We start from the raw sequence: 121896 nt of genomic DNA on the forward strand, positions 1-121896 counted from the left end.
GGGTTTTTTTATTTTGTTGCTCTTAATTTTAATGACGCTAACAAGAAGGAACAGGATACAGGATTATTCCAAAAGAATTAATCTCTCCAAGAGAGAGTACATTTATTTATAGCCATAGTGAAAGCGCAATAGGAAGAACTGGAACCTGATTCTGGTTCCCATAGCACTTCAGATCTCTACCTAGGACACAGCTGAGCAGTGTTTCAGTCAGTATTCTGCAGAAGCTCAGTTGCCAACAGTCCAAAGATTATGCATCCCTGAAGAGGATAAGTACCATGATCTACTTGCTATTAGTCATAAATATTTATATTATGATAAAAGCAGCACCTTACAGACTAACAGACGTATTGGAGCATGAGCTTTTTGTGGGTGACATGCATCCGACGAAGTGGGTATTCACCCACGAAAGCTCATGCTCCAATACGTCTGTTAGTCTATAAGGAGCCACAGGACTCTTTGCTGCTTTTACAGATCCAGACTAACACGGCTGATATATTATGATAGTGTCCAAAGGCCCCATTCAGTGTGGGGTGCTGTAAAAGCACAGAAAAGGCAATTCCTCTGAAGTTAAAAGAATTAGTATTACATGCTAACAGTGAGATTAGCTCTACTCAAAACATAGAGAAAGACTTGGTTGCAGTGGTGGAAGTGGAACGGCTCTGTAATTTATTAATACTGTATGTTGAGCTGGTTATTGGGCTTTTTAATGTACGAGTATATTGGTTTGGTTTATTAGAGGGCTGTAAGGAAAAAAGCAGAAAGGGCAAAGAATTGCTCAAGATAAGCCACTTCTCTGTGAACACTTAAGGATTGTTAAGAGACAATGCCAGGACAGGAAAAGACCTGGAAGAAGAAGATCACAAGAAGATCAAAAGAACTATAGCAGTTTAAAAAGGGACTCTTTGTCAAAGGGGGGTAGTTTTGTGGGGAAACCAACTGACACACAAGCCATACACTGGAGGTGTCTGAAGAAGCTAGGCCGGCCTAGGTAAGGGGGTAGTAAGACTTTAGGTAAGATAGACAGCTGTCTATCTTTTTCTTCTCTACTATTTTATTCCTGCTTTTAAATAGAAAATACTTTGGTTTGAAGAAGGCTGTTTTGTCAATGGATACCACAGGTCAAACACTCCTGAAGGGAAGAACCACAGGTGCCAAACCCACTCGGACCTGCTGAGTAAGGATGGCTGACATACATGGTACAGTAGCCCAGGGCCTGGTCTAAGAGGGGAGAACTACAGAATTCACCCCAGGAGAGGAGAAGACCCAAGGCCTGATACCTGAGGTGATGCACTCAGAGAGACCCAAAGGGGACAGAGGTGCAGCTTAGCCCTGTAACTGTAACAGCAACTCCAAGGAGCTTACATCCAATGGCCTGCTCATGCTTCTGTAGGTTCCAGCGGGAGCAGGTTCATACTCTAAATTAGAAAACACAGTTCAGCAAGAGGATGTACCTGATGATAATCAGATCCCAAGTGGTGTAATTTTTTTTAATAACATTCTTCTTTGTATGGTGGATTATGCTGAAAGTGTGTTTTGAGGAAGGATTTAAATGGAGAAAGCTTGCAGCCTTATCCAAGTCCCATTGATTAAGGGGAGTTGGATCAGATCCTTGGTATACAACTTGAAGCAAGTTAACAAAACAATACTTCAAAGAAACAAAAATCCCTGGATATGAGCAGATTCTGATGTTGTGATGAAATATGCTTTTGTATTTAAGAATAAAAGCCTAAATTTTCAAACGTAACTAATGTTTTTGAGTACCTCAATTTCTGGGTGCCCAATCAGGTCCCTTTAAGGTGTCTCAAGTTGGGCATCCAAAATCACTGTTTAAAGTTTTGGACAATGTATTTATATTTGTATTTTTGAGCTGTGTAAAACCTGTGATGTCCTTAATTATTCATTTCCTTGCTTTAACGTGCTTGGATTTTGTAAGTTTTGTGATAGGCAAACACATGGATGTCATTTAGCAACCTTAGTTGTTTTTTAAAGCAAAGTTTTTTGTTTTTAGAATTCTATTATAGGTGCAGGTTAGTAAAACAATTGTTCGAAAATCTAAAAGCACCTTATTCTTGTTCTGGCATTCTGGCCTCTACCCATTCTGAAATGCACAACATAAAGCATGTGTAGGAAATGAGCTTAGTTTGCACAAGCACCATTATTTGACATCTATTGTTAAGAAAAAGAGGAGCATTATATATATCTAAGTGCAGTACATATGACAAAGCTTCTGAAACATGAGCAAATGGGCATGAAAAGATGGGTCAATTTATTTTTAATCCAACTAAGAAATTAAATAGCACTCTACATTTTCAAAGCCGTGTACAATTATTGTAACTAGATGATCTATGGCATTGGAAATTTCAAGTATAATTACTCAGTTCCCTTATGATGAGTTATTATTTTCACGATAGTTTTGTGTGTTTGTACACACAAGCATGCATGTCCACATGTGTGATAAAAGGGCTCCCACTGGTATACCTGAGTTTACATAGGTTTACAGGGGCTTTGACTTTTTGTTGTTTGCACTAATTGGGTGTAAAGCTCAGAAATCACAACCTATACTTGCTTCTTTAGGCATGTGATTGGCCTTTATACACTGACATGAAACGTGTCCCTGAGAACTGACAGATCATTATCCTACATAATTATGATAGACTAAAAGGCAAAATTTAGAGCTTGCCACATAATTAATAAAATTATTATTTACATATAAAACACATACTTCATCCCCAGCCAGAGGGCTCTGGAAATTAAGTTAAATAATAGAAACAAATTAAAATATAAGAAAAAGCTGTTCTTTCAAAATTTAAACAGATATACATAAATAAAAGGTCCAGTTCTAAAAGGAAGAGATGAGGAATAGTAATAAATATAAAGCCATGAAGCAACTGCTGTTTGCAGTTAAGGCATCTTTTTAATAGAATGTCTTAGATGAACCCTAGTAGTGGTAATTTCTGATAACCTCTGAACTGGGAGAGAGAAATCTGTCAGTGTCAGGGCAAAACAAGCATCCACACATCAGCCAAGTCCACTGTCAACTTACCTGTTAGGAAAATCTTTTTAACTACCATGTTGTAACTTGTCAAAGAATTTGTGCACACAGCTGTGTTACTGAGAGCTCTCTGTTCACCCTTAGCCCTTATGTTTATTTTTGGACGATACTCTCCCCATCTTGCGTATTCTTTATGTTAATTTGCTTAATGTTATTATGGGAACTTGATAAGGCCTTATCTACAAGAGAAAACAATGTCTCAAAATTAATTTCCACTGGTGACAATGGTGGATGCTATAGTGTACACAGGGTGCAGATGTTCTTACCAGCATCCGATACCTTGCTTAAAAAAACCCTGCACTTTATCTGTGCCAGGGAGACAGAGAGTGTTGTGGTTGAGACACTATTCTTGGCCTCAGGAAATGCGGGTTCAATTCCCAGCTGAGCTACAGACTTCCTTTGGGTAGGTCTACACTGTATCTGGGAGTGAGCCTCCCAGTCTGGCTCCACAGACTTGTGTTAATGGGTCTTGCACTAGTGATCTAAAAATAGCTGTACAGATGTTGTGGCTTGGGCTCTGAAGCCGTGGGGGTGGGCTTCAGAGACTGAGCCACAAGTCTATGCAGCTATTTTTAGAGCACTACTGCAAGCCCCACTGACATGAATCTGTGGATCCGGGCTGGGAGGCAGGCACCCAGGTGCTGTATAGACATTTTACATGATGTTGGGCAAGTTACTAAGAGCTTGTCCTCATGGGGACCCTCAGGAATGTTTAAATCGAATTGGGTGTGAATTTGAAGTGGATTCGTTAAATTGCATTAAACCCCCTTGTAGATGCTCTCATTCAGAACTGAAGTATCCTTAATTTGATTTAGCCAATTCACTTTCAAAGTAAATTAAACTACATGGAATTAAGACCACTTTAATTTGAAATAAAAGCCACAGATTTTTAAAGGTATTAGGTATTGCTCTCCTTGGCATTTTAAGGTCTAAGTGACAGACAGCTAATCTGCCAGTACGAGATAATCAGTCTCCCTGAGCAGTGATAGCGAGGTCGACTGAAGAATTCTTCTGTCAACTTAGCCGCATCTACACCGGGGGGTTGTCAGCATAGCTACAGAGCTAAGGGGCCTATACTAGGAGAAAAGTGCTCCTATTATAGACCTAAACCAGAATATCCAGGTAATGCATATATGGATGCCTTACATTCTTTTAATTTGAAACAATGGTGCATAATTATTAATACTAGAAGTCTTTTTTAGATTGTAAGATTTTTGGGGCAGGGAAGAGCATGTCCCTTACATGTTTGTACAATACCTAGCACACTGAGGTCCCCATCTTGATTGGGGCCTGTAGATATTACTGTGGTGGTGATAATAAAGCATTAATACATAATATATTAATACATAGTGTAACTAGATACAGTATCTTTCACTTCTAGTTCACCTAACCTAGCCTGGCTCAGTAGAGACATATTTTTGCCAATGGCTTTTGATAAATGACTTGGAGCGCTCAGTGAAGTTCTCATATGACAGCAACCCACATCTCTCTTTCTCTCACACACACACACAGCATCATGACTCTTTGTTGCCAATCTGCGCAGAGAAGCAAAGGATTAGAATGGGCATGGAGACTGAACTGCTGCGGGGGTGGGGTGGGGAGGCAGTTTCTCCAAGCAAAGGTTGAGGCACATGGGTGAGGCATTTTGCTGATGTTCTGTGGACAAATGGCTGTCAATATGGAATTTTTCACAAGCATTTAAGATTCACCTTACAAAATTCTAAATGTTTAAAATTACATTTGAGAACTTGATATAAATCATGTCACTGCCATAATCTCCACATTTGAGAGAGACACATAGGCACACTTTCAGTTTAAGTGAAAGTAGCTCATAAGCATTCACAGGTATTCTCTCTCTCCTATGCTCAAATGTTTACTTTTAACCTAGGACTAGATCCTAATAACAGTTATGCAAATAACTGTACTTGTGCAAGTAGCCCCATTGGCTTCAACTGAACTACTACCATAAATGAAGTCACTTATGTAAGTAAGCATATGCAAGATCAGGCCCCTAATATGAATTTTTTTGAAGTCCAGAAAGTAAATTTTTAAATGTAGACCCCAAGAACCTCATAGGTGCTGAGATATGATGGTGACAGATGCAATATAAGAAAGAGAATCAGAATAATATGGGGGTGGGATGGAACTGCAGCCAATGGGAGCTGTGGGGGGTGGCACCTCTGGGCAAGGGGCAGCATCTAGGAGCCGGAGGGACATATTGCTGCTTCCCAGGAGCCACCTGAGATCAGCACTGCCTGGAGCCTGCACCCCTCACCCTCTCCTGCACCCCATCCCTCTGCCTCAGCTCTGAGCCCTCTCCCACACCCAATCTTCCTCCCAGAGCCTGACCGCCTCCTGCACCCCAACCGTCTGCCTCAGCCCAGAGCCCCTTCTCCTATATTCCGAACCCCTTGGCCCCATCCCCCAACCCAGAGCCCTAAACCTCTCATCCCCAGCCCCGCCCCAGAGCCCACATCCCCAGCTGGAGCCCTCACCCTCTCCCACACCCCAAACCCCTGCCCCAGCCCTGAGCCCCCTCCCGTACTCCAAAACCCTCGGCCCCAGCCTAGAGCCCCCTCCTGCACTTCACATCCCTCCTCCCCGACCCACCATGAAGCCTGAACCCCCAGCTCAGAGACCATACCCCCTCCCACACTCCAACCCCCTGCCTCAGCCGAGTCCCCTACCACACTCCAAACCCCTCAGCCCCACCCAAAGCCCAGAGTCCCCTCTTGCATCCCAAACCCTTCATCCCCAGCCCCACCCCAGAGTCTGCACCCTCAGCCTAGTGAAAATGAGTGAGTGAGGGTGGGGGAGATGGAGTGAGTGGGGGGCGGGGCCTCAGAAAAGGGGAATGACAGGGGCGGGGCCTTGGGGAAGGGGCAGGACAGGGCAGGCAAGAGTGTTCAGTTTTCTGCAATTAGAAAGCTGGCAACCCTAATACTAGAGGTTGTATTGCTTTAGTTTTAAGCCAATATAGGTATAGCTGTAAAAAAAAATCTGGATGGAGACAAACTTAGCCCCAGACAGTAGTTTGTGTCTATACACATCAGGGTTTACATAAATGGCACTTAATAGCATGTATGTATCATATTTCAATCTTGCTTCACAGCAAGGCTGCAACATAATATGATTTGTAATCAGCTTCTAACACAAATTTGTTGTGTCTGTTTGTGTTTGTTTGCTTGTCTGCTTGCATCCGAAGAAGTGGGTATTCACCCACGAAAGCTCATGCTGCAAAACGTCTGTTAGTCTATAAGGTGCCACAGGATTCTTTGCTGCTTCTACAAATTTGTTGGTAGATGGTACCATCTAACCATAGCTGGACTGTCTGCTTCCCCTTTCCCAAGTCTTTGGAGATCCTAAAGTGCACAGCACTAAATGAAAATCACCTCTTTTTTTCCCTGGCATTAGTAGCTGTGGCATTAAGGGAGAGCTGCCCAGCTTTCCCCAGAATGCACTGATTCAAACACAGTTGTCAATGTGACTGGTGTGGACAGCCAATATGGTTGATATAATTATGCTAGAAAATACACTGCTGTATGGATATGCTGATGTGTATTAGCTGTAACGTGTCAGATGAGCATGGCTAATGTAGTTCTACCTGGTGTAGACTGGATAAAGGAAAGGAAGGCAACAATAATGTACAAGGTTATTGGGTATAAAAACACTCCCAGCACCATAAGTAATAGAGTTTAAAATTTCCAGGGCATAACTATTTTTAATCCAGTCACATGTTTCAATGAGACTGGCCATTAAAAAATAATCTCAATTTCTAGATGCCTTCATGCACCCTGTTCTTCTACCGCTCTCCGTTACTGCTAACCGCTCCAGCAGCTACAATGAAAGCAGGGGCCAGAATTACACTCCTTGCACACACGCTGTATTACCGACATGCCTACAGACCCCAACCGAAACCTTGTGCCAGCAGGCACCACGCAAACATACCTAAAGAAACAGTTCCCGTGCCCGCTGCGCCCCCTCCCGCAGCACGCAGCCACGGGCACCCCTGCAACCCCGCAATACAGCCAGGATACCCCGCGCCAGCTCTTCCCACCCCCCCCGAAGCCAGGGGCGTCCCGCGCCAGCTATACCGGTTCTCCCCCCCCCCCCCCGCATCCAGGAGCACCCCGCGCCAGCTCTGCCCCCTGCTGCCAGGGGCGTCCCGCGACAGCCCCCCCCCCCCGCGCCAGCTCTGCCCCACCCCCACAGCCAGGGGCGTCCCGCGACAGCCCCCCCCCGCTACCCCTCTCCCCCCGCGCCAGCTCTGCCCCACCCCCACCCCCAGGGGCGTCCCGCGACAGCCCCCCTCCCGCTGCCCCTCTCCCCCCGCGCCAGCTCTGCCCCACCCCCACACCCAGGGGCGTCCCGCGACAGCTCTTCGGGTTCTTCCTCCCCCCGCAGCCAGGGGCGTCTCGCGCCTGCTCTGCCCCCACCGCTCAGCCAGGCCGCCCCAGCTCCCCTTTCATGCCCCCTCCCGCTCCAATCACGCTCCTCCTACCGGTCAGAGAGGCTCGTCCCCATCCGTCTGGGTGCGGGGTTTGAAAGCGGACGAGCCCATGTACGGCGAAGCGGGGGGAGGCGGATCAGGAGAGGAGGGCGGGCTCACACTCGCCCACCCCCTCGCGCCACCCTCTGGACAGGCGACTGCTGGGGGGCCCCAAAGAGGCCGCGGGGGCTCGTCCGCGGCGGCTCTGTGAGCGCGCGCTGGCCCCCGTGCCCCGGTGTGGTCTCGCCCGCTCCCCCCGCTCAGCGCAGTGGGACGTGCCCGGGATATCGCGTCACCCATTGTTTACAAACCGAGCCATCAGCGGGCTGCTGCGAGTCGGGTTTGCACCGGCGCGGCGCGCGGAGCCGGCCGAGATGCCCTGCCTGCCCGGGGAGCGCTTTCTGCTGCTGGAGCGCTCGGTCGCCGTGGGGCAGGCGGGCTCCAAGGAGGTGGACGCGCTGGTGGCCAAGCTGGGCGAGGTGCTGCAGCTAAGCGCCCAGCGGGCACCGGCCCCCCGCGGCCCCAAGCACCCGCCGCCCACCACCGCCCGGGGCCGCGCCGCGCCCTATTCCCCCCGCGGCAGCGGCCTCCTGGTCCCGGCCCCCCTGCAGCCGCACCAGCCCGCGGAGCCCCAGCGGCCGGGCAAGACTAGCCAGCGAGTGGCTAAGCAGCTGTGCGGCCGGGGCTGGCTGCGGAGCGCCGCCCACAGGAGGAAGCGGCCGGGCCCCGGGGAAGCGCCCGGCGAAGAGGAGGATCCGCACCGGCTCCTGCAGCAGCTCATCCTCTCCGGGAACCTCATCAAGGAGGCAGTCAGGCGCCTGCAGCTGGCGGCGGCGGCCGTGGCCACAGCAACCACCGGCGGCAGCGGGGAGGGGGAAGCAGCAGCAGCCCTGCAGCCTCTGCAATAGCCCCGCGGGTTGCGGAGATCCCGTGGCACCGACCTCCGCGCCGGGATCAGGACATCGCATGTGGGAGGGGCCAGCTATCGGCGGATCTATCTAGGGGGCGTCCCCCGTACTTGAAACAGACTCTTTATTGACAATGAGACCCTGTGGCCGGGGTCTGGCTATTCTGTATAAAACGTGGTGCTAGCCCCGAGGCGCTGTAAGTCTCTGCAGTGGTTGCTAATGGGGGTGTGGGAAGTAGGGAGCCCCCCCACACCTTCATCGAGCCTGTCCCGCTCTGCGTAGATGCAGACCCCCCTCAACTCGCTGCTGTGTGTCGGGGCGGGGGAAGGGACCACCCCGCTGGGCCAGTCCCGACCTGCCGTTGTTTTGGAGGAAGGGGTCCCCAGTCTTATGTCATGGAGGGGAGCGGCAGATGCGGCACCCGGCAGGGGGAGGGGTACGCGTGTGGGGCGGTGGGGAGGTTGGTTTGGGTGGAGCGGTTTTAAAATTTCCTGGGTCCTATTCCTCTGCCCCAAGGTCACCGCTTGCAGTCCCCGAAAGGCGCATCCACCCAGCGCTCGCACGGTGGTGGTGCTTTCACCAGCCGGTTGGAGATAGTAACCCTATCTTAGCTTGTTTTGACTGTACTGTGGGCGAGCCCTGTGTTTTGCAACCGCTGGGAGTCTCCTGAGGACGTGCACGTTGCCCGATCCGAGTTGTTGTGCTTCCCTCCCTCTCCCTTTCCAAGAGCTCCTCCTACCAGTGGGATTCTCAGAAACAGGGTCATATTACAGCAAGCTCTCTAAGAACCCCACCAGCCCCCGCCCTTCCTGCTAATACCACTGCCACTGCTCCGCGCTCGGGGCTCTTTCTAGGAGGATGGACAAGAGAGAAGGCTGTTTGTCTCTTCACACCCCTGCCCTGATTCCCACTGCCAGCGCGCTCCAGGCTGGGGGTCTTTCTCGGTACACGGGAGTAGATTTGTCCGTCTCTGGTGGTCTCACAGGAGCCATTTGCAATAAGTCTAAAATATCTTCTTGGGAGGTGCGTGTTTCCTTTCCCCTCATGGGTTTCTTTTTTACACTTTTCCCTTTGTGACTACAGAGCGTTTTTAAATGTGAATCTCAGAGTTGGAAAGCCGCTGAACTGATCGTTGTGAAGTGTGAGTGAATGAAGACTGAGATACATTGTTCACATATGGTAGCTAAACAACTTCCCCCGCCCCCCAAAAACAAAACAAAACAAAACCTCAATGGCTGGATTGAAAAGATGCTGGCTGTTGTCAAAATATATACACTTCGTAACGGAGTGTTTGAATTGTGTTCCTGGTTTACAGGACTTGTCTTAATTAACATGTCTGTACTGAATAAATGTGGTCTTGTTTTTAGCTTGGGCCTGTGTCTTATTGACATCGAGAAAAGCAAACCTCTTTATATGAACTAATCAGTGGCTACAGTCTTACAAACATACATAACCTGTCATATTTCCCTTTCAGTTAAGAGATCTCCATTTTGCAGACAAAACAATAATCCGCATAGTCTGATGCAGTGGGACACCCATTATTAATGCATTGAGATGCAACTGAGCCCCTTTGTTTGTCAGCAGCATTCTTTCTTAAGCCAAGGGACATCCTTTCCTGCAGACTCAACGTTGCCACAGGAATTCATAAATCAAATCACACTTGACAACAAAATTAACAATCTGGTATATCACATTAAAGGGGGGAAAGAAGATGAAGTTGGTTATTTATTCATGTTCTTTATTTCCTGGGGAAGGAGAACATACAACTAACCTGAGATATGGAGAGGGAAAGGGTGTAGTAGGCTCCTACATCTCAGTAGGAATGGACTTAAGCACATTTATTCAAAAATGATGGTGCTAATTAAGTTTTTAAAACACCATTCTGAATGTTTTAGGTTAGTAGGTAATCTCATTCCATTTAAAAATAGCCAGCCAATGAGTTTTAAGATTAGGTTTGTACACACACGAGAAAACAGTTTCCCCTTTTCCCTCTTCCCCCTCCCCTACGCACATTGGGGTGAAAGCAGCCCCTTTGACGGTGTGATCCCATTTGGAAGAAAATGGAATATGTTTACCTGTGTCTGATCAGTTAGTTACTTGCACAGTTCACTCTTTTTGAAGGTCAAATTTGATCCATAAACTACTTACGTCAGGACATATTTTTCTTGTGCTAGCGTTGAGTGATATACGTAATCTTTAGTAACTAATTGTGTTTAATGTTCAGTTGAAGTATTGATTTCAGGTTTTGTTTTTTTCCCCCCCTAAGGTGGTAGTAAATAAGCAGTATGTACTGTGCTTTTTACCAGCTTTTTCTTCTTTTTTCTAATTTGTAAGCAGTCTTATGGACATGTAATGTGATCTTTCATAACAAAGCACATAACTTAAAGGAACATGGTAAGAGCAGACTTAAAAAACATTGTGATATCTAATTCCTAATATCTGAAACAATTTTAAAACCGAAGTTTCATAATTTATGCTGTTTACTCTTTTGCATTTTACACAGCTAGGAATAAACAGACTTGCTATTACCTTTGTTCTTGTGCTTTATCAGAATGTTGCAATATTTAGGTTATAAATACTGCGGAAGAGTTATTTTAAAATTAAGTTTCTATTTCATTCTTTAACTCCCTAAAGTCTAAGATGTAAAACAATCTGAGTTTCAAATGTAACTACCTGCCATTGTGCCTTTACATCTATTCATTTTCATATTTTTGTCCAATAGTCCCAGGACCAGAGTTGCGCCCACTGTGCCAATGGTTAACTTAAATCCTGGGATGAACAGTTTAATTACCTGGGCCTATTTAGTAACTCCGTTACATTACCTAACTTGGCTGACCTAGTGTTAGTATTTATGCAACTTTGGTTAAATATGTGAATGTATAAAATGAAAGCCAACTAAAATATTCCCATACTGATTTTACCTATGATTTTCCATTACTTCAGTTTATGCACAGAGATTCTACATTTCCCCTCCAAAACCCAAATACAAATCTGTTTATATTAATGAGAACAGTTAACTTTACAAGTGTTATTTGTAGTCAGTGAAAGAAATAAGACATTCATTCTAAGGGTTTTACTAGAATAATATGTTTCAATAAACTTGCAATTGAAATGAGTCCTAGAAAAGACACTAGTCAATTTCATTGACTAGTTGGTTTTTAACTTTCTAAATGGCTTTTCAAATAACCTTTACTCTTTCCTCTTGCAGGACTGGGAGATCTGTGGATAGGAAAGGGCTCCATTGAGTTAAGCATTGTGTACACCGTGTGTGATGGTGTTGTGTAAAGGGATTTTGGCATTCATTTTGGAGGATTTTCAAAACTTTCTCCAATGCTTCTACCACTTGTAACATGAACCTAATAAACACATGCCAATAACCTTTTAACACTCCCCTCCATACATGTCTTAAGAAAATTCTTATTCAAAATAGAGCTTGCATCATGATTTTCACAAATAAACATCAAATTTGATCTATCATTTTGGTTCTGGAAAACAAGACTTAAGTAATGTAAGACCAATTGACACATTTTTATACTCTTTCTAGTTTATTTTAATAAACCCAACAAAACATTACCTTACATTGCAAACATTGCTGTACTGTCCTATGCATAACAACCTGAAAGTGATACTTATTCAAGAACGATTTCATTGTTTGCTAAAAAGAACAGAAGTACTTGTGGCACCTTAGAGACTAACAAATTTATTTGAACATAAGCTTTTGTGAGCTACCACCCACTTCATCAGATGCATAGAATGGAACATATAAGAAGAGTATATATATGTCCATACAGAGAAGATGCCATACCAGCTCTAAGAGGCTAATTAATTAAGATGACCTGCTTTGCTCAACTAAGGTACACTTTAAACAAAATTTAACTTGATTTACTCCATACTGCCTTTGCGCTTCACAGCACACTTAGCTTGTTCAATTTTGAAAGATAAAATCAGTTGTCTCTCAACTTTCGATGTTTTTGAATTGTTACTGTACCCAAAAAGTCCTACTAGCGCATCTACAATTTTCATAGTTGCTGTGTTTTGATGTTTTTTAATGGGTTCATCTCCTTTTCCTGGTCAGATCAGCAGGAAAACTGGGTAGAAAAGCAGGTTCTTTCAGCAAATGAGTTATGATCTCCAGGGTCCAAATTAAAGATCTACATATTTGTAATTAATAACTTATAGTAATACTTTTTTGAGCTGGTTCAGTCTTTTATGCATTTCTGGGGTTCTGTATTTCTGGTGAATCTTGATCTTAATTTTTGTAAAAATATGAAAAGGAGTTATTGTACCTTATTGTGCACTTAAGTGTTGTTGGCTTAGTATGGCACAAAGTTGCACATTAATAATATAAACAATTTTTTTTACCTCCTGAATTCTCTGTAGGAGCAGAGAAATGTTTTATGACTCTCTGGACAAAACTCTGCTTCACACCACTGTTTTATCTTGCTTATTCTATTGTACCTTTCTCCTTGATTGACAGAAGGTGACAGTACCATTCAGCAGCTAGAATAATCTTCCCTGCCTGCCACTCTGGCCACATTTCTCATTCCTTCAGATTAGTTTGCAGTAGTGCCTAGAGCTTTCAATCAGGAGTGGGTCTCTGTTGTGCTAGGCATAATAGGTGTATACAGAAATATATGGTCACTGTCCTGAGTGCTTACAGTCTCATGTTATGACAAGACTTAAGTGTGTCTGACAAACAATAGAAGGGAGAGGAAGAACATGGGCTGGTTAATGCACAATTTGAATCCTATTCAAAACACCATCACTGACTTCCATATGGTCTCTTTCCACAGGAAGCTCATATTCCTCATTCCTTCCCCTACCCCATCTGTATCACATCCTCCCCATTGCTCTCTGCTCTACACATCATTTTGTGGCTCCCTTTGTTAACATCTCCAACTCTCACTTGTGTGCCTGTTGTTATGCTGGTCTCAACGACATGAATGACATCTCTTATCCTCAGTTCTAAACATCTTTGTTCTCCCAAATCCCTCTTTGAGTGCACTTATTTTACCTTGTTTAAGAGTGGTAGCCGTGTTAGTCTGTGTCAGCAAAAACAATGAGGAGTCCTTGTGGCACCTTGGAGACTAACACATTTATTTGAGTTTTAGCTCACAAAATCTTATGTGCAAACTAATGCGTTAGTCTCTTGTTAGTGCCACAAGGACTCCTCATTTTTTTACCTTGCTTTTCCTTGTTGACTTGCAGTTTTGCTCTGGCTCAATCTTTGCTTGACAGAGACAAGGTGAGTGAGATAATATCTCTTACTGGGCCAACTTCTTGACAAAAGCTGGTCTCTGTCTCTTCCACTAATAGAAGATGTTTTCTCACTCACCTTGTCTCATTCTAAAACCAACCTAGCTATGCCATCTTTGCTTGGTATCAGAAATCTCATTTGCTTGCTATGTGATTCACATTGTATTATTTTTAATTCTTCTGTTCTCTCTAAATTCAGCAAAAATGAAAGTAACTTTAAATTGAGCCTCAGGAACCAGAGGTGAAATCTGGGTCCCACTTAAGTCTAAAGCAAGACTCCCATTGATTTCTGCGGGGATTTCACCCCATGTATTAAAGTCCCTGTAAAGCATCATGAAAAGTTTTATGATAATTAAATGTTAGTAATAAATATATTTGCAGTTACAAGAAACTGAAACAACTCTTTGTATGAAATAATCTGTACGTAAATTGCATTACTTCTGTACATGCGCTGCTCTGCTGGGGTATTCTGGTGGTCTGCTACATTTAGCAAAGGTTACTATTAAATTCTTTAAAATGCAAGGCAAATATGATTGCACAAGGAGTATAATGATCAAAAGCAATTGTGGAAAAAACAAACAACTCCTCCCCCCGCCCATACACAGAGTAGTCACTAAAACTGACAAATCTTTAACTAAAAGATGCTAAAGCAAGGGTGCTTCCTGAGCTATATAAAGGTTAGAAATATGTTCAATTCCAGCCTCAGATAGAGGTTTTTCTGTAGAAACAATCTTGAAGGTTCACCTTTAGTGCCTTCAAAGAAACTTTATTCGCCCCATCCCCAGTGTTCTGATGCTTGTTCCATCAGTTGCCAGTTAGCAGGTGGCCTTTGATTGATTTAACAATCCAGCAAGGCTGCTGTTTCAGGGCCCAGTGTGATTATTCTTAGCAGCAGTAATACATTAAAAGAAAAGGAGCCATTCATTGCACATTCTGTGTTATGTAGTGAGGGAGCACTCAGAGAAGAAGAGAGAGCAGCAGAAACATGTTTTAATAATAGGAACTGGATTCTGGCTGGCTTGATACTAAATATTTTGCTGCTCTAAGCATTTTACTGCTATAGGCAGATGCTTGTTCTACCTGTATCAATGTGATTGTTCTAATTTAAAATATTAAACCTATAAAAGCAAAGATTTGAAATTAAAACAAATAACCCAAACTTTGACCTTCTTAAATTCACATTCTCATGCCTTTTTACCTTTATATAAGTGGTTTTTCCCCCATATTGTCAGCCAAATGACTGCAGAAGAAGGTGTGTGCATGTATGCATAAACAAATAGTACAGCTGTTTTCTCCAAAAAGGGTAAAATAATAAAAAAGGTGTTTAACCTCTCTACTGTTATAGCTAAGTATTATTAGTGACAGGCATTTAAAAACATCTAAGATAGCTTGGGTGTGCATGATTATCCCCTTCTAATCTGATATCTTGTTCTAAAATCCTTGGTACGCAGATACAAGAAAATATACTATTGACTGTCCGCTCACCTCACTGTTACAGTCTTTCCTTCCTAACAGCTTCCCCTCTGCTACTTGTGGCAGCTTCTTTCACTAGTCTTGTCCTGAATTCACACTCCTTTCCACAGTGCAGCTCCCTCCTTATTTTCAGCTGTGGATGGTTCCCAGACAATTCCCATATCCTTTCTGATAAGGCCACGGCCTGGGACAAGGAAGGCTTGTTTTACATAGCAATTGTTCTGTCTAGGGTGGAATGTGGCTCAGTGCTAACAGCATCAGATGGAGAGAGGGGTTTTCAGTTCTGTTTTCGTGCCTCCATTACCTGTGTCTAAAATGGGGGAGATGATAATACTTTCAAGGGTCTTGTGATGAATATTTGTGAGGGGTTTTGAAATATTTGGATGAAAGATTTCACAGCTATGCAAAATATTTTGTTATGCAGCAAAAATTATGGAGCAACTATAACATGTTTTAATCTTATTGTTCATGTTAAGGCAAGTTACTTTATTTACAGATTTTGTTTTCTCAGTGCAACAATACTTTTGCATGCAGGGCATATAGTCCCAAAGCCAGCTCCTGGCAGTGATGTTACAAAGAATGAGGCTTTATTTGGCTCTTTGAAAAGTTTAGCAAATGCACTCAGTGTGCTAGGAAATGAGATTTCAGCCACTTATAACATTTTAATTTTATTTTCCCCCTAAACAAAGCAAAGACCATCATCGTCAATAAGGACTATATCTGTGCCAAGAATTACTGGGTGAAGTTCTATGGCCTGTTATGGGAGCTCAGTCTCTAGGCCATCATAATGGTCCCTTCTGGCTTTATATCTATTAATTAAAATTTTATCTCTTGGTTACTCTTGAATTGTTTCTTAAAAATCTGTGGTTGCAATTAGTTTTCTTCAAAGGGAAAGGTAATCCTCTCCACCCCGCCCCCACTTTCATAAAAATGGCTGCAGAGATTTTTTTATAGATTTTCCACACAGAAAAGTTCACTGTTTGCAAGTGACAAAGCATAGAAAGTTTCAGCCCAGAGGATGCATGGTTTGAAAATGTGGAAAATGTGTCTGTGGTGAGGTTATATTACAAACTGGTTTGCAGTTCTACATGTAATATGTACAACCAGCTAGAATACTGGCATTTCCTGGATAAAACAGTTTATTTTTGTTATGGGAAGTTTTAATTTTGGAGGTTTAACCTGGATGTTAAAACTCATTAATAAAAGTTAAATTATTTTAGGGGACTATTTCAACTTTGTAAGTAGTGTGTGACGAACTGGGAATGTTCTTGATGTGTTCTTTGAATACTGAGTGGGGAGTATTGACCCGGGAAGGTTTCAGGGGAGTTTTGCTGGGACTGTCTGCATTGGGGAAGGGAGACTTTCCTTGACGAGGATACCTGAGCATGTAACATGAGAACCCAGGAGGGGGTTTGGAGGCCAGGTAACACCTCTGCCCGGGAAACTGGACAAAGGACACAAAGGCTGGAGGAGGAGCCGGGGAGAGGCTGAGTGAGACAACTGGAGGGAGTTTCAGTTTGGAGCTGGCTGGGAAATGGAGATGGGTGCCCCCATGGTGCTTGGGTTTCCCAACGGGGCCCCCAGATGGACCTAACTAAAATATTGTCTGTACTGGCAAGACCTGTTTTGGACTTTGTTCCTGTTGTCTAAATAAACCTTCTGTTTTACTGGCTGGCTGACAGTCATGGTGAATCAGAGGAAGCCGGGGGTGCAAGGCCTTGTCTCCCCACACTCCGTGACAGTGTGCTCCAATTCTGTTGCTCTTGTATAACTAAGCAGGGAAGATTAATGGATCAACACTAAAGGTAACCCATTCTGAGAAGACAACTCCATTTAATTAAAACTTTAGAAATACAGTTATTGCCATTCTGGATCAGAACCAAGGTCCACCTAGACAGTGGCCAGTATCAGAAGCTTCAGAGGAACCTTTAAGAGCCCCACAGAAGGAAGATGTTGGATAGTCTGATCCCCACATAAAAGTGACCTCTAACAGCTAGAAATTGGCCTAAACCTTAAAGCAAGAGGTTTAATATCTGTTCCAGAAAATAATCATTAATTACAATAACTGGATATTTTTAATCTTCATATAATTATCCAGTGCCTTTTTGAAACTTGGTGAGTTCTTGGCCTCAACAGCTTCCTATGGCAGCTGTCACGGAGTCCCTGGGCGATGCTTGGGAACTGCTTCCCACAAAGCCAGTCAGGACTTTGGGGAGCCTCCTCTCCCTTGGAGCAGACTGTCTTCAGGGCAAGAAGCTCACACGGCTTCACCTTCCTGGGTCTGACCTTGGAGCATCCAGCATCCTTTGCCCCTCTGTGCGCTTCCCACAGCAAGTTCACCCATGCGGGGTCCTGGGGAAGCCAAAGGGTCCTGCATGCACCCCCACTTCGCAGTCAGACATGACTCTTAGCCAGCCAGTAAAACAGGTTTATTAGATGACAGGAACACAGTCTAAAACAGAGCTTGTAGGTACAGAGAACGGAACCCCTCAGCCTAGTCCATTCTGGGGCCCAGCGAGCCAGACAACCCCATCTGCCCTCACTTCCCGTCCCCAGCTAGCTCCCAACCGAAACCCCCTCCAGCCCCTCCTTTCTGGCCTTTGTCTCTTTCCTGGGCCAGGAGGTCACCTGATCTCTTTATTCACCTTTAGCTATCCCCTTGCAGGGGGGGAAGGGCCCCAGCCATTTGTTGCCAGGAGACAGAGTGTCGGTGATTTATGCACACTGGCCTTTATCCCACCACCTAGAGACTTAAGAAATGCATAGGGGAAACTGAGGCACCCACACAGTATTCCGAGGAAACATTAAAACAGTCCCACTTCATCACAGCAGCGAGTTCGATAATCTAATTATGCATTATCTGAAAAAGATATTTCCTCTTATCAGTTTTGAATTTCCCACCTTTTAATTCAATTGAATGTCTCCTTGTTCTTGCATTGAGTGAGGAAGAACAGAAATTTTTCAAGTGTTTGTCCACAGAAACATTTCACTCTAGGTGACCCTCCATACACTGCTTTCCACAAAGATAAGGTTACCCTAGGGCCCTCTCCAAAATTGATTCCCAAGGTGGTGAACAAACAACTCTATCCAATGCAGTCTCTGTCTGCCTTTTTCTATTGTCCATACCTCAGAACTATACCACAGAAGACTCCCCTTTCTTGGCAACAGCAAGATCAATACCTACATCCAGACAGCCTAGGGTGACCATATGTCCCGTTTTGGCCAGTACAGTCCCTTTTTTAAGCCCTGTCCCAGCTATCCCAACTTTTTTTTGGCAAAAGTGGGCTCGCTGTTTGCTCTTGCCAACTTGATCAGTTGACAAGAGCAAGTGGGACAAATGACAACAATTGTCAAAAAAGTGGGGTGTGGTGCGGAGGAATGTGCAGGGGTGGGGAGGAGCAGAGATGCCAGCCCCATGCAGGGGGAGAGACACGGCTCCAGCAGGGTTGGGGGGAGGAAGGGTTCCAGCGCGGGGGTGCAGGCAGGGTTCAAGCAACCAGCAACAGCCTTGAGCAGAGGAGAGGGGGAGGGCGAGCAGCTGGGGCCAGCCCTGCAGAGGGAGGAGCTGGGGCTCAGGCAAACAGCTTGGGGGTGGAGTTCGGGCCAGCCCTGCATGGTGTCTCTGTTGTACCAATATAATAAAAACCAGCAGGATCTTATTAAGAGGGATAAGGCAAAGATGCCACATTTATTGTAAATACCATAACAAAACAAAAGACAATGTTTTCCTACTTGTTTCTATTACTACTTATTCCTTATACACACACACATATTCATTCACACAATCATTCATTCAGGTTCTGTATAGATGTTATAGTTACCAGCCTAGATGTTGCTCATGCCAAGTTACTGGCCAGGTATCTTGGTCATGAGGATGGAGCCGAGTCTGTGTCAGATGCATCTGATGCTCCTGGAGGTTGGTATCAGAACCATAGACTCAAAGTCCTCAGTCTTTAGAGTCCAGTTTTATAGGGATTTTTCCCTATGTTAGTTCATAGGAGTTGCCTCATTCTGCTGTTGCTAAATCAATCAGCAGATGGCTGGCTCCATTCTGTCAGATGCTTGTTTTTCCTTCCTTTGAGGTGTGGTGGGTCATCTGGTTGATCCCACTTGACACCTTCTTCAGCCAACACTGAATTCTTCAGACTGGTAACTCCCTAACCATTCAGTCACATACATTCTCTATCTTAATCACATCTATTTCACTGTTTCTTTACTTTTTGGGGTGTTACCAATTTATGTGAGACTCCCTGTCTTTTAACAATCAAAGATAAAGTGAGATGAAAACTTACAGAGGGTGGGGGTCTCTATTTATACACTATAACAGCTACTGTTTTGGCTTACTTAGAGTTAATTAATGTTTAACAAGTTTTATACAAAGTATTTCTTTGAGCAGGCTTCACACAGACACAGCTGGTGGCTTGCAGGTTAGAATCACAAATTTACTTTTAACATAAACCTTTAGTTATGAGGCATCAATTAACAATAAGTTATTTTTCATATAAACCATGTCTAATATAAACCTTCTTTAATATCCCTACATAATCCCCCTTTTGACACTACGATATACATATATTCGTTAGTGTCACTTTCTATGTAACCTGTTTAAAAGAAGGTACTGTGAGGCAACATGGGTTTGTGATTTCAATCTAGTGTACAGTCTTTTTATCCAGAAACACATGGTTAACATTTCAATAATACAAATACAATTTAATACTAAGACAACTATTAAGGGATGTAGCATTACTGATAGGATGCCAGTAGTGGTTGGGGACCATCCAAAGAATATATTATACCAGTAATAAGTTATTTGTTTAGTAAAAACAGTACTGATATTGCATTTACATTTATCTACTGGGGGCTGCTAACACTCTGCCCCTTGATCTATGATCATTACAGTAGTTGTTGTCATGGTAGGGCACAGGTGATTTGTTGTAAACAAACCAAACAATTATAACCAGGTGAATATAACTAAAACCATTACAATTGACTAAACACCAGATATAACCTAAACATAAATCCAAACAATTATAGTTATTATAATTGGGAATACAAAAAAAACCATAACCATTACAATAATTGGGTACATTGACACATAAGATGAGGTCCAAGTTTGATGCTGCAATAGCCATCAAACAATAAAAGTTTCTGAGGTTCTTAAGCACACACAACAAATAAGATTTTGTTAGAGGACCATAGTTGTCAGGCAAGGTTAAGCTGATTTGGACTTAAACTAACATTTATTTGCTAAAATGTTGCAGAATTCCCTATTTTTAACAGTTGTACTTAAGAGGTTTTTGGGGGACCTGAAAGATGGGGCCCTGCAATTATGGGCCAAGATCTTACAGGTTATGGGGGCCCAAGAACTACCCTTTAGGACTTGGGGAAGTAGAACCAGAGTGCATAGAGAAAAGTGTGGAAAACCTAACAAAAAATAAACCTGGTGCACTGGGGACCAAAGTTTTTTGGACACAAGTGGTGATTGATAAGTTGGATGGACATGGGGGAAGTAGAGAGAGGAAAAGACATTTGCTCTGTCTAGTGTAGTATTTTTTTTTCTGGACCCAATGCTAGCACAGGACACCACTAGAGACAGACACAGAACATGCAACAGAGAACATGCAACACAGAACACTGAACACAGACTTTGTCGCGACACTATAACCATGGTATTTTATAACTCTTCAGCTGGTACCAGCTCTTCTGATGTTTTGGTTTTAGAGCCTGAAAAATAGAAACTTAGAAATAAATTAGCACAGTGCTTCCACATGGCAGACCCTGTTTAGTCTCTGCCACAGTGTGTTTGGTACTTGGGGCTACACAAATGCTAATTAAGTGGTGCAAAAAAATTTTTACTTTAAAATTTCCAGCCACTTTGCCATGGCCTGGAGGTCTGAGGCAGATGCAGGAATTCCCAGCCACTTTGCCATGGCATTCTGGCCCTGGGAGGAGGAATCTACCCAAATGTTCCCCTTTCCACTCTCCAGAGAGGTCCCAAAAACCTGCCCCTTCTGGGGTCTCAAATGTTCCTTCTTCTGATGTTACTGCTGTTGTAGGATTTGAGAGTGCTGTTTTAACTCTCTGTACCCAACCTTAAGGGCATCTAACTGGGTTTGAGTACTACATACATTTTTATTTTTCTGCTTTTGCAGCAGAGGCTTGTAAATCTTAATGCAGTTTTTTTGTTTTTACATTTTCCCAACAGTTGTGAACAACAACCAACCACAACAACAACAAAAACCAAACTGATAAATATTAAGCACTATAACCCTTAATTCCTAAAAGAGCAGCTTACAATGGTTGTTTCACATATTTTCTTCCCATGTTTTTTGGGGGTCCCAAGCCTCTTTTTCCCAATGTGCCATTACTTTCCAATTTTCTATCCCTTTTTCCAATTGGGATAGTTTTTCTTTTAGAGATATTTTCTCCTCTTTACAGGCTGCTAGGTGGAGGTAGCTGTCATTACAAGCCTTCCACAGCAGCCAGATCCCTGCAGCATCTCTTTTTACTGCATTTAGGGGTTTGCATATGAGGATATATTGGGCCAATCTATCCTCTAGGTCCAAAATGGTGCAGATATCTGCAAGGGCTTGTTCAGTCCAAGGACTGTGCCCATATCTTTGGAGGATTTGCTGAAAAGGCGTTATCTCTTTAATAAAAGGTGAGGTAGAAACTACTTTTGACTTCATTTCTTCCTCTGGGACTGTTTTCCCTTGCCTTTTCTTAAACATTTTAAATTTTGTTCAGCGAGCAGCACTGTCTGGTCCCTGGGACCCTCTTGTTGCTCCTGATATATATATATATATATATATATATATATATATATTTCTTTTTCTGCTACCTTCACGGAGGCCAACAGATTTAGTTAACAATTTTCCTACTACCCACACGGGGGCCAGCAGTTTTTGTTAATAATTTTACTTTTCCTACTACCCACCCGGGGGCCAGCAGTTTTTGTTAACAATTTTACTTTTCCTACTACCCACCCGGGGGCCAGCAGTTTTGTCAATAATTTTATGAGCTCTTTATTTTTACTTTTCCTACTACCCACCCGGGGGCCAGCAGTTTTGTTAACAATTTTATGTTTCCTACTACCTTCACGGAGGCCAGCAGGTTTTGATAACAATTTTATGTTTCCTACTACCTTCACGGAGGCCAGCAGGTTTTGGTTAACCAAGAATAGAACCGTGCTCTGTAGAGCCGGTTGTGTGCACACAGAATGGTTTACAATAAGTGAGGCAAAAATACCAATAATCCCCCTTTCGCTATTCTCCACCAAAATGTTGTACCAATATAATAAAAACCAGCAGGATCTTATTAAGAGGGATAAGGCAAAGATGCCACATTTATTGTAAATACCATAACAAAACAAAAGACAATGTTTTCCTACTTGTTTCTATTACTACTTATTCCTTATACACACACACATATTCATTCACACAATCATTCATTCAGGTTCTGTATAGATGTTATAGTTACCAGCCTAGATGTTGCTCATGCCAAGTTACTGGCCAGGTATCTTGGTCATGAGGATGGAGCCGAGTCTGTGTCAGATGCATCTGATGCTCCTGGAGGTTGGTATCAGAACCATAGACTCAAAGTCCTCAGTCTTTAGAGTCCAGTTTTATAGGGATTTTTCCCTATGTTAGTTCATAGGAGTTGCCTCATTCTGCTGTTGCTAAATCAATCAGCAGATGGCTGGCTCCATTCTGTCAGATGCTTGTTTTTCCTTCCTTTGAGGTGTGGTGGGTCATCTGGTTGATCCCACTTGACACCTTCTTCAGCCAACACTGAATTCTTCAGACTGGTAACTCCCTAACCATTCAGTCACATACATTCTCTATCTTAATCACATCTATTTCACTGTTTCTTTACTTTTTGGGGTGTTACCAATTTATGTGAGACTCCCTGTCTTTTAACAATCAAAGATAAAGTGAGATGAAAACTTACAGAGGGTGGGGGTCTCTATTTATACACTATAACAGCTACTGTTTTGGCTTACTTAGAGTTAATTAATGTTTAACAAGTTTTATACAAAGTATTTCTTTGAGCAGGCTTCACACAGACACAGCTGGTGGCTTGCAGGTTAGAATCACAAATTTACTTTTAACATAAACCTTTAGTTATGAGGCATCAATTAACAATAAGTTATTTTTCATATAAACCATGTCTAATATAAACCTTCTTTAATATCCCTACATCTCATTTTCACTTTGGGAAATATGGTCACCCTCAACAGCTGGTTTCACAGTTTAGTCGAGAGCTGCTTGAAACCATACCCAGAAGATTTGAACTTGTTCCCTCCAATAGAAGTGCCTCTTCAACACAGGGGAAAGGTTTTTATTCCCTTTACATTGTAATTCCCAAGAAAAAAGGAGAATGGAGCCCTATTCTGGATTTAAGGGAACTCAATGCCCTTATTGGCTGGATAGAGTTCAAAGTGATGATCCTTACCTCAATTATCCTGTCCCTAGATCCTCAGGATTAGTTTGCAGCTCTTGACCTCCAAGATGCATATTTCCAGGCACCCAAGCCACAAGGAATACCTAAGGTTTCTAGTAGGAACATTTAATTTCAAATGCAGAGTCCTGCCTGCTTCAAGGGTTTTCATGAAATGCCTTGTGGTATTAGAACTATAGTTAAGCATGTTTAAGGATGCAAGGAATACAAGTTTACCTCTATTTCAACAACAGGCTTATTGGAGACAGTTCACCTCAACAAGTATGAGACAATGTTCAACACATCCTACAACTTTTTTGCCACTCTAAAACTTAAGATCAGAGTGGAGAAGCCATCCTCTGTGCCTTCTCAGAAAATAAAGTGCAAAATAGAAAGATCATATTTACTACCCCAGGCCAGATTCAAAACCATGACAGGTATGATAAAACCTCAGACAACAGTAAAGTTGTTAGGTCACCAGGCCTCGGGCACATTTGTAATTCAAACTGCCAGACTTCACACTCATTGTATGCAAGGTTGACTGAAGTCAATATACCATCCCAGCAGGCATCACATAGATATGCCAGTCCATATTCCTCCAGGTGTCCTGAAGTCACTAGATTGGTGGAAAAGCCCCAATCAGGCATGCAACCATTTTCTCTTTCGCGTCTCTCAAGGACAACAGTTACAAATTCCTCCAATCTTGGCGGGAGAGCACATCTAGACCAACATCGGCCTGTGGTCTCAAGAGGAGATTTGTCTTCACATAAATATCTTAGGGCAATTTGTTTCACTTGTTTAGCATTTCTAACTTTGGTTCAATCCAGGATAGCACAGGTGACATTGTGTTGTTCTATATGAAGAGACAAGGAAGAGCATGATCATCGCCTCTATGTCAAGAAGCAGCCTGACTGTGGAACTGGACTAACCATTACCACATTGTCCTGACAGATGTGCACTTACTTGGACTACATAGCATACTAGCAGATCACTTGAGCAGGGAGTTTTCAGATGACCAGGAGTGGACTATAAAGGACACTATCATTCTGAGAGATTTTCAAAGGTGGGGCCATTTTCATATGGAATTGTTTGCTACAGAAATAAACAAATGTCTCGTCTTTTGCTCCAGGGGAGACCTGAGTCCAGGACCTCTAAATGCACTCCTCACTCCTTGGACCTCAGGTCTGATGCATGATACCCTGTTGACCTATGAAGCAGACTTTTATAAGGCATGTAGCATGTCTATGAGCCAGACTTCCACATGATGTTTTGGGAGTCATGCTAAGAAGAGAAGATGCTAGCCTGCTGGAAATTATCAGATTAAGAATAAATATTTTTAGCGAGTACAAGTACAAACACTTAGTCTAGCAGATAAAGAACAGATATTAATATACTGGAAATTTATGAGTAAAAATAAAATGTCTGTGTGTGTGTATATATATATATATATATATATATATACACACACACACATACACACACACACATATATATAAATAAAATTGTAGGCAGCTCTGCTATAATTGAACCAAGCTGTAAGGTAACCTCAAAACCAGGACCAGACATATCGTGAATGTTAACTGACTAGTCTACAGGAATGGGTACTTACAAATAGTGGTAATTATGGTCTCTTTCTGTTATATACTGTCTAAGGCCTTGTCTACACTACAAGACTATTTCGAATCAACTTAGTTCGAATTTGTGGATTTGACCTTATGAAGTCGAATTTGTGTATCCATACTAAATACACTAATTCGAATTTCTGAGTCCACATTCACGGGGCCAGCGTCGACTTTGGAAGCGGTGCACTGTGGGAAGCTATCCCACAGTTCCCGCAGTCCCCGCTGCCCATTGGAATGCTGGGTAGAGCCCCCAATGCCTGCTGGGGGGAGAAATGTGTCAAGGGTGGTTTTGGGTAAGTGTCGTCATTGAACCGTCAATCACAACCTCCCTCCCTCCCTCCCTCCGTGAAAGCGCCTGCGGTCAATCTGTTCGTGCACTTTTCTGGTCAGTGACAGCGCGGACGCCACAGCACTGCAAGCACGGAGCCCGCTGCGATCATCGCCGTTTTCTCCTCCTCACACTTTATCGTCCACGTCTTCCACAGTCAGCTGCTGAGAAATTGGGCTACTTTTCAATGGTGCTGCAAGCACTGGGGGACCATAGGGGACGTTTTACAAACATCAACGTCGGGTGGCTGGGCAAGGTTCATGATGCGTGTGTTTTCAGGAACTGTGGGCTGCTCAGACGCCTGCAGGAAGGTAGTTTCTTCCCGGACCATGAAATAACTGTTGTGGATGTGCAGATGCCTATAGTCATCCTCGGGGACCCAGCCTGCCCGCTAATGCACTTGCTCATGAAGCCCTATACAGGCGCCTGGGACAGCGACAAGGAACTCTTCAAATACCAGCGAGCAGCGAGCAGCGTGACCTGTGACTGTTCAGTTTCTTTACAGAGAAGCTGAACCTGCCCCTGTTTCTTTACCCAGTTACTGTTGACTCTCCTCTTCGGTTACATACCCCGTTCACCCCGTTACCCCCACTTCCAGCACACGTGTAAAAATAAAATACATGTCCCATTGTTACTTAACAAAGGTTTCTTTATTAATGACTTTGCGTTAAAGGGTTGAAACTGGGACGCAGACTGTGCTGGGTAGGGTGTGTGGTGATGTAAAGACCGCCTCTAAACTCAAGGAATGACAGGCTCCTGCTCCTAGAGCGGTCCGCAGTGCCGGAATGCTTCTTTCAACGGAGCCTGCCATCCCTCTTTATGGAATTCTGTGTGCGGGCGGATATGTGACCTTGTGGTGGAGGAGGACGGATACAGATTCCTCAGCTGCGTGACTCAGCGGTCCAGGACAAGGACCGCTGTATAAGATCTGTAACCGCCCTCCCCCGCTGCAAAGTCACATCTCCCCCGCCCACACAGATCCTGGAAACCACCTCCAAAAACCGACCATGTTGCCTACTGACTGCACCGTGTGTGTGACCCGCTGCTGATCCTGCCCCCGTGTCTGTACCCTGGAAAAGGTGACTGTCCTATGCAATTAACCACCCCCTTCCCCACGCCCCCCATTCGAACACAGTCTTCTTTGAAAAAACATAACGGAAACAGTAATTAACAGCAAAGCATTTTTATTAATTAAGTAGACAGTTAGGGGATGGGACTGGGATTGGGACTACTGTGAGTCTGGAAGTGAAGGACTTTGGCAAATGTAGGGTATGAGAGCTTTTGGGTACTTGAGCGCTGTGCTGTGGTGCAGTGACAGTATTCACGTCCCCGGCCGCCCCTCCTCCTGATTATTTTCGGGGAGGGGGGTATGGGACTTTGTGGCGGGGGAGGGCGATTGCAGATACACTGCAGGGGGGCTCTGTCCTCCTGCGGTCCTGCAGAACACCCACAAGACGCCTGAGCGTGTCCGTTTGCTCCCTCACTAGTCCAAGCATTGTTTCAGTCGCCTGCTTGTCTTCCTCACGCCACCTCTCCTCCCGTTCGCTGTGTGAGCGCTGGCCCAGAGAGACGGTCTCCCTCCACTGGCTCTGCTGGTCCGCCTCTGCTAGGTAGCAGCCCATACGTTCCTCGAACATCTTGTCCCTTGTCTTTTTCTTTCGCCGCCTAATCTTCGCCAGCCTCTGCGAGGGGGATGCTGTGGCAGGTCTGGAGACAGTGGAAGCTGTGAGATGGGAAACAGGGAGTGAATTCCTTGCAAAGATACATTTTTGCGAACAATTAACTGAGTCTAGGCTGTCTCTGTGAATTCTGGGTTGAGACCCCTGTGCCTGCTGGGGCAGAAATCATTTTCGCGGTGGATTCTGGGTAAATATCGCCAGTCATTCCTTCCTCCGGGAAAGCAACGGCAGACAATCATTTCAAGCCCGTTTTCCCAGAATTGCCCTGGCATACGCCATAGCGTGGCAACCATGGACACTGTTTTGCCTTTTGTGTATGTCACCGTATGTGTACTAGATGCCGCTGACAGAGGCGGGCCAGCAGCGCTACACAGCAGCATGCTTTTGCTTTTGCATGACAGCAGAGATGGTTACCAGCCATATTGTACCATCAACCATACCATAAATTGGTAATAAGATGGTAATAAGATGGGCATGGTTACCTGTCCTTTTGCACTGCCCCATTTGGGGCTGTCATAAGTGCCCCTGGCCGAGCAGCCAGGGGCGCAAAAGCAAAAATTGGGAATGACTCCCTGAGTCAATCCCTCCTTTTTGGTATCTAAAAATAGAATCAGTCCTGCCTAGATTATGGGCAAGTGTACTAGAGAACCACTGTATCATAGAACCAGAGAGCACAGCTGCTCTGTGTCCGATCCTGCATAAATTATGAGCTGTATGCTATTCACAGGGGGTGCTCCTGCAACAACACCACCTGTTCATTCCGTTCTTACCCCAGCCTTCCTGGGCTACCATACCATTGTCCCCCCACTTGTGTGATGAAGTAATAAAGAATGCAGGAATAAGACACAGTGACTTGTTTGTGAGAAATGAGTGGAAGGAAGCCTCCAGCTGCAATGATAGTCCAGGCAGGACATTAAGGAGTGTGGATGAAGAACCCCATCATCCCTCTGCTAGTCCAGGGGCAATCGAATCTTTTATTTACAATGAAGGGTGGGGGCTGATGGAGCTCAGCCCCCTGTTGCAATGATGAGGACGGTTACCAGCCATATTGCACCATCTGCCATGAAAAATTAGGGACAGGCGCCCTTGATCGACCTTACTGATGCTAGTCGGCATGGTTACCAGCCCTTTTGCACTGCCCCATGTGCCAATACGCTGATGATGAGGACGGATTTCCATCGTTTTGTACCATCAGCCATCCATAGCGTGGGGGAGCAAGGATGTTGGTGTTGAGTGCTGCACTATCGCGTCTATCTGCAGCATTCAGTAAAGATAGGGTGACATGTAAAAGAGTCAACAGAGGATTGTTTTCACTTCTGGTGGTGGGTGGGGTGTGTGCGCAAATTGCCGAACTATGCCCTGACCCACCGCAGACACTGTGTTTGACCCTAGAAGCATTTGGAGCTCATCCAAGAATGCAAATACTTTTCGGAGACAGCAGGAACTGTGGGATACCTTGCGTCCTCATTCCCCCCTCCCTCCATGAGCGTCCATTATATTCTTTGGCTTTCCGTTACGCTCGTCACGCAGCTGCGTGCTGAGTCTGTGCTATGCCGTCTGTCCGTAGATTTTTTAAAAATACTTTGGACCAGGCGTAAAATTACAGTAATTACCCTAATTAGATGCAGGAGTCTCCGAGCGAGATCACCCTGAGGAGGGTCACTGAAGGAGATGGAGAGCGCATGCTGCGTGAAAGCTAGCACGAACCAGGGCCCGATACAGCCGTGCTCGGGGAGGCAGTGCTCCCTGAGTACCTCATGAAAGCCTTGCGCGGAAAACTGTGCTACCACGGAGCACCCAATAAGGCAGCTCTCCTCAGGAACTTCCTGCTGATGCTTTTCGATTAACGCAAGGAGAGCTTCGTGGAGATCTCCAAGGATGATTTCTGTTCTATCCCCATATCTAGAGAGACCTCCTTTTCACACAGTTAAGATTCCTGTTATATTAAGAATAAAAGTTAACATGGTTAAAGCACTTACCGACTGCTCCTTCCCCTGATTCAGGGTCCGGGTTAATGGCCGGGGAGGGTTGTTGGGGGATCTCCGTGACGGTGATAAATAGATCCTGGCTGTCGGGGAAACCAGCGTTGTAAGCGCTCTCGCCTGCCTCGTCCTCCACAAACCCTTCCTCATCTTCACCGTCCGCGAACATCACCGAGGAACTGGCCGTCGACACTGTCCCATCGTCAGAGTCCACGGTCACTGGTGGGGCAGTGGTGGCAGGCTCCGTAGCGTCCGTTTGCCGCTTTGATTTTTTGGTAGCCTTGTCTGGGGTCCTTGATTATCACGCAGCGCTGCGTTGCATCCCGCCTGTATCCTCTGTCTCTCATGGCTTTGGAGACCTTCTCGTAGGTCTTCGCATTCCCTGTTTTGGAGCGCAGCTCCGAAAGCACAGACTCCTCGCCCCACACACCGATCAGATCGAAGAGTTCCCAGTCAGTCTATGCTGGGTCCCTCTTTCTATTCACAGATAACATGAACTCCTCTGCTGGAGAGCTCTGCATCGTTGCAGGTGCTGCGGACCTCGCCCCGATGTCCAGCCAGGACGTCAGATTCAAAGTGCCCAGACAGGAAAATGAATTCAAATTTTCCCGGGTCATTTCCTGTGTGGCTGGTCAGAGAATCCAAGCTCCGACTGCTGTCCAGAGCGTCAACAGAGTGGTGCACTGTGGGATAGCTCCCGGAGCTACTAAGTTCGATTTGCATCCACACCTAGCCTAATTCGAGCTAGCCATGTCGAATTTAGCGTTACTCCACCTGCCGGGGTGGAGTACCAAATTTGAACTAATGAGCCCTCTAGTTCGAATTAAATGGCTTCCTGGTGTGGATGGTTGAGCGGTTAGTTCGAATTAACGCTGCTAAATTCGAATTAAAGTCCTAGTGTAGACCAGGCCTAAGTAATTCTTAATAAACCCAATCAAGCTTACTTATCATGAGGTTTCTTTAATTACTAGATCAATTCAAACCTTTGTAAAACCCTTGTTTGGTAATAAATTGGTAACGCCTTTTCTACTGAGAGTATTAAAAAAAATACCTCAAACGAGAGTCTGCAATAATGATCCTGATAGCACCAGCTTGATTCAAACAATTCTGGTATCTACACCTCATGAGATGCTCAATTCAATCTTCAATAACATTATCAATGTGTCCAGACATAGTTTTTTTGGGCAATGGGACCATCTTACATCAGAATGCAGCCTCTCTGCATCTCACAGCACAGATGTTGTCTGGCTGACTTCCATGGAGATAACTTGTTCTAAGGATGTCCAAAACATCCTCATATACAGAGGAAAGGCTCTACAAGGATCACTTAAGCAGCAATGTGAAAAGGTTCTCCGTTTGGGCACACCAACACAATATTTCTTCAACAGAATTGGACATTCCAAATATTGTGGACTACTTAGTGTTATTAAAAGGATCAGAACATTATCAGTTCAATAAGGGTGCACTTGGTGGCTATATCAGTGCATCAACTTTAGTGGAGGATCACACAGTGTTTTCACATCCTATAGTGGCTAGATTCATTAAAGGCCTAGTGTATTTATTCTCATCATTGTGGAAACCCCTTTCCTCCTGGAATCTCAGTGTGGTTTTACCTGGGTTGAAGGATCCTCCTTTTGAGTCCCTGGTATCAGAAATAGGTGCACATTTTTAAAAGTGAGAGTAATTAACCAATGGAGCATATGACCAAGGATTGTAGCAGATTCTCCATCCCTGGCACTTTTAAAATCAAGATTGGATGTTTTTCTAAGAGATATGTTGTAGTTCAAACAGGAATTAATTCAGGAAAGTCTTATGGCCTATGTTGTACACAAGGGCAGAATCTATGATTGCAGACTGTACCTTATATAGAACCATAGAGTTAGAAGGGACCGCAAGGGTCATCTAGTCTAATCCCCTGCCAAGATGCAGGATTTGTTGTATCTAAACCATCCAAGACAGATGGCTATCCAGCCTCCTTTGGAAAACCTCCAGTGAAGGCGCTTCCACGACCTCCCTAGGCAGGCTGTTTCATTGTCCTACTGTTCTTACAGTTAGGAAGTTTTTCCTGGATCTGTCCATGAAGACCACCTGCTTAGTCATGGTTACTTCAGCCAGTAGGATTGGGATATTGCAAGCACTCATGGTAGGTCCTCCATACACTCTTTATCACAAACATTAGGTTCCTTTAGCACCGCCCCACCTCCACCCCCACCCCCACCTCTGACCCATTCAGAATTTATTCCTGAACTGGTGTCAGACATTCACCTAAATCAGATTATCCATCTAACAATATTCTTTCTTAAACCCCCTTCCAACCAATGGGAGGTGAAACTGCTCTCTTTAGATGTACATAGGATCCTCTCATTTTACTTAGATAGAACAAAGTCACTTAGGGTCTCTCCCACATTGTTTGTTGCCTATGCAAAAAGAATGAAAACCCAGACCTTTTAATCTCAAAGGCTATCTAAATCAGGGCTGGCTCCAGGCACCAGCGCAGCAAGCAAGTACTTGGGGCGGTCAACAGAAAGGGATGGCACATCTGGCTCTTCGGCAGCCACCAAATTGCCGCTGAAGAATGAAGCAGTGGCTGTAGAGCTGCCGCCGATCGCGGCTTCTTATTTTTTTGGCCGCTTGGGGCGGCAAAAACACTGGAGCCGGTCCTGATCTAAGTGAGATTGCATTTAGCTATGCTCTCAGTTAGCTACTTCAGATCATCTAGGTAAAGTCAGGGCTCATTCCATTCAAACTCAGGCAGCTTGTGCAATGTCTTTCAGAAGTGTTCCCATTTCCGAAATTTGTAGAGCAGCTACTTTGGGATCAGTTCACACATTCACAGAACATTATCTAGGCTGGTTGCCTCTTTTGACAGAGGTGTTACAATCTGTGTTCAAGTAGACTCCAAGGAACACCTTCAGTATTTCAGGTTACTAGCAACACAGAGACACCAGTGTTGAACAAGGTGTGTGCCCAGTAAAAGGGCAGGTTATGTCACCTGGATTCTGTATAGGCAAAGGAACTCAAAATAAGCTGGCTCCACTCCACCCCTTGTTCCTTCAAGTGAGGGCACATGGCACTCAGGGCACAGACACAACCCCAATAGACAGTGCTGGCCAAAAGATTCCAATCTTGAGCTCATGAAGTACATGCACACAAAGAGTGGCACATATATATATATACATATATATATATATATATGGACAACACACCTTGAAGTACTTTACAGTTACTATAAAGTAAGTAACCGTTCTTTCCCAATTTATCTTCTCTAGACCATTCATTATTTTATATACTTTTATCATGTCCCCTCTTATTCATCTCCTTTCTATCTAAAATAAACAATTCCAAACTTTTCATTTTCTCTGCATACAAGTTTTTCCAGACCCTTTATCATGCTCATTGCACTACTTTGAACACTCTCTAGTTCTGTATTATCCTTTTTTTAGATAGGGTTAGCAGTACTACACACACTATTCCAAATGAGGCCACACCATTGATTTATATAAAGGCATTAAAATATTCTCCATATTATTCTCCATCCCATTCCTTATGCAACCTAACAACTTGTTTGCTTTTTTGACCACAACTGCAGATTGCGCACTGAACTGTCTGTGATGATGCCCCTCTACTCTAGATGGAGTATGTTACATTAGTGTAGTGTTGTATAACCCGTATTGCTGAAAAGTAGAGACCCACTAGCACACCCACTTTTGCATGTGTATTTTCCACACAGGCACTTCCAGAATGGGGATTTTGGATGCACTCATGACTAAAGCAGTACTTGTCGGGCCACATGTTTGGGCAAAATACCTTTTGTGTCAGTTCTTTAAGTGTCCCTGTAGGCAAACTCCTCTGGCCTCGCTCTAATAATCAGGCCCTAAAAGGCTTAGGCCTTAAGCATGCTCCCTTTGAAGTCAGTGGCAAAAATCCGATTAACTTAAATGGAAGCAGGATCAGAGCCTTTGAGCACAAGTGCCTTTACAGTAGTATCAGTTGCCCTGGACTTTATAGTACAATTTATATTGATGCCACTGCAGTGACTGAGAAAGTATGTGGTACATTGGTATGTAGATAGCAAGCACTGCGCTCTGTGTGTCTTTGGCATTGTTTCAGGGTAACATTATCTTATTTATCAGTATGCTTGGCAGACTCTGACATTTTATATTTTTTAAATTTTAACAGAGAATGTTTATTTTTAGCATTTTTTTCTGATTTAAATTATTACAGTTGTGGGAAATTATGGGTGGATCAGACAGTAATTATTTAATGACAGTAGATGTTGAGATTCCAACAGTTAAAGCTATATAACTGTTAACACAAACTGTCAACGTCATGTGTCAAAATATACAAAGTAAATATTCTTAAATTAAACTGTAGCTCTGAAGCAGCAATTTTCTTCTTTTCCCTGTCTCTAAATTTTGATGATCGATGGCAATATTGTTTAATTGGTCTGTGTACATATGGCGAAATCAATGTTTACTGACATTGACTGATAAAATCTACTCCCTGAAGGCTATTTATCAGAATTTATTAACACCTTCCCTAATCTGTGTACTCTCATAGATATTAGCCGTGCACCTCCCTCTTGCATGAAATAAATGCAGAACACTGTGAAGAAGAGGGTTTGCACTGTAGTGATCAGTATTTGTGCCAAAGGCTTGTGTGTCAGGTGTGAGCCTACGTTTGTTGATGTAGGAAGTCTGTGATAATGCACCAGTAGATGCTAATGTATATGGAAAATAGGATGCATCTATTACTGTAGCAAATTAACTGACACTGATGATCTGAGTCTTCGCATGGGTTCAGTTGTATCCTGGCAATCTTACCACTTTTTGTGGTTTATTTACCAGATGTTAATGGTAATTTAAGTTGTTCACACTATCCCCTTTTACTGCATCATCTGGGAGATCAAACACATTTAATTTTCTTTGCCTTTCTTATTAACACCAGAAAACAAACATTCTCTCTCACACACACACACAGACAGACACCACATCAGTAGTAGGTTTCCTTCACTGTTTTTAAAGATACACATCTGCTGATACTAAAAATAGGTCCTTGTCAGCAGTGTGGCAATTTTAGGCTCAATGAGAAACCGTACCCATGGTAACAGTACAGTTGTTGAATCATTTATTATTTGAGCTACAAAAGCTTAACAGTGCTGACAATTTTCAACTTCTGAGCATTTTTTAAGGACACTTTACCATTTTGCTGTACTCCCTTTTCCCATATCATTAATATTAATCAAACAACACTGGCCTTGGAACTGATTACCTGCCTCCTTGTAGTCTGCACTGTAGCAACTACTGTGCTAGGGTACTAGGTCAGAGCATGGTAGTTTCTCTTTCTCCCCAACATGTTTAAAACATGATTCAATCTTGTATTGTACTGATGGGTTAAACTGTGCTACAGACTTGTAAAGACAAAGGCTGTCCCAGAGTTTGGAAATTGGGTTAAGTCAGTTTGACCCAGTCTCAGCTGCAGGACTAAACCATGTTTTAATCACATTGGGAGACTACTGTATTGTAACAGTCCCTCAAAATTTGCTCTGTGTATATGAGACCTTAGGCTCTATCCACACAAGAATCAGATCCACGATAGCTAAACCATACATGATCCTTAAACACAGATGATGCTAGCAGGGTTCTATGATAGGTTTCCCTGATTGGTGTGGTTGGCTATTTCTTTCTGCACATTGTGCTATGCCTTACCTAGCTAACTACTCTACAGTTCTGTTTTACAGCATAGTTCTAAGTCTCTTTTAGGCCCTGCCTGCATAATAACTTTTATGTGAAATTTGTCTGAGTCTGGGGGCTTGGCTACACTTGCGAGTTACAGCGCAATAAAGGAGCCCCGGGCGCACTAGCTCACTCCCCGTCCATACTGGCAAGGCACATAGAGCGCTCTGACTCCACGGCTACAGCGCTGCTGGTACTCCACCTCGGTGAGAGGAATAATGTTTGCTGCGCCTTGGCTACAACGCCCAGGTGTCAGTGTGAATGAGGTGTTGTGTTACTGCGCTCTGATCGGCCTCCAGAAACATCTCATAACCCCTTTAAGTCAAGTGGCCACTCTTGTCATTGTTTTGAACTCCTGTAGGAATGTGGAAATGCCCTTTCAAAGCTCAGCCAGCACGCAAGCCCTTACTGTGGAATGCTGTGTGTGAGAGAGAGAGGCGGGGGGAGGGAGAGGGGGGCCTGCTGCTGTCTGAACTTACAAGACAGCATGTTGACATGCTCTCAGCCCCCCCAAAACCCACCCTCTTTCCCCCGACATACACACATCACACTCCCTGTCACACTCCACCCACCCCATTTGAAAAGCACATTGCAGTCACTTGCATGCAGAGATAGCTGCCCATAATGCACCGCTCCCAATGCCGCTGCAAGTGCTGCAAATGTGGCCACGCCAGTGTGCAAGCCGCTGTGGGTGTGGAAAGACTGCAGCGCTTTCCCTACTGCGCTCTATGAATGCGGGTTTAACTCACAGTGCTCTACATTTGCAAGTGTAGCCATGCCCTGGGTTAGTTCTAAACTGGACTTGTGTCCAGTACTCCCTTGCTCTCCTGTGACCTGTTGGGACCTTGAAGCAGCTGCTCATACAAGCACCTGGACTCCTCCCTGCTGTTTCTGCAGGGATAAGAGAGAGGGAGGGAGTATAAACTCCACCATCCCCACAGAGCAATGCAGAGGGAAATCTGTTTCAATTCAAAAGCTTCTTGCTTTCTAGGCAGAAAAAATTCTATAGAGGTGACTATCTGACCCTTAATTTATATAAGAAAAAGTCAAACAATTGGCCCCCTTGCTTCTCTTCACTTTCTGCTCCCTCTCCTGGATCAGCTCAGCACAGAGGAGCTTGTTACTGCCACATCTAATAACGCCCCAGGAGAGAAATAGAATTTTTATGTTTTAAATACTTGTTGTATCTCTAAGTGCCTAACTCAGAGCCCTAGGGTCTTTAATACAATATACAGACTGGGCATTTAATTCTGTTATATCTTCCATTAAAGCCAAATGAAAGGGCTGTATTGCTTGTAATGGGAGATGGATTGGGCACCAGTATAGCAGGTCCAGTCTGATGCATCAGCAACCCATATGAAATAATCAGCCACACAGGCCATCAAATACAAGAATACTATCTCACTGGCTTTAAAAGAGAGTCACCTAAAAGCTCTCATTTAGGGAATCCTGTAGGGTCAGTTCTACAGACCCTCTTATTCAACATTTAGGTTGGACCTCTCTGGGGAACACTGAGGAGTTATGGACTCAGTGCCAGGAAAGCATCATGACACCCAACTCTAATTCTTAATCTCATGAAACCTAGATAGTCTCATTGTCTAGGTGTACTAGAGAAAGAGACACAGGAGCACTTGGATGAAGAGCAGCAGACTAAAGCTCAGCACCGGCAAGTCAGATGTGATGATGGTGGAAAATAGGAAGCATTTCAGAGAGCTGACGGAGGTGGTCAGATTGTGCATAGTCTTCACGTATCTCATTGCTTCTGGACAATCAGATGGAAACAGTAGTTAGAAATGCCCTTTTCCATCTTTGACTAGCCAGCAAGCTTCACTCCTTCCTTTTCACAAAGCAATCACTCCATATCTGACCTCTCAGTCCTCATCTTCAAAGAAAACCTGCACAACACCTTCAAAAGATGAGCCTGGGAACTTAAATTCATAACTCTGCTAGATACTAAAAACAACGGACTTAGCAGAGACACTGGTTTTGTGACTCATTACAACAATTTGTAACACACCCTGCTGCCTGCTAACCCTTAATTGCCACTTCATTTTTAGTGGTCTCCTCCAGCATGTGTGAACCCCTTATACTTACCAATCTGTCCCAACCTGTATTTAGCTTAGGGCATGGCTACACTTGAGAGTTAGAGTGCATTAAAGCAGCCCCATGTGCTTTAACTCACAACGCATCCACACTGGCAAGGCACGTAAAGTGCCTGGACTCTGCAGCTAAAGCGCTCCTGGTACTCCACCTCGGCGAGTGGAATAATGTTTGATGCGCTCCCGCTGGAGAACCGCAGCACCAGTGTGGACACCCTGGTCTTTTAATGCGCTTTGATCAGCCTCCAGAAGTGTCCCACAAAGCCTGTTCTAGCCACTCTGGTCATCACTTTGAACTCTACTGCCCTGCCCTCAGGTGACCAATCGTCAGACCCGCCCTTTAAATTATCTGGGAATTTTGAAAATCCCCTTCCTGTTTGCTCAGCCAGGTGTGGAGTGCAATCAGTGAATCTTTCCAGGTGACCATGCCTCCACGCACCAGGCGATCCCCAGTATGGATCAATGGTGAGGTGCTGGACCTCATCAGTGTTTGGGGGAAGGAAGCTGTCCAGTCCCAGCTGAGCTCCAGACGTAGGAATTACGATACCTTTGGGCAGATATCAAGGGACATGATGGAAAGGGGCCATGACTGGGATGCACTACAGTGCAGGATTAAAGTGAAGGAGCTGCAGAATGCCTACCGCAAAGCCCGTGAGGCAAACTGCCACTCCGGTGCTGCCCCCACGACCTGCCATTTTTACAAAGAGCTGGATGCAATACTTGGGGGCGACCCCACCTCCATTCCGAGGACCACCATGGACACTTCAGAACCCAGTTCAACAAGGCAGGAGGAGGAGGAAAGCGGGTGTGATGGTGCTGAGGAGGAGGAAGACACCCCAGAATCCCTAGATGCATGAAGCCAGGAGCTGTTCTAAAGCCAGGAAGAAGGTAGCTAGTCACGGCGGCCAGTGCTTGGGGAAGGACAAACAACAGAGGAGGTTCCCAGTAAGTGGCTTTTATTTTGGGAAGGAAGTTATTCAGTGCGGGCTCTTGCGGCAAGGAGGGTTAGGGCTGCATGCATGCCTAGATGCGGAATAGGGCGTTGATGTGCTTTCTCACATTGAGGTAATCGACCTCAGTGATCTCTTCAAAGGTCTCATCCAGAAGCTGGGCAAAGCGCTAGTGTAGGTTTCTTGGGAGAGCCACTGTGGTCCTTGTCCCAGTCAGGCTAACATGTCCGCGCCACTGTGCCGTGAGGGGTGGGGGGGCCATTGCTGCACACAGGAAAGCTGCATATGGGCCAGGGCAGAAGCCGCATCGGAGTAGAAGACCCTCCCTTGCTTCCCAGGTCTCCCTCAGCAGCGAGATATCTTCCAGGACGAACTCCTGTGGAAAATGTGGGGACAATGTTCAGTATAGGGGCCCCCTGCAGCTGTTGGCTCTCCCCAAAGCACAGAAACCCAGAGGACAGTACGGCCGTGGAACAATCAGTCCCCCTTGACCCTGTGCTTACTCACCATTTTGGGGCTCCCGTGGGTTATGTACGCTCGCTTTGGGATGGGCAAATTATGCTATTGTGTAGACCAGGGATCAGCAACCTTTGGCACGTAGCCCACCAGGGTGAGCACCCGGGTGGGCCGGGCTGGTTTGTTTACCTGCTGTGTCCGCAAGTTTGGCTGAGCACGATTCCCACTGGCCGCGGTTCACCGATGCAGGCCAATGGGGGCTGCGGGAAGTGGTGAGGGCTGAGGGATGGCCATTGGCGAACCGGGGCCAGTGGGAGCCACGATCGGCCAAACCTGCGGACACAGCAGGTAAACAAACTGGCCCAGCCTACCTGGCGGGCCGCATGCCAAAGGTTGCTGATCCCTGGTGTAGACTGTGCTTGCCATTAAGTATGGGGGAATCATTGCTCTGTCTAGTGTGAACAATGCTGCCTCTGTTAAGTGTTGCATTTTGCCTTTTGTAAGCAGAGTCAGGATGAGCTCTACCCTGACATCTGGTGGTGAATTATGGGGAGTGTGGAAAGGAATTTCAGGTATTTGCATTTGCCCACCCACCCCGCCTAGCATAGCCCACAGCAGCCTGGGATGGTTACTTTGACAGCTGTGGGATCCCCAATTTCTTTGTTATTGGGGCAGGAGGAATAAAGTGTTGTCACCCTGATTATGTGAATGAGGAACTATGAAACTGTTTTATGACAGAGAGTTTCACCTTCACTTAAGTAGCACTCGCAAGACAAGGGACATGGGTGCCAAAACCTAGTGAATTGAGAGAGGTTGGGGACAGGTATGTGTTCCTGATGGTATGGGTGCCTTTTAAGGGCCTGGCATACCAATTGCACCTCTCCCCCCACTGTTGAATAGCAGAGCTAATTTTGATTCTATTAGGAATCTAGCTAGAGGCTGCTGAGCTGAATTCACTTTGGACCAATGGTGCACCAGCTGAAATCACTAAGAGCTGAGATCACTGAGTGCTGTGTTAACTAGTGGGGGAGCTTGAAGATATATTGCTAAGCGGCTGGCAGAGTAGTTTGCAGGATGGTTGGAGCGGCCTAGCACAGCAGAGTGGAGCTGAGCCGTTTGTGGGGACAGCTGGTGGAGTGGAGCATCTGGTGGAGCAGAACAGTGTGTGGGACGGTTGGAGCGGCCCATGGAACAGCGAGTGGAGTGGAGCAGTTTGCGGAGACGGCTGGAGGAGCGGAGCAGAGTTGTTCGTGGTGAAGGCTGAAGCAGATCTCCTTGGAGAGGTGGGGCAGTCAGCCTCGGCCCATGTAAGGTGCCCCTTTACACCCTGTGTGCCTCCCCCCATTTCCACCCAGGCTTGGGGTGGGGGGTAAAACTCTTCAAAAGTTCATCTGCACTCTGGGGTGATTTGGACTTAAGACCCTGAGGGGAAAAGGACATTGCCAAACGTACTTGGAGGTGGAGTTTTTTGCTCATGGTTTGTGTTATAATCCTGTTTGTGGTGTTTCTCCAACGTAACGTTTCTCCTCCTTTATTAAAAGGATTTTGCTATACTCAGACTCCGTGCTTGCGAGTGGGGAAGTATTGCCTCCTAGAGGCGCCTGGGGGAGGGGTGTGGTATGTAATTGTCCCAGGTCACTGGGTGGGGGCTCGAGCCGGTTTTGCTATCTTTTGTCCTTGCTTCACAACAACATCTCGACTTGTTTCATTAGCAATCAGTATAGTCACCTTTTTCTGGGCTTCAGCAGGTAGGGTTATGACTCCACTGGGGACCAGCACTCCTTCCGGGAGCTCTCCTTCAACCAGCTGCTCTACCATTGCTAATGCCCCTTTACTGCCTTTCAGCCTGATACTCATGACAAGCACTTCTTGCTCCGTCCTTGCAGGCACTACTAAAGGGGTTGTGCCCATGTACTTCAGTGCCCCAATCGGTAGCTCAGATGTCTTCTTTTTAGCGCTCTCAATCTTCCTATAGGCTTCAGCACAAAGCATATGGATCATCAAGGCATTCAGGTACTGATCCCCAGCCCATCATTTGCAGTAATCCGCAAGCACCTTGAAGAGACTGGAGTTGGTCCCTATCAGCACAGACACATCAGAGGTCCCTTTAGGGTCAGGGCATATTAAGGCAGCTGTGTCTACCTCTTCCCTTACCCTGATTATGTGAATGAGGAACTATGAAACTGTTTTATGACAGAGAGTTTTACCACAAATCATGAGCAAAAAACCCCACCTCCAAGTAAATTTGACAATGTCCTTTTCCCCTCAGGGTCTTAAGTCCAAATCATCCCAGAGTTCAAAAGTTCATCTGCAGAGTTTTACCCCCCCCCCCAAGCCTGGGTGGAAATGGGGGGAGGCACACAGGGTGTAAAGGGGCACCTTATGTGGGCCGAGGCCGACTGCCCCACCTCTCCGAGGAGATCTGCTTCAGCCTTCACCACAAACAGCTCTGCGCCGCTCCTCCAGCCATCCCCGCAAACTGCTCCACTCCAATCCACTTGCTGTTCCATGGGCCGCTCCAACCATCCCACACACTGCTCCACTCCACCAGATGCTCCACTCCACCAACTGTCCCCACAAATGGCTCAGCTCCACTCTGCTGTGCTAGGCCGCTCCAACCATCCTGCAAACTGCTCTGCCAGCCGCTTAGCGATATATCTTCAAGCTCCCCCACTAGTTAACACAGCACTCAGTGATCTCAGCTCTTAGTGATTTCAGCTTGTAGTAGGGGAGCCCCAGTGCTGGTGCACGATTGGTCCAAAGTGAATTCAGCTCAGCAGCCTCTAGCTAGATTCCTAATAGAATCAAAATTAGCTCTACTATTCAACAGTGGAGAGGGAGGGAGAAGGAGATGCAATTGGTATGCCAGGCCCTTAAAAGGCACCCATACCATCAGGTACACATACCTGTCCCCAACCTCTCTCAATTCACTAGGTTTTGGCACCCATGTCCCTTGTCTAGCGAGTGCTACTTAAGTGATGGTGAAACTCTCTGTCATAAAACAGTTTCATAGTTCCTCATTCACATAATCAGGGTGACAACACTTTATTCCTCCTGCCCCAATAACAAAGAAATTGGGGATCCCACAGCTGTCAAAGTAACCATCCCAGGCTGCTGTGGGCTATGCTAGGCGGGGTGGGTGGGCAAATGCAAATACCTGAAATTCCTTTCCACACTTCCCATAATTCACCACCAGATGTCAGGGTAGAGCTCATCCTGACTCTGCTTACACTTTACTGATGCAACCTTGAGATCTCAGCCATCCGTGTTATCACTGGCCGAAAGACTCCAAAGAATTAGGAAGAGGCCACGTAGAAGCAAAGAAGACATGCTGCATGAAGAAATGCAGCAGTCCCTTAACGAGAATGTAAAAGCACAGGAGTGGGGGGGACAGTGAAAGAAGGATCCGCCAGCAGAATGCAGATCGCTGGCACAAAGTGCGGAGCTTCGGCAGCAAAGCACAGAGCGGCTGATAAGCATCATGAAGTGCCAAGTGGACTTGATCCAAGCGCTAGTAGCCAGGCAGGTGGAGCACTACCGCGCCCTCCGCTCCCCGCCACAGCCCTTGTCCCAAAACTTTTTCCCTGGTGCCTCCATGTCACCTCCAACCCACTTTCCCCAACATCTGGGTTCTTATCGCCACCAGCTGCCTGCAACACCTGTAGTTTCAGCACCCAGCCCTGAAAACTACAACCCTTACCCACTGCACTTAACCCCCATCACCATGCATCACAGCCATCCTGAAGTGCAGCACTCAGTGCACAGCACTCCAGACAGGAAGGCTGAGTATGATAACAGGACATGTGCAAATCTGTGATTGTACCGTTCCCCACCCCACCTCCTTGCCCTTTCTGTTTCCCAAGCAGTTGTGTTTCTTTTCAATAAATTGATTTTTTTGCTTTTGAAAACATTTTTTATTATCGGCAATAAGTAAAAGATACCTTAGCCCAGGAAAGCAACAGGCAGTGCAAGTCAGCATAGCAAACAGATTCCTACTAACATTGTAACCACTGCACTTCACTCCTGTGCGGGGCACCAAACATTACTGGTGGCTTTCAGCATTGAATTGCTCCCTCAAGGCATCCCTAATCCTTGCAGCCCCACGCTGGGCCCCTCTAATAGCCCTGCTCTCTGGCTGTTCAAATTCAGCGTCCAGGTGTCGAACCTCCGAGGTCCATGCCTGAGTGAAGCTTTCACCCTTCCCTTCACAAATGTTATGGAGGGTACAGCACGCGGATATAACCGTGGGGATGTTGTCATTGGCCAGGTCCAGCTTCCCATACAGACAGTGCCAGCAGCCCTTTAAATGGCCAAGAGCACACTCCACAGTCATTCTGCACCGGCTCAGCCTGTTGTTGAACAGCTCTTTGCTGCTGTCAAGGCTCCTTGTGTAGGGTTTCATGAGCCATGGCATTAACGGGTAAGCGGGGTCTCCAAGGATCAGGGGCGGCTCTAGGAATTTGGCCGCCCCAAGCACGGCGGCATGCTGCAGGGGGCGTGCTGCCGGTCGCTGGTCCCACGGCTCCGGGGGACCTCTTGCAGACGTGCCTGCGGAGGGTCCGCTGGTCCCACGGCTCCGGTGGAGCATCCGCAGGCATGCCTGCGGGAGGTCCACCGGAGCCGCGGGACCAGCGGACCCTCCGCAGTCATGCCTGCGGGAGGTCCGCCGGAGCCGCCTGCCGCCCTCCCGGCAAAATGCCGCCCCAAGTGCGCACTTGGCGCACGGGGGTCTGGAGCCGGCCCTGCCATGGATCACAATGGGCATTTCGACTTCCCCTACTGTGATCTTCTCGTCCGGGAAGAAAGTCCTGGCTTGCAGCTTCCTGAACAGGCCTGTATTCTGAAAGATGAGTGCATCATGCACCTTTCCGGGCCAGCCTGCGTTAATGTCAATGAAACACCCACGGTGATCCACAAGCGCCTGGAGAACCATAGAGAAATACCCCTTCCGATTAACGTACTTGGAAGCTAGGTGGGCTGGTGCCAGAATTGGAATATGCGTCCTATCCAGGGGTGAGCTGGAGCCGGTTCGCACGGGTTCGCATGAACCCATTGTTAAATTTAGAAGCGGTTTTAGAACCGCTTGTTAACTAGCTTCCCTGCGAGGGAAGCTTTGATGGGCTTTGCCTGGGAAGCCTGTAATTCCTCCTCCCGGCCGCCGGGGGGCGCTGCGCTGTGCTGCGAGAGCCATGTGAGCTGCCTCCTGGCCCTGTTGCTGCTCCTGCTCTTTGGACCTCTGGCCCTGGGGCTCCTGCTGCTGCCTGGTGAGTCCCCGGCTGCGTCCTGCTGCTCCCAGCCCCCCCCCCCCCGTGTGAGTATCTGCGCCCCTCCCCCGCCTTCCCTGCCCGCAGCCAGCCCCTGCCCGCAGCCACCCGCAGCCAGCTCCTGCCCCCAGCCAGCCCCCTGCCTGCAGCCAGCCCCTGCCCGCAGCCGCCCCCTGCCCCGCCCCCTGCCCACAGCCACCCGCAGCCAGCCCCTGCCCACAGCCGCCCTCTGCCCCACCCCCTGCCCACAGCCAGCCCCTGCCCACAGCCGCCCTCTGCCCGCAGCCAGCCCTTGCCACAGCCACCCTCTGCCCGCAGCCAGCCTCTGCCTGCAGCCCCTGCCACAGCCACCCCCTGCCTGCAGCCACCCCCAGCCCACAGCCGCCCGCAGCCACCCCCTGCCCACAGCCGCCCGCAGCCCGCCCGTCTGCATCACCTGCCCACAGCCAGCTCGTGTCACTCCCTGCCTCCAGCTAGCCCTGCACCACGCCCCTATCTGCAGCCAGCCCCACATCCACTGGTGCCCTGCAGTTCCCAGGGCAGTAACCCTGCACACCTGCTTTAATGAGGGGGGGGCAGGGAGCAGCTGGGACCCACACATGTGCACACCCTAGAGTGACTAGACAGCAAGTGTGAAAAATCGGGACGGGGGTGAGGGGTAATAGGAGCCTATATAAGAAAAAGACCCAAAAATTGAGACTGTCCCTGATCACCACCCACACATGTGAAACGGAGCTCATTTCTAGTTCAGCCCCATCTTTTTAAAAAAGAACTTTAGGTAAGGTTAAAATACATCTGTATTTTCCTGGACATGTCAGGCTTTTCGGTTCTTAATCACCTCCTGGGAAAATATGGACGTATGGTAACCCTATTGGTACAAAAAATACATGCTGTCGCACATCCCTTAAATCAGAACTTTTTATAGGGAACCCGTTGTTAAGATTTTGGCAGCTCATCACTGGTCCTATCTATCGCCCCTCTGCAGTTAGGGAAACCCATTTGTGCAAAGCCAGCCACAATGTCATGCGCCTTACCCAGAGTCACAGTTCTTCTGAGCAGGATGCGATTAACGGCCCTGCAAACTTGCATCAACACGATTCCAATGGTCGACTTTCCCACTCCAAACTGGTTAGCAACCGATTGGTAGCTGTCTGGTGTTGCCAGCTTCCAGATTGCAATAGCCACCTGCTTCTCCACCATTAGGGAAGCTCTCAGTTTCATGTCCTTGTGCCGCAGGATGGGGGCAAGCTCCTCACAGTCCCATGAAAGCGGCTTTTCTCATCCGAAAGTTTTGCAGCCACTCTCGTCATCCCAGACTTGCAGGATGATGTGATTCCACCACTCAGTGTTTGTTTCCCGAGCCCAAAAGCAGCGTTCCATGGTGGTGAGCATGTCTACGAATGACACAAGCAATCTCGTGGCGTATGCAGTACCCGAGTCAATATCATTGGAGTCCTCAATGTCAGTTTGGATCTTAAGGAGTAACTCGACTGCCAAACGTGATGTGCTGGCGAGAGTCATCGGCATATTCCTCAGCAAATGTGGACGGAAACACAGGGGTTGCTGGGAGGCGAACTGATGCATCACGGGATGTTGGGACAGGACCCAGAATGCCCTGCACCCCCTTCCCACAAGCCACAGCACCATAATGGGAAGAGGTGCTCTGTGGGATAGCTACCCACAATGCACTGCTCTCAATGCTGCTGCAAGTGCGGCAAATGTGGCCATGCCAGTGCACTTAAAGCTGTCAGTGTGGACAGATTGCAATGCTTTCCCGACTGCGCTCTACAAAGGCTGGTTTAACTCAAAGCGCTCTACATCTGCAAGTGTAGCCATGCCCTTAGATCAGGGATGGGCAAACTTTTTGGCCTGAGGGCCACATTGGGGTTGTGAAACTGGATGGAAGACCAGGTAGGGAAGGCTGTGCCTCCTCAAACAGCCTGGCCCCCACCCTCTATCCACCCCTCCCACTTCCTGCCCCCATCAGAACCCCTGACCCATTCAACCCCCACTGCTCCTTGTCCCCTAACTGCCCCCTCCCCGGCCCCCCCGCCCCTAACTGTCCCATGGAACCCCACCCCCTATCCAACCCCCCCTGCTCCCAGTCCCATGACTGCCCCGACCCCATCCACACCCCCGCCCCGTGACAGGCCCCCGGGGACCCAATGCCTATCCAACTCCCTTGTTCCCCATCCCCTGACCGCCCCCCTGAACCTCAGCCCCATTCAACCACCCCCCAGGTCCCCCGCCCCTTATACAACCCCACGGCCCCAGCCCACTTACCACGCCGAGCAGAGCATGCAGAGCAGCACGTCTGGCTTCCGCACTGGCCGGAACCAGACACCCTGCTGCTCTGCTCGGTAGGAGCGCGCAGCTCTGCTGCCGGCCAGGAGCTCAAGTACCGGGCAGGACGGCCGTAGTTTGCTCACCTCTGCCTTAGATACTCTGCTTATCTTCCCTAGAGCTGAAGAGGAGCACTGTGAAGCTCCACAGCTTGTCTCTTCCACCAACAGATGTTCATCCAGTAAAAGATACTATCTCACCTATCTTGTTTCTCTGATAATATTGAGAGTCTACATCCCATTGAGATGAAGCAGACCAGTTCCCACCTCAGAACTATTGTTTCCAGGATGCCTGCAGACCCCAGTTTGTTTATATTTGGAAGGTTCTGTCTAAACTGATATGGCTAAATATTTTTTAAATGAAAGTTTAGATCCTGGATCACATGGTGATATCCACTTTTGTGGGGAGTGAGCTGGTTAAATGTCTGGGAGCCAGTTCATTTTGACCCTGGGCCTCAGTTATATCTTAGAGACCATCCCTCTCAATCTCTGGGACTCACTAGGAAAGCTGTGCTTTTGGAGGACTCAGGCTATGTCTTCTCTGAAAATAAAAGGTGCATTTTCAAAGTGAGATAACTAACATGAGTTCTCGATCTTGCTCTCAAATCCCGTTGAAACTAGGCACAGGTAATTTTTAACCTCATTGTAGCTAAGTGAGGTCAACCCCAGGTGGGGTGGGGGGAGAGTGGTTGAGTGTTGAACTCACCTAGCTACAGTGAGGTAAAAGCCTCCTGTGCCTTGTCTCAAGAGGATTTTTGCAGCTAACTCACATTAGCTATTCTCTTTGTTGGTAGTGAACACGTAGCCTCAGTGGCTGACAGTGACAGAGAGGGTGGTGGTGTGCCTGGACAAGGGCATTCTAGCCGACCAGAGAGGAGGTGAGCCTAACTCTTGCTTAGTTTTGTGTGTGCGCACGTGTGGGGTTTTTTGGTAATTACAACTGCAGAATGGACTGGAAATTGCTGCTCTGCATATTCAAACAATAGAAGGAATCCAGCAATATAAATATATACACAAGACCATATACATGGCCCTGAGAAGGGATGGCAGAGTGATTTCAGGAAGTGTCACATCACACACCCTAACTGCCTCACTAGTTCAGTAAACAGCACATCTGAGTTTTTAGTTTTATTGCAGCTGCGTCGCTTTGCAGTTTACTTGCGTTCATAGTAGTAAGGTGCTACTTATTGTCAATACATCTTATGCCAGAAGTTGCTTGACAAAGTACCTTTCAGACTCTAACTTTACTTAGAATCCAAAAGAATGCTATAAAATAATAAAGACATCAGTTCTATGTTCAGTTAATTGTGAAGTGATGCACTTAGTGGAGCTACTGCTGCTGCTGAGATGAAATGCTACAGCTATTGTATAGTCATGATTGTGAAAGTTAAAGCTACCTTTTTAGCCTAAATGCACTTTCACTGTGTGAGCTTTTAAGAAGCTCTATGAGAATGTAATCTGTAGGGTGCTTTTAAAGTGGCATTTGTATTATTAGTTCACTGAGTCGAACAAAGCAAGTTGAGGACGTGAGTGCTTCACATCTTTGAGTGCAGACGTTTTCTACTTTAAGCAGCTTTCTGTAAATCTGTCAGTATCCAAAACATGTTATCCATCATTAGTACAGGATTCATCAGGTGATCCCAATACATGCTTTGTTGAGGGTCACAATGTGTCACTTTAATGTATTTTCTCTTCTTTTCTGTGTGTGTGCATAATCATTGATTAAGAATTACCCACACAGAGAGACAGGAAAAACACACTGAACCCTGGAGGAACAGTGACAACTGAGCTAAGTATCTAGTCTATGAAAATCATATTCTAGTATAAAGGCTCTGCTCACAGTGATTTGGCACCCCCAGCTGATTCTCCTTTTAAACTGTTAATTACTTTTAACAAAAAATTACAAGACTTTGCTGCCATTTAGCTCATTACTCTGCCAGCCAGCCAGATTTTCAGCTCTCCCTACATGTTTTATTAAGAGCCCCTTTGATGCACTCAGTGGGCTCTGTTCTTAGAGCAAGCGTTCATACTGCAGTGCTGAGAACATACAAATTGCTTGGTACATTAATACACAGTACAGAGTGGGTGTAGAACTCTGAACACAGATGGAGCTTTCTTATTGGCTATAAGTGATGTCATACCCATCTCTCTAGTGCTCATTGAATGGACACGTCTGACATTTTTCTTTATTAATAAATTTCAATTTATACTAACAAAGAGATGCTTCAGTGAGTACATTGCTAGGGAATGATTGAACCTCAGACCTCTTTTGTAACAACCATCAATTCATGTTATAGCTGCCTAGAAATTTCTGATTTTTTACATTATTATAATTTAATTATGTTTAGCTAGTTCAATTTTTGGTTTTTATTTTTATTCATTTTCAGTGATTTGGGTTATGATAGTGCCTTGTCACTTCATAAATAAAAACTTTGATTGGATAGATGCATTTGAATTGTGATTGCATAAATTTGCACAATCTTTTCCCCCATAAGCAATGAAACAAACAGAAGAGTTAAAGTTTTTTTAAAAGGATTTCACTATAGTTTTTATGTTGCATTCCCACACTGTGTGTAGCCACAAAGAAAGCATGAGGGACTTGGGGATTTATATGAGAAATTAGACTGCTGCCTACCACAGTCGCAACCTTCCCACATTTGAATTCCCCTGTAAGGAACAGCATGAGATGGCACAGGGACCTTCTCTCGCCCCAAACAAAAACATGAGTAGAACAGATTATTTCCACTTAGGATACTTTGCTCTGTCTCTGTTCTATATTCCTTTGAAACTGACCAAGATTCACTCACACACATTTGTACTGAAATTCCTCTCATCTTTTCCAAAGCAACTTAAAAAATCCTGACTCCCCATTCTGTTCCCATAATTACATGAGCAACTTCCTTCCCCCAGTCAGTTCAGCCTCTATCCATTTGTTCCAATAGTTCATCACATATATTTTTAGAGATTTGGGAGACACTTAGACCTTTTATTTCCAACGAAATGCCCTTATATTCAGGCTACAAGTAACACTAACACACCCACCACTGCATCTGTCAGCTTAATTCTAGGTTATTTCCTAAAATGGAACTGGAATATTCTAACACCGTCATTTTCAGGAATTGCCTCTACATGATACCCAGAAAACTGGTCACTAGTCAAGTCCTCAGAAACTGTTGTAACCAAGAAGAAATATGGAGCGTTCAAAATTGGATAAAAATTTACCTGTGCAGCAGGCCAAAAAGAAGCAGCATTTAGCCCAGATTCCGTTGTTGCATGTTCCTGGCTATGGGTCCTATCCACTTGTAATGCATTGCCTTGGAAGCTTTCTTAGCTGTCTCCCAAGATTTGTTCCTACCCAAATGTAAATATTTCTATATGGACCAGGTATCTGTACCAAAGCCTCACAAACCTTTCCAAACACCACTTTCTCATTCATACTAGTGATAAAGCATAGTTCAAATCTGAAAAGTGACTTAAAAAAACAGTACTGTCTTACTCGGTAGATCTGCTTTTTGCTGGCTTACACTCATATAGTGTGACTGTAGTGCTCCAAATGAGTTTTACTATCTATTAATGCGTTAGTACTGCAGAGTTAATTTGTGTAAGAGAGTGAGCGGCATTCTGTTCCTTTTTGTGCATTAATTGTTCACTAAGTTCCAATTACATGGCAGTCAATTACACCTGCGTAACACTTTAACCACAACAAAGTTGTACAGGGATAACTAAGGGCATAATCTGAAGCCAATAGGCCTTGACAGCTGTCACTGCGGACATTATTTAGTCTGCAGAACATTCATTACTGGTGATAATGCATAAAAAGGAAAATAATCTAGTTTCACTCTCAGAGACTAGGTTGAGTTTGAAGGGCTAGAATCTTTGTTTACTTGTAAGTGGAGAATTTTTGATCTGAAGCCACTGAGACATAATAAATATAGAACTTCCTAATGCTATTTTGATAGTTTCTTTTCAGACTAGTACTGCACTTTAAATATCAACTGGAAACAGACATTTTCAGTTTTCAATTGTTTGGGGTCATATTTCCTAGTAGAGATTTCAGGTGGCAAAAAACATTTATTTACGTCTTATTTACTGGTAATATTTACAGCATAATAGTGCCCAAAGACTCGGTTTCAGGATTTGGTCCCCAGCATGCTAGGTACTGTATAACCAAAGCCACATCACAGTTTTGTTCATGCCAGGCTGATGGTTTATAAAGAACATTTGAATCACATTATGTCTTGTCAGCACTGGAGGCAAGACCCCACCAGCTGAAACTTCTCAAAAAATGGCTTCCTGGCACATTGTTTGGGATGTGTACAGTGCCCTGAAAGCCACAAGCTGAGCTCCAAATAGCACAGTGATACTCCACCTGTGACTACTTCATACAGCTTTTGTGTGTCAGAACCTGAAACATACTCCACTGCTAAAAGCTAGCTTAACAAGCCACCTGGGGACTCCTCAGCAAAGAGAGCTACCTGAGGCGTACATCATCCCTCTCTGCTCTTGGGGGTAGGAGAGGAGTGTAGCTTGGACAAAGGAGGTGGAGGTGGGGGAGGGGGCTAGAGTTTCTTTGTACAACAATCCTCAACTGCCAGAACTGCCTTGAGGACCAGTGCAAATCATAAAAGTTAGAACAGCCGTCAGACTGCTCTGAGTTGCTTCTCGAAACTGGACCAGTGACCAATAACACAAATGCTAGAGCCATAAAGGTGGTTTACAGCCACCTTTGTGGTCTCCACTCTCCAAGTTGCACTGGATACAGAATATCTGGTATCCAGGATCACACAGTGTAGTGCTAAGAACACACTGACAAACTAAAAGCTCTCTATATTATTTTATACAGATGTCATATGTATTCTCCCTAAAGATCCAAACATACAGTAGTCTGTATTAGCAGATTATACTCAGACCAAATTACATATTCCTTGATTTTCTTCATGTTTTTGGAGATGATTTCTTATTTTTAGTAAGGCACTATCATATTCTTGCCCCAAAGAATGTCACCCTTGATTTCTATCCCCAATCCTGTCTATGCTGACACTCAGTTTATATATATTTAAAGCAGGTGTATAGGGGTGTTATATATATATATATATATATATAAATAAAAACACTCCTAAACACCTGCTTTAAATAAAGCTTTCAGCGATTGGATTTATTTGTAAGTGAACTTAAAAAAAGCAAAGAACAATTAATTGGAAAGGGTTCTGTCTATGACAGTCTGCATTGCAGCGACAGGAGTCTGGAAACTTGATTTGCTGTGGAGGCCTGTAGGTGGCAGAAGATGTAAAATATTCAAGAATCAGAATTTAAATCTCAGCATTGCCTATATGCTAAATTACCAAGTTTGTTCACTGGGTTGAGAATATTCACAGAAAATTATATATGCACCACCATGTTTGTGTATAAGGTGGGAAGAACAATAATTTGAAAAAATCTGTGCAGAATAATTTTGGTTTATCAAAAATAATTTAACAATTTCTGAATTAGACAGAGATGATATTGAAACTCCATTGCAAGAATTTAAGTGTAAGGGACAAAACAATTGAGAATGTAAAGTTAGTGTGTGTAGACTTATTTCTGGCAGGGATAGACTAGACAATCTAAACATCTAGACAACCTGTTTTCTATCTTTGAGGTTCAGGATTTTGTTAGCATTTAGACTCCAAAGTCAATGAGAGTTTTGCCATCAACTTCAGTGGTAGGTAAAGCGTAAAGCCTTAATGTTCTAAACTGTACATGTATCTGGAGTTCTACACCACAATGCTGTCCCCAGATTTTACACGACAGGCTTGTATTATCTAATCACCTGTCCATATAAGCATTAGCTTTTTTTAAAGCAAGGTCTGCTTAAATAATTCAGTACTTTAATGCTACCATAAGGAATGGAAGGCTGCATTCTCTCCCTCCGCAAAAAAAGTTAATTTAATGCATATATCATAGTTGTAGCTAAAGATGTTTGTGGAGCATTTGTATACTTCATTTTTTTTCAAAAACAGTTTTAACTACTCAGGCTGTCTTCACTGCAGAGTTATCTTGGGCTCTTCATGTGTTGCTCCTAATCCTCACCCCCCTTCCTGTTCACACATGCAAACCTTCTCACCCAAATTAAGTGGTGCTTTACACCCAGGCTAGCTGGTAATCTGCCCACACTGCAACACGGACAAACTAAATCACTCACATGTTCATAATCCTTCAATACCTTCTTGTAATTTCCCCTGTAGCTAAGTCCTCCCATCACTCACTGCAAAAGAATCAGAGCCTCTTAGCTTACTGCATCGCAAAGCAACTTCTAGTGTGGCCACCCAGGTCCTAATGACACACAGCTGCATGTAGCACCAGTGAGGACATGATAACATGGCCAGGGCTTTGCAGTTTAGCTAACGTTCAGGCTAGGCCAACAGTAGGACAGTCACCCAAGTTAACTCTGCAGTCAAGAAACACAGAAACAACTTGATATTAAATACTTCCTTAGGTAGCATGTATGATATAGGTCATTCTAGGAGCAACTGGGTGCTAGAAACTCTAGCATTTCAATCCTGGAACTGCCAGACTCTTTGATTAGACGTGGTGCTCAGCTCAAAGCCCTAGAGAGTTGCGAGTGATGCAGCTGCTGCTTACCTTAGTCACAGGCCCAGTCTGCCACTGCACCAGTTCTACTCTCGACTCCCTCTTTCTAGAGAGCACTGAGTGAGTGGTGGAGGATGTAGTCTTTCAGAGATGAGAAGGACAGTCCCATCTCCTGAGTGATGCTACTCACTCATTGTCCCAATGCTCCCCTGTCCATGCAGGCAAGTTGAAGTCCTAGAGGAGAATCATCAGCATTTCTCCTCCTACCTGAAGAAAGTAGGGAGAAGACAATTATGCCCACCTGGGTGAGGCATAGCACAGAACACATGTACATCCCTAGGCCATAGGCAGGGGATAGGGATGTACACCTGTACCATTTGCCTGCAGTTGGTACTGAGCCTTCCCCCAAGCTGGAAAAAGTGAGTGTAAAGATTAAGAAAATAAAGACTTGTGGTGATTGGTAGTTAGGAAATGATCAGTTCCTGGCTTTGCCACAAGTTTCCTTTTGAGTTTTTACTGCCTTAGTTCCCATTTGTCAAATTGGAAGAGTTTGTTTCTCCCATATTGGCCTGCATAGAGATTGTGAACTCCTCAGCCTTGTCTTCACTTTGAAAAAAAAGCATATTTGAACCTGTGCTAAAATAACCCCTATTAAAATCTTAGTTCTAGGGTAAGTCTTCACTGCAATGGTGTATTCTTAACTTGGGTTAGCGAAACCATATTAGAACATCAGTGAAGACACAGCAACTCAGCTTTTAACTTGGGGTAGCAGCATGAGTTCAAAGACAGACTCTCTTATAGGCTTTAACCCAAACTGCTAAATAAGGCCCATTGCTGTGTCTTTGCTGCTATTTTAACTTGAGTTATCTTATTACCACATGTGTCTGCAGTAGTGTTGTAGCTGTGTTGGTCCCAGGATATTAAAGAGACAAGGTGTGGGAGGTAATATCTTTGATTGGACCAAACTTCTGTAGGTGAGAGAGAGAAGCTTTCGAGCTTGCACAGAGATCTTCAGGCCTGCTGACAGGGGGGCAATTGTCCAAGGATCCAGGCGATTTAAAAGGGCCCGTGGGCCCCCAGCTGCCACCACAGCAACAGTGGCCAGAAGTCCTAGACCCTTTTAAATCACCTGGGCAGGCCACACGGTGCCTAGGCACATGAGACTGCTCTGGGCCTCACACTCTGGGGGGCCCCACGGGCCATTGTGGGCAGCGACGGATTTGTCACTTCTGCCCCAGGCCCTGTTCCCCCCTTGGGACTCCCTGGCCCTGGAATTTCTGTCGATGGGCCTGGAGCTCTTCTTCAGGTCTGCATAAGCTCTGTGTAAGCTCGAAAGCTTGTCCGTCTCATGAACAGAAATTGATCCAATAAAAGATATCACCTTCCCCACCTTGTCCCTACCACATACATAGCAATACTTCAGTTCTGTTGTAGAACTCATCTTTTACACCAATATTTGACTGCAGGTCTGCATTACTGAAAAATCTCCCCGTAATGGAATCCTATACACCACAACATAGAATCATAGAACTGGAAGGAAGCTTGAGAGGTTTTCTAGTGCAGTCCCCTGAACTCAAGGCAGGGCTAAGTATTATCTAGACCATCCCTGACAGGTGTTTGTCTAACCTGCTCTTAAAAATCCCCAGTGATGGAGATTCCACAACTCCCTAGGCAATTTATTCCGGTGCTTAACCACTTTGACAGGAAGTTTTTCCTAATGTCCAACCTAAACTGCCATTGCTGCAATTTAAGCCCATTGCTTCTTGTCCTATTCTCAGAGGTTAAGAACAATTTTTCTCCCTCCTCCTTGCAACAACCTTTTATGTACTTGAAAACTATTATGTTCCCTCTCAATTTTCTCTTCTCCCTACTAAATAAACCCAATGTTTTCTATCTTCCCTCATAAATCATGTTTTCTAGACCTTTAATAATTTTTGTTGCTCTTCTCTGGACTTTCTCCAATTTGTCCACATCTTTCCTGAAATGTGGCACCCAGAACTGGACACAATACTCCAGTTGAGGTCTAATCAGCATGGAATAGAGCGGAAGAATTACTTCTTGTGTCTTGCTTACAATACTCCTGCCAATACATCCCAGAATGATGTTTGCTTTTTTTGCAACAGCATTACACTGTTGACTCATATTTAGCCTGTGATCCACTATGAGCCCCAGATCCCTTTCCGCAGTACTCCTTTCTAGGCAGACATTTCCCATTTTGATTGTTCCTTCCTAAGTTGAGTACTTTGCATTTGTCCTTATTGAATTTCATCCTATTTACTTCAGACCATTTCTCCAGTTTGTCTAGATCATTTTGAATTTTAATCCTATCCTCCAAAGCACTTTCAACCCCTCCCAGCTTGGTATTGTCCACAAACTTTATAAGTGTCCTCTCTATGCCATTATCTAAACCATTGGTGAAGATATTGAACTGAACCAGACCCAAAACCGATCCCTGCAGGACCTCACTCATTATGCCTTCATTATGACTGTGAACCACTGATAACCACACTTTGGGAACGATTTTCCAACCAGTTATGCACCCACCTTACCGTAGATCCATCTAGGTTGTATTTCCCTAGTTTGTTTATGACATGGCATGTATTAAACCAGAAAACTGTCACCCATTTAAATGAAGACATTCAAGAGGTAGGAAAGAACATTTTTATTACCAAAGTATGTTAGCTCTACACAATAAAACATACATTGCTTCATTCTTTCTTTATTAGTACCATGCTGCCTTTCCCATAAGCTTTCAAGCCATGTTAAGACAGTTATTTAAAAGTGAACTCAATTATTTATTCTGACCTATTCTCCAGAATACATTTGTTTTTCAAGTAGTCAATCTAGCCTCCTATATTGAAAAGGATCATGTTGGGCAAGCTGTAAGGGAGGGTGCAGGGACGAGAAATTGTTTGGCTCCCCATTCAAGTTGTTAATAATTAAACAAAAAATAGCATCTACTAGAAATCTGCATAACTCCACATGCCAAACGCTCACTTTCAAGCAAACAGTGAAGTAACTCAGTTATTTTAAGACCTGTTTTCCCCCTCCTCCCCCTTTTGAATTTGGACACAAGCTATATTCTATATACTGTCACATATTGCACTTCTGTAGCAGATATTCACACATTGTCCAATAAATCAGATATCAGTAACAAAATTAATTTAGTGTGCTAGTGTTTCCTCCCTCTATCTACCACAACGGCTCTACATTTTAACAAGTTACCTTTGAGAAAATGTAAGCCAGTGACAGTCTGGTTAACACACACACAAGTATTACATTTTTTAGTTACAAATTATTGCTTTCTAGAGCATGATGATTTAAAGATAATACTGCTAACATTCAGAAAATGGAATGGAAAATGAAGTCTCGTTAGACAACTACAATACTTTGCTGCAATTCAAACTGTCACATTAGGAGCAGATGCATTTTTTATCTTGAAGGTGTTGGAGTATTAATATGGGCCTTCATCTTGCACACACATACACAGCTGTTTAACTTTAAAAAGGTGAACAGTCCCATTACTTTCAATGGAAGTATTCACCTACTTAAAATTAAGCCTGTAAGTAAGTGTTCACAGCATCAGGCCCTTAGTATTGATGTTATTTTTGTTCACGTACAAGGCAATGACATTTTGTGCGTGCAAACTGCAAAAATCCCAATGCATTTGATAGTGAAAAAATAAGCACACAATGATGAACATAACCTTGGGCGGGAAGCCATGTTCACATTAAAATATTAATTCGAGATCCACAAAGAGAGGCTTGCCTGCTGAATGCAGATAGCCTGCGGGGGGAAAATGTACATTGGTTACAACAGTTTAATGGCTTTACTGCAGCAAGATGTGGTCTGACTGCTCCTTGCCAAGCCACTTTTTACAATACTGTGACAGAAGACTGTATTGCAAGCCAGAGACAACAAAATTAAGATTTAAGGCAGAATTTTCAAAAACTCCCTTAAGTACTTTTGAAAATCCAACCTGAAGTCTTAAGTTCACAAAGAACATTTTAAAAAATGATAAACTGTGAAATTGTTAATAAATTGCCTCAAAACGAGACAGTGCTGGCTTATGCTATTGTAAACATTCATAGCAAAGCAATACAACTTTTCACTATGCAGTTTATGACATTAAACAAGAGTGAGCACAGGCAATGTTTTTTTCTTTCCAAAAAAAAATCTAGATCAAGACCTTAAAATTCAGATCTTGCAGACAGTCTATATGAAGTACAAAACACAACAAACGGTTAGCTTGAGGTACAAGTCAACCACACATTTGGGAAATTAAAAAGTTAAAGTGAACACCCGAGGTCCTTAGCTCATGTCTCCCCCTCCTCAGAAAACAAGTGTGAAATGAGGTGTCAGCCTGAATTCTAAATGTACTTTTATCACCACCCTTAAAGTGTTTATCAAACACGTTTAAAAACAGTGTTCCAGCTAGTGTAAGGCATATTTAGGCTCCACATGAATTTAGATTTTAAATCTAAATAATTTGCCAAATTAAATGCAGATTTGCTAGGAGTATAGTTTTGAAAGAGTGAATGGCAAGAAATTGTTAGCACTTAACAGAGCTCCTTCTACAGTTTCTGTCCAGATGATCAATTTCAAATATTACCTTCAGAGCAGTTACATGTCTGTCTACAAGCCACAGAGTCACATTTTCAGACCCTACCCACAATCTTAACATTACAGAGAGCTGGTTCTTCAATGGTACTTCCACCTGTGTCATGACTGAGTCTCAAGATTGCCTGATAACATGAATGATTAGGACCAGAGCCTGCTCCCACAGAGATCACTGAGTTTTGCCCTTGATATCCAGGGGAGCAAGACTGGGCCTCCAATTTGCCTTGGAAAAAGTGAGCAGAACATAATGCAAATATGTCTAGTTATAGCAACAGCCTGCCATTGTTAGTATGTTTGGTTTCTAAAACGCACAACCTTTTGACAGCAATATAGAATTGGTTTCGCTCAGGCAGACCTAGATCACACTAGAACTAAACCTTGGTTGTAATGGCTTGAACTGAAATTTCAGTTCAAGACTGGTTTCTTGGAAAGGAAAGCATGGAGCTCACTTCTGAACTCTTGGAGTCTCCAGAAGGTGAATAATTCTCCCCCTTTTCCTGCACAGTATGAGATTCATTTAAAAAATGAAAGCAACACTTACAGGTCACTTAAACCAAGATTCAGGTTATCTTATTTATAAATCGTTGAAAACAAGGATCAAGGAAGAAAGTGGTGTAACATTTAACTATAGCAGTACAGTAACTCCTCACTTAAAGTCATCCCGCTTAACATTGTTTTGTTATGTTGCTGATCAATTAGGAAACATACTCATTTACAGTTGTGCAATGCTCCACTCTTATGTTGTTTGGCTGCCTGCTTTTTCCACAGCTGGCAGCCTCCCTATGCGCCGTCCCCCCTCCACCCCGGTCCCCACAGTGCCTCCTGCCCGCTGGCAGACCCTGCGGATCAGCGCCTTCCCCCGCCTCCTGCCCATGGCAATCAGCTGGCTTGCAGCATTTTGGAGGCAGGAGGGAGGGGGAAGGAGCGAGGACTTGGCATGCAGGCTCCCCCTCTCTCCCCTGCCTCCCAAATGCCGCAAGCCAGCTGATTGCCCTGGGCAGGAGGGAAAGGGAAGGAGCGAGGACTCAGCGCACCTCCCCCCTCCCTTCCCTGCCTCTTGCCAGCAGCAATTAGCTGGCTTACAGCATTTTGTAGGCAGGAGCAGGGGCGGCTCTAGACATTTTGCCGCCCCAAGCACAGTGGCATGCCAGGGGGGCGCTCTGCCGGTCGCCGGTCCGGTGGACCTCCCGCAGGCGTGCCTGCGGAGGGTCTGCTGGTCCCGTGGCTCCACCGAAGCCGCGGGACCAGCGGACCCTCTGCAGGCACACCTGTGGGAGGAACACTGGAGCCACAGCACCAGCGGACCCTCCGCAGGCAAGCCGCCGAAGGCTGCCTGCCTGCCTGCCGCCCTCTCGGAGACTGGCAGAGCGCCCCCTGTGGCATGCCGCCCCAAGCATGAGCTTGGCGTGCTGGGGCCTGGAGCTGCCTCTGGGCAGGAGGGAAGGGGGAGGAGCGAGGACTTGGCGCACAGGCTCCCGTCAAGTCAGCTGATTGCCCGAGGGAGGGGGGAGGAGTGAGGACTCGGCATGCAGGTTCCCCCTCCCTCCGGAACCCGGCAATCAGCTGGCTTGCAGCAGGGACGGGGGAGGAGCCAGGACGCAGCGTGCAAAGTAAAAGGGGAGGAGGTGGGGGGGGGGAAGAGAAGAGGCGGGTCAAGGGTGAGGGCTTGGGGGAAGGAGTGGAGTGGGCGGGCTGAGGGTTGAGCCCCCTGCCCCTGGTGCTTGTAGATTAGGGGAAGCTGCCCTGGAACCTAAACCCTCCCCCATTTACATTAATTCTTATAGGGAAATTGGATTCACTTAACATCGTTTCACTTAAAATTTGCATTTTTCAGGAACATAACTACAATGTTAAGTGAGGAGTTACTGTACTAAGCATTGCTTTAATAAGTGAACAAATTAGTTTTAACTGCAAAATATTAGTAACATTTTTTATTGTTTTTATGACTGAAGGCAGAGCCACCTTCACAGATATAGAACAAATTATATTTTCAATTTCTACTTTGCATTAAGTAATTTGACCAGCTACAGTGAAAAATCCTGCCTACTTTACTCACACTATATTTGAAGTCTTAAAAGAAGTTAAAAATAAAATCAAATTAACATTTAAAAACACCACCACTGACTCCATTAGTGTAAATACTGCTGGGGGAATATTACACTGTAGCTTTTGATTCTTATATGTCTTGAATTGACTCTTCCTTACCAAATATTCCCTTTGCTCAAAACAAGTTGTCTCAGTCAGATAAGAGTATTTTTAGCTTCCCATTTCCCCCACTCCCCTCCCCTCAGAAACTTTTACATTTTGTACATATCTATTTTCTAACAAATTGAGCAAACAAGATTCCAGGAGGATAAATGTGTATCAACATCAAGCTCTACAATTATAGCCAAACAGATTTTTTCCAATGGGACAGAACAATTTGTTATCTGTTTTATCTTGTCTGGCAGTGATTTTGTAAGCCAGAAAAAATTCTATGTTGTTAATTTTCACAAGATAAGATTTGAGATGGTTACTGCTGTGCAGGTCATTTTGAAAACCAGGGCTTTGATAATATTTTGAACAGGCTGCAAGAGAGATGTCCCATCTATGCCTTCTAACAGATCTCTCTATTGCACCAAAAACCTCATTATCCAAAATATTTTTCACTTTTAGTCACATTCAAAATTGGATTTTTTTTTCCTCCTTGCTTTTTTAAAAAAAAGTTTAAAGTTCGTGGAACAAGTTAGTCTGACAGAACTAGAAGCTGAAGTAGCAGCACAGACAGAGGGAGAGTGCAGGCTTGCTATACAGTCTTGCTAATAGACCACAAGTCTGTTCCAGAAGGACATCAACCATTTAAGTGAGATTAACAATAGATCAGTTTATGTATTCAAACCTTGACCTTTGCAAGGACTGCCAGTTGTGTTGGTGATTTCTGGCCAATGGACACCTGTTCAGAGAGCATGAACATATTAATCTCTCAGTTATCGGATCATAACACCTTTCAGTTTCTACCTGTGTGATCTAGATAAGAACAGGTAACTTGGAGAGAATTTCCATCTTCCATTGTTAGTTTAAGCCAACCAGGCCTCTCAAATTGATTTTAGTACTCCTCTGAAGTTGAGTCTTGCAATGGATCATGATCATGAGAACTTCTCTTGGACAGAAAGCCATTTAACACTCGCCATGCAAAGAATCTGGTAGGTGGTAGGATGGGGACATCAGAAATGGGACTGATGCAGTTAGCTTCTGTCAGTATTCACTTAAATACACATTATACATATAATCAATATACAAGATGAAAAAAGAGTTGGAGAGAAAACATTTAACGTTTCATACTTCATGTATTTTACAAAGTTACAGTAATTTTCAGGTAATCATTTTACATTCATAACCATTTCTGCACTGTGTAAAGTAATCCTGGTTGGAATCTGTCAAAGTATACAGAGGGTTTTTTGCACAGAACAATCAAATATGTACAAGGCAAGAAAACAATGTTTTATAAAAATGTTGAATGCATAATTAAAGGTCCTAATATATATATAATTTTTTAAAATGTTAAACTGTGTGCAAAATAGATTAAAAAATTTGGGCTTATTGGATGTTTCAAACATACTTTGTATATTAACATAGTCCTGAATCTGGAAAGTTTAATCTAAACTATAATTCTATTCATGTGAAAAGCATTTTAATACTTTCTGTATAGACAAAAAAAATCAGGACTCGTGATCTCTCAACTTGTGCTCTCAGTGAAGGGCTCAGTGGTTACAGTGACAATTTGTGTATGAGAGTCTCTATGGACATTGTGTATTTAATATTTTAAAAATTAGATACTGGTCAATATGATTTCCAAGGTTCTGGTGATTTTTCTTATGAACAGCTGGCTTGACCAAATGAAGAACTAGGAATGTAATCAAACGATCTCCAATTGTCTGGCTGTAGTTGTTCACAAACATCAGAAAGCTAGGAGGAATCTGCATGAAATACACAATGAATTTGAATGTTATTTATGAACATAGGTTTTGTTCTGCTCTTATTCATTGTTTCCTTAACATGAAGTCTATCATTTCTTATAATAAAGTGATAATTATAGTAATGAACAGTGAAAACTGAATTTTTGGAAGCCTCCAGATCATGCAAAATTTAATACTTTACATACAAACACTATAGCTTTTTTACTAGAAAAAGCAGGACACATTTCACTAAAACACAAATCGTAGTTTATTCAACAAAGCACACTCCTTAGATTATCAGACTATGATATTGGGCTTTAGCAACTCAGCTAATGAATCTGTATGGGTAACCCTTAACTAGCTGAAATGTTTCATCTTGTTTAAAATGGCTGTGGTGGATTCTGCGCTAGATTCAAGGAGAAAAGTTACTGTAACTTTGCTGCTACAGCATCCGTGTAAGTGAAGATTTACATGTAGAAGTTAATTATGCCCATGGGATAGCCCGCCTTTCTGCAAATGGAAAGGGCCAATCAAAAACTGCATTTGTTGGGAATGGAACATAATCACTTCTCCCCTGATTACATATCTAGTTTTAAAAACCAAATCCCACCCAGCATCTGAGACCAGCGTTGCCAAATTCATGTTTTATGCCAAGATGCAACTTTGGGAATAAGATTCTTTACTCTAAAGAGGTTCTTTTCCTTAAGTCTTCACCCCTCACTTTCTTCTGAAGACTACTTACTCCAGCACCACTGGCAATGCACCAGTTTAGAAGAACTGGGACGTAGACTGCCTACACAGCAAGTGCCAGTTGTGGGTAAAAGTGCCTTAGATAGGCAAGTGTTGTCAGGGAACCAAGAGACCATTTTAAATCAGTAAGTGACATTACATGTTCTGTGAAGATTATAGAAACAGAGTGCAATTTTCAAAGGAGGAGAATGTATGGACAGCTAGCAAGGTGCCTATACAAATGCGGAGTTAAAGGCAGTTAACTGTAATAGTAATCAGACATCCAAGTAATATGCTAGTGTTCTTTATCCTTACCGTCTCTTCTAAGAAAGTCTAACTGCTGGGACCTTTAAATGCAAATCCATTCTTTGGGCATTGTCCTTGCCGTGCCATTTGTGTGTACAAGTCCATCCTCTGCTGCAAGCTAGAACGCAAGTTAAGATGTACACGATCAGAAGCAGGGCAAAAGTTTTCAACAGGAACAGGAAAAGGCAGCCATAAATTTTTGTTAAAGCTCAGGGCATGCTTCAGACTTCAGATTTACAAATCTAAAGTATTTGTAATGCTCTCTGTCACCATGGTAGAGTGCAAAAAACAACTCAGCAACAGCAGTGATGCTGCAGAATAAGCCTCATCTAATAACCTAAAGGACTAGTAAACAGAACGTTGTCAAACAAGGTTGGTCAGTTGGGACCTGTCTCAAATAAAAGGCTTGGACAATCTTGAGAACATCTTCAGAAAATAAAGACAGACTGTCTAGGAAAGACATTTACCTATCAACAAATGCAATACAAATGTAACAAGGGGATAGCCACCACCAGCTTAGCAGATATGTGATTCAGCAATGTACACGTGTTTGCAAGTCTCTGAAAGGAAAAGTTGAGAACTTCGCCACTAGGTGGAGCCTTACAGACTGTTCACCACCATAATTTATCGTAGCATGCATTAACAAATCTTTATATTGAGTGAAACTAAAGCCAGCACCTTCTTGTCCCACCTCCCTCCTCCAGTGAAAACTATATGTAAATTCAAAGACAAAAACCCGACAATAACGTCCTCCCTATATATTTGCTTGTGTCTCATCAAGTCAACCCCACTCATTTGCTCCACCAGTAATACTTATCAGTTTGTCCACTTTGCCAGGTTCACAAGTACCTTCACACTTTCTTCCACTACTCCTATTGCAAAGATGTCCTCCTCAAACTAATTCATAAAACCTACTAGCACCGCCATCAAAAATCTCTCCTCAAGATTCACTTTTTACCAAGATGCCTACAGTGAAGGTGCTGGCGGGGATTATCAATCATTTGTTTATATACTTAAAAAAATCCATGACTCAAAACCTACAAGTTATGCACACGAGCTTTTCTACGGAGCCATGTACTTCCCTCATTGTTATCCTTCTTCCCCCATTCCTTCAGAGTGTTTTACCTGCTTGAATCTTTTCTTAATTTAGGGAACCTGATCATCTCTTGTCTATGTAGCACTAAAAGTGAATTATTCAGCAGGAATGGCACTTAAACCATTATTAAAACAGCAGATAAGTGATATGGAATGTAGGTACAGGATCACACTATTGGAGAGGAATTTTCAGAGGTTTCACCACGCAATCTACCACTAGATTAGAAGTTAAACTCAGAGTATTAAACAGATAAGGGGACTGGAAGATGAATAGTAAGAAGTAGGTTAATCTCATGACCAAGGGATAAATGTGCTTTTTGCAAAAACTATTCATATCACAGCTTCATGTCTGGAAAGCTGGTAGCTCTTCAGCACCGCATTTGTGTGTCTTAGCACTTCTATCTTCAGATGTAGCCCATTTTCAGGTTTTCGATGTCCAGTGAAAGTGTTATTGACTGAACAGTTCAGCTGAGAAGGTATCGGAATGATTTTGTGCTAGTAATCCAGTACAAGAGCTATATAAAGATGATCAATATTTCAGTTTAAGATCACATACTACATAAGTAGTAATAGTATTACTGTTTAGATCTATCAATAAATGGGTGTTGCTTTCAAGGAGTATTATATACCATAGATGGAATAATGTTATTTAAAAAGAGAAGTTTAAAACCATGACTCCTAGTTATGCTATTTATCTGGGAGTAAAGAGGAAATCCTGCTTTCCCTCCACCAAAACATTTCGGAATCATGTGGCTTTATGCTTTCCTCTGCAGCATTTCGCATGAGCCATTAATGACACAGGATATTTCATTAGACAGATCTTTGTGTTCTGATTTGGCAATTCCTACAGTATTCTTTATGCACTACAGTAGCAGATAATATGTATGAAATTCCAGGGTACATTTATGTTCACACCATTGTAACCTAATCAGTATAAATCACCCATTGTCTCATGGAGCGAAGGGGTTTCTCCCATAAACTATTAACAACTGAATAGCTTTGTGGCACTACCTTAATTAACATTATCCCTTTAGCCAGAGTGGTCAAGAGCTACAAGAATGTATGAAATCTTTTGCTATTCTCAGGGGCGGCTCCAGGCCCCAGCACGCCAAGCGCCGAAGCCGCAGGACCAGCGGACCCTCCACAGGCAAGCCGCCGGAGGCAGCCTGCCTGGCGTGCTTGGGGCAGCAAAATCCCTAGAGCCGCCCCTGCTATTCTGAACTGTAAAACTATCTTAAATGCACAGAAGGAGTAATATAGGATTATTTATGCTATAGGATTCCGTTCACCCTTGTAGAATCTGCATACAAATAGAACACTGTCATCTCCTCCTGTCCCCTTTCAAGTTTGACAGAAAATAGCATATAGCATGATAGATTTTCTAGTTCAGCTCAGGGAGGAACCAAAACAACTTTTTTTTTTTTTGCGGCAAAAAAAGGCATGCTTTTTTACATCAAGAGCTCTATTCCTAATCCTACTGGGGACAAAGTACAGATAGTTTTTACATTGCCATAGCTAGTTAAGGTAAAACTACTTATCCTTTGTCTCCACTAGGAAGGATTTTAAAACGAGATAGCTCTCTCACTTTTTTGCGGTGAAGACACAGCCCAGGTCTTAACTAGGAAAAGTAGTAGAGGGTTTAGGTTGACCGTAGCTAACTAAGCCAGCTCTTTCTCAGGCTGTATCTAAACTACAGGTGTTACAGTGGCACTGCTACCATGCCGTAGGTCTGCCACTGTAGGGCCAGTAGCGTAGATATTTCTTACAGCAAAAGGGGTTTTTAGCATTGCTGTTGACCACCACCTACCCAAGCGGCAATAGCTACTTCAATGGAAGCATTCTTCTATCAACCTAGCTACATCTATACCAGGGGTTAGGTTGACAGCTACAACCTTACTGTGGATGAAAGGTAAGACCTTAGCTCAGGTTTAGGTCTCGTCTACACGGGAAAGTTTTACCAGTTAAAAGTTTTATACCAGTACAACTCCCTGTGTGCACACCACAATAAAAAAAAGTATAATTTTCCTGTCCAGCCACCACCTAAACATAATAGTTTTAAATGCACACCACCAGCTGTACCTAAAGTTGACCATTTCCTAGGCAAAACAGCTTCACCTTAAAGAATCTCAGCACTCTCATGCTGAAGACAAGTCAGAATGGATTCTCCCCTCTGATGTAACATTACCAGCATCCAGCAGGAACAAGCACTTGCATGTTTTATGTGGAGACAGGAAGGTTATGTAGCAACACTGCCACTCTTAACATACACATAAAACCTTCTTGCATAATATAATTTTAAGACTAGCTTTTTGCCATAAGAGAGGAGGCACCTTATGAAACTAAGCTGCAGTACAGAACGCTTCCTAAAGGCTTGCACAAAAATCTGATATATGGAAAGCTCGGAGTTTAACAGAAAGATACTTTTCAGATGAGTAATATGAGAATTGAAGAGTAGAGGATACCATCTCCACTGCAGACCCTTCCTTGTGAGAGTAGGTCTTTAGCCTTGGCTCTAATCAATAGTGTCTAAACCAGCCTTTTCCAGCAGTGTTTTGGAAACTGCAGTAGTCTACAATGATTCCCAAAACAAAATGTGATTCCTTTTTAAGAGGTAATTTCTGAAGTGTTAACATCCAAGTTTTCACATGCCCCCAAACTGGATTTTGCTATGCAGACAGCATTTACATGCCCAAATCAGGTAGATAATACCTGAAGGGTTTCCCAGCTTTCATCACGTGGACTTCCTTATACAGAAATATTTTATTGGGGACCACCTCCCTCTCCCATTGGCAACTACAGCAATTGCTTACATGGAAAGATTATTAGGAAAGTATTTATTATAATTGCAGCTATCTTTGAATGTAGTTTAACAGGTAGAAACAGGGAGCAGTCAACATCCTTTGATCAACCAGCTCTCTGCAGACCTCCAGGTAATGCTCTGTGGACAATGAGGGAAATTGCTGGTCTACCCAGTTTGGGCACATCAAGTGCCATTTGCATACACAAATCTGAATTTGGGGGAGGTATACATTTAGCTGCACAAGTTGAAGCCAGACACTTGCTAGATTTTCAGTTCCCCAACTGTATGGGCCAAACTTCCAAACCCTTTCCTACAACTCTTTCTATGGCTTGAGTTTCTCTTCCCTTAAACAAGCAACTGGTCTCAGATTGTAATCTTAAAGATTTATCTTAAAGATAATTAATTTAAAGATAGTTAACAGGAGCACTGAAGATTTTCCACCTTCAAGCTACTGATCTAGTAATCTTGAAACAAGTTAAGAATTTCCTTAACCCCAGAACTATAAGCCAGGCCCTGCATTTTGACCATCATGCCATGCTGAGGAGGGACATTAGTGTTAGCAGCTGAAAGCGAGTAGCCAAGGGTACGAGGTGAACCTGGGGGACTAAAGGGAAAACACAGTAAGACAATGCAAATTTGTCACTTACTAGTTTTCATTTATTTTGTTTTTCTAATTGATTAATCACCTTTTCTATAGCTGGGGTTCCTCTGAATCCTTAACAGAGTTACTGGGATCCTCTCTACTCTGCCAATTTGGAACTTCAGCTTTGAGACTCCATGAGGTCATTATCCTTCCTGCTAAGGAGGGCTGGATACATCTCTCTGATAAGGCCCATCAGCCTAGGCAGTGGGAAGTCATAGATAAGCAAGGTTTCAGATCTCTCCATGAGCAGCACTCCGATGCCCTCACAGCACTCCCAGGCCCTTGTTGGCTTAGGACAGTGGTTTTCAACCTTTTTTCATTTGCGGGTCCCTAAAAAATTTTGAACAGAGGTGCAAACCTCATTGGAAATCTTAGATAGTCTGCAGACTGCCAAGGGTCTGTGGACCACAGGTTGAAAACCACTGGCCTAGGAAGTAAGACTTGGAGCAGGAGCTGGACACAGATTTCCAGTACCACTATTTGTAGTATGGCAGCACTGAAAGGCTTTAACTAAGATAAGGGCCCCATTGTGCTAGGCACTAATAAAAAAGGCCTATGAAGGACTTACAATCTAACTCAACAAGACAGAACTCTATCATCCAGCTCAGCTCAATTATTAATAAACGTATAATATAGAACATTCCATCTTCAACAATACCCAAACCTCAAACTACGTACACCATTTAGGGTTACCAAGCTTCCTTGAATTTTGAACAGTCACCTCCTTGAGAGGGTTCCAAGACCTATGAGTCTACCTTTCAGAGGACTAAAGGGTTTTGAACTATCCTTTGGGCTGACACAAGGACAGACTGTTTTGTCATATCACAGCACCAATGGTAACGTGTGCACATTTGGCTTGCAGTGTCAACTTAAAGTGCAGTATCTGTAAGCACTCACTACTGAAATGCAGTTCAATGATAGGAAAAAAACATTATAACAATTTTAAGCATACAAAACTGTATCAGCAGTTTGTGGTGCATGGTAGTACACCACTTCCAGCTTAGAACACAAAGTGAATTTCATATAGGCATAATGAAATTGCTGAAGTTAGCATTTGGCTGGAACACTTGTGGTAACACTCTACATTCTTACAAAACTTGCCCTAAGATCTTTAAATTACCAGAAGGGAATAGAACTATGTATTTTTCCATTCAAACAGGAACATTTATATCAATATTTCAGAAGATGGACAGTTGACTTGATAAATAGGAAACTGTACAAACTACTACGAACAGTGATTAAGATGGTCCTGTGAAGCCTTTTTACTCCAGCTTTGCAAGCAGGCTAACACTTTCAGAATTGGGCCCTACATTAACCTCTATATTAGTTCACTGTCTAGTTTAGTGTTTTACCTGCAACACAAGATGAAAAGCCATACTAGGCCACCATTTCTTTGTGATTTGCCCTCAGAATAGACCAGAAATAATATAACAAATGGATTCTGAAAGCTATTTAGTTCTAGAGCAAGAGCTAGCAATGCTTTTGCAAACAAGCTCTTTCCAATAAATTGTACAACCATCTACCTGGACTTCAATATCTGCCATTTAATCACCGATACCTACACAAAATTATTCTCCACAACAACTGCCCCTCTTTCTATATTTTTCTGACTCTAGCTTACCAACCCATATTTTGAGATCAGACCAACTGCCCTTCTGAAACACTGAGAAGTCATTAGGAACTGATGCACCATCCAAATTTGTTACAAAAAAACATTTTCTAGTTAATGAAATGTCATGGCATATCTAATAGACACTGCACCTCCCATTATTGCTCAGTGCATAACTACTATCCCTCTGTATAAGATAAACAGAATTGGAAAACAAAAAGCGACAGGAATGGACCCAGTAGTACTTCTCTGCCGGTATTGTGGGAATGCTCTGATCTGAATAATTTTTGGAACTCTAGCAGCCTGCCATTGGGGAATGTTTAGGGAAGAGTGAATATTGCTGGGTGCCTCTCGTAAGGTACATCCAACTGTGATTGGAAAAAGTCTCATTCTTTAGAGACTAAAATATGTCAATAAGCATGTAACCTGCAGGAGGGGTTTCTAGCCCCCATTACAGCACTATCCCCTACCCCCTCCAGCTATAGGAGTTTTCTATTAACATATATCAGAAAAACAAAAACGACTGGAGATCACACATTGGAACATAGAATCTTCACTTAACTCCTCTTCACTAACAATACCTGAACTGTATTTCTATAGAAGAGCAGAAGGAAGAGCCATCTTCAAACTGAGCCTTGCAAAAACCAATGAGTACAAAATTGTAGAAACTTCTAACAAGTCTAACTTCATGAACACTATGACCAATATCAGTCACAAGTGCTTGTATGTTGCCATCACTGCTACGTAACTTTTAGTGTTATGGTGCAAGATGATGTGGAAGTTTCAGACTGTTATGGAACCACAGCACACAAAGTGACAGATGCATCATCTATTTTAAAAACCAAAACCAACCACCATCTCATGCTGAATGATGTAATTTAGACAGCAGCTGGCATCTTCCTCAAGTCATTTTTCGCCACTGAATATTCAGAAGTGAGGATTGGTTTTGATGCCCTTTAGGTGAACATAAATATGCTTTGCACTTATAGCAACTTTCAAGGATCTCAGTGAGTGTTACCAACTTTACACCTCAAAGTTAGTCCAGGATTAGCTACATTCTAGAGATTAGCAAAATTGGCAGAGATTGATTTACCCCCCAAGTCTCACAAGAAGTCACTGGCAAACCTTGGGTCTCTCCTTAAGAACAAGGGCATTCTTCCTCCATGACCAGCTATTGGAAGTACATTTGTTCTTTATCATTAATGCTTTGCTAGTGCGCACACTCTGAGATCAGGGTCTCAACATGCTGGCTGTTATATGAACGTAAGATAAGGGCTGCAAGATATTAGTTTAAGATGTTGATAATCTTCAGAAGCATTTAACTACTATAGTTCACCCTCACTATTGCAGTCCTCAGAAGGGTGAACAAATTTATGGGAAACATCATGGCTACGACACTCTTTTACATGCTCTACTTTAACAGGAAATTCTGTGATGAATTCCAGTTTCCTACACTACGAGTACCAAGAGCAAACCTGTCTTTTTCAGCTGAAGACACCAATTGTGACAATAGAAGTTTAACAAACTCATGACTTCTACCCCTGCTGACAACTTGTCAGTCTCTGAACATTGGCCTTTCGTCACCTAGCATTTGATTTAAAGGAAAACTCCAGTAACAAGCAGGCTCTTTTCCTCTCTGCTGCCAACCACTAGAGAGAGACCTCATGCTGTCCAAAACAGTGCATTAAGCATGCTCATAAATAAGTAACCACAGCTCTTGGATGCTTGTGTTAGACTTTTTTTTTTTTCAGACTAGTATAAGTTTACAAGCATCATCCAGCTTTTTTAAAGGAATTTATTTTAAACTCAGGAAACAATGTGTTATAAACAACTAGGTATACTTGCTCTTAGTTTGGTCAGTGGCACAAGAATTTACAAGGCAAGAAGCTATTCTCGCTGTGTGAGAAGTGAATTGTGTTTAAAATATAGGTCTGATTAAGATGAGTGCCTTAACAAGAACTTTGGCATTGGAAGATTAGAGCCACTGTTTAAAATGATCAGAAAACAGTATTAGAGCTCGCTGGGAGAAACGGGGGGGGGGGGGGGTGTACGTGTATAGCAAATTTAAATTTATTCATGACAGAGCCTCTACAACACGTGGTATAAAAATGTTTTGCTTTACTTTTTTTTTTTTGGAAGTGTGGTTTTCAATTGTTCTAGGCACTAGTACACTGAAAAAATTACAAATAAATTCATTGTCCATTCAGGATTAAACCAAACCAACAAGCCATCCCCTTAATCCTATTACTCGCAGTCTTTTGAGAAGAAAGAACAGACAGAGCCAGAGCCTGTTGACTTGCTGTCAGGCCAAGCTGTTGAGATATAGAAAATGTTTCCTGGAGAGTTAATTATACCCCAGATAGCTTATTTTCCCTCTTAACACTTGATTAGACACTAAGACCTTGTCTACACTACACAGTTTTGTCAACAAAACAGTGGAGGTGTACATGCAACAATGCTCCTCCCACTGATTTAACTCTCTTGCTACACTGACATAATAAAACCTCCTCAATGAGTGGCACAAAGTTAGAGTGACGCAGTCACTTTAGACACTGCACTTGCTTACGTTGCCCTAAAGCAGGGGTCTCAAACATGCGGCCCGCGGGCCGCATGCGGCCCGCGGAGCTCTTCCCTGCGGCCCGCGGAGCTCCCCAGGGGAGCTCCGCAGGGGCCCCCAAGAGAAAAGCGGAGGCTCCCGCCTCCGCCCCTCTCCTGGAGCCTCGGCGCATAGAGCGCCGAGTCTCCGTCCGAGCGCCTGAGCCCCGCCCCGATCCGAGCCGCGTGGGGAGGGGGCGGGGCTGGGAGCTCTGGGCTGAGCGCTGCGCTCGGCGTGGAGCTCCCAGCCCCGCCCCCTCACCACGCGGCTCTGAGCAGGACCGCCGGAGACGCGCTCGGGTAAGGGGGGGGGGAAAGCGGGACCCGCCGGGGCCGGGCCGGGGGAAGGGAAGCGGGACCCGCCGGGGCCGGGCTGGGGGGGGGGAAGGGAAGCGCTCAGGGCTGGGGCAGAGGATTAGGGTGCGGGGGGATGAGGGGTTCATGATGTGGGGGCGCTCAGGGCTGGGGCGGAGGATTAGGGGGTGGGGGGGAGGAGGGCTCGGGCTGGGGCTGAGGATTAGGGTGCCGGGTCCTAGTGCCTGCCCTCCGCCAGTACTGGCAAGGCAGGCTTCCCTTACCTTGAGCCTCTCCAACCCCAAACCCTCAACCCCAGCCAGAGCCCTCATCCCCCTGCACCCTAATCCTCAGCCCCAGCCCTGAGCACCCCCACATCATGAACCCCTCATCCCCCTGCACCCTAATCCTCAGCCCCAGCCAGAGCCCTCATCCCCCCACACCCATATCCTCTGCCCCAGCCCTGAGCGCCCCCACATCATGAACCCCTCATCCCCCCGCACCCTAATCCTCTGCCCCAGCCCTGAGCGCCCCCACATCATGAACCCCTCATCCACAGCCCTCACCCCACACTCCAAACCTCTTCCCTAGCCCTGAGCCCCCTCGCATCATGAACCCCTCATCCACAGCCCTCACCCCACAGCCCAACCCTCTTCCCTAGCCCTGAGCCCCCTCGCATCATGAACCCCTCATCCACAGCCCTCACCCCACAGCCCAACCCTCTTCCCTAGCCCTGAGCCCCCTCCTGCATCATGTACCCCTCATCCTCAGCCCCACAGCCCTCACCCCTGCACTCCCTCCTATCCCCAAACTCCGTCCCAAAGCCTGCACCCCCACCCCCTGCCGCAGCCTGGAGCCTGCATCGAGCACAGAGCCTGCATCCAGACCCCCTCCCCCACCCAAACTCCCTCCCAGAGCCTTAGGCAGTAAATCTAAGTGCGTGTTTTGTCCTTTGAGTGAGGTGCATTACTGAGTGTATATATTTATTAAAACTGCGCGCGCTTAGGGGAGGAGGTGGAGAAGAGACAGGGCAGGGGCGGGGCCTCATGGAAGGGGTGGATTGGGGGTGGGGCCAGGGGCAGCAAGGGGGCGTGTCAGTGATGTGGCCCTCGGGCCAATGCACTAGTCCTCATGCGGCCCTCGGGGTCATTTGAGTTTGAGACCCCTGCCCTAAAGTGACCTCCAGGAGGTGTCCCACAATACCCACCATGACCGCTCTGATAAGCTGTTTCTACTCCGCTGCCCTGAAGCCAGGTACACAGGCATGCACCCCTCCCCCTTTAAAGCCCCAGACATTTTTGAAATTCCACTTCCTTGCTCAGGGTGGACAGCTCACATCTCCCCAGCTGACCATCCTGGCTTTCGGCAGCAAACAGGCTCCCACGTGGAGTTCCCCAGAGTTGCTGAATCTGGTGATTCTGTAGGGAGAGGAGGCTGTGCAGTCGCAGCTCTGATCCAGCCATAGGAACTTTGCTCGTGGCATAGATGAGAAGGGGCATGAAAGGGACACACAGGAGTGCTGTGCTAAGATCAAGTACCAGAAGGCAATGGAGGCCAACCATATCTCAGTTGTGGTGTGGAAAACATGCCGCTTCTACAAGGAACTGCATCCCATCCTTGGTGGCAACTCCACCTCCACCACCAAGAGCTCTGTGGCTATTTCGAGGGAAACTGGTGGTAGCGACCAGTGGAGTCAACCCCGAGGATGAAGTGGTGGACGATGAGGTTGATTTGGAGGAAGATGTGGGACAAGCAATAGGCTTGTCTGGTGGTATGGAGAGCCAGGACATCTTTTTGACTCCGGAGAGATCTAGCCAGTCCCAACAGTCCAAGTCTGGTGTGCCTCAAGGAGAAGAGGGAAGCTCCCGCAAGTACTCATCTTTCTTTGAAAGAGCACAGTTACATAAGCTACAGGTGTCCTTTATTTTGTTACATGATGCACATGGGAGAAGGGATCAAAATTAACAGCACTAGATACTGTTTGCATCTGCTTTGCATTACCTTTTGCAGCTACGCAGTGGGAGTCCTGTGGAAAAGTTGGGTAATACACACCAAAATCTCCCAGGAATCTTGTGCAGAGATCTCTAAGCAGCTTTCCTGTAGATACTCTGCAATCCTCTGCTGAAGGTTCCTTGGCAGAGCTGCTTTGTTTCTTCTCCCGTTGTAGGAAACTTTGCAGCGCCAATTGGCAATTACTTCTGGAGGAACAAATGCAGCACATAGGCGAGCAGCATACAGACCTGTTCTGAAGGTGCACAAGTATACAGGAGATGCACCCTCACATCTTTGGTTACCCTCAGTATTGTGCGATTCAGCTTCCATCGCCCTTGCCTGTGGAAAATGGTGCCACTTTTCAGAATAGTGTCCGTAGGCACTTGTACGGATCCGCTTCTGAAGCCACTCTGACCCTGTCTTGTCTTGCACGCTCTTTCCCCCGCAGGCCAAACTCACCATGTTTAACGTTCTGGCTGTGCTGAATGTTTGCCAAGTGAGAAAGAGGTGTATGTAACTTTTGATTCACTACTGAGTGCACACACAATACTGACTGTATATTGTTTCTCTTGCTTCTGCCCTTGAGGGCCAGCTCCTATACACTGGCAGAGCACCTCCATCAGATAAGGAGGTGAATGAGGAGTAGGAGCAGCAAGGAGGACATGTTTTGGGAATTGCCGCAATCGTCAGATAGTGAGTGAAGACCATGGAGAGAGAAACTACAAACTGATAGCCAAGACAGAAGACAGGGTCAGGAGTGGATAATAAAGCTCATGGAGGACCAAACGGAGATGCTGATGTCCCTGACTGCGCTGCAGGCAGAACACATGCATGCTCAACCCCCAACCTGCAGTCCATAGAGAACTACATTCCATGCCCTCCTCAAACTCCACCCATATATTCCTCTCACATTCACTGCCCATCACAGTACCCTTTCACTCCTCCCCAGGGATATTTTCCATAACAGCTGGACTTGCACGCAGCTGTGAGATCCTCACTTCAACGAGTGCTGCTCATTGTCATGTCGCTGCATCCGAGGGTGCTAAAGGAGTTGGTGGATGTGATTGCAGAGCCATTAGCCGTTATCTCTGAAAATTCATGGCGATCGGGGGAGGTCCCGGATGACTGGAAAAAGACTAATGTAGTGCACATCTTTAAAAAAGGGAAGGAGGAGGATCCGGGGAACTACAGGCCAGTCAGCCTCACCTCAGTCCTTGGAAAAATCATGGAGCAGGTCCTCAAGGAATCAATTCTGAAGCACTTAGAGGAAAGTGATCAGGAACAGTCAGCACGGATTCACCAAGGGCAAGTCATGCCTGACTAATCTAATTGCCTTCTATGACGAGATAACTGGGTCTGTGGATGAGGGGAAAGAAGTGGACGTGTTATTCCTTGACTTTAGCAAAGCTTTTGATACGGTCTCCCACAGTATTCTTGCCAGCAAGTTAAAGAAGTATGGGCTGGATGAATGGACTATAAGGTAGATAGAAAGCTGGCTAGATCATCGGGCTCAACGGGTAGTGATCAATGGCTCCATGTCTAGTTGGCAACCGGTATCAAGCGGAGTGCCCCAAGGATCAGTCCTGGGGCCAGTTTTGTTCAATATCTTCATTAATGATCTAGTGGATGGTGTGGACTGCATCCTCAGCAAGTTTGCAGAGGACACTAAACTGGAGGGTAGGGATAGGATACAGAGGGACCTAGACAAATTAGAGGATTGGGCCAAAAGAAATCTGATGAGGTTCAGCAAGGACAAGTGCAGAGTCCTGCACTTAGGATGGAAGAATCCCATGCACTGCTACAGCCTAGAGACTGGCTAGGCAGTAGTTCTGCAGAAAAGGACCTAGGGGTTACAGTGGATGAGAAGCTGGATATGAGTCAACAATGTGCCCTTGTTGCCAAGAAGGCTAACGGCATTTTGAGCTGTATAAATAGGGGCATTGCCAGCAGATCGAGGGACATGATCATTCCCCTCTATTCGACATTGGTGAGGCCTCATCTGGAGAACTGTGTCCGATTTTGGGCCCACACTACAAGAAAGAAGTGGAAAAATTGGAAGGAGACCAGCGGAGGGCAACAAAAATGATTGGGGCTGGAGCACATGATTTATGAGGAGAGGCTGAGGGAACTGGGATTGTTTAGTCTGCAGAAGAGAAGAATGAGGGGGAATTTGATAGCTGCTTTCAACTATTTGAAAGGGGGTTCCAAAGAGGATGGATCTAGACTGTTCTCAGTGGTACCAGATGACAGAGTAAGGAGTAACGATATCAAGTTGCAGTGGGGGAGGTTTAGGATGGATATTAGGAAAAAGGTTTTCACTAGGAGGGTGGTGAAGCACTGGAATGGGTTACCTAGGGAGGTGGTGGAATCTCCTTCCTTAGAGGTTTTTAAGGTCAGGCTTGACAAACCCCTGGCTGGGATGATTTAGTTGGGGATTGGTCCTGCTTTGAGCAGGGGACTGGATTAGATGACCTCGAGGTCCCTTCCAACCTTAATATTCCATGATTCTATGTCCCTGTAAGAAATGTTAATCTGTGTATTGCTGTTTAATAAAAATTTAGACTCACAAAGACAGTGATTCTTTATTTGTGACCTACAGAGTGTGGTTGCAACACAAATTCAAATACTGTGGCAATCGCTACATTTGCAGAGTACAGTTAATAAGCAGGAATCATTACAAGAGTTATTGAAGGTGGCAAGCAACCAATGCTGGGCTCAATTCATTACAGAAAGACACATTCCTGGTGCTCATTGTCAAAATGATGCTTCCAAGCCTCCCTGATTTGGATAGCACCCGCTGTGCTCCTCTAATTGTCCTGATATCTGGCTGCTCAAAATCAGCTGCCAGGTGATCCACTTCAACCTTCCACCCCGGGGAAACTTTTCCCTCTTGGCTTCACAAACGTTATGCAGAACACATCAGGCCGCTATGACCAAGGCAATATTTTCCTCACTGCGGTCTAACTTGCCAAAGAGGCAGTGCCAACAATGCTTTAATCTGCCAAAAATGCACATTCTATGGTCATTCTGCACATGCTGAGTCTGTTGAAGTACTCCTTGCTGCTGTCAACGTTTCCAGTGAGAGGCTTCATGAGCCATAGGAGGAAAGGGTAGGCTGGGTCTCCCAGGATCACTTTGGGCATTTCCACATCCCCTAGTGGAATCTTCTGGTCTGGAAAGAAAGTCCCTGAATACAGCTTTCTATACAGGCTAGTGGTCCTGAAGAGGTGTGCGTCATGCACCTTCACTGACCACCCCGCATTGATGTCAGTGGAATGACTCCAGTGATCCACCAGTGCCTGAAATACCATAGAGAGGTTTCCTTTTCTGTTGATATACTTTGTCGCATGATGGTCTGGGGCCAAAACTGGGATGTGTTTGCCATCTACCGCCCCGCCGCAGTTAAGGAATCCCATTGCCGCAATGTCATCCACTATTTCATGCACATTGCCCAGAGTCACAGTCCTTTGTAGCAGGAGATGATTAATGGTCCTGCATACTTGCATCACTGCGATTCTCACAGTGGACTTCACAACTCCAAAGTGATTTGCAACTGACCAACAGCAGTCTAGAATTGCCAGCTTCCACACTGTGATCACCACTCACTTTTCCACCCTTAAAGCTGCTCTCATTTTGGTGTTCTTGTGCCACAGGGCAGGGGCAAGCTCCACACACAGTTCAAGGAAGGTGGTTTTGCACATACCAAAGTTCTGCAGCCACTGCTCATCATCCCATACCTGCATCACAATCCGATTCCACCACTCGGTGCTTGTTTCCCAAACCCACTAGTGACAGTCCACTGTGTGCAGCAATCTGCGAACGACAACATCAATCTGAATTGTTTCTTTCAATGGCACACAGCAGGGCAGGCAGTACAGATTCCTGTTCAGATTCACAGCTCATGAAATGCTGTATGATCAGCCATGTTGTGTTCATAATGCTTATCACAAGACTGGTGAGCGGTGCAGGATCCATGCTTTCAGGCAGAGAGGGCAGGTGCAAAGTGTACAGGCACAGCTGAAAAACGGCACGAAATGCAGTTGGAAGCCCTTGGAATTATGGAACAGAGAAAACTGAGTCATGGGGCCAGTGATCCTTCCCCATGATGCACTGCAATCCATCCCCAGAACTCCTAGTGGGAGAAGGTGATGATTTGCATAGTGGGATAGCTATCCATGGTGCTCAAGCACCAACTGTGGATGCATTCTGCTGACACAAGGTGTGTTGTGTGAACATGCACAAGCGATGTAATTACAGCAGTTTATGATCAATGTAACAAGTCGACTCAACTCTTACATTATTTTCTTATATATCACACACATGTATTCCTGTACATTGACAAGCTTTTTTATTATTAAAAACTATAGCACTAGTACAGGGGTCAGCAACCTTTGGCACGTAGCCCATCAGGGTATTCCGCTGACGGGCCGCGAGACATTTTGTTTACATTGACCGTCCGCAGGCACGGCCCTCTTTGGCTCCCAGTGGCTGCAGTTCGCCATTTCCAGCAAATGGAAGCTGCCGGGGGCATTCCTGCAGATGGTCAACGTAAACAAAATGTCTCGCAGCCTGCCAGCAAATTACCCTGATGGGCTGCACGCCGAAGGCTGCCGATCCCGGCACTAGTACATTGAAAGCAAGACAGTTGAAACGGTCTCCTTCAGGGGCTTGTGATAAGCACAAGAAAATCTGGAGGGGTGGGGCGGTATAGAGAGAATTGAAAAAGAAAGAAAGGAGAAAAAAAAAAGGAGTAGAGCACTATGTCAACGATGGAATCAGCCATTATAGAAATCCTTGACTTTGTCAACACAAGCTGTTGAACCTTTTGGTAGTAGCTTCAAAGAGCCTTTCCTTATTTCCATAAATGCTCACTTATTAGATTTATTGGCCAATGTTTGGTCATTAGCTACTGACTCCTTATTGCTTTTCCATGTACATGCATTTAAATATACAATTTAGTACTGAGGAGATCCTCTCCTTTCCCTTGCACTTACTTCACATTTGCTGCATTATTTTCAGTTCCAGAAAACATCATTAAAAAGAAAGGTTAAGGTTACTCAAGGACAAAAAAAAAAAAAAAAAAAAAAGGGATGGAAAAAAAAAAGTACTTCCTTATCACATCATTTACAAAACCCAAGGGAGTAAGTCTTATACTGCTCACATAAATGCCTCTTTCCATATGATAGTTTTTTATTGCAACTAAACAAGCCACATACATTTTTATTAAATAAATTAAGACTTCTCCTAAATATTAGAAGATATTTAGTTAGTGCCCTAACAGAAACTATCAAATGGAAAAAGTCAGCTGATTTATTAAGAAAGTAGAATTTTGAGATAAAGTAGTTACAGTTGATGTTCTTTGGAATAGTATCACATATTTAATTTCCTAGGAATAGTGTACAACCGTCAATTAAAGATAACTTTATGGGCTTATTTTGACTTGCTTCGGAGGCTGATCAATACATGAAATTGTTGTGTATCTACAGGCCCTGGTCTTGAGCAGCTTGCAGTAGGACTCCTGCACCTACATAGAACCCCTTGACTGCAGTGTAGGGGCTCTGCACAGGTAGACCCTTATGCCTGCATGAATTGTTTTACAGGGTCATATTTCTTGTTTTTTCCAGAAGTGTTTGTTGTGTATGTATTATGGACTCAAAGAAAGAATAGTAAGTTACGTGAGAATTAAGGTTGCATATCTTATTGAGAAGGATTATTTGTTTTATGTGGCCTGTGCAAGTTTTATGATGTGCTTAGCTATTCATTTCCTTTCTTTTACATTAAGGGTACGTCTTCACTACCGGCCGTATCGGCGGGTAGCAATTGATTTCTCGGGGATCGATATATCGCATCTCATCTAGACGCGATATATTGATCCCCGAACGCGCTCCTGTCGACTCCGGAACTCCACCAATGCGAACGGCGGTAGCGGAGTCGACATGGGGAGCCGCGGACGTCGATCCCGTGCCGTGAGGACGGTAGGTAATTCGATCTAAGGTACTTCGACTTCAGCTACGCTATTCACGTAGCTGAAGTTGAGTATCTTAGATCGATCCCACCCCCTACTGTAGACCAGCCCTAAGTGGTTGAGTTTGGTAAGTGACATGATTGGCAAGTATAGCAAACTTAACTAATTTTAAAATGGTTTAGTTTTGGAATTTCTCTTTTACATTTTTTTTTCTGCGCAGATAAATGTGAGCTGTCCATCCTGGTTCAGTAAAACTTAACCCATCTGTGCTAGGATGCCTACCTCACACAGGACTGGAAGGGGTTAAGATGGGCAGGTGGGCCAATTAACTCCACAGGCTGCACCTGGAAGAGGAACAGGGAATTGATTGGAAGCAGGCTCATCTGGAGGGTTTTTATATAAGCCAGGAGGCTGGCAACAGAAAGGGAAAACAGCAAGATAAGACAGTGCAGGCCTTGGCTGCTGACTGGAGGACCCCTGAGCTAGAACCCAGAGTAGAAGGTGTGGCCAGGTTCCTCTACCAGCCACTAGGGACATGGCAGTGGACTACCTAGAGGGATAGGGATAGCTCAGTGGTTTGAGCATTGGCCTGCTAAACCCAGGGTTGTGAGTTCAATCCTTGAGGGGGCCACTTAGGAAGCTGGGGCAAAAATTGGTCCTGCTAGTGAAGGCAGGGGGCTGGACTCAATGACCCTTCAAGGTCCCTTCCAGTTCTAGGAGATTGGTATATCTCCAGCTATTACCTTTATTACCTATTTGTTCTGGAAAGACTTTGTTACACCCCCGGAAGTGGAAACCACATAGTGACCACAGCCGGATGGCTGAGTCACAAAGAGGAGGCTGTGGTTCTTGGAGTGAGAGGGATCTGCAGGATGAGAGTACGACAGGATAGACCCTGCACTGGGGAGAGCTAATCCCCAGGACAACCAGGAGGAGGCACCACCAGCAGCAAGTGCACCCATGGCACCATCTCGTCAAAGTTATTCATTTAAAGTAACGAGCAGTGCTGCTGGGCTCTCTCAGCTCCTGCACAGCCCAACCTATACTTCAGGTCTTTGGTGATGAACACCTCTATTAGCCACCACTCTAGGATGGATGGTACCCTCAACATCTTCTAGGAAACAGCATTTATTGGGGCCTAGTTTGGAATCCTTACCCAGAGACTCCACATGGAACTCTTGAAGCACAGTTAAGCAAAGCAATGTTTCCCTCCCCACTGAAAGAGTTTCCCCGTAGATTCACAGTGTTGGGATGGTCACTACTCCCCCATATAATACCCTCTGAACACAGCACAGGGGAAAGTTCCAAATGGCCCCCATGAACTGCTTCTAGAAAGTTTCAGGGATAATGCTCGCATCAAGAATGGGGTTGCCTATGATTTATCTCAAAGAGAGACAGCTATTTGGCAACTTCTTTTTTAAATTGCTGAATAGAACTTGGATAATTTGACTCACAAGAAGCAAGGATTGTGTAAAAAGTGATGGGAAAGGACTTATGGGTTTGTGGTCCACTATTGGTATCAACATTGTTTAACCCCCTCCTGTAAGTTTCCACTAGAACATATGGTACTAGAATGCACTTCAATTATTGGTGGCTAGGGATGAAGGGAGTGCAACACAGTTTGTTTAGTACAGGCAGAAATAAAGAGCAGTTTAATGAGAACTTTCCGTTAGATTTTTTAGGGAAGTTGACTGTTTCAGCAGGATATGATGTTAAAGTTTGCCCTGGGCTTCCAGCAAACAATGGTGGATATGCACAGCATGTCCCAGAAAGGATATTTCATGCTGTAAAAGATTGCATGGATGGCTTCGGAGCACCAACAGTAGATCACCGAAAGAGGTTTAGGTTATCCATCAGATATTCCACTTACTAAGGCCACATCTACTCTATAAACTTTGGTTGATGCAAGTTATGTAGCATAAAGCTACCACAGTTCATATATTCCTCGTGCACATGCATACTTAGCTCCTTATATTGACACTGCAGGTACTCACCAGGAGTGCTTGTGTCGATGCACAGTGCAGTGCATCATGGGTAGGTATCCCAGTGTACAATCCACCACCATCCAGCACACTGTCTTTTGGGGAAGTTTCGGCAATGTCTGGTGAGGCAGAAATGAGTTGCACATGGGGGACCGGGAGCAAGGAGTCAACTTCTCAGCATGCAACTATCTATATCCTATAATTTTTGCACTTAAAAAAATTCACGTGGCCCTCCTTACTGTCCACCATCTTTGACAGAAGCACAGCGCCTGCACAGTTCTGCACTATTGTCGTAAGTGTTGCAAGCACAGAACGCACGTTCCTCCGATATTTGCAGAGTTGTCAGAAGAACTGAATCAGTGGAGAATATGACAATTTATTGAAGGACAGATTGCTGTGAGATATACTGTGAATCAATTCTAAGGTTGTTGGTAGTTTTCAGAGCAGCTGCAGATGGTGGAGTGTCGCTTCTGGGCCTGAGAAACGAGCACTGACTGGCAGGACGTCATCATAATGCAGGCTTGGGATGACAAGCTGTGGCTGCAGAACTTCTGGATGTGCAAGGCCATATTTCTGGATCTGTGTGCTGAGCTTGCCTCAGCCCTCCAGTGCAAGGGCACCAAAATGAGAGCTGCATTGACAATGGAATAGTGAGTGGCAATCGTACTGTGGAAACTTGCAGAGCTGGATTGCTACCAATCAGTGGGAAATCATTCTGGCGATGCAAAATCCACTGTGAGGCCCATTGTCACACAAGTATTCAGGACTATTAATTGCCTCCTGTGATGCAGGACTGTGACTCTGAGCAATGTGCAGAATGTAGTGGATGGATTTGTAGCAATGGGGTTCCCAAACTGCTGTAGCAATAGATGGCATGCGTATCCCTATTTTGGCACCAGGCCACCTTGCCGCAGAGTACAGAAAGGACTATTTCTATAATTATGAAGTGTTGGTGGATCGCCAGGGATGCTTCAACAACATCAGGGTTGGCTGGTCAGATGTACATGGCCGTGTGTGCAGGTGCACTCCCAGGCTAAGCAGATCCCTGTGTGGAGCAGGTCTTGGGGGGGAGGGGTGGCTAGAATCCATCTGCCCTGGATGGAGAAAAGACTCTAGGATCCTCTCTGAGGCCCCAAGAGTCAGTCCTGGGACTGGTTTTGTTCAATATCTTCATTAATGATCTGGAGGATGGTGTGGACTGCACTCTCAGCAAGTTTGCAGATGACACTAAACTGGGAGGAGTGGTACATACGCTGGAGGATAGGGATAGGGTACAGAGGCACCTAGACAAATTAGGCCAAAAGAAATCTGATGAGGTTCAACAAAGACAAGTGCAGAGTCCTGCATTTAGGATGGAAAAATCCCATGCACTGCTACAGACTAGGAACCGAATGGCTAGGAAGCAGTTTTGCAGAAAAGGACCTGGGGTTACAGTGGACGAGAAGCTGGATGTGAGTCAACAGTGTGCCCTTGTTGCCAAGAAGGCTAATGGCATTTTGGGCTGTATAAATAGGGCATTGCCAGCAGATTGAGGGACATGATCATTCCCCTCTATTCAGCATTGGTGAGGCCTCATCTGGAGTAGTGTGTCCAGTTTTGTGCCCCACACTACAAGAAGGAAGTGGAAAAATTGTAAAGAGTCCAGCGGAGGGCAACAAAAATGATTAGGGGGCTGGAGCACATGATTTATGAGGAGAGGCTGAGGGAACTGGGATTGTTTAATCTGCAGAAGAGAAGAATGAGGGGGGATTTGATAGCTGCTTTCAACTACCTGAAAGGGGGTTCCAAAGAGGATGAATCTAGACTGTTCTCAGTGGTACCAAGTGACAGAACAAGGAGTAATGGTCTCAAGGTGCAGTGGGGGAGGTTTAGGTTGGATATTAGGAAAAAGGTTTTCACTAGGAGGGTGGTGAAGCACTGGAATGGGTTACATGTGGGAGGTGGTGGAATCTCCTTCTTTAGAGGTTTTTAAGGTCAGGCTTGACAAACCCCTGGCTGGGATGATTTAGTTGGGGATTGGCCCTGCTTTGAGCAGGGGGTTGGACTAGACCTCCTGAGGTCTCTTCCAACCCTGATATTCTATGATTCTAAGGTGCATGATACAGATGCTCCCTGACTTACACAAGCATTCTGTTCTGGAACGCCTTGCGTAAGTCGAATTTTGCGTAAGTCGGGAACGTATACAATTACGCAAAAAAAAAAGCTTACAGAACTTTTTCTGTAAGTGCGAATTTGAATAAATTGGGTTTGCGTAACCCTGGGGAGAGTCTGTACTTGAATCTTTAAGAACAAAGGACTGTTCAGAAAGCTACAAGGAGGGATTTTCCCACCTGGTGGATAACCATTGCCAGTCAAAATACTCATAGTAATCCTGGGGGACACCCAATGTAGCTGTTGTTACCCTGGCTCATGAAGCTGTACACCAGCCAGCTTGACAGCACCAAGGAAAGGTTCAACCACTGGCTTAGCAGGTGCAGAATGACAGCTGAATGAGCTTTTGGTAGATTAAACAATGCCAGTGTCACTTCATTCACAAGACTGGACCTGAATTAAAAAAAAAAAAAAAAAGCACCCCCACCCCCCCACACACAATGGTTATAGCTGCCTGCTCTGTCCCACATAATATCTGTGAAGCAAAGGGGGGAAAATTTGCTGCCGAGTGGGAAGTGGAGTGGCTGTCTGCCGAGTTTCAACAGCTAGACACAAGGGCTATTAGAAAAGGTCAGCCCTGAGCTATATGGCTAAGAGGCTTTGAAAGAGCACTTTAACAGCGAGCCACAGTAATGCATTGTGGTAGATTGTGCTCTACCTGGTCCTGCTGTTTTGGGGTCTGTTGGGAATTGCGTGTTGCATGGTGTACATCTCTGAATATAACACTGTCAATACACCTATTAATTTTGAAGCGTTTGCTGTACATGTAGGATTATTACATTGTGCCACTGATCCAATGTGCTGTCACACTGTACAGCAAGAAGTGGGTCCTTTCAGAACTGCTAAGTTTTCTGCAGTGTATGTTGTGAACTAATAAAGATGAATTATTTTTTGAAATAGAGTTTTATTCAGTAACAAAGTCAGTCCAAGAAGTCTGAGCAATTTAAAAGCAAATACATTAAAAACTTAAATTAATGGAACAGAACTTAAGCGGAAAGAACATTCATATCCATTTTACCTACACATACAGCAACCATGGCTGTCTCAGGTCAGTGTATGACAAGTGTAGTTGTCCTTAACGTTCTTCGGGATGAAGCGGTAGGAGTCGGGATGCAGCCCCCTGATACCATGTGGTATGTTGAGCTGGGTGTGTAGGGAGATGATGCGGTAATGGAGTTCTTCATGAACTGCAAAGGGAGGCGAGCCCATGACTGTTGAAATGTAGTTCCACAAGAGTCTTCGGCATCTGTTTGCTGCCAAAGAAGCCCCGTCATGTCCTGGTACATCTGATTCTGTTTTTCCTTCAGAGATTCCTGGGCCTTTCTACAGGCTACCTGCAGTGTTCATCTGATGCAACACTGGCTTGCAGGATCTTGCTGAATGTGTCATCCTGAGTCCTCTTCTTTCTCCTTATCTGGCTTAGGTGTTCCATAGTTGTGGCGGTGGAACCCCTCAAGGCTGAAACGGCAGCAACTGCAGATAAAACACACAGAGGTAACATTGTCAGTATAGTCACAGTGGAAAGTGAAGATTCAGAAGTCCCTTCCCTTGCTCCCCTAAAATTTTACACCAGACATGCTTATTGACACTTCTGTTACAGAGTGCTCGTGTGCAGTACCACTCACAGCACCAGCATTGGTGAGTGTCACCCACCAGCAGTGAGGGTAATGAAGAGGGAATTGCTCGGTTGTATGAAGCTATGCAATGGCACTGAATGCTGGCACCATTGACCACAGATGCTGAAGGTTTTATCTGATCTCTCTCTTCTGAGGGTAACAAAGGCACAGAGCGCTGCTGGTGCCCTGAAGCCTTCCAGACCCATATGCTGCTAGCCTGTGTACTGCAATGGCACTTGCCAAAGTTATTACTGTATGCAGTCTAGTTGTAGCTATGTCAGTCCCAAGATATTAATGAGACAAGGTGGGTGAGGTAATCTCTTTTATTGGACCACCCTCTCTTGGTGAGAGAGAAGCTTTTGAGCCACACAGAAATGTACTCAGAGCATCACTTTCCCAGACCTGAAGAAGAGCTCTGTGTGGCTTGAAAGTTTGTCTCTCACCCCAACAGAAGTTGGACCAATAAAAGATATTACCTGATGCATCTTGTCTCTCAAGTTATTATTAACTGGCATGGGAAAGTGTCCTTATTGCAGAGGAAGGAATAAGGCTGCCATCCCTAGAAACATTCTGGAGAGGGTTGCAGAGTACTTCCATGAGTTTCATCAAGATCACTCAGGAGGCTTCAAGGGACATACCTGCGTACATAAATAAATTGTTCCACACGGCCCCACTATCCTACCTCTAGAGGTGAATGAAAAGCAGATAACACTACCTCTTTTTGTTGTAAAACTACCTCTTCTACTACAAGTAAATTAATGAAGAGTCAACAGCTGTGTCCTGGTAAGTTGAGGGCACCACCATTATAATGCGAAATACATTTACACACTTACCCCAGGTTGCTTCCCTGCATCAGGCTCGCTTGTGCTCGACTGCCGGGACTGACTGGCCTGCGGTGGAATCTCAAACAGGTTCTGGTTCACCTTGTAGCTGGACCTCCCACTCTCACATCCTCCTCCATCTCTTCCTTGCCAGGGGCCTGAGACTTGGGCTTCTTGGTGGTATCCAAAATGGTCTGCGAAGTGGTGGTGGGGTCTCCGCCAAGTACACCATTCAGCTCTTTGTGAAGGCTGTACGTCTGCAGCTCCACAGCAGATCGACTGTTGGCCTTGCTAGCCTTCTGACAGCTTGACACAATTCCTCTGTCAAACCCCTTCACCTTCATCTCCCATGCAATCTGCTCATAGATATCCACCTTTCTTTGGCAGGTTTGTAGCTATGCCTACACAGTCTCTTCTCCTCACTGGCCCAGGAGATCCAATATCTCCAGTCTACTCCATCCCGGAGTGTCTCTGGAGCATGTAGCCTGCATGGTCAGCTAGATGTGCTTCCCAAGCTGGACAATCAGGAAAAGTCATTTAAACAATGTATGAAGCTTTAAAGGGAAGGGAGGCTGTTCGGTTTCTGTGACCGCTGGGCATTTATCATTGTGAGCAGAGCTATCAGTGTCAGGCATTGTGGGACAGCTGCTGGAGGACTGTTAGGGTTGAGATAGGCAACAGCATTTACCCTCATGCTGCATCAACCTCAGTACATCGACCCCAGCTCAATGGGGAATGGTGTTACTGCGTCTCTCTAATGTGGTGCTTATATCAGTGGGACACAAGTTTAAATGTAGACACATGCACAACTAGGTTGACGCAAGATGGCTTATGTTGACTTAACTTTGTAGTGTAGACCAGGCCTCACATACAATCTCGACAGTATGAAGTACTTTGCATTCCAATCAGAACGAACCGTTACTTTGTGATTGTGAAGTATACATTAAACCCACTATACCCCACCCACAAGAGACTGGTGTTTGTTTCCTTTAACCAGGAAAAGCTAAAAGTCCTCAGAGAGCAGAAATGGGGGATGGAGGGGGGAAAAGAACATTAGTCAGTCAACTTGCACTGAAGGATGTGGGAATATTTACATTTATATAGCACCTTTCCCCATCAAAGTTTTCAAAATCCTTTAACTGTACAGAGACACTGAAAAGCAGTTACCTCGAGGGTGGAGGGCATCAGTCAGAATGCTGCAAAACAAGTTGAGGGAAGGAAGAGGCAAAAAAAGCCCCTTAACAAAAAAAAGACAATTCTCACAGAAACGCAACAACAAGTGTGCTTCTAAGTCACTTGGTCACCTTTCAAAAGTCACACGCTATTCAAGTGACCAATATTTTACACACATTAAAATTTGCCACCTGAGACATTCTAAAACTGGAACCCCACCAGTGGATTCTGAAATAATTACCCTGATCAAATACTGAGCAGGCTATTCCCTATAGCACAAGCCTTCACCATGGCAGCGAATACTCTTTTGAGAGCTTCAAGCATTTTCTGTAAAAGGACTTCTTTGTTCCTGTCTCATTGCTTTACCTGGGATAGTACGTGTAATTCATGAAGAGCTGGGTGCCAGCTGGATAGTATGCTGTGGAGGGCTGAAGCGTTCGTGGATTCAAAAGCACGGAGGGCTGATAAAGGGCAGCTTCTGTTGGAATAACTGCTGCAGGAGCTGGAAGTGAGTAGGACGGAGGAGAAAGACCTAAAAAGAACCGAAGGAGGATAGATTAACATGGTTCACCAAATTCCAGTATATTCAGCAAGACAGCCTCAAAGTAAATCTAGGGTCTTTCCAACCTGCAAAAAACTTGCTCACATTTTCATGAAGTTATCTGTGTAGAAATCACAAAACAAAAAAAGGTATGTGACAATACACAGAAGCCACCTCTTGCTCTCAAGGTTATTATAGGGAGGCACATGATAAATTGGTCTCCCTTACCACAGAGTACAGGACACGTAGTAATGGGCATAAAATTGCAGCAAGGGAGATTTAGATTAGACACCAGGAAAAACTTCCTAACTGTCAGCGCGGTTAAACACTTGGACAAAATGCCTAGGGAGGGTGTGGAATCTCAGTCAGTCAGGTTAAGAACAGGTTAGATAAACACCTATCAGGGATGGTCTAGGTAATATTTAGTCCTGTCTCAGTGCAGGGGATTCTACTAGATGACCTACCAAAGTCCCTTCCTGCCCTACATTTCTAGGATTCTATGATTTGTGGGAACAAATTCTCTTTCCAAAGAGATGAGTTGGTTTACTGGTCTAGTTTCAGTTATCAGTTAAGTCTCCTCTCTTCAAAAGACAAGAGCAAAGCTTGTCAATATCCAAGATTATATCTGTCCAATATCCCCCATTATACAGGGCATTCCTTCAATTTAGAGATCTCCATCCCCAACAGGCCCATTGTATTATTCCTTGGTACTTCCCATCATGTCACTACTTCATTTAACAGGATAATGCAAATTCAAAAAACAAAGTGTTTCTACAAGTTGCACACATTCTGGGGGGTCAGAATATTCCCCAAAGCCTTTGAAAGTAGTGTCTCTCTCCTTCTTCCACCACCATATTCTGATCAATCTAGATAGACTAGGAATGGCAAAACTGATCACACTTTTTTTTTTTTTTTAAAAAGGGACCAGCAGTTGTGAAGAGACCATCTGATGGCTCAACTCCTCACTTCCCACATCACAAACAGACATGGGGACATGGCCTGTTGGAACTTTTAGTCACCTCTGCTCATAGCTGTAAGAAGGTGAAACTCAGAAATCCAAAAACTTTTCCATGATTTCAGCAGAGTTCGTTAGCCTGCTCTGGGAACCTTCACAAAAGAAGTCTCTGAACAAAAATCAGAGTACACTTGCCCCATATCTAGGAAAGAGTGACCTGTCTATCCCTCACTCCCATTCAGGCCTTTGCCTTTCTGCTGACAAGGGGACCAATTATGATGGTGGTAGTTTCTCTGATGCAAGCATTTGTCCACTAGAAAGTAGACTGGGACCAACTCTCTATGGCCTACCAAGGAGCCACCAGGTAAACAAACAGCATTGGTCATAACCAACCAGGCTGGATTTAGAATATTCCATTTCTTCTGCATAAATAGGAGGATCCTACCTCAATTATCCTGCCATTTGCGATCTTTGAAGCAAAGTATTATTTTCCCATGGGTTCAAAGCCATATTACTTTAAACAGATTATGTCAGCCCCTGAGCCTTTAAAGTGTTTTCTCCCAAATATTAGATAAGATCCCATTTTCCCAAATGACTCATACCCAATAAGGAGCACAGCTGGAAGCAAAGTATTGTTTTCTGATCCACCAAGACATATGGCTAGCTTAGCTGCATGTCTAAATACATATTTCACTCTCACACCAGCAACCTTAACTCCATGCATTCTGGAGGTCCAGGGAAAAGTCCAGGGGTTAGTAGCTGTTCAACAGGTAGAATATTTGTGTTTAGACTTGGAAAAAAGAAGCATTACCAGTGGTTGCAAGAATTAGCCTTTAAAAGAAAGGGAGGGGCATGGAATCCACACACACAGTGATAAACCAATTCACATTTAATTTTTTATTGGGCTCTAGGGTGGCAAAGTTTCCTTTCAGAGTCATTGCTTGTCCAGAGCAAGTTAAGTTGCAGAAAACAAGTTTGTCAGTGGAAAAGAAGAGTATAATTTGAAAGTAATTCTTCTTCAGTAATAGTAATCCACGACCAAAAGAAAAATGATCACAGGTTACTGCTGATTTCAGATTGAAAAGCCTTGCAGTTCCACCCCCATCTAATGTACCTTACAAAGAACTGGGAAGAGAAAGAAGCTCCAACACCTACCAGCACACAGCGTAGAGTAGCGCCAAGAACCATGCAAAACTTACATGGTAACTTACATGGTGGTGGGGACAAGCCATTTCGATTTAAAGTGCCCCCCATTAATACAAAGTTCATCTCCTCTGCAGAACACTGAAAGACTTCAATGTATCTGTCCTTCATGGTCTTCTTATGACACTTCTGTGCAGCCAAGAAAGCTCGGTCTGCAGATTTCATCTGGATAAAGGCATCTCCTGATGGACGGCCCTGAAAAGCCAAGAAAAAGAACAAGAGCAAATCTATAGTTCCAATGTAAATACTCATGTGGTACCAAAACAGGAGTCACTTGCAATGTTAGCAGCATCTTTTACAAAGACTATTTGACCATTACCACCCCAACTCCTGTACCAATCAACGGTTCTGATACACTTAAAATCTCACTACCGCCTGGGCCCATGGTCTGCCCACTGTACATTACATCAATGTTTGTCAGCCTTCTACTATTATTTGTTTTGAATATTTAAGTAAAGCTGTTATCTATAGTATAGCCTGGCTATTTTTATGGCTCAGAATAGAGAGAATAAAAATGCCACACATTAGCTCCAAGCATAGCTTTGGTAAAAATAAGAGTTTAGAAGACTTCTTATCCCAGTATTAGCTTGAATGGAAAAAAGGCATATGATGCTTGGGAAGGGACTTAAGCTGAACCCCCCAAAAGCCACTTTTATACCAGAATAAGAGTGCCCACAGGGGGAGGACCGTGCAACATGGTATGGTTTATAGTTGTAGAATTATTGGTTTAAATTATTGGCCCTAGGTTACACTGGAAGAAAAAAACCCACCACCACCAAAACACTTTCCAGAGTAGACAAAGCCTAAGAACTTTAGTCCTCTGTTCAGAGAGCACATTTCCTTCTATAAAGAGGAACAGTGTCCTGGAGACAAAAAGCAACAACAACGACAGCAAAGGCGTGACTGTATTCAAGTTTGTGAGCTACTGATTAATTTCAGTGCTTAGCTTGACCATTTAAACGCTAACATTATTTCACAAGGCCCCCATACAATTCAACCACGACAAAATCTTTACCCTCTCATGTGCACTATGGCAGCAGTTTTGAATGAAGCCTTTAATCTATTAGAGAAACGAGGGGGGTGAGGTAATATCTTTTATTGGACCAACTTCTGTCTCTCTAAATATCCTGGGACCAACAAGGCTCCAACACTGCAAAAAACCTTTAATCTACATCGGGGTCGGCAACCTCAGGCACGTGGCTCGCCAGGGTAAGCACCCTGGCTGGCCAGGCCAGGCCAGTTTGCTTATCTGCAGTGTCGGCAGGTTTGGCCGACTGCGGCTCCCACTGGCCGCGATTTTGCCGTCGCAGGCCAATGGGGGCTGCGGGAAGGGCAGCCAGCACATCCCTTGCCCACGCCGCTATATCTTATCTACATCATAAAAAGCTTTTCCTAAACATAGCCAGCGTCTGTTACTTACTGAGGCAGAGGCAAGTATGTATGTGCCTTTGCAAGCTACTGCTGCTTTTAAACTGCAAATGGCCAAGCTTACAAGATGTGGACCTTTACAACATATGAGCATACCAAGAGATAGACACCACCAGTGACGTTAGACAAATTTAATCTCCTCTGTCCCCTTCAATACTCCATCAGTATAATCGGGGTGATCAGCTACCCTTAACATGGGTATTGTGCAGTTGAATTCACCAGCACTGGTGAAGCTCTCAACTCCTCAGACAGAAGGTTCTGCAAGAGGAAAGTGTTGGGCTGGCTACACCTGGTTGGCATGTAATGAACTGGTGCAGCTCAGTTATGCAGGGGTTAGGATTTGGGGAGGTTGAACAAGAGGGAATTCAGGCCCTATACAGAGCTCATCTCTGTGATATGTAGGAGGAGTGGAAATGGACCATGGTCATAACCACAGGCTGTACTGCAATAAAGAACTTTCTCCCTCCCCCACAGAGGGGATCACTAAGGCAGCTAAGCTCACTCAAGCTCCTGTCTAAAGCTGGAGTATTCCTGAATAGACGATGTACAGACAAATCCTTACACTGGAGCAGGAGATCTGCTCCCACATGGCAGTTGTGGCAGGATTCCTGTCTACCACTATATGCTGTGTTGGACACAAGGAGAGCAATAGATGGCAGATCTCTTCACCAACATTTTCCTCATACAGGCACTCAAGCTATGTTGACAAATTATGCTTTTAATTTATTCCTGGACTATCTCTGGACATTTAAAAATTAGTCTTGGAATTGGCAGTGCACCCAGTTTAGTTAATCCTTGAGCCCAAGTGGTACAGGTCTGTACTGGAGTGATAAAAGACCCAGGTTTAAGTCACTGAAAAGATGGCTGCCATTTGCACAATCACATTCTTCCTTAAAAACCTTACATTTTTGTGACGCCACTCACCACAGAGCAAGTGGTTCAAGTTTGGAACGTGTGTCTTGCATATTTAGACTGTACTGTCAGTGTCTGAAGTGGACTGTAAGAGCCTTGGTGCAAGGACTGTCTTCTTCTGTTAGTAGAGCACCAAGTGTAGTGAGCTTTAAGGGTTTCACAGCCCAGGAAAAAAGCCAAAGAGAATGGGACAAGTAAGGCAAAACGTCAGTCCAAGGTAATTTGAGCATGGCTAGTGTATGTGGTGTCATCATAACAGATTATGGTTCATGTCCAGAGTAATTTACAAGACAGTTTGAACACGTGAGACAGATTGAAGGAACACGCTTCAGATAAAAAAAAACAAACAAAAAATACCCCTCATGTTGTCTAATATCTGTTCTTTACTTAGGGTTTGTCTGCACTTGAAATGCTACAGCGGCACAAATGCGCCACTGCAGCACTTCACGTAGACAGACACTACCTACACCAATGGGAGGGGTTGTCCCATCAGTGGAGATAATCCACCTTCCTGAAAAGTGGTAGGTAGGCCAACAGAAGAATTGTTCTGTTAACCTAGCACTGTGAACAATGGGGGGTTAGGTTGGCTTAACTATGCTGCTCGGAGAGCGTGGATTTAAATTGACTTAATTGTCTAGAGTAGACCAGGCCCTCATGGATTAAATCAAACAGGTTATTAACCCCATCTCCAAGGATAAATTATGTCATGGAGGTCATGGATTCTGTGACTTTCAGAGACCTCCGGGACATTTTCCGTTTCAGCCCTGGGGCTGGGGCCCCCAGAGTGCAGTGTTGCTGGCTCCTGAAGTGCCAAGCTGCTGCAGGTGACAGGGGGGACCTGGAACTCTCAAGATGGAGCCATGGAGCTGTCAGCCACTGGGGCAGTGGGTACTAAACCCTCCCCACCTCCCACAGCAGGGCTCAGGTTCTCACCCTTCCCCCCCAAAATCAGTCCCCGCTCATTATTTTTAGTAAAAGTCACAGAGAGGTCATGGGCTTCCATGAATTTCCGTTTATTGTCCACGATCCGTTCATGACTTTTACTAAAAGCAACCGTGACAAAATTTTAAACATACCCATATCACAAGCTATGGGAGAATGGGAACCAGCCCTCCCTGAGGGACAATTGATAGTTTAAGAGATTGCGAGTTCAGAGTGGTCAGTTATCAGGTTTCTAAGGATTTTGATATGAGATTAAAGGTCTGTGAAGTATAAGAATGAAATTAAGTATCAATTTGTATATTTTGGTTGGGTAAATGGAACAGTTTAATTTGTAATCCCAGGGAAGAGAGGCAATATTTTTTGCAGATTTCCAATTATATAGGTAGGCTTGGAAGCATTAGATTTTTACTGGTAAGTGTTTATTTCACCATACACACATAAACCGACCAAAAATATTGGTCATTACGACAGAAATTTATAGACCAGCAAATTAAGAAAAATGCTGCTTGAGAATTTAACATTTGCTTTAGGGATATTTACTTAATATGTTTTGACCTGTGATATTGATAATTGTGTTTTAGCAGTTCTAAAGCTTTAACTTTTTGAATCTCAATATTGACTATGATTAATTACCTGATACCCTCTAAACTTCTGACCTCACCCATAATTTCCCACAACTGTGAAAATTTAAATAGATAAAAATAATGCTTAAAAATGAACATTGATATTATCCATCTAAACTAAAAAAACATTAATTTTTCCAAGCCTAGAGAGTATCACATTGTTTACCCTATATAACAAAATCACCAAATAAATAGCAACACACAGGCTTGTCCCTTTGTATGTGCCCCGTAATAGATGTTAAATAAGTGTGTGACAGTTATGCTTTTTCGTTAAGTTACAAATATGAACTTGCCTTTATAATCCTCTTAAAAGAGATTTTGGTAGGTTGTGAGAGATTAGTTAATGTAGTGTGTCTCTTTTGTGGACATAAAACACATTATTAAAATCTTTAGAATTTACTTGCCATTTTCTGCATCACATTCGAGTAATTAAGTCTGGCTGGAGAGTCTAAAAGGTTTTTGTTGTTGGTTTGTTTTTTAATCACAACCCCACAAAAACAGATTCCTTACCCCCCCACCTCATCTACTATCATCAAGAAAAAGAGCCGGGGGGTCTTCGAGGCACTTCGGTGGTGGGTCCCGGAGCGGAAGGACCCCCCATTGCCGAAATGGGAGCCCCCCGCCACCGAAGACCCCAGGCCCCCGGAATCCTCTGGGCAGCCCTGAAGCAGGATGTGTTGGGTTCTATATGGTGAAACATACAACATCGCACCTAAAAAGATTAACATTTCCTCTCTTTTTCTTGCAGGTCTTCAGCGGTAATTCAGTGGCGGGGGGCCCCCATAGCGGGTCTTTGGCGGCGGGTCCCGGAACGGAAGGGCCCCCCCGCCGCTGAATTACCGCCGAAGACCCAGCTGCACTTCGGTGGCGGGTCCCGCTTCAGTGGTAATTTGGCATTCAGTGGTAATTCGGCAGCGGGGGGGGGGGGTGTCCTTCCGCCCCAGAGCGGAAGGACCCCCAGCCGGCGAAGACCAGGAGTGGAAGAAGCTCTGGGGGCCCGGGCCCTGCAAAAGTTTTCTGGGGCCCCTGGAGCAAGTGAAGGACCCCGCTCCAGGGGCCCTGAAAAACTCTCGTGGGGGCCCCTGTGGGACCCGGGCCCTGGGGTAAATTGCCCCCCCCCCCTCTGGGCGGCCCTGTCCTGCTTTCAAACCCCCCACGTGCAACATGAGTTACCTATTTACAGACAATGGAAATAATTCTACATACATTTACGGATAACCATACCAAGTTTTCAGTTGATCCTGTTAGCAATTTGTTTGCTACACTGGGTCCAGTATTAAAAAAATATAATGCCTTGAAGAACCTAGGTTCTGTGAAAGACTATTGATTATTTCCATTACACTCATGGAGGACAGAATCAGTATCTGTCTCACCTTTGTGCATTTAGGGGCTTTATCAAGGCTGCTTCCCTGCTATTCCACTAGTAATCAACCCAGGGGATCATGTAGTGGGTAGCACACTGGCAACCATGATTTGCATTCTCGTTGTCTACCTACCTGGTGATTTAATACCATGTGAACCCCATGGGTCCGAATATCTGCAGAAAACTCCCCCAAGAATTCCAAGATGTCCTCTATAGTGGCAGCATAGGGAAGACCACGCAGACGTATGCAGTCTCTGACATTGGTCGGAGACATGAATTGCTGAGGTAACACGGGAAGGATAGGCGGCGCTGCAAGGGGAACAAGAGGTGTAGAAGAGTACCTGTTCAGCACCTGCACAAAATCAGAAACAAAAATGGTGAGACCTCAAGCTTGTTCTAATGAACTGAATGTAGATAGAATTTTTGTTAATTATAGTCAACTTGTGCAATACTTAGAAGGTAAGTCATCTAAGCAGTAGGCTTTTAATCAAGGATAAAAAGACAGCTTGAATTAATACGTTCTGAATAAGTCTGAAGTCTTTGGGTGGCTTTATTTGAAAATATCATCTTGGTTTCTTTTTGATCAGACTGCAAGTTGCAGTGCTCCATACCAGGAGATGTATCAGAGCAACAACTTACTAATTATGTATATTACATTTACATAATGCTTTTCATCCTGTAGGATCCCAAAGCACTTTATATGGTCATAGAAGAGTTGTTTCCAGTAAAAGGCATCCAACCTAGATGACAAATGTGGCAGCTGTTAACCAGGACACAAAAGACTACACTGTCAAGGTGGAGGAAGAGAAGAGTCCTGAAACTAGAAGATTTTTTTTCATGTGCTATGGTACAGTGTAAACCACCATTTAATGATTTAGCCCATGTAGCAACACCATCTGTCAGCTAAAAATAAATATATTTGGCCAAAAAGATCATGTTACATTTTAGATTTATTGTTTCTAGTTTGAACAGTAAGAACCCTGCCTAACAGTTATGTGAATATTCAATCATTTCCCTTGATCACATCTATGTAAAACTTCTATGCATATAGCAATATTATGCATATTTTCATCAGTGCAAACAGACAAGGCTCTATAGAAAGAGTCAAACTCCAGATCTATGAAAAATCCAGGTTAGCTCAAAACTTGTTTGTATGACAAGATGACAGAAATGACAAGGGTCATGCTACACTAGCATTTCCACTGTTAATACCAATCAGCTGAGCAGCATGTGTGCTAGTGCAGTGGTAGGAAGTTTCCTCATTGTTGTCCAGTGTAACGAGTCTCCTTGACCAAGACTGGCACAGGATTGACTGCTGGTAGTCAGTTCAACATACTGTTTGCAGCATGGAGAGGACTCTCAGTTTCTGTAACTGGTTTGACTGATCCTATTTCCTTGCAGGTCTTTATGTGGCAAGATATCCCAGAGTGCATTGCCACCTTCTACTGCTGTCCTCACAATCTGGGTCTTGCCGAAGAGATTAAAGCAGACCGAAACAGAGAGGGAGCTCTCATGGTATAAGATAAAGAGGGAGAGCTGTGTGGGACTACTTTTACCACAACCAGGGACAGGATGGGGAGCTGAATCTCCACCACTTTTGGTAACAGAAAGCACAATATTCCTTCTTCTACTTTAGGGATTGCTCTGCCAAGGACAGTTGTCCAGATTTTCCTAGAACGCACTAATACCAACATGGTTAGGCAACTTGGTAGCAGCCGAAACAAACACGTGCTGCTATGCGGCCAAACTGAACCATGCAACTTGCAATAAGTTACAGTGATCAGGCCTCTAACCAGTTAGTCATCATTAGACAGAAGTTAATGTTAAGCAACTAAGATGGAAAATTTGAACTCTCAGAAAACAAGGGGTTTTTTGGTTGTTGGTGGTTTGTTTTCTAGAATTTAGAAAAGTCCAGATTAAATTTCCCAGGACTACCAATTAATGTTATATACCACTGGAAAGCAGAGGATCTCAGCCTTCTGATAATACTTTACATGATTTGTTCGACACCTAGTGGTCTTCAAATGCAGGTCAACTCAAGAGATAAAAAGTGAGATTGTGAAGCTCTACTTGCGTGTCCCAATGATTCCAGATCAAGTGTACTCAATTTAGAAGTTGTTCTTGTAATTGCCAGCCCCCTGAAATCAGCTTGAGTGCCGCCATCTGCATCCCCTCCAGTAAAGGTTCTGCAAGCCAAATAAGGCTTTCCACTGGGCCTATGCAAACCCTGCATGTGCAATAGGCTTGCCCAGGTATGACTGGTCAGAACTTAGTAAGTGGTCCTGTTGATAGTCTCTTAATTATGCCGCCTTAATTATGTAAAAAAGCAGTTTAAATAAAAATACAGTTGCTAGAGTGAGCAGATTGACTATGCATATAAACAAGCATCAGAACTCTTGATTGTGAAAGGTTTCACAAGGTACATTTTCTGACCTTGACCACGCTTTGAGGTCAAACACCTCTCCTCCCACAACAAGATACAAAACAATTCCTCAAGACCCCAACCACATGCCAACCACTGTGTCCTCCTGTTTCTTTTATTAGAATAGCCCAAGATATTTGGAAGCTTTCACCCTACCTGCTGAACCTCTGCTGCCGTGCTCCTGAAGAGTTCAATGTACCTTTTACCCAGCAAGTCCTTATGTTTTTTTAGTGCATTTTGTGCATATTCCTCACAAGCAAACAACACAAAGGCATCTCCCGTTGGCCTGTTGTCAGGGTATGTGACAAACAGGATTCCTTCCTTTCCTCCTGTTACTGGGCAGTGCTGGCCAAAAAACGTCAGCACTTCTTCTGTCGTTGCATTGAAAGGAAGACCTCGCATCCGGACAATCACCTGGTTTTCTTTCGATAAAAACTGAGCTGCTTCATTAGAAGTACCTTTAACAAAACAACAAAATCCAAGTTGAGACACCACAGACACGTAAAAGACAGCAACTCCCTCCCTGTATAGAGAGTTTGCACCTAGGGTATAGAATTGAAATTCACATTGTTTCTCCCCACTCAAAAGCCACCTGGAAAGCCAGGAGTGTCATCATATGGGACACTCCTCCCTTTGAAGCCTAGAATGCTGCTCCTTTGATTGCTTAAATGAGAGATTCACCCTCACCCAAGGGTGAAACTAGGCTGCATTTACAACATTGAGTCTTTGCCCAGTCAGCAAAACACTAGTCTCTCACATAGTAGCACAGATGCTGCTGGAATGGCTTTTCTGGTGAATTCCAAGCCTTACTTTTAAATACATATTTCTGAAATGTTGTTTCAGACACCAAACTACCCCAGACAATGGTCTGGGAATTGCCAGCAAAAAAGTGCATTTAGGAAGGCTCAGGAGTTTGGCTCCACCTTGATACAATTGTCATCTTTAGAAGCTTGCCAGTTTTGCCGTCAGTAACTAGACGGGAGGTCTATCAGCATTGCTTACATTGCCAATGTAATACCACAGTAAAATTAGTAAAGCGGATCCAAGGCATCCTATCTACAGCCAATTGGAAGGATGTCAGTTTGTATTCTTATCCCAAAACTTGGTTCTCTCTTCCCAAGACATGTCAGCTCTCCAGAGTGAGCTATGAAATAAGCAAGTCATAGATTGTACAACACCCCCCAGTCAACCTCACAATAGCTGGTACAATACTTTGCTGCATGGACAGAGAGCCACAAACCTTATCTTCACAGGGTGAAATGCAAGATCCATCTGTTTGCCATTGTTTTTAATATGATTGACAAGCAAACACTTTGTGGTGGAGTTTTCATAAGTACCTAAGTAACTAAGGATCACAAGCCCCACAGAGTCCATAGCATTTAGGTGCCTTTGAAAATCCCATCCTCTACCGCTAGGATTGGGGAGAAGAGGGCCACTGAGCAAACCACTGACATATCCAATTTTAGGGATGTGTGCACCTGTGTGTTTAAGATATGCCAGACTGACCACCATTTAGACCCAAGTTCAACCTAGTTCTATAGCCATAGAAGTGCAGTGCCAGCAGCAGCACAAGTGTATCTGTACTGCCTCCCAAGGACCGTCACTAAGGTTCAGGTGAGTCAGTTTTCATGCCTACTCAGTCCTGTGTCTCTACTGGAGTTGCCAACAGTGTCTGTTTTCCAGAAAATGGACACTAGAGTCTATCAGGAAACAGATTGTAAATTGGGTCCATCTAGTGACCTACTTTATGTCTAGACCAGGATTAAAAAAGGGGGGAGGGAGGAGAAAGATGTTTAAAGCCAAACTTTAGAAGGAAGACACACACCAATCACACATACCTCTTCTAGTTTAGCCATACCCCTAGAAGTCAAAGGCACCGCTACACTCCATTATCAACCCTCTCAGCCACACATTCCCCTTCTAGGGAGCCTTTAAAAAGTTTCAGAGTATTGGTATTTGTGGCTTCTAAATACTAGGTTACTGCAGCCTGCAGGGAACAGGGAAGCAGGTCATTCCTATACCAAGCCTGTCTGGCCCCTGAGAATGAGACCCCAACAACACAGATGTGGGTGGCAGCTTGTTGAGCCTTATCCAACCCACTTGGCTAAGACCAGGTGGGTGAGAGAGGAGTTGAGAGAGAAGATGGCTTGAGGGTTTACAAAACACTTTTGCACCCTTCCAGTGTTTGGTGATCAACTTTCCCTTGGAAGGAAGATCATTTTAGGATACAGGAAAAGTTTGAGTTGTTTAATAAAAAACAGTTTCACCCATCCCTAGTAATTAGCATTTATATTTTGAAACTCATTTGCTTTCACACAGAGATTTGTATACAACAATAGAGAACAAGTAGAACAGAGTTACATCACTGTTCTGAAAGAATCCAGGTTATGTTTTTCTATAACTGATTACATGGAAGCCATGGCCCCAGGAAAATTATGTAGCAAATGAGATTCAGAAACAAGTCTGGTAAGATCCTTAACTGACTGACTCCTTGAAAAGGAAGAGAACATTGAATTTATTTATGTCACAGTAGCTCCTCAGGGATCAGAGCCCCATTGCCAAGCATTGTATACACTGAATGAAGGCAGTCCCTGCACCAGAGACCTTACAGTTTTTATGCTTTATTGTGATTCATCAATATAGTGGGGGTGAGGGAAAGAAGAACAATGTAAATTGTAAGACAGTAATGATCAGCAGAGTAGATAGCACTCTCAGCACATCAACTACCTATGTATTCTATGAGCCAATTCAGAGATCACATTCGATAGTTTCAAATTATAAAGTGTTTCTAAGTTACAGGTGTTTATTGGAACTGAATCCCATCTCCACCCACAAAAGAAAAAGTGGATTACCTCCTGCAATTTTAAGGAAATCTTCACCTGTTGCCTTGTACACCTAGGGAAAGAAGGGGAAAAAATCAGTTGTATGTGGCATGGTATTTGTAGTCCTATCAAAGAGATTAAAAGAAACAAAAAAGCAACCACCATTGCTGCAGCGTACCTCAATGTACCGATTCCCCATGTGGTGCTTGTGTCTTTGTAGTGCTAACTCTCTATGCTCTTCACTTACAAACCTGACGAGAGCTTCCCCATTCCTTCTTCCTTGTACATTGAGACAAAGTGCAGCACCTCCCCTTAAAGAGTCGAGGCAAGGAAAAAGGAGGCACAAGAATGAATCACTGAAGCAGAGCAAGCACTATTTCTGTCTCACAAAACCATAAACATATATATTGCTGGTAACTAACTTGGCAATATTCAGGCCTTTGAAGAATCTTGCGATGTCCTGGTCAGATGACTGCCACGGTAAGCCTCTTGCTCTGATTATGGTATTATCATCTATGAGTTCCATCTTGCTGCTTCAGATAAAGCACAAACACACACTGAAGTTTCCCCATCCTCAGTATCTACCACATAGACGGCAAACGGAACTGTAATTTATTCATAAGCTTAAACTCGTATTCAACGTTTATCAAACAAGGACTGAGGTTGTTCACACAGTTGGGAAGATTGCAAATTTAAGAGTCATAAATCGTTTCCCTTATCTGGCTCATTCCATCCATCCCAGTGCCATTTTCCCTCATTTCTGTTTACTATTCTCTCATTCTTTTCCTCTCATTCTTTCACGTTTACACCCATTCTTTGTTGGCAGAAACACAGAACACATGGACTAATTAAGCAGTCTCTTTCCCACTTCCCCCTCTCTCAGTCTGTCTCTTTTGCTACCCAGTGTCTCATCTCCATTACAGTTGTGTGTGTCTTTTCCAGGTGTGCTCCCCACCCCAGCCCAATGCTTTGTTTTTATGTTGTTCTCTATCTGAGCTAAATCACACCGTCCACTGCAGAAGTACTGAAAAATGGGAAAAGATGAGAAAATTAAAACAGAGGATATCCCACTTGTCTAGGACCACAGAGGAAATTAGTGTCTGCAGGGGGATTATTATTTATAATGTGGTAGTGCCTGGAGGCCCTTGTCATGAGCCAGGACCCCATTGAGCTCAGCACTGTACAAACTGAACAAAGAGTTTAGAATTCAAGTCCCATGCTCAGGCCACTATCATGCTAGCTCACATGTTGTTCAACCACCCTCCATGTTGTGGCTAGAGGTCACAATGGTGGCTTAGCACAGGACTGACTCAGCCCCAGACAGCTGGATAGTAATCAGCAGGAAGTCTGCAACACCCAGGGCAGCTATAAATTGGTCAAGAGCATCATTTCTTTTTCCTCCTCAAAGCCCCCGCCCCCAAAAAAACAAGATGCAAAAGTCAATCTAAGGTTATGTGATCAACGTGACTTTCAGGAAATAAGTCAGTGATAGACTTTCAGCCCTACCAACCGGCTTCCATTTCTTTACCCTTTTAAGGCTACCTTTGCATTAAGGCTAGAGATTTACCTGTCCTCCCACCTTTAAGGCAGGCAGCACTGCATTGTTTACATGCACTTCATGTTGGGAAGTTTTGCTCATAATCAAAACGACTAGAAAGTATAGTTAAAAGAAAGATTATTTTACTAGAGCACAGTTCTGCAGCAAAGGGCTGATTTTGCACCAAATTCTACAGCAGTGAATGTACAGAATATAAAGTCCATCACTTGTGCTCTACATATTTGACTGGACATGACAACAAAAATCCATGGCTCTTATTTAGCTTCCTGGAGGACTCATGGACAGTTGTGCTGCTAGATTGGGAATTGCATCATGTGGCTTATCTTTGGATGAGATGTTGCATTACGCAAAATTAGCCTCCTGAACATGGTCACTCTTCTCTCTCTCACCCCAACTCCCCCTGATGTAAAGAACATACATATTTATAAGAAGGTGATCCTATAGAAGTTACAGCTGCAAGTCAATAACTCTGGTATCTATTGAGTTAAGAGGATACTCATCTGAATCATGCAACAGGGTATTAAATTAACCTTTTGAAACCCTGGCCCATGTCAGGTGACTGGGACCCAGAAATAAAGCTCTGTTACTCACTAATACTCCTGTGCATCACATCCACGCAACTATTTGAGTCAAGTGTTACACAGCAGCAATCAAGGCAGATGCGTATTACAGACTCTCAAATAGGTAGAATTTTGATTTTGTGAATAGACTGGTTTCATCTGCGGAGTCCATTTCAACCATTTACTGGACTCATTTAAAGTTGATGCCTACAGAGGAAATTACATCTTACAGACTAGAAGATGAGCAGGAGTCTACAGGAAGAGCACAAAGTTTCTGATATTTCAGAATACAAAATGCTTAACCCTTCTAAAAATATGCCTCTACACAGATTGCTCAACATTGCATTCACTCTTTCGCTCTTCAAGTATCAGGGGGTAGCCATGTTAGTCTGTATCCACAAAAAAACCAACAAGGAGTCCGGTGGCACCTTAAAGACTAACAGATATATTTGGGCATAACCTTTCGCAGGTAAAACACCTCACTTCTTCAGATGCAAGAAGTGGGGTTTTTTACCCACAAAAGCTTATGCCCAAATAAATCTGTTAATCTTTAAGGTGCCACTGGACTCCTTGTTGTTCTTTCACTCTGGTCTTCCATTGCAAACTCCTACCTAACTTGCTGTCCACTCTCATTCCCAGATTTCATTGTTACAGTCCAGATTTCTCCCTCCTATTAAATAGATTCTACTGGATGAATCTCGTTATTTTCTGCCAATATTTATGATCTTTTTAGATCATAGTATTTCCCTTGCTTTACTGAGCTAGAAAGAGCTGCAAATACCAGTAGCATCTGTGATTATTATGACCACACTGTTTACTCCCTCTTCCAGATCATTCATGAAGATTCTAACTAAAAACAATTCTGATACTAATCTCTGTTGCAGGCACTGCTTAGAAAGCATTTAGTAATACCATTGTGAAGAATCTTATATGCTAAAAAGAGATGAGTGAGATTAAGAAGTTTGCATCATAACCGGTACCATTGCAATTGTCATTACTAAACATATTTAAAAAGACACTCTGATATTTATAATTTATTAGAAAAATTCTACATTGCTTTTCATACTGTCTTGGACACATGAAGATACATTTGCATGCCATTGTTACATTGAGCAAATATTTTTCCCCCTATCACTTGAAACAAATCCAAAGTCAATAGGGTTAACAACAAGAACTTATTTATCTTTGTTTAATAGGATAGCGTGTTCACCATCATCAGTGATAATTAACAACACAATTTTGGAGATAGTAGCAGCTCTTAACCAATACCGTGCAAGTCCAGCATAGGATACTCAGCATACAGTTCTGTTTTACAACCCCTCATCTCAATTAAGCAACCTATTTTTTTTTTTTAAAGCAACTTCCCAGCAAAATAGAAGACATTAAAAAAACAGACTACTTGCAAGTGTAGCCAAGTACAGAAATGTTAAGTGTAGGTCAGGTTTTGTACTTATGCCTTAGGTGTAAAAAAAAAAAAACCAACCACCCAAACACACTCACTCCACTTACCAGGTACCACTTTCAAATTTATAGTTCACTCTTTCAGGATCTGCAAATCTGTGATCTACAAAACATGGCAGAAATTATTTCACTCCCCAACATTCTGGAGAAATAAAGTAAAAAGCCAAACCCAAGTTTACTACTGTTGCTTACTGTATTCTTCAGAAATTAGTGTTAAAATAATATTCCCCATATCTTCCACTTGAGATGCTCCAAAACGCCATGCTGGACTGCTCTTTTCAAGATTTAAATCTGTAAATTGAAGTTAAGTCAACAGTCATTGAGTAAATGAGTTTATAATTGAACAGAGAATTCCCCACCCCCTACATGGGCCAACAAGCTTTCCATAGTATCCCTGACAGTCAATTTACACTTAAAATAGTAAATCTGTGTTCTTGTTCATGATTTAGTTATCTTCACAGTTCAAACACCCTCCCACAACCACTGTCACCTACTAGAATACAAGATCACTTTAGGAAGCATTTGGTGACAGCACAGCAGAGATGCTAAAAGAGCTTCCAAAAAAAGTGTAAATTATTGGATAGAATTTAATGAAAGTCAAAGACCTTCTTGCATTCACAGTAGATTGGAGTCATCTCTTAATCTCACCATAGTAATTGTACCCCCACCGTAAATGCTCCACATGGATTAAAACCTTTCTTTCTGCAGGAAGGGAAAAGGCAAATTAAAACAATGGCTAGACGCTCTTAAAAACTAAACGCGGTTGCTTAGTATTTCCTAATATAGATTACATGGCACCTCTCCAATTTGTTCCACTCCTTGGAACTAGCATATCACTTCCTAGCTGGATACAATTCAGAAACTTTAGAAACGGCACCTTTTCCAATTTTACTTACTTGCACTAAATTAAATTAAATTAAATAAATAAAAGTAAATAAAAAATAAATAAAATAAAAATATAAATAAAAAAGATTGCTAACCCAATATTGAAGTATAGCCAGGCTAATTGTTAATGGCACATCATCCCAGTAAAACACTGACTACCACCCTAACTCCTTCCATTTGGAAAGACGTCAAAGGGAAAGGTGAAGATAAACCCTCTGGATGGGAGGAACTGGCAGAAATGGTTTGTTTTGGATTGATATTAGTGGATTTACTAGCTACCTTTCCATCTTTGGAGACTGGTTTAAGTTTGAGTGGCAAATACCACCATCTTCTCATGGTCATTTCAATTGTACTTACTATGTTATTTTTCTTCATTACATCAGACTCCAAAGTTCTTTAAAATGGATCAAATTTCGTCCTGTTGGGTAAGGATTTTTAGAAAGAGTTGGGGAAAGGTGGTCCTGCTTCAGTCCCACTTTTAAAAGCTAGCTATGATGCTTTATGTAAAGCTCTTTAGGAAATTCTTCCATATTTTTAGCCTTATAGGATACAGGAAAAATGTATCCCTTATCTAAAGCAGTGGTTCTCAACCAGGGGTATCCCTGGGGTTACACAAAAGTCTTCCAGGAGGTACATCAAACTTATCTAGCTATTTGTCTGTTTTTACAACAGGCTACATAAAAAGCACTAGCAAAGCTAGTACAAACTAAAATTTCATACAATTACTTGTTTATACTGCTCTATATACTATGCACTGAAATGCAAGTACAATATTTATATTCCAATTATTTATTTTATAATTATATGGTAAAAATGAGAAAGAAAGCAATTTTTCAGTAAGTGTGCTGACACATGTTTGTATTCTTAGGTCTGATTTTGTGAGCAAGTAGTTTTTAAGTGAGGTGTAACTTAGGGGTACGCAAGAGAAATCAGACTCCTGAAAGAGGTACAGTAGTCTGGAGAGTTGAGAGCCACTGATCTAAAGGAAGGCACAGACATTCAAGAGAGAGGTACCGGAAATGGATTAGGCTATATCTTCACTGCAGAATTAACTCAAGTGAATGCCTCTCAAGTTAGCTTATCTTAGGTAAGAGGCAGCTAGGTCCACACTTACATACGTCAGGAATGTATGTAAAAACACACCCCTAAATGACATAGCTATGCCGCTATAATCGCGGGTATAATCGCAGCTATATTAATGGAAAAAAAGCTTCTGTTAGCATCAATACCTTTGTTTGGGAGTGTGGTGATCCTACACAGACAGAAAGTCTCCTGCAAATAACAATTCAGCTGCGGAGCTGATTGCGTTGTGCTCACTCGGGCTTTAGCTTATATCCCCTAGTGGGTCAGCCACCCTGAGTTAACAGTATCACCACACTTGCATTAAGGGCTTGTGTGTGCAGATGGGACTTGAGTAAGGGACAACACTCAGGTTACAACGCGAGCGAACTCTGCGGTGAAGACAATCCCTTCGGAAGTGCTGTGGAGCTGGCACAGATATGCAGGGCTTAACTCTGTTAAGAGTGTTTTTTGTTGCTTGTCCATAGTCTGATTTACAATCAGTGATACAAACAATATACAAGACATTTCAATATCTCCACATCAGTTGAAGTTATGGCTTTGATTAAGTGAGGCCTTGACTACTACGACTTGAAAGAAACTGAAATTTGTTAAAATAGAAATATAAAAAACCCACACTCATGCAGAGTATTTTTCATTAATTTTTTAACTAATATGCTCATTGAATATACTCACTTTTTTCAAACTAGCTCTATTCAACATTTTTCTAGATTTTTTTCTATCCAAGTGTCCAATTTAGAAGTTTATTTAATGTTTTAAGTATTATATTATTTAGGGAAGGCTTTTTTTTTAAATCAGTTTAAGAGTTATTGCCAATATTTATTTATTTATTCTAGAATTCCTCACCTCACTTCGTACCATGTACCATTACCTAGTAGTACTAGGCCTAACTTCAGGATTGTTTCCTATCTATACTACCATCCCTCCCCAAACAAAAAGAGAAAAAAAAAGAAGAAAAATCACTAATTCTTTCCACTTAAAGTGTGAACAAAGCGCACACACACAGGGAGAGTAAAAACGTAAGAAAACAGAGGGGAAAAAGCCCACAAAAAAATTCAAAAGTGGCTTTTTTAGTTGAAACAAACATTCCAAGTGCCAACACAGCCTTTGTCACCAAGCGTTGAGACACAAGGAATCAGTTTAGCTAAATTACATATTTTATTTGTATTAACAGGAGTTGAGAGAAAAATGCAGTCAACATTAGTGGGAGTAATTGGGATCGCTCTCATTTTTGCTGCTTCTTACCTGAGAGCAGTTTTCTTTACAACCCTGGGTAAGAGAGAAATGGATCACTGTGCACATATTAAAAAGGCTGTTGGCAACTAAAACAAAACAAAAACAAAACCCTTGTTCTGAATAAAAACAGATTCTGATGTAGCCAGCAAAGCGTGTCTGACTGTTTGCATGTAGCAGTGATTTACAAGCATTGTTTTCTTTTACTTTAGAGAAAAAGTTTAATGTTTTGAGGGGAAGACTTTGTAATCAGTAATTTTTTTTAAAATAAAGAATAAGTCAAAAAGTATAATTTCATGTTGTGAATTCAGCTAGGTTCTCTCAGACTGTTATACAGAAATAGTCTATTTCCATAGTAGAGAAAAGGAAGAGGATGTTTAAGGAAAGTTTTAAGACTTGTCGCTGTGGACACAAAAGTCCAAAATAATTAAATCCTACAAACAATACCTGTGTGGATACAGGATGTATTTACAACCCAATCATAGATACATTTATATTCCAACTAGAGTGAAAGGCAAAAGATAGGTGTTGTATTGTGTAAGTACAAGACTGGGAGCCAGGAACTCCTGAATTTTACTTCTCAGCTCTATCAACTCCTTCTATAGCTTTGAGGGAGAGTCACTTCAAATCATTCTACCTTAGGCCCATTTGTACAGATAGGGAAAGAAACTACCACCACCACCACCCCCCTCCCTCAGTCTCACTCCACACTTGCCCCCCATATTGCCTCCCTCCTCCCATTCCCTTTCTCCCTTCCCTTTTCATTTAGCTTATCCCCCATGGCTTTCAATCCTCGCACGTATCCACCCACCCCAAAATTGTCTCAACATGATAGTTCTTCAGAAAAGCCATTACCTTTGATGGAACCAGGATCTTTCAATACACAAAGACTTAAATAATATACCGAGATTCCAACTTAACTTCCAGAAAACCTTTTTGGCTTGCAGTGAAGAGCCTGAAGACTTAGGGTTTCCCCAAAAACTAACGGCAAGCAAGGTGGAAGGATGCCAGTGACCCAAAAAAGAAAACAACCCTCCCCCCAAACACCTCCCTTTTTCACTTCCACAGAAACATGGTCTACTTTGAACCTCTTCCACATATCATATTGCAGATGTACCGACCTTCTCCATGAACAGTGACTGAGACACTATTTGTGACTGCAGAACCAGACGATGGAATGCCTCAGCAATGTCACACACACACACACACACACAATCATCTTCCAGAGGTACATCTGCCCAGGCCCAGATTACCCAGTGTACTCTCTGGGCACTAGCACAAGGGCCCCACCAATCACTGGGGGGGGGGGGGGGGGAAGAAATGAACAGAGCTGCAACTCTGCACACTAGGTCACACCACCATTCCCTCGAATTTGACCCAAGCTGCTTCTCCCTGAGAGAGGGGCAGCCAGGCCAAACCTGAGTGGCACTGACTCCACATGCCAGGTCACAACTCCACTCAGGTGTCCCCCACCTCCATTCCCATAGTGCAGAGGACCCCAAAAATTCTTTCAGTTGGCACAGTCTCTGCAGTCCATTCCATGTCACCTGAACCAATTAATTGGATCACCAACCTAGACTTGGACATCTAACATTTTAAGCCAAATGAAAGAAAGACTGAGTAGCACTATGGGGCCCTAATCCTGGCTGATCCCTAGGCACCACAACAGTAAATATGAACAACAGATAACTTACATGGGTGAGGGGATTAAGTTAAGATGAAAACCTTTCTGATGCTGAGTTATAGTTGTGTTCCATGTAAAACTTTTTACAGCCTTCCTGATAGAGACTATTTTTGCCACTTCACTATCCAGATTCTGTTCAGCATGTTCCAATTTATATTTCATTCATGTTGTGAGTGTGTGTGCGCGCGCGTGTGTAATACACACACCCACACACCATGGCAACAACAGGAGTACTTTCTTCAGGGTATTAGACTGTTTACCCTTCAATATATATTGCTCACTAAGGCAGTCTGCCTCCCACTAAGCCCAGAAAGAAGACAGGCAGCTATTCTCACTCCAATTATATCCTCTGTTTACTTGCCATTTAATGGCTTCTGCACGCCTGATCTTGAGGGAAAGGAGGATGAGTCTTCTGGAGACTGATCTAGGAATAGTCATGCAAGCTTTATTCATTCCACCCTAAAGGCATTCACAACAGTGAAAACTGGCTTAGCAAGTTCTGCAAATCAAGAAGTCCTGTGAATTAGGGAGGTACAGAGGTGCAAAATGAACACTCCTTGGCCTTCTGTATATTTGCACATGAGTTGAACATAATTTCCTGAATAACTAACAACTCCTTTCTTAGCAGGAATGTACTTGTTTCTCCAATGGCTTTTCTGTAGAGTTGATTTTCTTATTACTGTCACATCACTTTCACTGTAAGGTCATGCCAAGAAAACAAGGTTTGCCACAAACTCAAACAGTAAAAAAATTGCTTGATTCCATAATAAAGATAGCAGAGGAGACTTCTCAGGAGAGAAGATTTTTAGTTAGGTAGCATCAGTTCTTCCTCAATTCCCTAAATTAGAGGTGGCAACTTTTAGAGCACTATTTCCCTTCCTTAGCATCCCAGCAGTCTTTAAAACAAACAAACAAATTAAAAAAAACAACAACTACTTATGATTTCCACTGGAGGAGTGGGGGGAGAAAACAGAGTGCGTTCACAGAATGGACTAGAATTCTTGAAACTGGAATCCCTTTCTTACCATAGATTGAGATAGTTTTAGCTGATTAAATAGATTATAAACCCTCTCTAAAAGCAAAATAAGGTACCCAATTATTCATTCAGTTGAATAACACTGTCCTCTTTTTACAACAGGTTGCCTCCCCCACACAAAATACATGATCAAACATAACATACTGTTATTTAACATTCTGTGCAAGGGGGCTACTTCTGGTTAGTCAAAAAGAGACAACGAACACATACACACGTGCAATACAGGTCTGACACACACAAGGCTAGATTGTCCATGATCCTGCACCTTGTACAGTCACTTACACTAGTGAGAATGAATGCCTAAAGGTATCATTCTGATTTGGTAGCATTTTATATAGTAATACTTAACCCTTATACATTTTTTTTCCTTCCACAGATGTCAAACTTCTCTCAAAGAATTATTCCCATTTTACAGATAGGGAAATTGAGGCACAGAAAGGGAAAATGACTTACTCAATGTCACCCATCAGGCCAGTGGCAGAACCAGGAATACAAGCCAGGTTTCCTGAGGCCCAAACAAGTTGTTTATTAGCCCATACTTCCTCCCTATTCTGCAGTCAGCATACAAGGTACAGGGCAACGGAGAATTTGACTTACACAAAGTTCCATTGTTTCACATTAGATTCAGACCTCATGCCCTCTCCACTTACCAAATGGAAGACACTTGGTTGCTTTAAGAGCAGAGGGACTGAGGAAATTCTGCGAGAGTATGCAATATTTTTAAAGTTTCCTTTCAAGTGACTTCATACTCCGCAGGTCTGGCTTTTCCCTTAAATGCCTATTTCAAGTTTGAGTTACTTTTCATTCAGAGTCTGCCTACCTTTACTAAAAATTCACTCATATTTGAAATAAAGTGCCTAATGTACTCATTTTTTTCCAGTGAAATGGGACTGTTTAAGTCAGTAACGCGAACAGAGAAGTAGCTTAATAGTTTATTGCAAATATTTTGCACATAGTTACAGCCCACCAAATTAATATTAGTGTCATAAGTAAGCAAGCCACTTATACAGTGTTTTCCCCAACATCAGAAAACGATCTGCTAGACATTTTTACCAGTTTCTACCACCATTTTAAGAACACAGAAATACTATCCCAGTCTGACAAAAATTGGCAGTCTATGAAACAAGCCACTCTATAACAGTAATTAAGAAGCCACATGAACCAAAAAAAACAGAAAACCTACCATGAGAACAAATCCATTACCCAATCAAATTAAGTACACAGAGACTGTGAATATTTTAGCTATATCACATAAACGGAACAGGTTTACAATGAGAAGTCATCAAGATAAACAGACCTACAAATCTGTCCAATAATCTGGAACCAGAAAGACAACAGAAAGCCACAAACAAAACAAATCACTGAAATTATGTGTTTTCAGAGAGGTGTTCAATTAACTAGTCTATTCAGTTCAGAACTGAGGTCAACAATACGGTGTTTTGTTGAAGCTCCATTGGTGGTAGAAGCAATGGGAGCTACAATATAGGCCTTGTCTACACTGGCAGTGGCATGTAGGGTATGTGTAACTACATGCTGCAGTGAACAGCGGGCTGTACCTGCACTGTGGTGTAGCTACACACAGCACTGGAGAAAGGCTCCAGTGCGGGGACAGCAGGGAAAGGCTCCAGCAGCTTCCCATTGCTGGAACCTTTCCTCACTGCGTCACCCCTGCCAGAGCCATTCACTGTGGTGGGGAAGGTTTCAGCAGTGGGACACCATATTGCTAAAAACAGTATAAAAACAACAGTTTAGATAGGGGATGCACTGCTTGGACATGTAGAGTATATACCCTAAGGTTCTGATGTGTCTTTACTCTATTTGCTTAAGTGCCTCATCATCTACACTGCTATTTATAACCATGCTAGGGGATGTGCAGAATATCTGCACATAACAGCAGCATGCAGTGTACATATAGTCCTAACCTAAGCTTCAGGAAGTCACTGGAGTTGTAAGCACCATGCCACCTAACCCCGCTCAGAGTGGGTCTAAGTGATATTTAGAGGTCAATGGCCATGGAAATCTTCTGGTCAAATTCTCAACATAAGATTCATCATTGCCCTCCCAATACCAAGAATGCACTTGTGTCTTGGTCAGTACTATACTATTTGGGTCACCGAACATTTGACCCTCCTGTGGTTGGTCAGAATCTCTGCTACCCAGAGATAAGAGGAAAGAGGTACATAAGACCTCATTTCTCATTGGATGGATAAAACATCTCTCACCAGTGCAGTCTCTTTCAAGTGCTTTGTACGAAACACAAGTAGTTTATTGTTCAGGGATGCTGCAATAGATACACTTTGAAGCAATATGAAGTAAGCTCTTTGAAGCTGGGAGTTTTCTTATGTTTTCTAAGAAGTTCCTTGCATGTTTGCAGACAACAGTAGTAAAAAGATACCATTATCCCCTACTCCTGGACTGTGTAGGAGAACCTAATAAATGTCGGAGATACTGTATATTAACAAATCTACACACGTTTTAGGATAGTGAGATAAATAAGGCACATCTCCCTTAGTGGAAAAGTTAGTTACACTGTTCTGACATCTGAAGCTACTTTGGATTCCACAGTTAAAACATTGACACAACAGCACCCACTTTATGCACTGTTGCTACATAGTCACGTGTAAAAAACTGTAGTTATTTCCTATTTTTATTTAGGCTGTACTATCTCAGATGTCACTGTGTGGCAAATGCCAGCTTTAATGGCAATCACTGTACATGTACAACAGGTGTTTACATATGGAGTGTAACCTAGTAAACTGTTTCTCACCAATATTTGTTTTAGCTTTGAAAACTGCGAAGAGTATTTTAAATTCATATCCCTCCTGGCCAGTCAGCCTTTGCAGGGGCTCCCTTTAGTGGCCTCATTGGAGGAGTCAAGTGTTTTCTACTTCTGAGTTACAAAACAGGGATGTGTGCAGACGTAAGAGACAAGACACTAGCCACCAGGGAGGAAGAGTCTAGTCAGAGGACATTTCTGGAGGTCAGTTTCAGTTGCTATGGATTGTCTCCAGTGCAGACTGAGAATAATGCAGCAAAAGATTTTAAGAGCCATATTTTAACTGGGTTACTGGCTATTTGAGAACAGTTTCTGAAAGCTTTTTTAGCCATTGTATGCCCTCTCCATACTAGAGAAGGAGAGAAGACAGGGAAGAGACAGGATTCCTAGTCTAGTTGCATGTTAGAGGGTATACTGTGCACAGTTTACCTAAAGCATTGTGTGTCTGGATACCTCAGGTATTAAAAGCAACCCAATGTACTATTCAAAGGTTGAATACCATAATTGCTTTAGAAATAAAATGTTCCAGAAATTAAAATGAGCTCCCACAACATCCATGATCTACTATCTGCCAAACAAGGCTGAAAAAATGCTATGAAAATTGGAAGCATTTTAAATGCACTCTGTTAACATGCAAATTTTATCTCAGTGTTTCCTTTCAAGTGTTTTAGTAATTAGGAGTCAAGGTTTATCAAAACTGGACATTAAACAAGACACTAAGGCAGTGATTATTAATATGGCAAAATTCAGAGGTAAGGAAGAGAGAAAGACAAATTTCAGTTTCAAAGTCTCCTATAGACTGTTCAAAGCTTTTGCAAGGTACCACAAATTTTTGCATAGCTACCAGAGACAGAAGCATATTTAGTAGGAAACCCATTAATGACTCATTATTATTTACTAAATTATATCATTCCTAAACAAGCATTATGAACACTCCTATGCTCCTGGGCTGTGTTTCTAAAAGTACTAGGCTGCCATTATAATTCAAGTTATGATTTTTAAAAAGGATACATTCTGTCATGGCAGCAACATCCAGTTTGTTAACATCAGATGAGTCAGGGCAACATTTCTTGAACTCTTTCCGCAAGTCAAAAAAGGAGTAGAAGCATTCAGGTAATAAGATATTCTGTAAGACGACATGGTAGTGACTGTAAACTAAGGTGAATCCAGTCTATATTCTCTTGAGTTTTCACATTTTGCAACCAGTTTTCAAGTAAAAATAGCCACACTCACCTGAGTATATTATAGCACATATTTTTACAAGCCTCTTCTCTCAGTGACAAATATTGTTATGAATCTTTCTTACTCAGTAAGTCTGTTCCCTTGGTATAGTCAGGGATATTTGCTTCCTTTACTGACAAAAGGGAAGGTTATTGCTGCTTTTTATTAATATTACTAATGCTGGGGATTCAATTCAACTGTGGGAGAGCAAAGAGACACTATTACAACACTGCACCTAACAGTTCTTGGTTCCAATTTTCATTAGCTGGCCCTATCAAACCAGAGGGGTCACAGCTCGATTTACAGAGCCCAAGCAAACTTTCAGAAGACATTTTAATTTTCTAGACAGCATATTCAATGAAGGGAAGTCGCATTCTATTTGCAGAGTATAATCACACTTCAAATAGTTGTTTTGGCTATTTTGTAATATAGACAATGTATAGCGTGATGGGGTGTAAAGGTTTTGTCACCATGTGCTTGTGATGGATGCATTACTAATGAGCAGCAAAGCCAAGAGTGAGTGGATACAACTAATCTCACATAAATGCCAAAAAAGCCATTATACCCTATCACTGTGTATGTCACATGCTCAAACTCTTAAATAGTTTTGTTTAATTCTTCATTCTATGGTATAAAGGCGGGCTCCCTTAATACCATGAACCCAACTGCACAAAGGGAAAGAAAATGAATGCAGGATAACCTCTAAAAGTAACCTACAACATATTTTTAATACATAGAAGTGTCATGTTTTCAAGTCTAACATCTCATAACCTTCCAGGAATAGAAGTATGCGCTGTATATTCCACTCCGACTCTTTTCCCTAATTGCGTGACTTTATCAAGGTTAACAATGGGGGTGGCCCGGGAAGAGGAAGTCAGATTCCCAAAACCAGTCCCTGGTGCATAACTGATTATTGCTACTCCTTTTACATCAGGCAAAAATTTTTTTTATTATTTTGGGATATGGAGAAATTTCACATTTGGGGGAAAGTGGAAACTTTTTTTTTTTTTAAATCGATCCAATGTATTTTTTTTTTTAAAAGGCAGATTTCTTAGAGGTTAGGAAAGTCTGAAGTCATCCTAGAGGGGATTGATTAATAACAGGCAGAACACAAGTGGGGGTTGGGGGAGATGATGGATATTTAGGAATTTCCTTGTAAGATTTTTTTTTTTTTTTTTTAAAGTTCATTGAAAGCTATTAAGTTTTGGAACAGGAAATGTCTTGAGATAATTAGCATGGAATGGTGTCCACACGTAAAAGTCCTTATTTGTATCTGGCTGAAAAGTCAGTCTCTCCTACAGCTATAAGCTTCCATGTTTAGTTCAGCTGTTCATGAGGTAATGCTTCTTTTCCAAAATTCAGCAAAACAAGATCCTTGCATCCACAATTTGGTGGCCAATTTGTGTATTGAGGTACTGTGTATTGGGATGAGAGGATGTATGTATGTGTGTGTGGGGGGGTGGAGAAAGGTGCTGTTGGAAGGATTTTAGACACTAAGAAGTTGGGTTTTGGCTTTGGAATATTGATCGGCATTATGTTAGCGATGCAAATTCCATCTGTTTTCAGAAATTTTGCATTTAAGTGCAAGATCAGCACAGATATTAGAACGTCATTTTCTTGTACCAACCCCACCAGCAGGGGAGGGCAGGAAGAGTCCCACACATCAATGATTTTTATTATCTATGTGTACTTGACTGCTACAGCCAGTCAAAGTCGGTACTAGCCCACCGTGGGCCCTAGAGCAGGAATATTCTGGTCCCCCCCCACCCCAAATGCATAATAAAAAGTGAATAGTGGGCCCCCCTTGACCTGCTTGGGGCCCTAAGCAATTGCTTAGTGTGTTTATACCTAATATCAGCTCTACAGCCAGAGTAGCTGCATTTTTCTCTATTATATAAGTTATGAACTACAGGTTCTTTTCTTCTTTAATTGCAACATTCTTTTAAAAAACTGCTACTCTGGCTCTCTTATTTTAAAATGTAAAAAATGAACTTTTATTTCACAAATGTCACCCCGCTCATGCAAACTCTTATGCAAATAGTCAACCTTCGGTGTTTCCCAGTTGTGGTTTCATGACACTTCAGTCCCCCGTCCCCCCAAACTCTATTCTTAATCATTCAGTATAAACTAAACCTGCCTATGTCATAACCACTCAAAGTCAGGGCCTGTTGAAATAGCTCATATTAGACATCCAAAACTGAGGCACTCAAAAACAGCTAATCATTTTTAAAGTCTTGGTTTTAGTTTACACTTAGGGTTTAATCTCAACATTTTGTTATCCACAAGAAAAGCCAGTGACATTCTGTAGTCATCTCTTTGGTTTAATCTATAATAAGCACAGAGCAGATTTCAAATTACCACCTATTTGTGTTGAAATAGCAACCGAAGACCCTAGCCAGCATTAAATTCCTATTGTTCTAGACACTGTACAAATACATAGAAAAGTGTTAGTCCCCCAAAAAATCTTACAAACTAAAATGACAAAAATCAATTTTCAAAGATTCTGCATTTTTTTTTATTATGTACTTAATCTAATTGCAGGGAGGATGAATGCATAAAATAGGTAAATTGTATAGCAGTTAGAGAAATAATTCTATCATATGGAGAGAAAACTATAGTTATTAAAATATGGTTTATTTTTTCATGTTTAGAACACATCAGATAGTATGAAGTGATTCATAATACAGGAGCATTCTCTGTTTGTTAAACAGACTTTGAGTGATAAATACCAAATAGTAGCAGCAAGTATTACATTAACAAATAATCTGATATCACAGTCTGATATTAGCAGTAAGATTTACTGTTTTACTAGCATCATGCTTTCAACCATTTAAAGAAACAAGACACAGAAGAGAATGAAATGCATGGTTCAAAAACATCAGTGAAAACAGAAGACTGGAATAAATCTGTAGCATGATTCTTAGAATATTGTTAGTTCCTGACGGTACTGAAACACAGAACTGTGCTTGATTGCACTGCAGGGACAATCATATTATAACTGAGGTCCGTCTACACAACTGCAATTCTATTGGCAATAGAGAAGTGACATAGGGACTTGCAAGTCTATTAGTGATTGGTAATTTTGGAAATACATCATCAAATTATAGATAATTTGAGGCAGATGATGAAGACAGACATGATCTCAGACCAGCGTTTGGCTCTTTACAAATACAGTAAAGTACCACTATCAGAGTGCAAGCCGAATATTACATAAAGACTGAATGCTTATCTTTAGATCGGTCAGCATTCAAAGTTTCAAAACAGCATGTATAACAGTAATGTCAAGTATTTTGTGAAAAAATTACGATTTTAACTAGTCCTACAAATCAGTTCCTGTATTAACCCATTACAGCCACCTAAGGGTTTTTGTACATGGAAAATACAAATATAGAGTAGAGTGTGAATTTAAACTGCTGCAGTTAAACCGATATGACTCCCGACATGGACATACTTATTCCAGTACAGGGGACCTTTTTCTGTTTTAGCTTAAGCCACTTCCAAAGCTGCATAAACTAAACCAGAACAAGGGCTTATTAAACTGAAATAAGAGCATCCACATGAAGAGTTATACTGGTATAACCACAGCAGTTTAACGATATCATAACTGGAAAATTCCCCAGTGTAGACAAGCCCCAAGAGTCTAATAAACTTATGGATGGATCAGAGATCTGTTATGACTATGCTGAAGTAGACTCATATTGGGTATCATAAAGCAAAAAGAAGCTTTTCAATTCTGCATTAAAACCCAAACACTACCACAGGAGATCAGTTTTAAGGAATGGCTAATGAGTGAAACCACCTTACCTTTTTGGAAGCCTCAGGATGCAGAAGCTGTCTGATGTGAAGCTGTCCATCGGTACAGAGACAGAAGGAAGTACCTACACCAATATTCAGTTCATTGCTCACAGACTGGTTAAACTGAAAGTTGAAAAAAAAATAGACATGGTACAAAATTATGAACTGCTACACTTTGTTATGAAAGGGTCAGTGTAAGTTTCAGATCATTACAACTTGTTGAACATGAAAAGGTAAATGTTCAGTTCTATATAATGCTCTCATTAGGAATCAGGGCACATTCCTATGCTTTATTTAGGCACCTAAATATTTTGGGCTAATATTCAAACCTGCTGAGCCATCACAAATCCAATTAGAGTTAATGGGGATTATACATGCCCAACACACTTGAAAGTCAACCCAGAGTATTTAGGTACCTCAACAGGGCACCACAAGCCTAGCTTTAAGTACCCTAGTTTGAAAATTTCTGCTAAAATCTTTAGACTAAAGCTCCTGGCAGTGGCTGAAAGTTGGGGGAAGTTAATGAGGTGCAGCTCTTCACTGTATGGTGAGCAGCATTGCAGCAATGAGTTATGGGACCTCCTGGTTATTATGAAAGAGGAACAGAGCACCCCTGTGCTTTGTGGAGATATGATTGGTCACGCTGGAGCCCGTCTCTACCCCGGCTCACGTGCAGAGAAGAAATAAAGTTTCAGTAAGTTTAATAAAGAAATTCAAAGAGAGAACCAAAACCCAACAACCTTCGATGAAAAGGCCCTGGGACAGCAATGGCTGGATCACTCCGAACTTAACCTTCGCTACCCCAAACCGAAATGGAAAGAGAATAGGGCAGGTTCAGGAGATCCCAGTAGGCCCCTAGATGTGCCAGCCTCTCCCAATGCGCTCAGCCGCCACCGGGCGCCCACATGGCCCTAGCAAAAAGAGCCTTCTTCAGCTTTCCAGAGGCTGCAACTCTAACCCCATGCCCCAGCCCGTCTTCTCCTCGCATGTTTGTCTTCCCAGCTAGACCATCTGCAATAGACCTATAGAGAGAGAAGCCCTCCCTGACCCTACAGAAAGAGAGGTTCAATTATCCCACCCTAGAGAGACCAGACGTCCCAATAAAATTGGGATGACATTTGTTCTGATATTTGGCGCGGGGCTGGACTGGTCAATCTAGCTGGCAGGCTCCCTACCTGGCTCCAGGAAGCAGCCAGCAGGACCCTGAGGCCCCTAGGTGGAGGGATGGCCGGGGGGGGAGGGGGGAGTCTCTGTGTGCTGCGTCCACCAGGAGTGCTGGCTCTGCAACTCCTATTGGCCAGGAACCGCAGGGACTTGTGGGAAGCAGGGCTTTGCATTCCCCCTGTGGGGGCGGGCAGAGCCCCCTGGCCATCCCTGACCCTAGGAGCTGGAGGGACCTGAGGGCTGCTTCCTGGGAACCACGCAAGGTAAGCACCTCCCAGACCCTGCCCCTGCACCTCCTCCCCCAACCCTCAGGTGAGGAGGCAAGTGGTGGGCATGGGGGGGTGGGGTTGCCAGAGGTAATAGGGCATACATGGCATGGCCAGACTCACATTGGTCTGCCTGGCCCTGTACTGCCAGCGTGACCCTTCCCGTTGGGGGCAGGTCCATGCCATGCCATACAGCCCTCCCACCCAACACCCCCCAGGCCGGCTATGCCCAGCGCCCTCACCCCACAACTGCACAGTTCCCTGCACACCACTACCCTTGCCAGCACCCCCCAGATCCACCACAACTGCCCAGCACCCCACACAGAACCCCCCACTCCCTAGTGCCCTAACACACACAGATCTCCCCCTCCCACACTACCCAGTGTCCTTCTACACAGCTCCACTACCACAATTACACAGTGCCCCACACAGCCCCCCCCCCACTACCCAGCACCCTCCCCAACAGGCCCCCCCCCACTGCCTAGCATCCCAAAACACACAAACCTCCTCCACTACTCAGCTTCCACCCCGAGATCTACCAGACACACTCACTCCCCCATGCCCTGGGCGGTGAGGTGATGGGCTGAGCCAGCAGTATCAGGGCTGGTCCCAGGGCAGGAAATCACTCCGGTACCTTGGGTAGGGTTGCCAGATGTCCAGTTTTCTACTAGAACACCCAGTTGAAAAGGGACCATGATGGCTCCGGTCAGCACCACCAACTGGGCTGTTAAAAGTCTGGTCTCCGGTGCTGCAGGGCTAATGCAGGCTGGTCCCTACTTGTCCTGGCACTGTGCTGCGCCCCGGAAGCGGCCAGCAGGTCTGGCTCTTAGGCAGGGTAGGGGGGGCCAACGGGGCTCTGTGCGCTATCCCCACCCCGAGCACTGGCTCCGCACTCCCATTGGCTGGGAACCACAGCCAATGGGAGCTGGGGGGGCTGTGCCTGAGGGCAAGAGCAGAGTGGGGAGCCTCCTGGCCCTCCCACCTAGGAGCCAGACCTGCTGGCTGTTTCTGGGGCACAGAATGAAGCTGGGATAGGCAGGCTGTTCTGTACGGGTCCAGATTTACCAGCTCCCTGGGGACACACACAGCAACCACCATGCCTGATTGCCTCACACACACTCCCTGACTGCTAGGAAGGATGGACAGCTCCTGGAAGGAGCCCCAGCCAGCCCAGCTGGCCTCACAATGGGGCAGCCCCGTGGGGAGGCCACTGGAGCCCATGAATGAAGAGGTCTGGAGCAGTGAAAATGGGGGGCCCACAGGGGGGACAGCACGAGGGGGACAGAGCAGCTGGAGCCCATGAAGCAGGGGTGGAGCCCATGGGGGGCCGGGGCAGTGCGCTGCTGACCCATAGCTTAAAGCAGGAGCTGGAAGTGGGGACCGTGCACCCCGCTCCCCCATGGCTCTGGTGGGGGCTGTGCGCCTACCCCCGCCCCCCGTGTGTCCTGATATTTTACTCTTGCCATCTGGTCACCCTATCCCACCCCCTCCCCAGTGAGCTTCTGTCTGTCCCGGGGGAGCGGGGACCCCGCGGGCTATTCGCACACCCTCTGCAGTCGGAAGCGTCTCTCTGGGAGGCTCTACTCCCTGGAGAGGGGTTTGCGAAGCCCCATTGAAAGTAGAAGGGGGTTCACCTGTTGCAGGGCTTGTTCCAGCTGCGGGGCTCGCGCCAGGCTCTCCACCTCCAGCTTGGTTGTTTCTTTGCATTCCTCCGTCAGGTCCAGGCGCTCCGGCCTGACCAGCACTTCGTGCAGGCTCCCCGCCTCCGGAGGGAGAAAGAGGTCAGCGCTCCCTGCTCCCGCCTTGGCGAGCAAGCGCCCAGGGAGAGCCCCCCTGCAGGACTTGTAGGAAGCAGGGCTTTGCATTCCCCCTCCCCCCCTGGCGTGTAGGGCGGCTGGAGGCCCGGGGAAAAAGCCTGTGTGGGCGGGCGCGCCATGGGGCTTGGTGGAGGTTGTTTGCTTGAACACAACCCCTGTCACAGAGGGGTGGTCTGGGCTGCCGCCTAACTCCGTCTGCGCTCCTAGCCCAGGCGGCGCCTTCTCCACGCGGGCAGACACCAGCCCTAACTTGGCAGCGGGTTAAACCCCCCCGCAGGGAGCCCCCAGCGGAACGCGCACGGGCAATCCCTGCCAGCAGCCTCCCCTCCCCTCCCCTCCTTGGGGGCTACTCCGAGAAATACCTTCTTGCGGGCCAGATCCACCACTTTCCACAGCAGCTGGACCAGCTCTTTCTCCTCGGATCCCAGCTTAGCCCCCTGAGCACCAGCAGTCGTCCCGAACAAGATCACCAGGTAGTCAAGAGACGCAGTCATGATGATCGCCAGGGGAGGGCAAGAAACCGGATTCCTGCCCCGAGTTTACCGAGAACACCCTGCTACACACACACCACCCCTGCAGTGTAAAGGAAGAAACCCGCCCCCACAGCGCACACCTGCAGCCACTTCGCTCTCCCCCACCCACCACCACTCCCCGGAGACCTGCTCAGGAGGGGAGGCGTGTGCAGCGTCCCCGTTTTGTAGCTGACTGCTTGGGAACCAAGGCAAACCAGGGCTGCGCCCCTAGGAGACGCGCAATGGAGGCGAGCGTCTCTGTTTTGGGATGTGGCTCTACCTGCTCACCCTCCCTCCCCACGTGGTGCAGGTAAGAGACACCTGACTGAGCCCGCCCATTGGCTCCTTCAAACAAGGACGTGGCAGCAGAAGGGGAGGAGACAACGGCCAGGGGTAGGTAGCAGCAGCAGCAGGAGGTGCTGGCAGGGGTAGCAATTAGCAGAGTGGGAGGGACCAACAGCAAAAGAGTGAAAGGGCAGGAGCAGAAAGAGGGGGGGCAGGCAGGGGCGAAGGGGTACAAGAGGCGGGAATACCAAACTGGGGTTGAGGGGGCAGCAGCAGGAAGAATGAAAACCAGAAGGGTCCCAGGAGGAGGCGATAGAAGGGGTAGCAAAAACTGGGGGAGGCGAGGGTGAGAGGCAATAGGAGACAGGGGAGCCAGTAGCAT

At 44.3% G+C, this 121896-nt stretch overlaps 2 protein-coding genes across 4 annotated transcripts; one reads left to right on the forward strand and one right to left on the reverse strand.

Moving 5' to 3' along the window:
- Window positions 1–7768: 7768 nt before the first annotated feature.
- On the forward strand, window positions 7769–9815 carry FRAT2 (FRAT regulator of WNT signaling pathway 2). The gene has a single exon (XM_045007493.1). It carries the CDS (start codon window positions 7916–7918, stop codon window positions 8447–8449), a length of 534 nt encoding a protein of 177 aa, XP_044863428.1. The 5' UTR covers window positions 7769–7915; the 3' UTR covers window positions 8450–9815.
- A 49491-nt stretch (window positions 9816–59306) lies between these two features.
- Window positions 59307–121531, reverse strand: ESRP1 (epithelial splicing regulatory protein 1). Of its 3 annotated transcripts, none has more exons than XM_045008038.1 (15): window positions 121080–121531; window positions 120535–120663; window positions 117480–117593; window positions 113466–113580; window positions 103953–104051; window positions 103809–103863; window positions 100604–100714; window positions 100360–100492; window positions 100212–100254; window positions 97516–97817; window positions 95071–95289; window positions 89678–89864; window positions 87337–87502; window positions 62244–62352; window positions 59307–61220 (listed from the first exon to the last, which is right to left on the reverse strand). In XM_045008038.1, the coding sequence occupies exons 1-14, from the start codon at window positions 121209–121211 to the stop codon at window positions 62262–62264; spliced, it is 1896 nt and encodes a 631-aa protein (XP_044863973.1). In that variant the 5' UTR covers window positions 121212–121531; the 3' UTR covers window positions 59307–61220; window positions 62244–62261. The 3 variants fall into 3 exon arrangements, with proteins under 3 accessions (XP_044863973.1, XP_044863972.1, XP_044863974.1); XM_045008037.1 differs by having other exon boundaries at window positions 59313–61220; window positions 89666–89864; window positions 121080–121530; XM_045008039.1 differs by lacking the exons at window positions 59307–61220; window positions 62244–62352 and having other exon boundaries at window positions 87333–87502; window positions 89666–89864.
- Between the last annotated feature and the right edge of the window lie 365 nt (window positions 121532–121896).

Source organism: Mauremys mutica, chromosome 2 (assembly GCF_020497125.1).
Source record: "Mauremys mutica isolate MM-2020 ecotype Southern chromosome 2, ASM2049712v1, whole genome shotgun sequence".
NCBI lineage: Eukaryota > Metazoa > Chordata > Testudines > Geoemydidae > Mauremys > Mauremys mutica.

Excerpts from the sequence above, each read along its gene's own strand:
- FRAT2 (XM_045007493.1), top strand. The coding sequence starts at position 7,916 with ATGCCCTGCCTGCCCGGGGAGCGCTTTCTGCTGCTGGAGCGCTCGGTC.
- ESRP1 (XM_045008037.1), bottom strand. The coding sequence starts at position 121,211 with ATGACTGCGTCTCTTGACTACCTGGTGATCTTGTTCGGGACGACTGCT. Across the intron at positions 113,581-117,479 it reads ATCCTGAGGCTTCCAAAAAG|AATATCTTATTACCTGAATG; the intron begins GTAAGGTGGTTT and ends GTCGTCTTACAG. Across the intron at positions 62,353-87,336 it reads AATTACACGTACTATCCCAG|CTTGCAGCAGAGGATGGACT; the intron begins GTAAAGCAATGA and ends CTTGCGTTCTAG.